The sequence below is a fragment of the Pituophis catenifer genome, unplaced genomic scaffold (assembly GCF_029215685.1).
Source record: "Pituophis catenifer annectens isolate HBS135680 unplaced genomic scaffold, rPitCat1.0.hap2 SCAF_1, whole genome shotgun sequence".
Taxonomy (NCBI): domain Eukaryota; kingdom Metazoa; phylum Chordata; class Lepidosauria; order Squamata; family Colubridae; genus Pituophis; species Pituophis catenifer.
The window spans coordinates 331,786,575-331,923,787 of NW_027256881.1; the positions used below are offsets into that span (position 1 = coordinate 331,786,575).

At 40.3% G+C, this 137,213-nt stretch overlaps 4 protein-coding genes across 7 annotated transcripts; 2 read left to right on the forward strand and 2 right to left on the reverse strand.

The window, feature by feature from the left end:
- The first annotated feature begins 11,344 nt into the window (after positions 1–11,344).
- On the forward strand, positions 11,345–31,208 carry ZNF414 (zinc finger protein 414). Of its 3 annotated transcripts, XM_070931745.1 has the most exons (8): positions 11,348–11,651; positions 20,391–20,532; positions 20,723–20,830; positions 22,446–22,553; positions 25,122–25,227; positions 27,668–28,197; positions 29,249–29,407; positions 30,355–31,208. In XM_070931745.1, the coding sequence occupies exons 1-8, from the start codon at positions 11,649–11,651 to the stop codon at positions 30,429–30,431; spliced, it is 1,233 nt and encodes a 410-aa protein (XP_070787846.1). In that variant the 5' UTR covers positions 11,348–11,648; the 3' UTR covers positions 30,432–31,208. The 3 variants fall into 3 exon arrangements, with proteins under 3 accessions (XP_070787848.1, XP_070787846.1, XP_070787847.1); XM_070931747.1 differs by lacking the exon at positions 30,355–31,208 and having other exon boundaries at positions 11,345–11,651; positions 29,230–29,396; XM_070931746.1 differs by lacking the exon at positions 20,723–20,830.
- Positions 31,209–31,587: 379 nt separating this feature from the next.
- MYO9B (myosin IXB) lies at positions 31,588–106,555 on the reverse strand. Its single transcript, XM_070943529.1, has 42 exons — positions 106,483–106,555; positions 103,680–103,712; positions 95,443–96,339; positions 87,209–87,303; positions 86,946–87,008; positions 85,314–85,413; positions 84,151–84,251; positions 83,759–83,888; positions 81,841–81,930; positions 80,767–80,883; positions 80,442–80,576; positions 78,999–79,120; positions 77,812–77,953; positions 77,020–77,215; positions 73,681–73,756; positions 69,198–69,311; positions 67,231–67,270; positions 66,523–66,645; positions 62,811–62,891; positions 61,857–61,967; positions 59,244–59,366; positions 57,857–58,006; positions 57,592–57,761; positions 55,400–56,287; positions 53,541–53,607; positions 52,117–52,247; positions 51,588–51,748; positions 50,948–51,138; positions 49,511–49,609; positions 47,865–48,041; positions 46,412–46,453; positions 45,624–45,735; positions 44,629–44,702; positions 43,098–43,290; positions 41,568–41,696; positions 40,697–40,802; positions 37,130–37,261; positions 36,335–36,458; positions 34,628–34,675; positions 33,632–33,762; positions 32,589–32,716; positions 31,588–32,422 (listed from the first exon to the last, which is right to left on the reverse strand). Exons 3-42 carry the CDS (start codon positions 96,280–96,282, stop codon positions 32,208–32,210), a joined length of 6,267 nt encoding a protein of 2,088 aa, XP_070799630.1. The 5' UTR covers positions 96,283–96,339; positions 103,680–103,712; positions 106,483–106,555; the 3' UTR covers positions 31,588–32,207.
- A 3,103-nt stretch (positions 106,556–109,658) lies between these two features.
- On the reverse strand, positions 109,659–124,186 carry HAUS8 (HAUS augmin like complex subunit 8). Of its 2 annotated transcripts, XM_070931751.1 has the most exons (11): positions 124,113–124,186; positions 123,976–124,025; positions 123,670–123,725; positions 121,557–121,644; positions 120,487–120,570; positions 119,831–119,901; positions 116,766–116,840; positions 116,215–116,373; positions 111,989–112,127; positions 111,004–111,145; positions 109,659–110,067 (listed from the first exon to the last, which is right to left on the reverse strand). In XM_070931751.1, exons 1-11 carry the CDS (start codon positions 124,136–124,138, stop codon positions 109,947–109,949), a joined length of 1,011 nt encoding a protein of 336 aa, XP_070787852.1. In that variant the 5' UTR covers positions 124,139–124,186; the 3' UTR covers positions 109,659–109,946. The 2 variants fall into 2 exon arrangements, with proteins under 2 accessions (XP_070787852.1, XP_070787851.1); XM_070931750.1 differs by lacking the exon at positions 124,113–124,186 and having other exon boundaries at positions 123,976–124,092.
- A 332-nt stretch (positions 124,187–124,518) lies between these two features.
- MPV17L2 (MPV17 mitochondrial inner membrane protein like 2) lies at positions 124,519–134,178 on the forward strand. Its single transcript, XM_070931752.1, has 6 exons — positions 124,519–124,663; positions 127,218–127,442; positions 130,960–131,130; positions 131,367–131,443; positions 131,525–131,653; positions 133,320–134,178. Exons 2-6 carry the CDS (start codon positions 127,256–127,258, stop codon positions 133,389–133,391), a joined length of 636 nt encoding a protein of 211 aa, XP_070787853.1. The 5' UTR covers positions 124,519–124,663; positions 127,218–127,255; the 3' UTR covers positions 133,392–134,178.
- Positions 134,179–137,213: the final 3,035 nt, after the last annotated feature.

Genomic DNA, 137,213 nt, shown 5'->3' on the forward strand with positions numbered 1-137,213 from the left:
CATTCCCATGGTCACGTGATCAAAATTTGGGCACTTGACAACTGGCATGCATTTATGATGGTTGCAGTATCCTGTGATCCCCTTTTGCCACCTGACAAGCAAAATCAATGGGGAAGCCAGATTCACTTAGCAATCATGTTACTAATTCAATAACTGCAATGATTTACTTAATAACAGTGGCAAGAAAGGTCGTAAAATAGAGCAAAGCTCACTTAACAACAGCCTTGCATAGCAACAGAAATTTTGGGCTCAATTGAGGGCATAAATCAAGGACTACCTCTACTCAAGTGACTGAGGTAGTATATACAGGTAGTCCTCGACTTCCAACAGCTCATTTAATGCCAATTCAAAGTTACAACAGCACTGGAAAAAGCCACTTATGACCATTTTTCACACTTATGATTGTTGCAGCATCCCCATTATAATGTGATCAAAATTAGAATGCTTGGCATTCTAATGCTTGGCCGTTGTATTTATGACGGTTGCAGTGTCCTGAGATCATATGATCCCCTTTTGCGATCTTCTGACAAGCAAAGTTAACGAGGAATCAGATTCACTTAACAAACATATTACTAACTTAACTGCAGTGATTCATTTAACAAGTGTGGCAAGAAAAGTTGTAAAATGGGGGCAAAGCTCACTTAACTATCTTACTTAGCAACAAGAATTTTGGGTTCAATTATGGTTGTAAATTGAGGACTACCTGTATCTGTTTTGTTGAAAAATTTAATAACTTGCTTGGTGTAGTAGATAAAAGTGCCAAGACACTGAAAGAGGGAGAAGAAGGAGGAGGAGGAGGAGGAGGAGGAGGAGGAGAAGATTTATGCATGTAGAAAATAATATATTAATTGGAACAGCTTTCCCCAAACTATTAGTTTACTACCAATAATTCTAAACTGAATATGTAAGGGGGAAAAAAGCCTAGCTTCTAAAAAATATCTTACAATCTTTCCATCTTGTGCTTCTGAGATCTATTGGATGGCAACTGTCATCATGCCTGAAGGGAAGATAATGGGAATTGTAGTGCATTTTTATTGGAAATTATGGAGTTATGACTCACCATCATTTGAGGTCTGCTTTGTAAATATGGTGGGGTGGGGGTGGGGTGGGGATAGCTAAAAAGCCTGGAAGTGTTGACAGGACATATTTACATACTCTTCGTGTGAGTATCTGTTGTGATGTGTAAAACAAAAACACTTTTCTATGTATTTGAATAATGATGGTGCCATGGAAATGCTCCATAGCTGTATTATTTTCCTTTTGAATCCCTCTTCCTTTGCCTTCCTGCAATCTTTTGTGGTTTTGGAAATGTTAGACATAGGTATAAATGATGATGTATTTTGGAAACCTACCCAAAGAAATGCCATATAGGGTAGAGCAATGTTTATCTACCTCAGCAACTGTATGGACTAACAACTGCTAGCATGGTGGCTGGGGAATTCTGGGAGTTGAAGTCTTCCCACGAGCTAAAAGTGGCTCAGACTGGGAAACGCTGGAGTAGAGTATCGACGGTACCGCTCTAGCCACTACCTCTATAGCTCTGGGAGAAAGCATCCTAGGTTTCCACGGTAACCGGTTGAACCGACCCTGGAAATGATATTAATTACTTCCGGAGGCCACCACACAACTTCTGCAATGAAACTGGCGGGCTTTCGGCTGAGGTATCTGGGCGCCCCTGGACTGACTCCTTTTTCCTCACGCCCTGCAAGCCGCTGGCGAGAGACAAGCAGGACGGCTTGGGAATCCGGAGGGGATGCCTTGCCCCCCCCAAGGAGGGAAGTGAGGCGGCTGCGGTTAGTTGCCGCTCTCGCTGCTCCTTCCGCCGCTCCCGCCACCTTTTTTCTCCATCCAGGAGCGACATTTGTGCCCCGCCGCGAAACTGATGGTCGTCCGCGATTGAAAGCAGGTGGGGAAATACGAAGGCGGACATAAGGACAAAGGGAGAAGCTCCGTGGTGCAACGAATCTCAATGGACGGGATAACTCGAAGTAGATGCGGGCAGCCTTAAGAGGAAGACCGGGCAGGAGAGCCTTGTGAACGGGAAAGAATCTGCTGGAAACTGGACTCACGGTGAATTTGAGGAAAAACAGGTGGAATAGCCGTAAAAAGAAAGGAGGGAGGGATCCCAGGACGTAAATTGGTCAGAACAGGTAAAATAGCAATGCCCGCCCCACCACAGCAATCACATGATCCTCTACAACTCAAGAATGACCTTGTTTAGTGACCATTCAATGACACTGAAAAAAGTGACTTATGACCATTGTCCACAGTTACCACCTCTGCAGCATCCCCACAATCATGTGATCAAAATTCAGATGCTTGGCAAAACTGGTTTATATTTATGACCATTGCTGTGTCCCGGGGTCATGTGATCAGCTTTTGCAACCTTCTGACAAGCAGTCAATCGGGGAAAGCCAGATTCACTTAACAGCCAGGTTACTTACTTATCCACTGCAGTGATTCACTTAACAACTGTGGCAAGAAAAGTCGTAAAGTGGGGCAGAACTCACTTAACAGATGTCTCACTTCTGTTAAGTGAGACATCTGTTAAGTGAGTTCTGCCCCACTTTACGAGTGTTGGGCTCAATTGTGATTGTAAATCAAGGACTGCCTGTATAGAATTGGAGCATGGGTTCTTTTGAAGGTGGTAGCAGGTGGAGTGTCCCAAAAGGAGCATCAGTCCAGCCAGGGTGGGCAGCTGTAGAGGACAAGATAATTTCACCAGAAATGAATGAATGATTGGAGCAACTCAAGGCAGAAAGACGAGTGGGAACCCACAGATCCATGATGGAGATATGAATGAGTATAGAGCAGAAGCAAAATGACCATCGGCCTGATCAGACATGAAAGCTGAAGGAGAGCAATTCAGTAGCAGAATTCTGATGAATACCCACAAAACTGAAATAATTCAACATTTCTTGAGACAACATTTGGACACTATTGGTTCCATTACAGAAGTGAGTTCAAATAGCACTGGAGCTATGCGGATATCCCATGAACAGGTGACATTATCAATGAATGCAACAATGTAACACCTTGAAGAACAAGAAGAGATACCGGCATCTACTGCTAAGTTTGCTCCCACTACTCTGAATGATTAAAAAAAGGCCAAGACTGTTGAGATAAATACTGGCATCATTAGCCAAACTCAAAATAACTGAAAGACTTCATGATAGTGGCTTCAAGATGAAGCTGGTAGAAGCAGCCATGGAAGAGGAAGAAACATTGAGCTCATGAAGCTGCTAGAATGGGATACCTACTACATTGGCAGCATGAATTGGAAGATAATCTTGCTGCAGATTATCTAAAGTTCGTTGCTTAAGACTATAGTATTCAGCCTGATTGGTCAAAATACCAATGAAATGGTACTTTACAGAAAACAGTGTAAGATACTTTAAAGAGATCATGGAGAGATTCTTGAGGTTGATCAAAACCAAAATGAAACTGTTTCCCTGAAAGCCCCATCTAGGCACATTCACTACTGCTACCTACAAGCTGATATGGAGAAAAGTCTCTTGGAGTCTGGTATTGGTGCCCTGTCCCAAGGGCAAAATACAGGTAAGGCCTTTTCTACTGCCAAAGGCTTGTTTCCATAGAATCTTGAGCTTTGGCAACCATCCCAAAATTTCTCTTATTTTCTTAACTGTTCAAGTGTACTGTGTCGTACTGAGTTGGATTTTGAGAACAATATACTTTAAAAGGGGTAAGAATGGAGTGCTATTTTAATTTTATAATATGTATTTGCTATCCCTAGCACCACCATCATCACCAGTTTAAATAAAAAGGAAGCAATTGATTCTACAAAACTAGGGTGACTGAAGTTTCAAGACTTGTTTTTCTCTTTTAATAAGAGATAGTACTGACAGAATTTGACTGTCTCAGGCAAAATGTATTCCTCAGAATGCTGATTCTTAGACAGAATGCCTTAATAGTGATACCTTTCTGATTAGTATCTGCTTCCAACTTTTGATAACTGTGGATATGAGAGCTAGAACTCCTATTCTCTTTGTTGCTATAATTGAAGATCCTGCACACTTCATGGAAATAGCTGAAGAGTTTCATGCAGCTCTTCCTCAGTGAAATGTGTAAGCTCTGTTGAAATTTTAGATAATAATCTTAAAGCCCAGTGGACTAAATATGATTTGATTTAAAGCTGAGGATTATGTAGTTGAACTCTATATTTAATTTCATTGTACACGTTGTGCATTGACAATAAAGGTTTGTTTGATTGATTGATTGATATCCCATAAACTTTTGTAAACACTAGGGTTTTTTCCCGTTACTTTAGCTAAAGTATTTTAGTTACTTTAGTTTACTTTAGTTTAGTATACAGACTTCTGTTTTGGTGAAGACTAGAACAGCTAAGTTTTCCTCTTTTGGTAGAGCCCTTCTCCTTAATACTGATAAATTCAAATGTCATTGATAAAATCACCCTTTACCAAAAACAGGCCAGTTGGTGTAGGCTAGAAACCAGGAGACTGTTCTTGTTTTGCTTTGCGCACAAAGCCAGCTCTGTGACCTTGGGCCAGTCATTATCATTCAGCTCTAAGAAGAAGGAACTGGCAAACCACTTCTGAAGATGTTGCCAAGAAACATTCAAGGACTTATCTAGAGGCGATGAGGAGTTAAGACTGACCTTTACTAAAAACAATAACTTGACTTGCAAGCAGCTCATAATCATTTTTTACTGGAATGGTTGAAGAACTTCTACAGTTTTGCAGCTTATAGGAAAGATACCAAAAATAAATTTTTGGGTTAAAATAGAGAAGTCACTGAGAGAAACATCTTTTGATTAGAAGTACTGTCACATTTATTTTTTCCTCTGCTCCCTCCCTCCCTTTTCTCTGACTCAAATCTGCCAGAATGGAGCCTTCATAGAACTATTTTAATGAATTTATGACATCTTTGGGTATAATCTCTTCCTCCTATTAGTTGCTTTTTTTATATCTTCAGAGGAGTGGGTAGGATTTTCAATTTAAGATGCCAGATGCAGTTTTGTTGGAAAGCCAACAAAGTTTTGGAAAGTTTTGTTGGTCTGGTGCTGTGATGGTGAACCTATGGCACGGGTGCCACAGGTGGCACACGGAGCCATATCTGTGGGCACGTGAGCATTGCCCTACCTCAGTCCAGCACGCATGTGCGCTCTGGCCAGCTGATTTTCAGGCCTTCTGGGCCCACTGGAAGTCAGGAAACGGGCTGTTTCCAGGCCTCTGGAGGGCCTCCGGGGGGTGGGTGGGTTGGGAAGGCCGTTTTTTGCCCTCCCCAGGCTCCTAGAAAGCCTCTGGAGCCTGGGGAGGGCAAAAAATGGGCCTACTGCGCCCTCCGGGCCATCACGTGCCAAAAGTTGGGGGGTCACGTGTGAATGCGTGGGGGGATGGGGCGCATTGAATTATGGGGGTGGGCACACGTGCACGCTCGACCCCCCCCCCCTCCGACCGCTTTTGGCACGCGACGGCAAAAAGGTTAGCCATCTCTGGTCTAGTGTTTAAGGCACCTGGCTAGAAACCAGGAGACTATGAGTTCTAATCCCATTTTAGGCATGAAAAACTGCTGTGTGATTTGGGACCAGTTGTGCTCTTTCAGCCTACAGTGTTAGGCTTTGGTGACAAGGTGGTTGGTTCATTCCTGTTGCAGCCAATGGATCAACACTTGGTTGATCTGCAAAAAAGCAGACTATGCACTTGCAGAAAAAAATGTGAGGAAGAAAAAAAATGCAGTTTTGTTCCTAAATAATATTTGATGACTCAAAGTGGGATGGTTGTAAGGGATCAGCATCTTGATAATATATACAGAACGAAGCTGGTTCCAATTGTTAATACACTTTTGGGTGAGATTCTATAAGTGGGAAAACATTTTCCTCCACTTGCCACCTTTTTGTGTTCCTTTGTTAATTTTCTACAGTTGAATAAATCTTGGTTTGATTTTAAAAGCTGTGTTTGGATGAATCCTTGACTGGTCAGTGGTTGAAGTCACATTAATACCTTTGGCTCTGTTTCGGATGTTTGAAGGGCTTCTATCTCAGTCATCATAGTCTTCTTTTTAGATTTTTTAAAAATGTCCTGGCTGGGAGAGAATAGCATCTGAAGGCCACTTGCAAGTTCATTCATCCATCCACTTAGCAAAAATGAGATTTAAGTGGGGGAATTGGAGAGGAAACCTCATACATATGTAATAAAACTGTCACCTGCTTAGTGAATTTTCAGGTGTTTAATAATGTGGTTTACTTTTACTGCAGTACTGAACTTTGACCTACCACATTTCAGAGCTACTTCTGCCCAAAATATTATTCGGTTCACCAAATAAAAGGATGGAGTTTTTTAAGAAGATAACCTAGTCACTATACTACAGCACTTTTCAGTTTTAATTGTGTTTTGCATTTTATGTTCAGATGTTCAGAGATATCAGAGAGAAATAACATTTTTGTCTTTTAAAAAGGTAAACATCACTGAAGTTGACATCCATGTAGTTTTGGGCAACAATATTAAATAGTTTTTTTCCCCCAGCTTTTCACTCTATTCTATAGGTTGGGGATTTCCTAGTGGAAAGGAAAGGAAATCTACTATATGCTTATACTGGCTTATATAAATTGCAGTGAATTCAGTGCACCCTCCTGGGTCTGAATGCTTAGGTTATGAGGCTCCTTATTTGAGAAGTTGGCGTGTGGGGAATGGCTTATCTACTTACAGAATAATAAGAATAACAAAGTTGGAAGGGACCTTGAAGATCTAGTCCAACCCACTGCTCAGGCAGGAAACACGTTACCATTTTAGACAAATGGTTGTCAAATCTCTTCTTATTTGGGAATACTTTACTTTTTTGGGAGTAAACTATTTTTTACTACTTTTGGGAGTAAAGAATATGGTGGGGTAGAATGTTGGACCAGGAGTTGCAAAACCTGACTTCGTGTTCCCACTTTATTTCATGGAGTTTATTGGGTGGCAGTCACATAACCTTTAAACCCAATTTACCTCTTAGGGTGGCTGCTGCGGGTGTAAAATAAAGGCAGAAATCACACATACCACCTTGAGAAAAGGCATGCAGTAAATAAACCCTAGATATGCTAAAAGGCATATATAGGTAGTCCTTAACTTATAACAGTTCGTTTAGTGACTGTTCAAAGTTACAGCGGCACTGAAAAATATGGCTTATGATCTTTTTTCATAGTTGCCACCTTTGAAGCAGCCCCATGGTCATGTGATCAAAATTCAGATGTTTGGTTCATACTTATGACTGTTGCTGCATCCCGGGGTCATGTGATCACATTTTGCAACCTTCTGATGAGCAAAGTCAATGGGGATGCCAGATTCACTTAACAACCGGCTTACTAATTTACCAACTGCAATGCTTCACTTAACAACTATGTCAAGAAAAGTCATAAAATGGGGAAAAACTCACTTAACAAATGTCTTACATAACAACAGAAATTTTGGGTTCATTTGTGGTCATAAGTCGAGGACTACCTGTATTGACTTGTATTTCTAACTCAGTTATCTTGAAGGAAAACAGAAGGAGTTGACGCATGACCTGAAGTTGGCATCGCTAGTGGAATATTCATATTTATTTTCATCTTCAAGTGTCCTTGTTATAACCCAATTTGTTTTCTGTGGGGGCACAGAACTTTTATTTGTGGGCTTGGGGACCAATCACCATCCAACAGGAAATCCAGTTGATCAAACTCACAAAGAAATAGAAGTAGTTCTCAAGTTACAACGACAAGTGAGCCCCAAATTTATGTTGCTAAGTGAAACACTTGTTAAATGAACTTTGCCCCATTTTACGACTTTTCTTGCCACATTTATTAAGTGAATCACTGCAGTTCTTAAATTAGTAACACGGTGGTTACGTGAATCTGGCTTCCCCGTTGACATCTCCGTCAGAAGTTTGCAAAAGGGGATCACATGACCCCAGGATACTGCATCCGTCATAAATGTGAGCCACTTGCCAAGCATCTGAATTCTGATCATGTGGCCATGGGGATATTGCAATGGTCATAAGTGTGAAAAATGGTCATAAGTCACTATTTTCACTGCCATTGTTATTTTGAACGGTCACTAAATGAACTGTTGTAAGTCAAGGACTTAGTCAGGGCTGTGCAAACCATGATCAATGATCCCCTCAAAGAAAAAGCTTTCGACAGTGTTTCGCAGGGTTCAAGCCAACAGTGTGGCTTGCTTGGCCAGGCTTGTTAATTCGTAGCTTACAATCTAGTGTGTTAGGTAAACCTAGCTGTGATTTATTTGATGTGTTGTGAACCAACCCAAATGTAGCTTATCCAGCAGGCCTCAGGGAAGCAAACATGCCATAAAGGGCCATGTGTAGGTGCTGGGGAAGGTCCTTTCACCTGCAGCCTTGAGCTTTGGGGGAGATTTACTATCCTCCACAGCTGGTGTGAAAAATGAATGGGCTAATGCCAAAGGAGAGAGAAAGTGCCATTCCCTGCTCTTCATTTCAGCTGTCACGGCATATATCAAGCCTTTGGCCATTCCCTGCCTTTGTCTCAGGGGATTTTCTTTTGTTCTTCGTGGCATTAGAAATAATGGGGGGGGGAGAGAAGAGGAGGGGTGAAATCTAATCTATACAGTCCTTTTGTTGCAGCTGATTCAGCAAGCTCAGATTCTAATTTTTAGAAAGAGACTTCCATTTGTGGGATATGTATAATCAAAGCACAACTGAGAAGCACAGCTACACAATCTGCTATTTGAAGCTCCTTTGTTTGAACCTTAAACATATTCCTCTCTCTTGCTTCCTCTGCAAAATATATGAATTGGTGAAGCGGTTGTTTTTATATCTGCAGCTGCTGGGATACAGCCTTGGGCTTTTGTGGGTGGGTATGTAGGTTTGAATATATTAGCAGTTTATAGTTCAGACAGGAAAGGTCTTTATTCTTTGTATAGGTGCATATGCAGCTATATTAAAACCCACTTCTTGTTTTCATGTGGGTGTTTTTGAATGCCCTTCCTGATGTTTACTAGTAGAAGGAATGATTGACACATATCCATATCTATTATCCTAGGCCAGGGGTCTGCAACCTTAAACACTCAAAGAGCCGTTTGGACCTGTTTCCCACAGAAAAGAAAACACCGGGAACCACAAAACCCTTCCCGTGCCTGACTATTACTTGAGCGGCCACAAAACCAGCATATGTAGTCAAATTAAACGTTCTGTTTTCTTCTGAAACTTTTCTTTTTTTGGATTTATCCATGGTTTGCCTACCAGGGGTTGAAAAACTCAATAAATCGCGTGCCGGGAAGTATCACACATTGTGAGTGATATTTTGAGTGACAGAGCCGCAGCAGAAGGGTGAAAGACCCACATGCGGCTGCAGGTTGCTGACCCCTGTCCTAGGCACATTTGTTTTAAGTAAAACAGTGTCTTACAGATGGAACTGAACTGAATTTTTTAAAAAAACTGTAACTGTCCTTTACTATAGACACGACTTTGTGTGTATACAAATAAACTTTGAAAGTAATTTCAGTGATTAAATCCCAAAAGTGCTTTTTCAAGAGGCAACAGAACTTCCTTGTTTTTCCTTGAAGATGGTTCGCTTCTCATCCAAGAAGCTTCTTCAGCTCTGACTGGATGATGGGGAATGGAAGGATTTATATTCCTTGCAGACAGCTGGACATTTGCATTCTTTTGGAAAGTCATTGAGGCCACTTGGAGGTTTATCTGTGTCCTCTGGATCACCCCAGTAATGCAAATGGAGCTTCTTGGCACTGCTGAAAGGATTGTGTTGTGGTGCTGTGCTTTCTGCAGGATGTTGCACTCTAAAAGAATGCAGATAACCACTGTCTGCAAGGAATATAAAGCCTTCCATTCCCAGTCAGAGCTGAAGAAGCTTCTTGGGTGAGAAGCAAAAGGTCTTCAACGAAAAACAAAGGAAGTCCAGTTGCCTCTTGAAAAAAGCACTTTTGGGACAATTATGACCTGGATGGCTGAGAATCAACATAAGACATTCAGTGTTTGAACCTTTGAACTTTTATCCTATCTCTATTCCCCACTGTGGAAGTTCATGGATTCTTACATGCCGTTCTTGTGTGCCTGCTTCTGAGATTGCGAGCGTGTTCATAGGCCGTGTGGATTTTACTTTCTTTGCCAAGTTTGAGCAAAGCATATTTAGGACATGCCAAGGGAGGCTTGCAAGAAGCTTCATTCTTAAAAACTCAGCTTCTGGTGATCCCCCCCCCACCTGCCCTGCATATCTCTCTCTCTCTCTCTCTCTCTCTCTCTCTCTCTCTCTCTCTCTCTCTCTCTCTCTCTCTCTCTCTCTCCCTCCCTCCCTCCCTCCCTCCCTCCCTCCCTCCCTCCCTCCCTCTCTCTCTCCCCCTCTTCCCTCTGTCTCTCCCCTCTCTCTGTCACTCACTCTGTGTCTGTCTTTTCCCCTCTGTCTGTCACTTTTGCTTCCCCCCTCTCCCTTCTGTCTCTTTTTTTCTGTCTCTCTCTCTCTCCATATCACTCGGTCTCTCTTTTTCTCCCCCCCTCCCTTGTCTGTCCCTCTCTCTCCCACCTCTCTCATCGTTTTCTCTGTCTCTTTCTCTACCCCCTGTCCCCTCTGTCTCTCTCTCTTTCCTCCTTTCTGTCACTCTCTTCACCCCTCTCCCTGTCCCTCCCCCTCTGCCCTCTCCCCTCTGTCTCTGTCTGTCTGTCTCCCTCTTTCCCCCTCTCCTTCCCTCTCTCCCCCCTCCCCCTCTCTCTGTCTCTCTCTTCACCCCTCTCTGTCCCTCCCCCTCTCCCCTCTGTCTCTCTCCCCCTCCCTCTCTTTCTGTCTCTCTCTTCACCCCTCTCCCTGTCCCTTCTCTTTCTCTCCCCTCTGCCTCTTTCTGTCCCTCTGTCTCTCTCTCTCCCCCCTCTCCCGTTTCTTTCTCTGTCACTCTTCCCTGTGTCTCTCCCCCTGTCTCTCTATCTCTCTGTCCCTCCCTCTCCTTCTCTCTCTGTCACTTTCTCCCCCTTCTCTTTCTCTGTTTCTCTCTCTCTCTGTGTCTCCCCCTCCCCCTCTGTCTCTCTCTCCCCCTCCCTCTCTCTTCACCCCTCTCCCTGTCCCTTCTCTTTCTCTCCCCTCTGCCTCTTTCTGTCTCTCTGTCTCTCTCTCCCCCTCTCCCCTCTGTTTCTTTCTCCGTCACTCTTCCCTGTGTCTCTCCCCCTCTGTTTCTCTATCTCTCTCTCTGTCCCTCCCTCCCTCCCTCCCTCCCTCTCCTTCTCTCTCTGTCACTTTCTCCCCCTTCTCTTTCTCTGTTTCTCTCTCTCTCTGTGTCTCCCTCTCCCCCTCCCTCTCTGTCATTCTCTCCCCCCTCCTCTCTCTCGCACCGCTGGGGGGGGGGAGGCTCTAACGCGGGCTCCCTCCCCTTTGAAAAAAAAACCCCCGCCCCTCCCTTCCTCTCCCTCCCCCCCTCCCCACTTCCGATCTCGCGACAGCTGGGACCGCGTTAAAATGGCTACAATGTAACCCTCTTTTTTTTTTTCCGCCTTTGATGCTGGTGGAGTCGCGGCTGATTCCTCCTTCCCCTCCCTCCCCGACCCCGGGATTTATTTATTTTTTTTAACCCTCCCCTCCCCTCCCCTTTCCCCCCCCCCAATCTCTAAGCCGCCTTTTTGGGAAAAGCAGCAACGTCTGAGCGAGCCCCGGCCAGCTCTCCCTTCCGACGGGAGCGATGGTAGGTGGGCTGGGTGGCGAAGCCGAAGGGGGGGTGTGAGTGTTTTTGTGGCTCTTTTAAAAAACATCGCAATCTCCCTCCTTGGGTCTAGCATCTCTCCCGTTTCATGCCCCTTGTGTGTGTGTGTGTGTGTGTGGGTTGGGTGTTGTTGTTGTTGGTTTGTTGTTGGTTTGTTGGAAATGCAAGCCACGCTTTCCACATTGTGCCCCGATCGTACCGAAAGGGTTTTTCGGTTTTTTTTTGCAGTTGTTGCGTTGGGGGGGGGGGAAATTTGCCTTAAAAGATCCCGGAAGAGGAGAGGGTCACGGCTGCTGCTTTGGAAAACTGGCTGGTTCTTTTCGGTCCGATTCGATGCAGATTGTTGGGTTTAGAGCAGTGTTTCTCAACCTTGGTAGCTTGAAGATGGGTTGGACTTCAACTCCCAGAATCCCCGAGCCAGCAGCGCTGGCTGGGGGATTCTGGGATTTGAAGTCCACCCATCTTCAAGCTTCCAAGGTTGAGAAACACTGGTTTAGAGGCTTTGCCGCCTCGGGGCAGGGCAGAAGAGAATAGAGACCTTCCCCTGAATTCAGACAGCAACAGTTTGAGGGTATTTACATTTGTATGGATATCCCAGATTAGAGCAGTGTTTTCTAACCTTGGTCCCTTTCAGATGCGTGGACTTCAACTCCCAGAATTCCCCAGCCAGCAACGCTGGCTGGGGAATTCTGGGAGTTGAAGTCCACGCATCTGAAAGGGACCAAGGTTAGGCAACATTGAGGCTAAATTCAACAGCGGTTGTCCTTTTCTAACAGGGCTAGTGTCTGAATGGGCCCTCTTATCTTACCAGGTGGTTCTCAGCTTTAAAAAATAAATAAATAATAACACCATGTGTTTGCACTGGTTGCTGGTGAAAAATTCGTACTTATTCCCAGTTTAATTTTTATGTGGGGAATCTGTTGAGACAATAGGGGATACACGCATCACAATTTGCAAAGCTTTGTCTATGGTCGATTAGATGTATAAGGAGTTAACAGGAAGATGTTAAAAAGAGGGGTTTTTTTTCCCCCCTTCAATCTTTTCCAAGTTGAATAAGTCAAGGAAACTGCTTGCAGACAGCTTTGTGGCTAGAACTGATTTGAATTATGGGAATAAATTGCTAGCCGCAGTGTTTCCTCCGTTCCTTTCTGTAGAAGAGTTAGCCTGGCTTGGAGTGCTACTCCTTTGAATCCAGAGGCCAATGGAAATATTAATTCACTTTTGCTAATTGTAAAGTTCTGGTCATCTGGTCATCATTTGCTGGGCCATTTTCCCTCCGTTACTGATGCTGGATTTTTTTTTAAATTTTTGACATTTTATTGACCCTAACTTGAGTTTTTTAATGTAAATTCCCTGGGAAATCACTATGGATAAATACGTGCAAGGTTATATTCTTGATTTATGGAATATAAGTTTGTCCAGTGGAGTGACCTCCATCTGTATTGATTAATCCCATTATGCTCTGCATCATTGGCCATGCTGCATTAGAGCTTATGGGAGTTGAAGTCCAGTGTATTTGGATGGCATCAGGTTGATGAAATCTAACCTACTTAACTTAAAACTGAATTGGAGAGTTCAGGCAACTTGGCAGGAAAATCTTTTTTTAGTTCCTATATTCACACCCAGAGAGGTGATATATATTTACCCAGACAAACACATACTTTTACCAGCCCTACTGCTCCAGATGCAGAGCTGTGTCATACAATAATGCAGCCGAGTACCAAAACATCATTATGCAGATACCAATAAGAGAACATATTCAGTTGCTTTATTGCTGACCTGGAAGATGCCATTGCCTGCTGGAGGAATTGCAAAGCAAGAAGCCAAGGGTGAAATAGCTGTTTTAGTCTATTAATTTGGAACTAAATAGAGATTACGCTTTTTGGGGGGAGGGGACTTTAAATATTAACCTACATAACCAGGTTATTATGTTGTCAAGTGTTTTTAAGCACTAAATGGCCATTTTGCTTATGTTGTCTATATTTAATCTCAAACTGAACCACCATTCTGTGGTCTTCACCATATTTTCTATACTCACACATGCATTATGTAATAATAGGGAAATAGATATTGGTCTGACTAAGTTTCTATTATACCACTGACTACAAGAAGTGATCTGTACGTTTAATCTTCTTTTAAAGATGTCTTTTTCAGTGTCTGCCAAGAAAAGAACTGTTATAGATAATAAATTTTAAAAGAAGGAGAAGGAGAGGAAAGAAGCCCTTATATTTTGATTTGTTCAAAGTATTGCAAGATTAGGAGCAGTTTCCAACTAGTAGCAGATTGATGTTTTAATTTCCATGCAACTAAAATGTCCTATTCAGGTTGGTGTAGTGGTTGAGGCATCAGACTAAACATTGGGAAACTCTGAGTTGCGCCTTAAGGCATAGAGCATTTGGGGGCAGGGGGTGGGGGGAGGACCTGGGCCAGTCACTCTCTTTCAACCCTAGAAAGAGAGCAGTGGTAAAGCACTTCTGAAAAACCTTGCAAAGGAGTTGCTAGTAGACAGTGTTAACTGGAAGACGCCAAATAAACGAATAGAAATTAATGTTGGGAAAGCAGGAAGAACAGAATGGCCGTAGGTTTTCTTCTTCTGCTGTAATCTTACAATATTGCCTTTTGTTAATCTAGCCATCTACGGGTTAAGGATCAGAGTTAATTCTAGTCCTAGTTTTGTTAAAGATATGGGGAGAGGGAAGGTGCAGTGTTTTGTTATTGGGCTTTGCTTTGTTTACATGGCTCCCTAGACGAGGAAGCACAGAGAGAGATGAAGGGGAATAACCCAGGCACACAATCTGAAAGAATCCTATGTTATTATTCGCTTGTCTCCCCGCCCGCACTTTAGATGAATTATTTATTTTCTTATTCATTGTAAACAGCATTTGTAATCCACCCACGCTAGTCCCAAAGGATTCTGGGCAATGTGCAACATTTTCAAAACTAAACTATAAACTCAAACCAAACCAAACTCAAAGTCTAAATTCAGTGGTGCCTTGGTACTCAACTGCTTTGAAACTCATTGAATTTGGCACACTTTAACGCAAAAAGTTTGTGTGGTACTCAAACACACCAGCTAGAACTTGTTTGTTATTTTCGACTGCCTTGCGACTCACTACATTATTCCTTATGGGAAGTATTTGTTCGGTACTCATCATTTTTTGGTACTCATCCCCAGGGTGGATTTGATTTGATCACTAGTAAAAAGGCTTGATTTAAATCAACTCGATTTAAATCATAATTTTTAAAGAGCAACTGTCATCTCTGCTACTCCTTTGACCCACTGTTGACTCACCGATAGTCCCAGTGTTGCAGAATATACAGCCTCGTGCTACAAAACTAAGCTCCATTTCATGCTGAATAAACTAAATTATTTATGTACCTTAAATAGAAAACTATCTTACGATAGATTTTTACCCCAAAAGTTTTTTATTAAAATAAATTCGATAAAAATAAAAAAAAATCTGATTTAAATCAAAAAAATCCGATTTAAATCAAAAAAATCTGATTTTTTTTTAAAAAAAAATCATTGATTTTTATCCACCCTGCTCATCCCTCCTCCTGGAACAAATTAACGATGAGTATGGAGGTACCACTGTAAAATAATAATGGTGGATGGAATTAGGATTTGTCTTTTCTTTCTGAACTTCATTACTTCAGAAGTTCAATTGCTGTGGTTAGGATGAGCGCTTGTTAAAAACTAGTTTGTTCTCCCCTTCTTCTTTTCTCCCTATAGCTAACATACAGTAGATCAAAGAATACCTCATTGTAGAGGTTTCATGAATTGATTTATGCCTTCGAGTCAGTCTTGATTCTTGATAGTCTGTATAAGTACCATATTTTTAGCAAGATTTTGGCAGAAAGATTGCTTCCTTCCTAGGGCTGAGAGAAAATGACTGGCCCAGGATCACCAAGCCAGCTTTGTGCCTTAATTGGGATTAGAAGCCACCCGGGTTTTAATCTAGACTGATGCCTTAACCCAGGGCATCACTCGAGGCTTGTGGGCCGCATCCAGCCCATGGGGTGCTTAGATCTGGCCCGCGGGGAGACAGCCAAGGACCAGCCTGCGGTGCCTCTGCCAGCAAAAACGTCCTAGGCTCAGTTTTCAGCCACGACTGCCTCCTGCAACCTCCGCCAGCGAAAATAGAGTTCGGGAGCAGCCCACCCCCACCCCCAAACTCCATTTTTGCTGGCAGAGTGCTCGGGCTACCACGCCCCCCCCCCCCCCCGACATGAGTGATGTCATGCTGGCTATGCCTACCCTGGGGACCCCCCCCCCAGTCCCCCCCTCCCCCTCAAGGTCAAACACAACCCTGATGTGGCCCTCAGTGAAACCGAGTTTGACACCCCTGCCTTAACCACTACCTCAAACTGGATTTCTTTTCTAATTTCTTCCTTGAAATTGCAGTATTTAATATTTTATGTGGGATGCAATTTGCAACTTGCAGGATACACTTTGTTTTAAAGAATAGGGAAGGGTCTTTTACAGCCCCCGGGCCACATCTGGCCCTTTGACTGTCCTTGTCCGCTCCACGTGAGGTAATTGGAAATTAGAAATCAAATGTAAATAGGTGTACACCATGTGTGCAATACAACTGTATTGCTTTTATTTTGAAGGCGCCTGCTCCCCCACCCCCCAGTTTAGGTATGTACATATGTGCGCACTTACGCACCTTCACAAGCCAAGGCTTTTCACAACCATGCCAGTCTCCCCTTGGGAAAATTAATTGCCCACCCCTGCTATAGACCAAAGGCAAGGAAGGAACTAGGCTTCATGGACTTTTGGCAAGCAAGTAGAAAAGAGCTTCAGCCTCAGGAGCCATATCTTTATATTATATGTATTTTATTTTCTGGCTGTTCACCACCCTGAGTCCTTCGGGAGTAGGGCGGTATATAAATTTAATAAATAAAATAAAATAAATAATAAAATAAATAATCAGTGGTGAAATCTAAAATTTGTTACTACCGGTTCTGTGGGCGTGGCTTGGTGGGGGGGGGTGTAATGTGACGGTGGGCATGGCCATTTTTTTTTTTTATTTTTAAAACCATTTTTTCTACAACCTCTTCGGCAAATAGGTTGTAAAAAAATGCTTTCAAAAGGCTCTGATGAACCCAGCTGAGTTGCCTGATCAGCAGAGGCTTTTTTTCTTTTAAAAGCCTCTGCCGATCAGGCAACTCGGCTTGGATCCTCAGTGGCTTTTAAAAGCATTTTTTCAACAACCTCTGAAGAGGTTGTAGAAAAAATGCTTTTAAAAGCCTTTGACGATCCTAGCTGAACCGCGCGATCATCAGAGGCTTTTTTTTTTACTTTTAAAAGCATTTTTTTTTGGCCGAAGAGGTTGTAGAAAAAATGTTTTTAAAAATTAAAAAAAAAAGCCTCTGATATTTGTGCGGCTCAGCTGGGCAATGGGTGTGGGGGGGGCAGAGATTTTTGCTACCGGTTCTCCAAACCACCCTCCTCCATTGCTACCAGATCGGGTGATCCGGTCCGAACCGGGAGCATTTCACCCGTGCTTTATATTGTTTTGGATGAAGATTTTCAGAAGCAGGGCAGGGTACTGCCTGTAAGAAAGAGTTATAGTAGTCAGTCCCAGTTCATGGTGTTCCTCAAAACGGACGGTTTGACTTTTCTCTATCTTTGCATAGGGATGGTGTCCATCACCCATCACCCCCAAGTAGGTTATGAGTCATGGGGATGGAATGTAAATCTGGAAGAAATCAGTCCAAAGGAACATACTCCAAACACAACAAGAAGAGGCCTTAACCCAATAGTAGCCAACACCAGAAGATCTCGAGTATGTAATGCAGAGCCACCATCCGTCCACTCAGGAAAATGCAAAATAGAATATTGGTGAATTCGCTTGAATTAGGGAGGCCTTATTAGAGGACCGTTTCTTCCATCAATGGGTTCAGAAAACCTATGTCAGTCACTCTTTTTCCACCTGTCTGCTTACAGTCATGTATTTATCGGAAGGCGAGAATAGAAATGGTACCCAAATGAATAGCGCATTGTCTTTCCCTCCCGTTCCTTGCAGCCAGCCAGTCAATTGATGGATACTCTACTTTGCCCTTGTGAACTTTTTAATTTATAACCCCCCCCCCCCCCAACCAACACCCAACCATCTGCCTCCTTCCTTGTAGATTAGACTTTGCTCTGAGATTTGTGATATAATTGAAACCTTACCAATTAATGAAAGGCCCAAACAAGGGACACTCTGCTGCAATATTTATTTATTTTACTATTAGAATGATTTAAAACATTTTGTTTTTTTTTTCTGTAGTCTGCAGAAGATCTTGCAAAGCTCCTCCTTCGGCTTTAACCTTTGGTGTAATAAACTTTACAAACCACGCTGCACGTATTTAGATGTGCCTTGCCGTGGACTGTAAAATAATAATAATAAAAAGTAAATGGAAACTGTTCTTGCTTGAAGCTATAGCCCTTTTCTTTTTCTTTCGTTTTTGAGCTTCGGGAAAGCATCTGGAGGAGCAATGCTGGAAATGGGACTTGGGTCTAGAGAGGGGATTATGGATCTAATAGGGCACCCAATTTCTTCTTAAGATATACACCTCTGTGTATGTGTGTGTGTGTGTTTTATAGCCTTAGCTCTGAAATGTACTCAGTAACTTTGAAGTGACAATAATAACAGTCCCAAAGGATCTTGTGGCACCTGTCAAGTTAATTGGGTGGGTATTACTATTAACATTTGTAAATATATTTATTTATTTATTTTATTTATTATTGCGATTTATATGCTGCCTTTCTCCCTAGGGACTCAAGGCGGCTTACAAATTTATATTTGTATTTATATAATATACATGGCATAAATTTGCGTTATTTATTATCCAAGTGCTTTTCCTGAGGATCTTACCATCTAACATTTGATCTGGGAGATCAAGAGAGGAAGTTGAAAAAGAATAGTAAATTAGGAAGCAGCCCGACAATTGTTTCATTGTCCGTGTCAAGATTTATCTGTCAGCTGAGTTCTTTTAGAGTGCAGGAGCCAAAAGCCTTGAATAAAACATATTTTTTGGTTATACAGTACAGCTGTATAATTTACAATCATAAATCTCTTTTTGCTCATTTCTGCCCATTCTCTTTCTTTTGCACTCAAACAGCTATTAAATTAACATAATAAAAATAAAAGATAAATTTGAAGGAATGATTTCACAGGAGAAAGGCAGCCTCACACACATATTCTAGGAGATATTTGCATATGCAGGTAGTCTTTGATTTACGACCATAACTGAGCCCACAATTATGGTCATGTCATGCAAGTCATTAAGTAGGTTGTCACATGACTGTGCCTGATTTTAGGGCCCTTTTTTTGCAGTGAGTGTTTTTTGCTGGAAACTGGAATTAAGTGCTTGTTTTGGGGAGGGGAGGGAATGTCATAAAACATGGTCACATGACTTTGGGACACTACAGGTGACCATAAATGCAGGCTGGGTTGCTGAATGCCGAAAATGCGGTCATGTGACCAGGAGGAGAGGCAGAAGTTGGATCTTCCAAGTCTGGGTCATAAGTATTGTTTTTGGGTCTGTCATAACTTTGAATGGTTGACCAAGTAGTTGGTCATTAGGCGAGGACCACCTATTTTCTGGGAAGCAGCAAGAGATAATATATCTGGAAGTAGAGTTATTTGTGATAGTGTGGGTGATGCGGCCAGAGGAACAAAGGTTATAGGACAGGAACAGTACGGAAGGATTGGAGAGAAAATAGAATAGAATAGAGCTGGAAGGGGCCTTGGAGGTCTTCTAGTCCAGCCCCCTGCTCAAGCAGGAGAACCTCTACTATTTCAGATAAGTGACTGTCTAGTCCAGGGGTCTGCAACCTTACACTCAAAGAGCCATTTGGACCCATTTCCCACAGAAAAGAAAACACCGGGAGCCACAAAACCCTTCCCGTGCCTGACTGTTTCTTGAGCAGCCACAAAACTAGCATACGTAGTTGAATTAAACTACATAGAAGTTTCAGAAGAAAACTTCTGTTTTCTTCTGAAACTTTTATTTTCTTGGATTTATCCATAGTTGGCCTACCTGGGGTTGAAAAGCTCAAGAAATTGCATGCCGGTGGGTGTCACACATTGGCGATTGTGACGCATATTTTGAATGACAGGGAGCCGCAGCAGAGGGGTGAAAGAGCCACATGCGGCTCCAGAAGTTGCTGACCCCTGGTCTAATTTCTTCTTAAAAACCTCCAGTGTTGAAGCACCCACAACTTCTGGAGGCAAGCGGTTCCACTGGTTAATTGTCCTCACTGTTAGGAAGTTTCTCCTTAATTCCAGGTTGCTTCTCTCTTTGGTTAGCTTCCAACCACTGTTTCTTGTCCTGCCACATTGGTGCTTTGTAGAATAATTTGCCAACCCTCCCCTTCTTTGTGGCAGCCCCTCAAATACTGGAACACTGCTATCCTGTCGCCCCTAATTATTCTTTTCTTTAGACTAGCCAAACCCAAATCCTGCAGCCGTTCTTCATACGTTTTAGAAGAAGCATGACTTTGCCATCAGAACGGAAGGGTGGAAGTGGAGAACCAAAGGAAGTTGAAGTAGTTGCAGTGAGAGATCAGTGCACAAACCAGAGATTTGGCCAAGCAGGTCACAACCAGGTTCTTTAGCAACATGTTCTTCAATTCTCTTCTTCCAGTGGGGAAACTGAGGCTGAAAGACAAGAGCTTTTCTCTAACGTTCTTTGCTGACAGGTTTTCATCTCCTCCTCTCTTGCTAGGAGAAGCCACCTTCAATGCTGCCTGCCCTAACCGCTGTTCCCCTGCCCCACCATGAGCTCAGAGCTTCACCCCCTCACATCCAAAGCTCGGCTGAGAAGGAGGAAGTGCCATCGGTGACATCTCTCACATCTTCATCGGAGGGTAAATACAGTTGGAGAGGGAAGGAAAGAGACAAAGGGCTGAACTGAGCTGCTACTATAAGAGAATATGGTGGGTTCAAAGCCTTAGCTGGCGATTGCGGTTTGTAAAACCTGGCTAGTTTTTAAGATACTGCAACCCCCTCGCTTAAAATGCCCTCCTCTTATCCCATTTTGCTTTTCTTGATTCCCAGGTTCTAACAATCCAGGGCTTTTGGGCAGCCAGACACAGCCAGCATGGAGTGGGGGTAGCAGTACTCGAAACCAGGATCTGCAGCTCCCAAAGCGCAGACCTACCGCAGGTACATTTGAGGCTGCGTTTCTGTTATCGCCTCTCAGTCATTTTCACTCTCTCTCGTTTTGGTAGAGAAACATTAAAAGGGTGAGGATTCATGACTCCCGATGACACGAATGGCAGCCTCCAGAGAGGTCTGCCTTTGTTTACTTGTGAAATTGTTTCCTTAACTTAACATTATGTGAGCCACGGTAGCACAGTAGTACTATAAGAACCTGTAGTACAGTGGACTAAGCACTGTTATTAACATCTGCTGCTTGCAATTACTGCAAGTTCAAATCTCACCAGGCTCAAGGTTGACTCAGCCTTCCATCCTTTCAAAGGTAGGTGAAATGAGGACCCAGATTGTGGGGGCAATAAGCTGACTTTGTATAAATATACAAAAGTATGAAGGCTATTGCTTAACGCATTGTAAGCCGCCCTGACTCTCCGGAGAATGGCGGCATATAAATTAAAGAAAAACAAAAACAAAAAACAGTGGTTAGAGTGCAGTACTGCAGGCTACTTCTGCTGCCTGCCGGCTGCCTGCAATTTGACAGTTCAAATCTCACCAGGCTCAAGGTTGACTCAGCCTTCTATCCGTCCGAGGTGGGTAAAATGAGGACCCAAATTGTTGGGGGCAATTTGCTGACTCTGTAAACTGCTTAGAGAGGGCTGTAAAGCACTGTGAAGCGGTATATAAGTCTAAGTGCTATTGCTATTATTTCTTCTCCTGCGTGTGTTGAAAAGTTCTCAGGAAGTCATGTCTTCTTGCGTCCTTGCAGCCCTGCTGGAGAATTTGTGTACATCATATTTGGCAGTTTTTCTCACCAATAAGCCAAGCTTATCTTTATAGTACTCTGTCTGTCTATCGTCTATCATCTGTCAATCATCTATTTTATTTAGAAAATGTATATGGCTGCCTCACTCACTCATAATGACTCTGGGCAGCTTAAGAAGTAGAACCCCACCCCCCTGGCAAAAGCAATTAAACCAACCACTTGTTGCGGGGGCTCCATATTACCCTGAGGTCCCCAGGTCCTTTGGCAAAGTCATGTCTTCGGGACCTTTTAAAAGAGTGTGAAAGTGGGGGGGGGCAGTCTTTTTCCACAGAGATGATGTTCCACAGAGAGCGAGCTGTCACAGAAAAGGCCCTTCTTGGTCCCACCAGATGGAGGGGACCCATAACATACCCTGCCTCTCTGCTCTGGTGGGTCAGGTAGACATAACTGGGAAAAGACGGTCCTTCAAATAACCTGTTGACTCCAGGCCATGTAGGGCTTCAATGGCGACAACTAGCACCTTGAATTGGACCCGGAAGCAAATTATAAACTATACTTTCACATCCTGGGTTGGTATTTTAAGAACTCCAGGCAAGTTAATTTGCAAAATACTTCACGATTTTTAACTTGAAGAGAAGCCACTTTTGTTCGTATATTAAAGAAGGGCAAAATTGAGGCTGGGAAAACTGCTGTCTGGACCCTCAGGCCAGTTCGCATCTGTGATACCGGTTAGAAACACGAGCCCAGGATCAGCTCAACTCCAAGTCCACCCATGGCTCCCTTAATCAGCAGGCATTATGGAGGCTCCTACAGAGTTCCTAGGGAAAGCATTCCTCCTCCTGTTCTTTCTGCCTATTCCAGGGAAACGTTACCAGTGTTCAGGGGACGGCTGCCGGCTGGCCTGCCGCAGCATGAAGGAGCTTCTTGACCACATGCAGGTCCACTATCGGCCCACGGAGTCCCTTGAGGGTAAGGCTGACTTTTCAAACTTGTCGTTGGGGGTCGGGTGGGTAGTACAGGAGAAGAGGAAGAGTAGGGGGAGACCATGAAAAATTGTGCTTCCTTCTTCCCTTTGTTCTTGAATTTTGCAGGATAGGAGCCTAAAGGGTTGCCCTTTCATTCTTTTATATCAGTCTTATTTGTGTGTAACTAAGCCAGGGGTGCAGAAGCCTTCACTGTGGTTTTTCTCTTGTGGAGAAAATGGAAGTATCCTCCTTCTCTGTTCTTCCCAGCAAAGGAGGGAAGACGGCTGTGGAGGAAGGCAAAGGGGGTGTGGGATTTGTCTGCTTCATTTATGCCCCCTAAATGTGTGATGTGTAGAATTTCATCAACTCCTTTGACCGGCAGTTTTCCCTCCGTTCTGTTGCACATTTCATTACCCTGTTAACTCTGATTTTTGTAACTGAAATTGTTTAGAACTCAGATGTCTGCATGCAAAGCCTGAGCTTTGCTGCTGAGTGAAACTTATTATATTAAACATGGCCACCGAGACATCTTTGCACAACTTCTTAATGACAGCTATCGTTTGTGTAAAGCTATAGCTTTACAAAGGGCATCTGTTAAAAAATGCAGCATTCACAGGTATTCTGTTTTCAAAAGTAGCCAGTCAGATACTTTTTGGGGGTGTTCAAGAGTGCCACGAAAATTCTATACTATTGCATATCCCCCCCATATCCATGCTATGATTGAATAGAGCCTTGATATAATCAACAGGGTTCATAAGGCAATATCTGTCCTCCAATTCTACCTGAAAGACAGCCCATCCTTCAACTTATGATAAAATGTTCCATAACACATTTATTTATAAAGTCACATGAGGAATGACTTCAATGGAGAAATCCACCATGTTTTTAAAAATAGCCACCATCTACTTCTGGTGACCATATGTCTATGTCCTTGTCGCCCTTGTGGCAAAACTTTTTTTCTGAGATTTCCTGATGGCCTTCTATTAAGAATTAATTAAGCCTGATCCTGTGTACTGTTGAAAATCAGCCAACATCAGTCAGGTGCTGCCATCTTCTGGATCATCGTATTTATAAGCTGTTTGAAATTCTCCTTCTGCAAACTAAGGTCTGGACAAGAAATTTGAGACTTGGGGGAATAAAATTGGGAGATAGGAAGAAGAGTCCCAGTCTAGGCGAGGGTTTAATAAGTGACATCTGAGTTCAAAAAAGGGGTGATATTTGAGGGGCTGCCACAACGAAGAGGGGGTCAACCTATTTTCCAAAGCACCTGAAGGCAAGACAAGAAACAATGGATGGAAAGTAATCAAGGAGAGAAACAACCTGGAATTGAGGAGAAACTTCCTAACAGTGAGGACAGTTAACCAGTGGAACAGAAGTTGCCTTCAGAAGTTGTGGGTGCTTCATCACTGGAGGTCTTTAAGAAAAGACTGGACAGCCACTTGTCTCAAATTGTATAGGGTCTCTTGCTTGAGCAGGGGATGGACTAGAAGACCTCCAAGGTCCCTTCTAGCTCTGTTCTGGTTGACTGAGAAAGTGTCTCAGAAGGGATCCTCCCTAGTTTTTGAGAGACTAAAAGTAAGGAAGGAGAGGGGTACTTTTAGACTTGCAAGATTTTGTTCCTGTAACTTTTATCATAAAGGTAAGCGTTGGTATTTGTGGCTGTTGATTCTTGCCTAGGCTACCTCAAAAGGCTGATTGGACTGGAAGAAATAAGTCTCTAATTAAAGCCCTGGCTGTTCACTCAAGTCTTTGCAAGCGTGATTGAAGCTCCCTTTTCTTCTTCTTTGTTTCCATTTGGAAACCATGTTTGCTGGGTTTTTTGTTTTATTTTGTTTTCTTGTTTTAAACGGGTCTTTCTTTTACATTTTGTAAATTATCCAGAGCTGTTTGGAATCAGATGGTAAAAATATTTAATAAATTGAAGAGCCTTGGTGGCGCAATAATAATTGAAGAGCCTAAAGTGCTGTTAAGTAGCACTTAGCTGCCAGCTGCCTACAATTACTGCAAGTTCAAATCTCACCAGGCTCAAGGTTGACTCAGCCTTCCATCCTTTCGAGGTAGGTAAAATGAGGACCCGGACTGTGGGGGCAATAAGCTGACTTTGTATAAAAAAGAACACCGCTTTGGGGGGGGGGGGCAAAGCCCTACTAAGCAGGTATATACAAAAGTATGAAGGCTGTTGCTTAACGCATTGTAAGCCGCCCTGAGTCTCCAGAGAAGGGCGGCATATAAATCGAACCAATAAATAAATAAATGTGGAGTCTTTGGTGCTTTCTGAACTTGGTTGTTTGCTTGCAGACGTTTCATTATCCAATTAGGTAACATCCTCAGTGCCATGCAGGGAAAATTTAGTTTGTCTAAATAGGGGAAAAAAAACCCCACCCTCCCTTGTACTGATGATTTTACCCGGCTGGATAATGAAACGGCTGCAAGCAAACAACCAAGCTCAGAAAGCGCAGAGGATTCTATAGTTCAACCTGAGCTACACCTGCAGAGAACTCTCTTTTATTGGAACATTTAATAAGTCAATGAATAAAGCTGCAGATGCACTGAACTGCTGGGTTTCTCTTAGGAAAGACATTCCGCTGTTCCACTCAGGCTTGCTTGGAATCGTTCCCCAACATGCAAGCCCTGATGGGTCACATGAAGGTGCATTACAAGCCCAACCGCTACTTCAAGTAAGACCCTCCTTCGTTTTATCGTCGTTAAACATGTATGTTTCTTTTAACAAATTCTCTGGAAAGGGATGGAGCGAAGTGTCAGAATGAAATAGGTCTCTCTCCAATTAGCTCTTCTCTTTCTCATGTCTTTGAATCCCCCAGTGAAATACAGTATAAAACTTGGCAACTGAATCTGGGGCAGTTCACTGTCGGCTTAATCTGCATTTTAGGAATTTTGTTAGGATAAACATCTATGCGACTCTGAGGGGGATTCAAAAGACGAGTCTAACAGAGAGCAAGTCTACTTGGGAACTCCAATCAATACGTTTTTCTAATCTCTGCAACTTTAAGGTGTGTGGACTTCACCTCCCAAAATTCCCCAACCAGCATGCTGGTCAGGGAATTCTGGGAGTTGAAGTCCACACATCCTGAAATTTCAGAGGTTGAAAAAACGCTGAACTGAAAGAACTCTTTTTGTCCTTACAACCAGCATAGACTAGATCACCCTCCCCAAATAGTCCCCTTCAATAAGGCATAAAGGTCAGTCCCGATTCTACCCACCCTGGCTTTCTGTTTGTGAATCAAAGCAAACATCCTCCCATGAATATTTGCAGGTTAGAGGCTCCCAAAGTGGTTGGGCAAAGAGAAACCTGCCTTAAAGGGGAAAAGAAGGAATTGGGCCAGATGAAGTCTAAGGCAGAATATAAGGTCCACAGAGCCCACATAGATTTTTTTTTTCTTTTAATGACTCCTGTAATTCCTTGCATCAGTGTGGAATTAGGGGGTGGGGGGGAAAAGAGACTGAATGGAGCTCAAGCGTTTACTGTCTCGATGCCCTTCCTGTCGCCTACAGGGAGTTCATTGTGCCCAGAGAGTGAAATAGCTGCCACTACTTAGGATCGAACTCACAGGCTCCCGATTGTGAGGCAAGACCTCTATCTGTAGGCCACCGTGCCACTCCAGTCCACATAGAAAATAAGGAGTAGAAATTATCTTGGAGATCACCTAGGCTGGGGAATTCTGGGAGTTGAAGTCCACAGATCTTAAAAGTTGCTAAGGTTGAGAATCTAGGCCAGCATCCCTGTCAGATTGCCATCGAGGAGCTTTTGAATTTATTGAGATACATCCATCACTGCCTTTGTACCAGCTGTAGATTCTATGCTTATATGCTGGTCTCCCACAATGTACCAAGCATTTGGTTTACAAACAGTAGTGAATGGGTTTGCATCCTGGTTGAGGAAGTTGTGCAAATCCAGCCTATAATTGGCTAATAGCCTGGAACTAGCTGAAGCAGACCTAAACTCTTCAGTGAATCTAAACAAGTTTACCAATTATTTCAGGTACGTTGTTCTTTGTTTCTAATAGGCCTCAAAATAATACAAACAGATTTAGTGATAATTCATAGCTTCGGATAAAGCATATAAGAGCTACTTTAGGTTTACGAGACTATTATGGTTTCGGTGAAAAGATCTTCTTTTCAGATCTCTGTTCTCCTCTCACTTATGTCCACCATTTTTCAAACCCCCTCCCCGTTTTTGCTTATGCCCAGGACAGCACTGTTTCTGAGTGCCAATTTGGTCTAGTGGTTCCGGTATTAGCTAGAAAGCAGGAGAGGAGGAGTTCAAGTCCCGCCTTAGCCATGAAGGCCACCTGGGTGACTTTGGCTCACTTTCTCTTAGCCCAACCCACCTCATGGGATTGTTGTGGGGAAAGTAAGAGGAGGAAAATAGGTTGGATATATCCACCATCTTGAGTGATTAGTAAAAATTATAAAGGTGGAATAGAAATAAAGTGATTCCCCAGTTCCCACCAAAATTTGTCAAAATTTGACAGTCCTCGTTTTCTGGATATCTCATCATCTTCAGAAAGCAAACATGGGCCTGGCGCTCAGCAGGGAATGAGAATGCCATAGTTTTTTTTTTTTTTTTTTTTTTTTATTGCAAAAGTTTTACAATTACATTTTCACCCCCTTTTTCACCCCCCACCTCCCGCCCCAAACTTCCCATCCTCCCTAACCCTCCCTAACCCTCCCCCCCCCCAGACTTCCCTATTACTTACTCATAACTAATGACACTAATATATAAGCCTGAACCCGTCCCTCCCCCTATAAAATTTTTCCTCTTTATCCCTTTGCATTAAAATATTTCTAATACATTATTTTCAAATAAAAGCTATTTGATACTTTCTAGTTTGATATTTGTTCTGAACATATTCTATCCACCTTTTCCATTCCCATTCATAAGTCTCTTGTGAACAATCTTTTAAATACGCTGAAATCTTCGCCATCTCTGCAAAACTGGCCATCTTCACAGTCCATTCCTCGATAGTAGGCAAAGCTTCATTCTTCCAGTATTTACCTATCAACAGTCTTGCTGCTGAGAATGCCATAGTTGATAAGCCTGTTGGAACCTCAGCGCTGAATGCTTTGTTTAGGCTCTTCTGTTTTCATTCCCTCCAGATGTGAGAACTGCATGTCACGTTTCCGAACACATCGCTCCCTCTTCAAGCACTTGCACAGCTGTTCCGATGCCAACACCAACACCGCCACTTCCCCAGCCCTAATTTCAGAGAAACCCATCTTTCCACCTAGCTCTGGCCTGGAAAAAGAGCCACCAGGGAAATTGCTGGAGGAGCTTCCAAAACTCCAGAGCGTCATACAGCACTTCAAGAAAGAAGCTCTTCTCCCTGGCACAATGGACACTCCTCTGGCCACTCACTCGCTTCCGGCGGGACTTCCTGGCCCCTTAGAATCTGGGCCATTGCCAACGTCTCCTACGTATCCTCTGCTGGAGCAATCCCTGTTTGGGCCACCCTCCCTGGCAAAATTCTCTGGGCCACCGCACCCTTCAGTTTCAGGGCCCTTCTTGCCCTATATGCACTCCACGTCCTATGCTTTACCTCAAGCTGCAGTGCAGAACCGCCTCAGGCCTTTCTTGCCAGCAGGCCAAGGCCTCCCTGTTTCCAATGCTGTATGGAAGAAAAGCCAAGGTGAGCAGCTGTCATGTTCCATTTTTCAATATAATCTGTGATTCCGCCGTTCCTGCTCTAAATTTACTCTGCATAAGGCTGGTGTCAACCCCTTTCGGAGTTGCGCATTAATGTCCAGCATTTTGCTATGTTAAATGGGGGTGGGAGAAGAGATGCCACTGTTAAGTCATAGCTACTTGAGACCATATTTAAATCATGAATTTAACATGGACGAATACGGGTGTAGGCCTGAACCTTGTAGCATTTCCTTTTATATCTCTCATCTGAATAGAAACAATCGATGAATAATTTTAGAAGCCAGTATGTATTCCATTTAATTGTCACACTAATCAGGGCCTCAATTACCCAATTTAGAATATAATGGAATATTCTGTCAAATGTAGCACTGAAATCAATATTTTACTAAATTCCCATAATTTAGGAGCCTGAGTGGCGTAGGAGGCTAATGCCTCCTACTAAGGCAGCATTTAACATCCAGCTGCCTGCAATTACTGCGAGTTCAATTCTCACCAGGCTCAAGGTCGACTCAGCCTTCCATCCTTTCTAAGGTGGGTAAAATGAGGACCCGGTTTGTGGGGGCAATAAGCTGACTTTGTATATAAATATATAAAAGTATGAAGGCTATTGCTTAACGCATTGTAAGCCGCCCTGAGTCTCCGGAGAAGGGCGGCATATAAAAATAAATAAAAATAAAAGTAAAAAAAAATTACTAAAGAAAATTATTTTTTTACACATCCATGTTGGTCTAACAGTCTCTATGTTGTTTCAAAAGTACTTCCAGATCGTTTTATGATCTGCTGTAGAATCTTCCCAGCTATCAGGATCTGTAATTTTCTGAATTTTCTTCTTGTTTTGAAAGTACCTTTGTTTTCCTCTTATCCTCTATAAGTTCTTTACAATATCTCAAAAGAGATAACACATGCAAAATTCATCTAAGCCATCAGAGAGTTCCTTTAGTCATCTTTTCACAAGAGTAGTTAGATCTACAATTGTTTGGGAATCAGGAAACTGACCAGTTGACTGGATTTGCAGCTTCTTCTTTCCATTGCAGGACACTCCTCCAACAGCCGCATTGTATGGGAACACACCCGAGGTCGCTATAATTGCTTACAGTGCCCCTATTCCACAGCCTCTCGGGAGGAGATGACCCAGCATATTGAAGACCACCGCAAAAATCCCTCTCCAACCAGTCGCTTGGATGGGGAAATGGGTGAGTGCTAACAGCCATGGGGAATCTTGGTAATGAAATTTTGGAAAGAGGAAGAAAAACTTAATCTGAGAGTCCTCTTTTTCCTTCTTGTTATGGAAGGACTAATTCTAGGTCTTAAATTGTATTCCCCTCATTAATGCAACAGTTCCTCAATTTGATTTATGGATAGAGGAAGGAGTTTAAAAATCCTTAAAATAATACTGGGGTCGTCTCTCAGTTTTGACTGAGATGCAAATGTATCAAATATTACAAGTATGTACGTAATAATTTCTCCAACTATTTTAATGGCTTCCATTTTGTAAAAGGCTTTCCTGAGACCTTCAAAATGACTAAACTTACCGTATTTTCTGGAGTATAAGACACCTTTTCCCCCCAAAAAAGAGGGTGAAAATCTGGGTGAGTTTTATACTCTGAATGTAGCCCCACCCTCCCTCTGAAACGGAGGTTTCAGAGGCTGAAAAAAGCCTCTGAAATGGAACTTCAGAAAAAAAGCCTCTGAAATGAAGCTTCAGAAAAAAAGCCTCTGAAACGGAACTTCAGAAAAAAAGCCTCCCAAACAGGTTTCAGGGGCAGAAAAAAAAGCAAGGCACAGAGCTCACAACCAACGAATCTGTTGCTAAAATTAATCTCTGGGAACAGCCGATTGGGGATATTCCGGGAGGCCGATCCACCCGCCAATCAGCTTTTTTGTTATTTTCCTACCCAAAAACTAAGGTGCGTCTTATACTCTGGTGTGCCTTATAGTCCGAAAAATTATTTTAAATCCGTGAGAGGTGGGGAGAGGGGGCTGTTACCTGACATTTTAACCCAACGGTTCTACCTTAATCCTGAAAGAAATACACCCTCCTTTGTGACTCAGAATTTTCCCCTCCATTTTGATTCTTTGTAGTTCAACTATATTACTTTAAACTGACTTTTTTTGTCTTGTTTTTTTTTTTCTTTCCTAGACTTTGGTGTTCCTCTTCCCGCATTCCACCCGAAGTTGACACCAGAAGTGGAGAATTCCTTCTTTTCCCCGCTGTGAAGTTTCCACTGGGCTGATTAAGCTGACTTTATTATTTCCCCCCTGAAAAACAGCATCTGCGTGGAGATATTTTATTTTTATTTTTTATGTGTGCATTCCCCCCCCCCAAAAAAGGAGGCATCTGGGGACAACCATGTGTCAAATTTAGGCCAGAATTCATCTGCATTCTAGCTTGTCCAGAATGAGCAAGAGCACGGATGCATTCGGCATACTCCTGTTTGTTTCTAGTTATTCCCTTTGGCAGAAAAAGCCAAACGTCTTTAGCCCCCAGTCTATGTTTTGTTGAGCATTTCATCTGAATCTAGTCCTTGGTTTATTTCTCAAAATAACAAGCTTCTGATATAACCCACTGTCCCATTCTTGGATTAAATCAGGTCTGTCAGGTGAAGAATGTCAGGGATTCTGACTCCACCATTCACTTTTCCATTCTTTATAAACCGGGTTGGAAAAACTTGGTCTTATATGTGCTCAGTTCCCCTCCCACCTACTTCCTCCCCGTGCCTCCTTTCAATTCAAACAAACTTGTTGACAACTGAGTACCAATTAAAAGAAAAGGGAGTGGAAATTGATTACCATTTAAAAGGGAGTCGATTAATTTAATCAACTTTCCTTGCATTTCCTTACTTTTTTTTTTCCTATTTAAAATCTACCTTTCTCCTGCTTTTAATGTAAAAAAAAATGTTTCTTTACTCTGTACAGTCATAACTAGTTATGCTCAGGTTTGTTAAGTGGGCTATTGCTGCTTTTGAAAAAAAATAAATTGTAATTGTACAGAAAGGCATGTCTTATGTCTGTAGCGTTTAGGAGAGAATGTCTCATTTTTAGAAGAAAGACAGGAAAATGCCTCCGTTTCTTTATCCTTCTGCTTCTATTTATTTATTAAGTCCCAAGAACGGCAACAGGCCACACCAGCTGACTCTTCATTTATGAATCGTACAGAAAAAGGAAGTGAGATTTTCAATGCTGCTCTACCTGAGCTTCCTCAAAGGGCTTATCAGAAGAGCACGTTTGATTTTACAGTCTAACTTAAACTCCAACAGATCAAACGAATCTCAGGAGTTACAGTGACAGATCTGCTCCCATCCTGCCTACTATAGTATACCAAAATAGGAGGAAGCCTATTTGATGTTGGTGCTGTCAAGAATAACTCCCAATGTCTTTTCCCAAAAAAAGTGCAGTTTTAATATAAACATAGATACATTTTTTGGTCTCCATTAAACGGTTACTACACAAATTTAAAAAGTTCTTGTAAACCAATTGGAAGTTGTCATCATCCGAGAGAAAGAGAGAGAAAAAGACTTAAAGCAGAAACGAGTTCTTGAGTGCTTTGACTCTCCGTTTGGTCCTATTAAGAGCCTGTTGCAAGCAGACAAGAAGAAAGCCAGGCTTGAGTGGACTGCTGGGCAGAGAAGGGAACTTTCTCTGAAAGTGGAGATTGGTTCAGAGTTGTAACTATTGATCAACATTTGATCAGATCGGAGAAGCACCAATTGTTTCCCAGATTCAATACCGACCAAAAGCCCTGGTGCAAATCATGACCATTCTGTTTTGATGAGCAGCAGAACTTTTAAATACTGGATTTGACCAGGTTCGGAAATAGGGCAGTGTTATCTAACAGCTCCCAAAACAGGACTGCTAGTTACCCCTTGTTGACCTTCACTGAGCCTGCCTCTCCTGTTTACTTTTGAGATGACTCTTCTTGGTACATTCCCGTGAGCAGTTCATCCTTGAGAGAGGCAGGTCTTGGAGCAGGGAGGGAGTGGGTCTGTTAGCCTCTCAGTCCGGGAAGACAGCTTGGGCTTGGCTATGTGCATCCCCTGGAGCTGGATGAAGAGGGCTTCCTTTGAGCAGAAGCAAAGAGGATGGCCCACATGTGGTGGACAGGTGAGGAGGAGCCGGATCTACCTTGGCTGAAAACAGCAACGTCTTCGGTGATCCAGTCTCTTCTTTGGCGGAGAGGCTGATGCACTGAGCAGCAGGCTCTTTGCTTCCTTTGAAGAGGAGAAGAGAGCTTGGGTAAGAAACCTGTCTCAAAGGGTTTTTTAATTGCTGTTGCAGTAGAAAGTTGCAAAAAAGATTGGTGCCGGGATGACCAACAAGGCCACCAAGGGAATGATTGGAGAGGGGGAAAAAACTACACAATACCTTAATACTGACCTTCAGGGTCACGGCACCCCACACGCTCCTCCAATAAGCTTTCTGTGCTAACCGATGTCTCAGAATCGACATTCTCCTCATCAGAACAACGCTGGTCCAACTCAGGGAGACGATATGTTATGTCTTCCCTAAAGAAGCGAGAAAGAAAGACAAGCTACAACATTCCATGGGAGGACTGGAACAATTTCAAAGACGTGGGTAATGAAAATAGCAAGATAAAACTGCTTCACAGTGCTTTACAGCTGTCTCCAAGCAGTTTACAGAATCAGCCTATTGCCCCCCCAAATTTGGGTCCTCATTTACCCACCTCGGAAGGATGGAAGGCTGAGTCAGCCTTGAGCTGGTGAGAATCGAACTGCCAAATCGCAGGCAGCTGTCAGTCAGCAGAAATAGCCTGCGGTACTGCACTCTAACCAGTGCACCACCGTGGCTCATTTCAAAATAGATTTGAAAATGCTAACAATTCTCTCATGCTTTTTGCAAGGCAGGCTCTACCGATGACCTCCCATCGACCCGTGCGCTCCCACAGAGAGGGCCTCCTCAGGGTGCCATCAGCCAAACAATGTAGGCTGGTGGCCCCCAGGGGGAGGGCCTTCTCTGTGGGGGCTCCCACCCTCTGGAATCAGTTGCCCCCGGAGATAAGAATCCAGGACCTCAATGCCTTCCGTCGTTCCCTGAAAACCTATCTTTTTCAGCAAGCCGGGTTGGCTTAAGAAGAAATTTTTTAAATTTTTAAATTCTTTTAATTAGTCTGTGATTCTTAACTTTCGGGCCAAAATTTATATATATTTTTAAATGTTTTAATATTTGTATTCTATGTTTTTTATCTTGGCTGTACACCGCCCTGAGTTCTCAGGGAGAAGGGCGGTATATAAATTGGAAATTAAATTAAATTAAATTAAATTAAATATTTCACAGGAACTGATTCTGCTGGGAAACTAAAGCACAGCTCCTCTTGGTAGAGATTCTCAGAGCTGGCAGATGAATACAGAGACAGTAGCTTCTGTTTTGCAGAAGGTAGGCCCTTACAAGCCATCACTCACTTCTCTTCCTTTATTGATTGTATCCGTTCCATCAACAGCTCCTTCTCCCTGTTGTCTGTTTCTTCCTCTTCAGGCAAAAGTCCAAGTTTAGGTGAGGTACCACTCGCTCCTATAGTCTGGGGGCTCTTGCTCTGCAGGATAGAAAGAGAGCTGTATCATCCCCTTGGCTAAGGATACAGCAAATCATCAATCCTGGATAGACAGGAGCCATTAAATCCCGCAAGTTAATTCTCTTGTGAATGGCAATAGATCGTGAAGCAGCCTCTGCTCTGCTTGGACAATTTAGCTTTCCAGGCTTGAAATTATAATTTAACAAGCCAGGAAAATAATGAAGTGGAGTAGTTCTGAATACAGGAAGCCTAAGCATGAGATACCTGCCGACAGTTGCTTTAGAGCAAGCTGTCCTTTCCTAGTACTGAGTCCAACTTTCAGGGCTACGATGAATATAAAACAAGAAGAATTGGTATTGAATCCCAATGCAGAAAAGCAGGTACCGTTTTACACACACTCCTCTCTCCCAAAGATATAAATTTGAGGCCTGAAATTAAAATTTGCTGTGCCTTGGGATATTATAAAATGGTATTAAGGCTGCTCCCGAGCATGTGCACAGAAATGTCTTCCTTTGACAAAAGCCAACCACCAGATTCTCACTCCCTCTTTCTCTCTCACACACACACACCTGGGTTAGTGTAAATAAATTCAAAGGGTTAAGCATCCAAGGCCACACTTGGATGCAGGGGTATCTTTTTATTTTTCTATGAAGCATTGGTTAATCTCTCTTGCAATCCACTATTCAATCCCCGTAATTAATTGGGAAAACAGGAAAAATGTGCACAGGTGTAAAACATGCAGAGTATTAAAGTGGGGTTTTGAAGCATTCAGCATATGAAGGTGCTGTGAACAGCCTTCTCTGATCTTCAGCTGATGCTGGGAGAGGCAGAGTGAGGAAAGGAGCAACGTTCCATGCACTGGGGGCACATCAGTGCTTTCACCTACCCGGGCTCCCTCGCGGGGAGAGGAAAAGGCAAGTTTTACTGGCCACAACTAGAGAAAAGGAGAGATGAAGGGCACATTCATAGGAGGCCAAAACATTTTCTCTCTCCATGGATAAAAATCAAAGACTTAGATGATAATAACAATATATAGTATATATCAAAGCTAAAAACTAAAAATGCTGCACATGTGGTTTAAGCAATGCTAATACATTTGCAAGATTCTAAAACTAATATATTAAATTTATTGAATTCTATTGAATTATAGCTGGGATTAGTTTTGAGATTGCTTGAGCCAGTCTTCCACAATCCTCCATCATCAAACAGATGAATTAAACAGCAAGAACAACAATGTCTACCCAGCAGGGTTTTTGGATTCTTAGATCAGGAAATGGATGATTAGTGTAATTCCACTGCTCAGCATTTCTTTTTAAGAATATACCCACATTTTAAACCAACCACTAAACAAAGGAAACATAAAATATAAGTATCGGGCTCCCAATGTTGTTATAGCATGTCCCGCATTACCAAAAGCTGCTAAAAGAGAATCAACAGGGCTGCGCCTGTATCTTTCTCCTCAAAGGAGGCATTTATCACGATGACCAAAGTGGCTTCAGCGCTAAACCCCCAATATAAACCCAAATGGACATGGGCTAGATAATCTGTCATCCAGTAACTTATCAAAAGAGGGGCACTGCATTAACCTAAAACTGGTGGCTCAGCAGACTAATTAATATCCATTTACATCTGCTGCCTGCAATTACTGCAAGTTCAAATCTCATCAGGCTCAAGGATGACTCAGCCTTCCATCCTTTCTAAGGTAGGTAAAATGAGGACCCAGATTATGGGGGAAATAAGATGACTTTGTATAAATATACAAAAGTATGAAGGCTATTGCTTAACGCATTGTAAGCCTCCCTGAGTCTCGGGAGAAGGGCGGCATATAAATAAAAAAATAATAATAATAAAACAAATCCAGTGTCATCTTTGACCTATTAAAGCTAACCAAAATTGTCAAGGATTGGGACTAAACTCATTGAACCAAAATAAAAAAAACTCAAAAAGGAATGCAAGGCAGAAGCTCTTCCATCAGTCTTTCTAACAGGGTCTGTTTGTTCTTCCAATAAACGAGGGGACACCACTTCCTGAGACAGTTCCGTGCTACTATCAAATCCGGACGTTAATTATGTCTATGGTTAAGTTCTAGAACAACAGAGACAGGTCTGCTTCTTCTATTAGGTACAATACATGAAGACCAACCATGTCTCCTCTTTTTTTCTCTCCACTTAAGTTAACTTACTAGTTTTTCAACTACCTCTCACAGGACTGTTTTCCAGACTTCAACCATTTTGACTCATCCATCCAGAACGTCTCCCAAAATGTATGTGCTGAACTGGACTTAGTGCAAATGGCCTCTGCACCCCAGATGCAGTGGGACAATCGGGAGACTAGAACAGAACTTTTTGTGACTGAACACAGCCCAACTTTATAATCATTTACTGAATTATATTTGGAGATTATATCAGAACTGCTTTAAATAAAGTCTTTTTTTTTCTTCCTAACTTCCACTCGCACAAAAATATGTCCTTTGGCATTTAGCATGAAGTTGCTCATTACATATCAGCCTTGCTGTGTGAGATTAATGGAAAAGTCACAGTCCTGTTGTGAAATCTTCATCGCATTTCATGCCAGGTGTAATCCCAGTGCTTACTTTGTTCTGTCGAAGCAGCGAAAGCCGCCGAAGAGCAATGCTTTCCGCTGCTTCTAGTTGGCAAATTTCATCCATCTTCATCTTGTACTTTCTCAGCTGTTCCTTGATGATCATCTCCACACATCTATGCATAAGTAGGGAAAAGAGAGAGCAAAAGGAGAAATGGAGAAAACAATTACAAATCATTCATGGACCCTTCCTTGATGGATGGAAGGATGAATGGATCAGCTGAATGCACACATGGATAAACGGGCTGATGGAAGAGACACCATTCTCCCAACAATGCAATTATGAACATGTCAGAGCAGGGAAAGTCACTAGATGGTCACAAGCACTAATGTGTATATTAACAACCAGCCAACCTCCATTTCCCATTAGATCCACCTTTCTGTCTCCCTCTTCCAACAGAGATACCATCCAAGTTCTACCATCTCTCAGGAAGCCATCTGAATCAAAAAAAGGAAAACGGTTCAAGAAACTTCTAAAATAATGTGGTATTTGGCCAGGAGATTGATACTGAGAGATGGAAAAATTAGATTCAGGCTTCTATTACTTGCAGGGAAAAAGGGAATAGATAATACCATAGTCAGATGATAGAAATAAAATTCACACCAAAGATCTCTGGAACATTTACTTTTGGAGACTGCTGAGACTAGGCCTCATTATACCTGTAGAGATTAATTAGCAATGTCTGTTCTACATAGAGCACTGAAGAAGTTTATCTGTTCACACAATTTCTATTATCCAGAAAAGGGCAGAAGCCTCACTGTCCACAGGCAATCTAGGATAACTCACGTGGTTGTTTTGGAGACATCCTTCATGCTAGTGAGAGGATCCAAATTGTCAGGACAGCGCAAGAGGCAGGGGGCAAAGACAATGGCCAGAGCATTGGGTGACATCCGATTGACTTCTTCCACCACAGCTACCCTATATTTGGATATGAGAAGATGATTTTGTGTGTGTTTAAGCATGCCACAGGTTAGAAGGAGGAAAAAAAAGATATTAGTTTATACCATTTACATTGGCAGCATCTTTTGCCAACCCACTAACCTTTGTCTGTCTTCTTTAGCTAAATATTTGTGCTAAGCTTGATTTTAGCACAATTTTCTCTCCCCATAATAGTTCCTTTTCCATGAAGCCTATCCTTAACTTCTTTCACCATACCATCTACAACCCACTAAATAAGATATTTAAAACCTATATATCATCTGTATATTGAGTCAGATTGTTACTGAACCAAATCCAGAATGTTCTGCTTCCAACCGATATAGATATCAAGCAGGGGTGGGTTCTAAATTTTTTTTCTAATACCGGTTCTGTGGGCGTGGCTTGGTGGTGGTGGTGGGTAATATGACTAGGTGGGCGTGGCCAACTTTTTATTTTTTTTTTACTTTTAAAAGCATTTTTTTCTACAACCTTAAGAGGCTGCAGAAAACAATGCTTTGAAAAGCCTCTGCCGATCAGGCAACTCCGCTGGGATCATCAGAGGCTTTTCAAAGCATTTTTTTTACCACCTCTTCAGCTGAAGAGGTTGTAGAAAAAATGTTTTGAAAAGCCTCTGACGTTCCCAGCTGATCCGCGGGATCATCAGAGGCTTTTTTTTTTTTTTTTTTTTTTACTTTTAAAAGCATTTTTTTGGCCAAAGAAGTTGTAGAAAAAATGCTTTTAAAAGTAAAAAAAAAAAAAGCCTCTGATGAGGTGGGCGGGGTAAGCGAGCGGTGACCAGTTTGGGGGCGTGGCCAGCCAATGTTATTACCAGTTCTCAGAACTACTACAAATTTTTACTACCGGTTCTTGCAAACCGGTAGCAACCCACCACTCATATCAAGGGATACTGAAGATTAGATCTGGATCATCTTAATGAAGAACAGGTACATTCCTGTATATTCCATCTAGTAAGCTTTTCCTACAAGAAATACATTATTATGGTCTCTTCCAAAGGTGATGTGTATGAGATTTGAGGTTTGTTTGAGAACATGATTATATCCTGCCAGATTCTGGAAGATTCAAAGTAAGAAGATACTAATATCTGAAGATAATAACACAATCAAAAGACTTCTTGCATACCATTAAACACAAAATGCTCATCAAGCAGATTTGAGGCATTTCACATCTTGGGAGGCAAGATATTCATAAGGGAGGATTTTATTAGTCTCCACTACCTTGATTTTACATGGGTGGGGATACTCAACAATCCCTTCTTGTAAATATGCAAAGGGTGGGCTAGATCTTGATGGAAGAAACTGTCTTGAAGATTGGGAGCCAAACCATGTATGGCTTTAAAGGGGACAACCACCATATTGAACTGGACCAAGAAGCAAATACTTAAGCAAACACAGCAGCTGTATCACTGGTGTTACGTGGCCAAATTGCTCTCACTAGTTAGCAGATGAGTCATTGCACTTTGGATCACATGAAGACTTCCAAAGTGCTCCCGTATAGAAATGCATGCTATAATTGTTTAATTATCAGGTGACCAGGACATGAGTCAGGGTAGTCATAGTATTTTCATCTAGGTATCTTGCAGCTTCATTGGAAGTTGGGCAGCAAATACATTTTAATAATATTAATAATAAACTGGCTTGCCAGTTGGGAGTAAAACATCCTCACCCCCACCATGGTTTCTACCTGCTTCAGCAGGAGCCATAATTCCAGAATGACTTCCAAATTACAGATTTGCTTCTTAAAGAAGCAGCAAACCAGAATTGGGACAGCCAGATCGATAGCTGGCAAACAGCAACTCCATGTTGCAAGGATTTGAGCTTGTTTTGATCCATCGAGGTCCTCAAAGCCTGTAGGTCCTGAGTCAGGATTTTTATAATATTTCTGGCTTGGCCTGGGGTGACAATGTATCATTTAGCATTATCAACATACTATTGACACCTCATTCCAAACTAATGGATTGATTGTAGAGAAGATGAGAGAAGGCTGTCTCTGCTGGTATGGACATGTCCTAAGAGCAGCACCTTCCATTGTTGTCAAGACTGCCTACCAACTAGAAGTCAATGGCCAGTGACCTTGCGGGCGCCCAAAACAGAAATGGCAAGACACCATCAACAAAGATATGCAAGCTGTGGGCCTGCACCCTAGAGACGCAGCTGACCGTGCAAAGTGGCATTCAATAATCCGAAAAATGGACCGTGCACTTGTGGGAATACACTAGGAAGAAGAAGATTCCAAAGTGATGGACGACCTTACCCAGTGGTTTCATGTACACGCTGAATAAAATGAATCTTGTATTGGCTCTCACTGGAGTAACTACAAATTTTACTCTTCCTCCATATGCGTTTACTGAAGCCCTCCACCAAGGAAGGAATGGCACCACTGTAGAACAGTATCTCCAATCCCCAACTTTCCCAGATGTTTCAGATGCATAACATGATCTATGTTGCCTTCTACTAAAATAAATAATTGGTGCATCTTCCTTTTCGAAGGCTTTTTTTGGGAGGCTGTATGTAAGATGAAATGTCTATTCGTAGAACTTTCTGGTGCTTCCTGAAAAGTTTGTTTTCCTGCCAAAATCCACTGATCTTTTCTTGAGTGGTTTGTGTGTTTTGGGAAGCAAATTTTTTGGAACAGGAAGTAGTTCATACATAGACCTTAGTCCCGAAAATGCAGTCTGCAGAACTGCATGAACCACCACCAGTTCCAGAAATTTATTTTCACAAAGCAGATGAACCATCTCTAAAACTGTTAGCACATCGAGGGAGAAAAATGAGCATTCCAGCAAATACTACTTAAATGTTCCTAGAACAAACGCCACCATTTTACTTGTGTAGATTTTCCCATCACTCATCTCCATAAATGGAAACAACAGGGGTTGAAGATATCAGAATAACAGAGTTGGAAGGGACCTTGGAGGTCTTCTAGTCTAACCCCTGCTCAAGCAGGAAACCCTATCCCATTTCAGACAAATGGTTCTGCAAGCAAAGCAGATGTTTCCCCAATTGTTAGCCCTTCTTATTTCCCACACTGCAATATTAAGAAACAAGGGAAATGGTTTATTTCTATGAAGCCTTGGGAAAGGGGATGATGAGTTTAACTGATTTACTTTTATTTACTTTAGATTTTTTTCTTATCCCGCCTTTATTATTTCTATAAATAACTCAGTGATTATTTTAAAAAGGCCTCTTGATTTCAAACAGACCTTGCTCTGTTTATTCTTTATTGACCTTGGAATCCTGACTTCGTACAACATAAATTTCAAACAAACTGTAGTGTCATTTTTTAAACGATTAAAGTACTTGGCCAAATGTTCTCTGGCTCTTGTAAATTTTAAATTCACAACATCTCTCAGAATCATGGCTATAATCGCTTCCCTGACCACGGGGGGAAGTTAAATCACAAGATGGTTGTCCTTACTTGACAAGGTGGAAAATCAGCCGTTCCAAGGTGTCATGATTGGCCTGTGGGAGCTGCTCAAGGACACTGTAAATGGCACAGAGCTGCTCTTGCTTCTCTGGGAGCTCTGTAAGGAATGAGGACACAAGGAGAATCCAGTTAGATATAGGTGGTCCTTGACTTACAACCACAAAATTTTATGTTGCTAAGTGAGACGGTTGTTAAATGAGTTTTGCCCCATTTTACGACCTTTCTTGCCATGGTTGTTAAGTGAATCACTGCAGTTGTTAAATGAGTAAGGCAATTGTTAAGTGAATCTGGCTTCCCCATTGACTTTACTTGTTAGAAGGTTTCAAAAAGATGATCACATGACCCTGGGACATCGCAACCGTCATAAATATGAGACAGTTGCCAAGCAGGAGAGTCGTGGTGGTGCAATGGTTAGAATGCAGTACTGCAGGCTAAATCACTGCTCATTCCAGGAGTTCAATTCTCACCGGCTCAAAGTTGACTTATCCTTCCATCCTTCCAAGGTGAATAAAATGAGGGCCCAGATTGTTGGGGGCAATAGGCAGACTCTGGAAACCGCTTAGAGAGGGCTGTAAAACACTGTGAAGCGGTATGTAAGTCTAAGTGCTATTGCTATCCAAATTCTGATCATGTGACCATGGGGTTGCGGCAACTGTTGTGAGTGTGAAAAACGGTCATAAGTCACTTTTTTCAATGACATTGTAACTTTGGTCACTGAATGAACTGTAAGTTGAGGACTACCTGTAATATCCAGTGCCTATCTAGTCCAGTATACCTATTTGTTAAAGAAGCCAATTGGAGCCAATCTCACCCCTCCTGAGAAAAGAATCACCTTTTTTTTCTCAGATGCTTCACTACTTACCCACCGCCCGAAGGAAGTCATTGTACTGAGCAAAAGTCATAAGAGGATCCGGTAACTCTCTCAGCCATTGTTTGAAGATCCCCGTGATGGTATGGATGGGGTAGTTCTCTAGCCACACTGAGTTTGGGTCTGAGAAGGAGAGAAGAAACAAAAAGGGAAAGATTGAAACCCCTTACTCTATACAAGGTGCACAGGATTGACAGCTGGAATGTAGTAACTTTAAGATTTTGCATCAAAGATTTGAAGATTCTTTTCCCCTAGTGCAGGAATTGGCAATATGTAGACCTTTAGCTACTGTTGTTTTCAAATTCAATTCAGGCTAGCCTGCTCCCTGTGGTGCATTCTGGATAGTGTGCGAGCGTGAACTGAATAGACTAGCACTGTTCTGCAGCCAAACAACTACTCTGTACTCACACTGTAGTCTCCTGGCTAATGTAACATTGCCTTACGCTAAATAAAGTGGGTGGAAATGTCTGTGCGTCTTATAGAGTGAATATTGCGGCGGGGGGGAGGGTGATTGGTGCGGCACTGATCAGCTGTTCTAGGCGGTGGGGATTGCCACCTATTGATGCCTATTGCTGCCGCCACTGCCTGATCACAGCAAACGGGCGGCAGCAAATAGGCCGTGGCGAACAGGCAGCGGCAGCAAACGGGCGGTGGTGGGAGTGAACGGGGCGTGGCTGCGAACAGGCGATGGTGAATGGGCGGTGGTGGCGAATGGGCAGTGGCAGCAGCGAATGGGGCCCGGCAGCGAATGGGCCATAGCGAATGCGCTGTGATGAATGAGCAGATTTTTTTTTCTTGTTTTCCTCTTCTAAAGCTAATGTGTATCTTATAGTCTGGAGCGTCTTATAGTCGGTACACATTAAAGTCAGTGGTGAGATTCAGCCGATTCACACTGGTTCAAGTGAACCTGTTGTTAAATTACCCCCCCCCTGCCACCCCCACTATCAAAGTGGCTCCTGGGCACTGCGGTGCAATGGAGAACCAGGCAATGGAGTGGCTGGCACAAGGGAAGGAGAAGGCCACTTTCCCTCTTCCTTCTCCCTGCTCCTCCTCCTTCTCTCATGCCGGCTGTTCCGTTGCCCATTTCTCCATTGCAGCGCAGCATCCAGGATCCACTTTGATAGCAGGGAGAGGGGTAATTTAAGAACCGGTTCGCCCAGGGTCAGGTCAGCCATCACAGGAGGCTCGTCTCGCATGTGTGGTGGAGCTGGAGGACAGGGATGGGCCACGCCTCCCATGATAGCAACCTGACCCTGGGCGAACCGGTTGTTAAATTATTTGAATGCCACCACTGATTACAGTCTAAAAACTTCTGGAGGGTCACACGTTCTCCACTCCTGCTTTGGTCCTTTCAGGCCTGGTAAAAGCTTTGATTTTTCTACAGCTTTGTTTTTTTTTCTGATTTAACTTCTTTAAAATGGTGGCAATGCTTTGCTGTGGTTTGTGTCCTTTTCCTTCTCCTCCATCTCCCAAGGAGGGCAACCCACCTGCAATAATGCTACCAAGAAGCCCTTCCAGCCCTACCTGCTTGCAGGGACTGTTTCAACTCCCTCATGCGGTTTGCAGATCCCGACTTCCGATAGATGCCTTCAGTGTAGAGTCCATGCATCTCGACATATTCCAACAGCTTCTCCATGACAATCGGGACAGAGTTCTTCTCACTAGTCAGAACACTGACACTGACCCCAAAGTGACGGGGCTCTGGGTCTTGGTCACCCTATGACCAGAAGTGGAAGATGAGATTAATGATTTTGTGACATACAAAGGAGGAATGCAGAGTTTACAATGAAAGCTTCAGTTCTCTTTTGAATAGCAGGTACAGAGATAAACCTGGATGATATCATTTCCGATAGTAATATAAGGAGCCCTGGTGGCACAGTGCTTAGAATGCAGTATTGCAGGCTAACTCTGCCCACAGACTGGAGTTTGATCCTGGCAGGACTCAAGGTTGACTTAACCTTCCATCCTTCCAAGGTCAGTAAAATGAGAATCCAGATTGTTGGGGGCAATAGGCTGACTCTGTAAACCGCTCAGAGTACTGTAAAGCACTATAGGGCGATAATTAACTGCTATTGCTGAGCTATTTCAGCTTAACAGGACCAAATGTTAATTTCACAAAGAAAACAAGCTGAAAGGTACTTTCTTCTTCAGGTTAAGTGTCTGTATGTGGATGCTCTTTTCTGAATGGAGGACTATTTATTAATATGAGGGGATTCTGCTAACCGAAACAGGCCAGATTGAACTGCTTGGTTATAGGATGAGAGAATAGCCACTGCTGAATGGCTTTGAAAAGGAATGGTGGAAAAATAGAATAGTGCTGATTACTAATAGTATGAAATCACAATTTATACCAGTGCATCATGTGTAAAAACATTGGCTTCTATGGAAAAAGGGATCCTGGACTCAGTAAGCTTTTAGAGTTTTTATCAGCCCAGCTCTCCTCGTCCAGTGTTAGCTAAATTAATGGTGTGTGTATGATGCTACTAAGTGATGATTTAGGGTGAGGTATCATCAGTATGCTAATGATACTCAGTTTTAGAACTCCACCCTAGGTTGTCTGAATGATGCTGTGGAGATTCTGTCTCGTGCTTGGAAACTGTGAGGGGTCTGGATGAGGCACAATGGGCTTCAGGTCCCCCTGAGCAAGATGTACCTGTATTTTTATCTATTTTTATTGTAAGCTGCCTAAAGTCATGTACTGTGTGTTTGGCAGCTATAGAAATCAATATCAAATCAAAATACTTCAGCAAGTAGTAAGTATGAAAACTGAGAAATGAACATCCATATTTAAGAAGTAGGATAATTTTGACAGGAAAAGTGGGACTACTTTCTACTACCCGCCCCTTACTGAGTGGCTCCCTGGAGACACTTGGTTGGTTGCTTTTGGAAGCAGGATGTCAGTCCAGATGATGGCTTGGTCTGATTTCAGCCCTTACTGAAATCTAGTGGTAGAACTTTAGATCTGTTGGGGTTGAAGTCTACCCTTCGTAAGTTGTAACCGAAGCCAGTCTCTTGTTTTCCTACAAAAGCTGGCCAGAGAGGGGCTAAGACCTACTTTTTTTGCTTGTGAGGATGTGCATCCGCTTTGGATTTTGGACAGGCACTTCTTATGACAGGTCAGTTTACAGACTAGAAGAGAGAAGAGAAAAGAGACAAAGAAGGCTTGTTAAAGAGAGTCAGTTTGGTCTAGTGGTTAAGGCACCAGGCTAGAAAACAGGAGGCTGTGAGTTCTAGTCCTGTTTTAGGCATGAAAGCCAGGTGGTGACTTTGAGCCAATCACCAGGAGACTGAGAGTTCTAGTCCCACTTTGGACATTAAAGCTGGCTGGATGATTTTGGGACAGTTACCTCTTTCTCATCTCAGCTCACAGGATTGTTCTAGTATGGAAAATGGGAGGAGGAAGGAGTATTAGCTATGTTCACCCCTTTGAGTTATTTATAAAAATAATAAAAGATAGGATTAAAAAAACAAAACAAAACAAAACAATTTAAAAATAAAATAAAATAAAAAGTCTCCTTCCACATTCTTCTTTGTGGAGACAAGGTTTTAATTGAGGGGTGTTTGCAACATGGAAGAAGAAAAATGCTAACTTCTCTGAGAAATAAAGGACAAGCAAAAAAAAAAAAAATTCCCATGGAGAAAAAAGATGATAAGGAACTTTTAAATGAAAGAGGAGTAAACTGAGAGAAAGCAAAATGACTTATACAACCACACCATCCCTGTTGGGTAGATCAATTTTCTGTAGTTTGGGCCTTCCAGGTGAATTGGAAATTTTAGGAGTGGCGATGCCAACACATCAGGAGGGCCCCACAGTGGGGGAAACCTGGGGAATAGGAACGCTTCCATTTTTGGAAGGAGGCAAACAAGAGTCCTACTTCCTAGTCCAGTTCAGAAGAAGATTTCCCATTACCAGCAATGACAGTTTTATCTCCCTGCTCCCAGCCCACAATACTATGCCACTAAAAATGAAAAGGCTTATTACAATCAAAAATACCCAGAGCTGCTTAAAACAAGAGTATCAAAGCCCAGATCGTATAAGCTTGCACTTACTGCTACAAAGACAAGCCTTCTCCATAGGCCAGATGTAGGAACAGCACTGCTCGCAAGACTGTAAGATGTTCACTTGGTAATTCACAAATACATGGCCATTGAGTTCCACAATCTGTAAACAGTCACACAAATATCTGAATACACCTTACTTATTTGTTAAACTTGCATTTTTAGGTATATGTTTTATCAAAGGTCTATAAAGTAAAAACAGATCTTGTAAACATGCTGCTTAGTCGTTATTCTCTATCCCAATTGATAAAAAATATATTCCAGTCTATTAGGCATTCTAGAATGGTGGCTTTTTTCCCCCAGGCATAACTCTGGGCAGAGGTGTAGTTTGTCTTTAGAGCATAACACTCGAAGTTGCTGGCAAACACATTTCTCTATAATTCTTGCATTTCCTCTACATATACACAAATGCACTTTTTTGCATTTCCAATGTTATTTCCTTCCATTATGTCGGACTCGCTTTCCCCCAAATGTAGCTCATGCCACAACATAAAAACTGAACACACAATAATAATTTCCATCTTCTCATTCTCCTCTTCCCCACCCGTAAGGCTTTTTCTTTTAAAGCAGGGGCCTCCAAACTTGGCAACTTGTGGACTTCAACTCCCAGAATTCCATTCCATGGTGGCTGGGGAATTCTGGGAGTTGAAGTCCACAAGTCTTAAAGTTGCCAAGTTTGGAGACCTCTGGGATAGCGGACAGTTCTTACAACTGGCAGCACCAAAACCCCATGTCTAATTCAAGGGCTAATATAATGCTGAAAATCACAAAGGACTCACCACATGTTCCTGTTTCCGCTTTTTTTTTTGAGCCTTGCTTTGCTGTTGGAAGAGTAAGAAGAAAAAAGGATTCTTTTTCATATCCTTCCGGTTCTAGCTGAGCTTTCCATTAGAGCTGATCTCTAATGAAGAAAGGCCAGTTCTTGGCATTCAGCAGTACAAAAATGCTTGGCTTCTGGGAAGCAAGATAATATTCCCACTTCTATGGCAAACTGCAGCATTGGCCCCTTTTACATTTTGGAACTGAATGAATGACTCAGCGGGAACATGCTGAGCAATTAGATAGCAGACAGAATAACAAGAACACAAGTTCTTCTCTGCACAAGAAAGAGTGCAGAGAAGAGCAACAAAGATGATTAGGGGACTGGAGGCTAAAACATATGAAGAACGGTTGCTGGAATTGGGTATGTCTAGTTTAATGAAAAGAAGGATTAGGGGAGACATGATGTTCCAATATCTCAGGGGCTGCCACAAAGAAGAGGGAGTCAATCTGTTCTCCAAAGCACCTGAGGGCAGAACAAGAAGCAATGGGTGGAAACTAATCAAGGAGAGAAGCAACCTAGAATTAAGGAGAAATTTCCTGACAGTTAGAACAATTAATCAGTGGAACAACTTGCCTCCAGAAGTTGTGAATGCTCCAACACTGGAAGTTTTTAAGAAGAAGTTGGATAACCATTTGTCTGAAGTAATGTAGAGTTTCCTGCCTAAGCAGGGGGTTGGAGTAGAAGACCTCCAAGGTCCCTTCTAACTCTGTTATTCTGTTAAGTCTCTACTAGTGTTTCCCAAGCTTGGCAATTTCTAGATATGTAGATTTTGTCTCAGTTCCATTTGGTGGGTCCTAGGTGGTGGCCTTTTCTTCTGTGGCCTCTATTTTACAGAACACCTTTTCCTTGAAATAAGGCTGGTCTCATCCCTTTTAGATTTCCAAAGGTCCCTCAAGACCTGGTTGTGTCAGCAGGTCTAGGGACCTCAGGAGACTGGTGAATATTGAGATGGTTCCTGGTTAATTAATACCTCTTCATCTAATTTCTTTTCTGTTCTGTTTTTAGCTTTGTGCCTTTTTATACTTTTATACTTTATATTAATTTATATATTTTGCTTTTAAATTTATTTCATGCCACCCAGAGTCACTTGATTGTGAGATGGGAGGCTATATAAATCTGACAAATAAGTAAACAAACCAACAAGCTCCTATGACTCTCATGCTGGGTGTGGAATTCTGGGATTTGGAGTCCATAAACATCTGGATATTGCCAAGGTTGGAAAATAATACTCTGGATTAGAGTTAATTGAAGTGATTTAGTTTGTGTAGAGATAATAATGAAGAAATAATAATGCATGCAATTCCCTTTTTAAGTGAGTTACGAAGAAAACCACTCATGTCAAAACTTTCCATGGAAAAAACCCCAATCTTTAAGAATTCAAATAGGTTCCAAGGACATAAATGCGAAACCTTGTGTTGTTCTGGCTCTTCTTTTTTTGCATAGCTGCGGGCAAACTCATCCAGAAGAGACTGGAAAAGGTTCAAGACCAGCTTCACGTCCTTCTCTTCTTTCTGTTTTGCCATGTTGACCACAAGGAGTTGGTAGTTTTCCATCAGGTCTCTGTAGCCAACATGGATCTGTCCGTTCTGTGGAAAGGTGGTAGAAATAAGTAGGGATGTTGAGCTGGGATGCATCAGTGGTGTGGGGGACAGGATGTTTCCTCATCGATGTTCCACAGTGCTCAACCATAAGCACAGCATGTGTGTACCACATTCAGACATTTTCCAAAAGTTATGGAATTTTCAGCATCATAACTTTTGAAACTTAGCCAAACTCAAGCTTCTTCAGCACTCTTAGGTTAGGCAATAAATTCAGGAAAGGAAAACACTTTAATGTATAATTAACTTATGGAACTTAGGAGGACATATTTTAAGAGGCTAAACAGGTTTAAAGGAGGGATCACATGAATTCATTAAAGAGCACAGGAGGTTTATAACAGTCAGTCTGGGATGTTAAACAAAACCTCCCTGTTCAGAGGCAATCTATCTCTGATATGTCAGACTTATGGGAGCAGTAGCAAAAGATTGTAAACTTCATTCTTTACATCTGAAATTTCATTTATCTAGTGCAGGGGTGTCAAACTTGATTTCATTGAGGGCCGCATCAGGGTTGTGTTTGACCTTGGGAGGGCGTGGCCAGCTCGACGTCACTCATGTTGGGGGCCCGAGCGCTCTGCCAGAGAAAATAGGCTTCCAAGCTCCGTTTTTGGCTGCAACGGCCTCCTGCAACCTTCTGCCAGTGAAAACACAGCTCGGGAGGTCAGTTTTTGGCTGCAATGGCTTCCTGCAACCCTCTGCCAGCGAAAATGAAGCTTGGGAGGGCTGCGCAGGCTGGTCGTTCACTGTTTCCAGGTCGGCCTGCCCATGGGCCTTAAGTTTAACACCCCTGATCTAATAGGTTATTACATTGCATCAAATTTATATCTGATCCATCAGGGCTACATTAATAAATTTTGTGATCTAAAATGTTGGCGAGCTATTAAAGAAGTTAGCATTTTGTTAACCAATTTAGCAACTCAGAAAACCAGTGTGATATAAAGAAAAGATGTTATACTAGGAGGAAGGTATTGTGCAAGGATGGGGAGACCAGTATTGATATATAAATACGGTCATTGAAGCTCTCTGGGCTACTTCCTATTTTTCAGCTCAACCTAATTCATAGTTGTTTCATGGGAAAATTGGAGGAAAAGATGCTATATACATTTACTTGAAGCTTTTGGAGGAAAAGTGGAATACAGTTACAATGAATAACATTGTTACAGTTATAACTGGAAAAAAATGGAATTTCAGTGCAGATTTAATATAATGCTTATTTCCTTCTTACTAACACAAAACTTTACAAACTGAAGGCCTAGCTATTGAACACAGTATCATTGCTAACACAGGGTCCAGTCTATATTTAAAAAGTCCTCCATGTGCAAGTGAAGCTGTTTTACTGATTCCCCAGCTGCCGATGATTTCTGCAAACATTTAATAGACAATTTTGCTTTAAAGCTGTTCTCTTTCATTTAAAGGCAGTGGTGCGCCATTTTGACATCCCCCAACAAGCTACTTACAGGAGCAGAATACATGGTCTTGATATTCCCACGGAACTTCTCAGTGGCTTCAAAAAACAAGCATTCAATGGCTGACTTCTGAGAGTGAAGATCATTTATCTGGAAAAAAAAAAGGAGTAACAATACATGAAAGGGGAAGAATGTACTGTAATCTTGCCTCTAAAAAAGCTCACATGGTGCCTTTAGACCTCTTCCCCTCTTCAATTCTGCATTGATAATCCTGATATTAGGATAAATTATATGAAGATGTATAACTGCGGCCCCCTAACCTTTTGGACTCTACCGGGGACCAGTTTTTTTTCCCCCTGGACCGGGTTGGGGGGGATGGTTTCATACACTACCTACATTCTGCACATGCGCAGATGAAGTTTTGCTCACTTGTGCAGCCCAGTTCCTAACAGGCCATAGACCAGTACCGGTCTATGTTCCAGGAGTTGGGAATCCCTGATGTATAAGATGTCAATTTGTGCATGTTCGTATTTTGAAATAGGAAAAAAAAAACCTGGGAAACAAACAACGCAATGTGTTTTACACAAGATCGCCTTGGAGATGGCTGGAAAGCCAATCTGATACGAAACAGGACAGCCAGAATTTTGACAGGAGAATGCCATCCAGGTTAAAATAACACTGATCCTTAATTTTGCTACACTGCCTGCTAGTTGGTTTCTGGGACCAATTCAAAATGCTGGTTATTAAAATCTGTACAGTAACAGCAGTGGCATAAATCAGGCAATACTTTGTCTGAACTGAACATGTCCCTCTAGTCTAGTCATCAAGCGAGGGCTACCTGTGGGTCCCACCCTCTTCAAGGGACACATGCAGAGGTGGTATTCAGCTGGTTCTGTCCGGTTCGGGCAAACCGGTAATGGCAACTGTGGGAAGCTCCACCCACCCGCCCGGACATAATGCGTGAGCAAAAAGCACGTGTGGAAGGCCGTGCACATGTGCAGAGGTGGTGCATGCGCTCACATTTGCAAACCGGTAGGGAAGGCAAGTGAATCCCACCTCTGGACACATGGTGCTTGGATCAACCCCATTCTATGGAATACTCTCCCTTAAAATGAAGGTAAGGTCCCTGATTATTATTTGTTCATAAACAAGCTAAAGTAGTATTGTTTCTCGCTCTTAGGTAGTTTAAGCTATTGGGCCCTTATGTGGTTTTTAATTGCTTAATGGACTTTTAAATACTTGTATGCTGTTGTTTATTTTTTTTTCTTTATTTATGATTTTGTTATGATTTCTATCCAGAGTCCTTGGTAACTTTTGCAGACTATAAATATTGCAAAATGAAGAGAATGTTTTGGGAATCCCTGGGTTAGACTATATACTCCTGAGTTAGAATATAATTTACCAGGAAAGTCAATTACACATCCCATGTATCATCATTGCCTAAATGGATGCTTGATTTGGTTTTCATATCCAACTGCCGTCTCTCACCTTGTTCAGAAGGAATTCATCCAAATATTTCAGCTCACTAGCATTTGCAATCTCCCTTAGAAATGGTGCCTTCCATTTTTCTGGCGCCCTTTTGGCTTTGCTGATCTTGATGGTACGGTTCCTCTTAGCTTTGCCAAATTCTTTTGTCTGGCGTTCCTCCAACTGGGGCTGATTAGGAGGCCCAGAGGGAGCTGGAAATGGGAAAAACCAATGCAAGATTAAGAGCTTTCCTTCCTTTTCCCCCCACAACCAATATGCTCAGCCAGTTTAAGATAAATGGCTTGTGATTCTCATCTGCGTTAGAGAGGAAGCCTTTTAAATTTGGGGGTATCATAAATAGAGTAACATATTATAATCCTTTTTTCCCTCCTATTTCTCATCCCTCCCATCTCTCTACATAAAAATCCTGCTCCACTGATGTGACAGAGGCTTAGAAAAATGTTCAATTTGTATATTGGAGAGCTTGGAGGATGTTGCTTGTAGTTTTAAGAGACCTGGGGGTTGTGGCTCACCACTCTGATCTGTATAAATAGTTCTTCCAAGGCATTAGAGAACTAGGTGCTCTTCTGGCAATGGCCTGGACAATAATAGAAGTTTGGCATCAGAGAAAACAGCCTGTTTAGCAGGTGCCAAAATTTACCTTCAGTTGCCTTCTGTGTCACTGTCGGCTCCATTGGCAACATGCAGGAGAAGAGTGGAATAGTCTCACTTGTATCCTCATATACTTCAGAATACTCTTTGAGGTTCTTCTTGTCTGTTCTTTTTGCCAAGAGTCTCCGCAATGGACTCCTGAAACTAGATCTGACAAGAATAGAAAACAGCTGAAGATGTAGACAGAGATAAATAAGAGCAGGCTGGGATTTGAGCTAAGAAAAAAAGAATTGCTCCTTCAATGAGGCTGCTTGATTGGCTAGCGGAGAACAAACTTTGCACTAAAGTAGCCCAAAGAACAATGCAAGATGAAATTGTGTACATGCAGCTAAGAAGGCAGCTATGGCCGACAAAAATTAGTGAACCATGTTTCTGTGTAAAGGATCTACTGAAATAGTGATTGGCTGAATTTTTTGTGCCCTTTCCTGGTTCCCAAAACCTCATCTGCTTGATTAAACTAGAACTTTTTTGCCATTATCACTGTCTGACACCCATAAGGATCCACACGGCATGCATACTTGGCATCCATCTGTTGGCCGGGTCCTGAAGTGAGACCCACTGCACTTAAGGTAGTAGGTAGCTCCTCAGATTTCTTCGATGCAATCTTCTTCTGGGTGTTTCCATCACCTTCTACTATGTCCAAAGATGGCTGCAAACATGAATAAAAATATGAAAACCTGCCTTAGACCATGTTACTTTATTACCTTAATTAAAATAAATGTAACAATTTCTGGAATGTAAGGTTGCACAGCTAAAAGCAGAACATACTAAATTGTCTTATGCCAAATTAGCCCATTAATCTACCAAGTTTTTTTATTTGGCAATGGTTTTCCAGCTATGCGTGCAAAAAGAGGCTTTTTAAAGTTTCATAAACTACAGTCCTTTGAACTATAAATACTGAAGTCCGGGAAGTCTAAATGCATGAAGCTTAAGTTTCATCCAATATATTTATTAATTCCTTTTTAATCCCATAGAAATCTGCTTCAAAAGACAGTTCTGCCAAAATGAAGCGGTTTTTTTTCCTTTCAAAGCTATACTGCAGTTTTTTCAAGATTCTGTTCTGGTAAGTCCTTCTTATTATCAAACCCAAAGTATTTGAATTTTAATCAAGCCCATTAAGCTGATTTGTCTTTTAGAGGATTTTCAAACTGGCTGGTGATTTTTGACAACTGATGTTTTACATAAATTACTATCTGTTTTCTCGTGCCCCACCAACCATTTGGATAATTTTATAGTTTTAACATCTTTCTATGAGCTGCTCCGAATACTATTCTAGGGAAAATAGGATATGAATTGATGTACTGATGTTGTCATGTAGGCTACTCAGCCTTTTCAGACTCTTTTGGCACATAACAATTCTTCAGGAGAGAAGTCACTTTTAAAGGTGGTGTGTGTTTGAGCTACGTGCATTCTTTAGAAAAAGCCATTTGCTCTCTGACTGTATTATGGCACTATATCACCTTCCAAATAAGGCTGGTATTGGAAGCCAACTTGTATAATCTGATCATTGAATATTCATGATATATGGGGGGGGGGAAGTTTGTCCTTCTGCCTAAAAATGTTTCAAGTGCGCACTCCAATCTTCCAGCTGTAGATTTTCCTCTAAAAAAACCCGAAGTGTTTAAGAAAGGTTCTTAAACAGTTCATTTTTTGTTATTTGCAGTAATGCCCCATAGTCTAGGACCAAAAAAAGGTCTTCAGATTTAATACATTGCATCTGTTATCATTGCATGCAAGCATTAGACTGTAAATTGTGACAGCAAATGCAATGTCAGTTCTCCTTAGCAAACTAGGCATGTATTGGTTTGATTAAGGTTTTGCTGGTGCCGTTATTTTTTTGCTCAAGCTACTTGGAGCTGTTTTCTCTTGCACGATGCTCCTTTGCTGCTGGCTGTAGTTACAAGGACCACAAAATGAACAGGTCTAGTTCAGCGAGCAGTACCTGGCTTGGGGAAATGGAAAGAGTGACCTTGGGGATGTCATCCAAGGAAGAAGCCGTTTTTTTCTTCCTGCAAGGGGAAAAAAAGATATTTCAGAATGAAACCACCTGTGCTTTAAAAGGATCCTGTTAGAGGCCAATAACGTTTGAGTTGTGATCCTGTATGGACAAATGTTGACAGATTTCCTTGGCCACTATTATGCACTCCAGCTCGTTCATTCAAACTGAAACAATTTCAAGATAGAACTTAAAGGCAGGCAATGCAAGCTGATGAAAATTGTCCTTTTCAAAGAAAGTCAAGACCCATTTGCAGTAATAGCAATAGCATTTAGACTTATATACCACTTCCCACTGTTTTACAGGATGTATTTCTTGGCTAAGCACCCTACCTTGAAAAAACAGAAATGCTCCTGAATTATTTGACTGTATTACCTGAGTAATGCTGCTTAAAGCCTAATGCCTTCAGTTATGTTTGCAGGAGAAGAATTGTTTCAGCCTGTTCTTAACTCTTTAGTTGTATCAAGATACTGCAGTGAGAGTTACCTGCTGAAGGTGGTAGCAAATAGCACTACCGCTTTAAAAGTTATTTGGGTATTGGTCTCCCTGGGACAATTACAATAAACAAGTGTCCTTTGCATATTAGGCAATCCTCACATGCCTTAATTTGCTCTGCCAATCACCTGAAATGATTATGGTAGATGCAATTAACTACAGATGGGTTTTTTTTGCATTCTGCTCAAGTTTATTTTTAGTACAAAATGCACTACAGTTGTGGATCCATCTAAAGGACCCACATTTCCCATCTTCACTCTATGATTTAAAAGAGAGAATAAAACAACAAAACTGCAAGCATTTGGATTCGTATAATTTCAGCAGCACTTTCTTAAGAAAAATATTTTGGATATAAGTCACTTCGAAGAGCCTTCTTAGCCAAAAAGCAGAATGGGAATAGCAATAGCAATAGCACTTAAGACTTATATACCACTTTTACAGCCCTCTCTAAGCAGTTTACAGTGTTGCCCCCAAAATCTGGGTCCTCATTTTACCGACCTCGGAAGGATGGAAGGCTGAGTCAACCCTGAGCCTGGTGAGATTCAATCTACCAAACTCCAGTCAGTGGGCAGTCAGCAGAAGTAGCCCGCAGTACTGCACTGTGCCACTGTGGCTCATGAACTCAAAATCACAAATGAAAACATCAGTTCCCTTTTTCTCATTCTTTCTCTTTTGCTCTGCATGGTCTCATTTAGATTAATCTTCCGGGGCAAAGGGAAATGTTTCTTTTTGAAACGGAAGCACTACATGATGTAGGTAGAGTTGTATAGAAAACCATTAGTGATTGTATGATGAAGCACAGCCTTAGGAAACAGTAGTTTTTGCAGGAAACCTAATTCAGATTAGCACAGATAGTCCTCAATTTACAACCACAAATGAGCCCAAAATTAATGTTGCGAAGCAAGACAGTTGTTAAGTGAATTTTGCCCCATTTTACAACCTTTCTTGCCATGGTTGTTAAGTGAATCACTGCAGTTGTTAAATTAGTAATATGATTGTTAAGTGAATCTGGCTTCTCCATTGATTTTGCTTGTCAGAAGGTCGCAAAAGGAGATCACACGACCCTGGGATATTGCAATCGTCATAAATATGAGTCAGTGGTCTAATGGCTGAATTTTGATCACGTGACCACGGGGATGCTGCAATGATCGTAAGTGTGAACAATAAGTTTTTCAGTGCTGTTGTAACTTTGAACAGTCACTTAACGAAGTGTTGTAAATCAAGGATTATCTGTACTCAAGATTTAATTTTTCCCAATTTTTATTTCACGTCCTTTTTCAAGATTAAAGATGTAACGCCCAGAATCTTACTTTAATTGTGCGGAAGACGACATGGCAGGGACACTCTTCTCTTCCAAAGATTGGCTGACCAGGTTGTTCTGTCCGCTGACCAGCTGCCTCTTTCCTTGCCAGCGCTCCCGCTTATCTCGCAGTTTGCTTGGGTCATCCTGGTACCGTTGAATTTGGAAGGAGGGGGGGCTGCCTAATTCCTTCACAGCCTGTGGCTTCCTTTTGTCAGCGCGGCTCCGGAAGCTCCGGTTAGCCATCAGATTGTTTGCCCAAGTTAGATCCAGCTCTGTGGGCCTCTCAGGGTAAGTGAAGCTTTGGCTGGTCCGGATCTTGGGATTTTCCAGTCTTTCCTCTACATTTGTATCCTCTTTTAGCACCCTACTTTCCAGTTTCAGTCCTGGGCTTGGACTGGGAACCAGTGTACCACCATCCAAAGAAAGAAGATGATTATCAATTCCTGGTGCTCTGTCTGCCTCGACGCATTTGGGGAGCGTTTCTGAAGAAGAAACTGCATCTTCTCCTATAGGTTGCTCAAGCTTTTGAGCCTCTTCTTCCTCTTCCGTGTCGCGAGGGGGGCTATCTTCCCTGGTAGGGACTTCAGGGCCCCCCTCAAATGCTAAAACAACTTGCTTATTTTGCAGCTTGTTGTGCTCCAATCCTCTTTGTCGGCGGTTCTCCCGTTTTTTCCGGTTGATCTTTTGAGACAGAGGAGGAGACTGGTTTTCTGCGTGGGCATTTTTAGCTCCATCATCATCTGCTATCAGCCCAGATGTTTTATCCGGCTGCACCTCGAGTTCAACAGCCATCTGGTCTGAGATGGGTTCCTCTGGCTGGAGCAACTCATTATCTTGCTTTAAAAGTTCCTGTTTTATCTCCTCTTGCTTTTTCTCTGTGATCATTTGATGAAACCTAAGATTTTAAAGGGAAAAAATAAATAAGCAATTTACCCAGGAATGGTTTTTGTGTGTCTGTGTATATAACTTTTGAGTCAGTCTTGACTCCTGGATTAGTCCCTGCAGTTTTCTTGGCAAAATATTTGGAAGTGGTTTGCCATTGCCTCCTTTCTAGGGCTGAGATAGAGTGACTAGTCCAAGGTCATCCAGCTGGTGTCAACCCTGAAGCTGACCTGACCGAGGCCATTTTGAGGCTTCAGTGTTGCCACATTGGAGCTGAGGGATAGGGAGGGGGGGAATAGAGATAGCTGGGGGTTTGTAGCAGTGATGAAATGTAAATTTTGTTACTACCGGTTCTGTGGGAGTGGCTTGGTGGGGGGGTTAATGTGACTGGGAGGGCGTGGCCAACTTTTTTTTTTTACTTTTTTAAAGCATTTTTTTACAACCTATTCGAGCGAACAGGTTGTAAAAAATGCTTTTAAAAGGTAAAAAAAGGCTCTGACAATCACAGCTGTGGCGCGCAATCGTCAGAGCCATTTTTTACCTTTTAAAAGCAGGAAGTAACAACATCCGGGCAGATGGGCCAAGCCTCGTGCCGCCATCACTACCGGTTCTCCGAACCACCTGCCATAATCGCTACCGGATCACCTGATCCGATCCGAACCAAGAGCATTTCACTCCTGGTTTGTAGCCTAAACAAAATACTTTCTCCTGGGAACCAAGGTCATTCTGACACCTGGTCAGAGAGAGGAGGAGTGATGTTACCAGGCAACCAGACAGCACCTTGATTGGACCATGTGACTGATTGTTTGGGGAAGGGGAAAAACTTTTACTTTTAATTAGGTGAAAACTGTGGGAACCTTCAGAGTCGGTTTTCACCAGAACTGTGCCAATATGATATACCCAATAAAACTATTCTTTGAAGAATCCATCTGCCTTGGAGTTTTGCTTGCTATGGGTATATTATTTGGAATCCTGACAGCTGGCTTCGTACCTAAACTGGGACTACAACCTCTGAGTTCCTAGACTGGTGCTTTAACCACTAGACCAAACTGACTCTCTCAAGAATAAAAGTTGCAGAGTCAAAAAAGAAAATGCCAAACTAGATACTCAGCATCCTTTTATTACTACCACTGCCCCTAACCCCCCACACAGGATGAGACGGTAAAATGAAAAATCTACTCTTTGGCTTTGAAAGCATTGGTTTGGCTCTTCTAAAACTGAAATGTTGCGCCTGATGGATTTCTGCTTTAACCTACATAGATGCTTCCTATTTTATGACTTAAACTCAAGAGATGTGTAAAACCATTCATTGCTCACCTCTTGCGCTGCAGATACCCCCGTGCCAGAGCCTGGAGGAGACAAATCCTCCTCTTCTGCTGCTGGTATGATTTCCTCTCCCGGTATCCACGCCATACCGATTGGATATAAATAGCAGCATTTTCTTTCTCCAGGGCCTTCCGGACAACACAGTAAGAACGCCAGCATGCCTGCAATCGATACAGAGGAGGAACAGACCTTCACGGAAAGGAAAAGGTGACTCACAAAAATGAGGGAAAATGGCAACCACTACCAGGGTCTGTACCTGCAAGGTAATTGCTGCTTGCCGAGTCCGGAGGAAGCGCCTCCTCTCCAGCACCATTCGCAGCCAGCTCTGGAGGACAATGATCTTTCGGATGACTTCTTTGTGTAGGGTGTCCTGGAGCACCTGTCGGGTGGCTTCCTTCATGAATACCTGGAGAGCAGGAATGAGACCTCTGATGACTCAATGTTTTGAAACTAGCAAATAGCAGCAGCAGAGAGCTATAGAAGCTCCTTGGATGAGAAGCAAAACATCTTCAAAGAAGGACAAGAAAGTCCAGTTGCCTCTTGAAAAAGCACCTTTGGGATAGCAATAGCACTTAAGACTTATATACCGCTTCATAGTGCTTTACAGACTTCTCTAAGACGTTTACAGAGTCAGCATATTGCCCCCAACAACCTGGGTCCTCATTTTACTAACCTTGGAAGGATGGAAGGCTGAGTCAACCTTGAGCCAGTCAGGATAGAAGGAATTGAACTCCTAGCAGTGAGAACAGAGTTAGCCTGCAATACTGCATTCTAACCACTGCGCCACCACGGCACCAAAAAGTAGCCCCTCAGATTGATTGCAACCAGATATTTAAAGAAGGAAATACGACCAGGGAATTGTAGTCAATAAGAGGGAGATGCAGACATTGAGTTATTACTGGTAAGAGGACAGATTCCTGATCCAAGGAACTTTAAAATTGGATACAGAACAGGTGTAGAAAGTAGGAAAGAAAAAGAAGCAAACAAAGATATTTAGTTTAATTACATACATTTAGTTAAGATCTCAAAACAGATCTGGACATTTTATGCCCCTCGGGCAATATCTGGCCCTTTGGCTGTCCCTTCCAACCTGCATGGAGTGCTTTTATTTTGAGGGTGACTACTATTTCTTTTTCCAGATTACATATGTGCCTATTTACTTGCCTATGAATCTTCACTGGCCTATTGGTTCAGCCCTCCACAACAGTTCCAGTTTCTTATCTGGCTTATTGGGAAAATTAATTACTGTCTTAAAAGGATGGTTTTATGGAAAGATACTACAAATAAAAATACTTTACATTTATTGCATTAATTTTATCTCATTTTGGGAGATTTGTATAGCTGTAGACATTGTACTGTTAGAGAACAGTTACATCTAACTCTTCCTTCATTATAAACCAAAACAATTTACATCTGCCTACATCTGCTGGCAAAATCCAAAACATACTGGCTTTCCCAGCACAATATGTCTCATTCTGAAAATTCAGGAAGAAGAAATGACAATGATCCCAAACAGAATAGGATATATAAAGAGAAGACTGGTCAATGTAAAGAAGGAAAATTCACACAAAATGTTTAGATTTGGCCTTATTCCAATGGCCATGTTGAATGTATTTTGTTTTCGGTTGTTAATTCAAACATACCTTGGTCTTTCCTATTTGATAGCTGTTAGTGTCCAGATTCAGTTTGTTTAACAGAGCATTAATTTCTTCCTTGGAGGCTTTGACATTTTTGGGCAGCAACACTTGAAATTGATCAATAAAATCCTAGAAAGGTAATGCATAAACAAAAGCAGATTTAGCCAAGAACTCATTATCCTACAATGAAATTGAATGTTTTCTTTCTTTCTTTCTTTCTTTCTTTCTTTCTTTCTTTCTTTCTTTCTTTCTTTCTTTCCTTCTTTCTTTCTTTTTCTTTCTTTCTTTCTTTTTCCTTCCTTCCTTCCTTCCTTCCCTCCCTCCCTCCCTCCCTCCATTATTTTTATAAATAATTCAAGATGGAAAATAGCAATATATCCAACCTCATCTTATTTTTTTTCACCACAACAATCCTCTGAGGGCCAAGAGACAGAATGACCAGCTCAAAGTCACCCAACCATCTTTCTTGTTTAACAAAGGACTTGAAATGATAAGTCTCCCACTTTCCAGCCTTAACCACTAGACAGAACTATAAACTGTAGAAGTCCTGTGTTTTTATGGAAGGCCCTTTGGAGTTAAGCTGTAGGTTTATTTCTTGCAACAAATGATCAAAGTTCCTACCATTATAAAATGTGAGCACTGAGTAGTCATTCTTAAATGATTCATACTTTTTTTTCACCAAGCTGCTAGGATATTTTACTATTCTCCTAAATGTGTTATTGTCATTGCCATCATAATATTCAGAGGCCAAAAGAATAATAAAAGGTACTGTTAATAGGACAAGATGTAGTTCCAAGATTTAAAACAGTAAAAGAGAAAATAACTTGCTACTGAAAGAGACTGACAAACCTTAAGCAGTGTCATTAGTAAGTACAGCTCAGTTCAAACTCAGCACTTTCTAATTGCAACTTGAATTTTTTTTTTTTTAATTTGACTTATATGCCGCCCTTCTCTGGAGACTCAGGGCGGCTTACAATGCGCTAAACAATAGCCTTCATTCTTTTGTATATTTATACAAAGTCAGCTTATTGCCCCCACAACTGGGTCCTCAATTTACCTACCTTAGAAAGGATGGAAGGCTGAGTCAACCTTGAGCCTTGGCGAGATTCGAACCTGCAGTAATTGCAGACAGCTGGTCTTAATAACCAGCTTAATAACAGGGTGCCTTAGACCACTGTACTACCAAGGCTACCAAGGAATTGAACAGTTTAACCATTTTCCTAGAAATTTTAAAAAGCACACAATCTCAGCATGCCCCCATATTTAATAATCAGGGGGATATTAAATCAGACTGCCAGATAGACAAAGGGCAATATAGGAAAACATGAATAATTATTTCAACTGTCTCATCTAGACCCTGGCACAAGACTTCTGGATTTAGGGAGTTATCTCTCTGCAAGTCCAGATCAAGGACAATTGACGTAAACCAGATCTGTAACTATACTAATTTTTTTCATGAGGCGGCATAAATTAGCTGCAAGGATTGATTGGGCTAGATTTGTCTCCTTATATGAAACTGGTAGCATGTATATATTCAGAACAAATACAAGACTAAGGAAGCAAAACTCTTTGGCGTTTCAAGTACTTTGAATACAAACAACTCCAGCATTTCCAGGAACAAGTCTAAAGAAAGAGATTGGTCTTGTTTTCTGTCCCAAAGGTGCTTTTTTCAAGAGGCAACTGGACTTTTCTGGTTTTTCTTTGAAGATGTTTCACTTCTCATCCAAGAAACTTCTTCAGTTCTGACTGGAAGTGGGGAATTCCCCACTATTCAGTCAGACCTAAAGAAGCTTCTTGGATGAGAAGTGAAACCTCTTCAAAGAAAAACCAGAAAAGTCCAGTTGCCTCTTGAAAAAAGCACCTTTGGGACAACCATGACCTGGATGACTGAGAATCTCCATAGACACTGGTCTTGCTTTCTCTTTCCTTTTTTCCTTTATGAGGCACTGAACCGTTGAGTCAGGATAGACAAAAGTAGGCGGAAGAGAAGGAATCTGACCAGAGGTGAAATCCTTTGAAGTCTGCTACTGGTTCTGTGAGTCTGCTACCGAGCGCACATGTGCCTGAGGTGCGCCCGCGCAGTGCTAAAAAGGAACATTTTGAAGCCTTCTGAGTCTGCAAAGGTAGGTAGAACAGCGAGAGTGGGGGATCCACTGTGCCACACGATTTAGATTAGCTAGAAAGCAAGAAATCTGACAATTCTAGCTAATATAAATTGTGCGTCACAGCTGATTGTTGCCCAGCTGATCGTCAGAAATATCGGTTCAGCCAAACGGGTAGCATTTTTACTACTGGTTCTCCCAAACCGGTCCGAATAGGTAGCATTTCACCCCCGAATCTGACCCTGGTTTAAGGCAGCATCTTGGTTGTCTTCTGATAAATAGACCTCATATAATTTTTCATCCTTTAGGTTGAAAAAGCTTAATGTACTTGGAGAAAAGACTATGGCAAATGATTGACTTCATGATACTCATTGCAAGGTGATTCCTTCCATAAGGGAAGGATGGATTATTTCTCAAACACTGAAAGAAAATAGTAGGAATTCCGAGGATGGTTTTGATAAAACAAGTGGCTTTTTCTGGACTAAGGAAAGAAGGCAGACCCGGAGTGCAAAAGTACCTGGAAGTTAAATTTAGCACTGTAGCCTGATTGTCGGATTCTCACTGTTTCCAGCATTCCTGTATATCTCAGTTGCTGAAGTACCAGCCGTTCATCAAAGAACAACTCCCTCTGGAAAAAAAAGAGGAAGAAACAGAAGATCAAGCGCAATCTCTATGCAGCTGGCTTTCCCTATTATAAACCAGAATCTCTGTTCTCAGAAATGGAGTTACTATTGTCTGTTGCATTTTTTAAAATACGAGGACCATTCTTTATTTGGCTCTTTCAGCCAATAAATATTAAACAAATTGAAGAGGTTTAAATTGTTTTGATTAATTATGAAGGTGATTCTGAATAAATTGGTGCCGTACCATTAGAATATTTTTAAATAATTATAATTAGGTTGCTATGTAAATTAGGGCACAATGCCATATTTCTCCAATACTTCTCTCCAAGGAATGCTTCTTTTAAGAAAATGAATGCATTCACAAGTATTTTCTTTTTCATAAATACTGATAAAAATTTATCCATGAAAAAGCGTTAATTAAAACGAAAGACTGTTTCAATTAACTGCTAAGCAGAATCAAGTAATTTTCTTTCTCAGAATTATAATTTATTCAAAAAAGTATTCTAAAATAATAAATGTAAAATTTTCAATGTACATTTTTTAAAAACCCAGAAAACATCATTTTTGCACAATCTTAAAAGATCTATAAAAGTAAGACTCTTTTGTACAGGGAAGTGCCCTATAAGAATGCAAGTGTGAGCTAGTTTTTAATTTTTACAATTAAGAATACAGTGTTCAGTTTTATTTTCTTTTTATGAAAACCAAACAAATTGAGATTGGTAGAAATTATTTAGAGGCATCTGGCTAAACAAGAATGTAGGACTTCCTATATGTTATCCATTTTAACACAAGACTTTTATGCAAAGACTACCTCTGGCAAGACCCAGAACCCAAAGGGGTCCACGTACCTTCTCAGAATTGGAACGGATGCAACGGATAAAGAAGGGCTCAGCTTTCCCCAAAGTTTCGAGAAGCTTGTTCAAAGAAGTCTGAAATGAGTCACACAATAGGAATTTATCAGCTAAGCTTAGGAAAAGAACCATATAGGCCCGTGATGGCAAACTTATGGCACGTGTGCCAGAGGTGGCACGCAGAGCGCTCTCTGTGGGCACACATGCCAACGCCAGCTGTTGTTTTGGTTTCCAGTGCGCAAATGCATGCCGGCCAACTAGTCTTCACACGCACTGGAATGCCGGAAACCCAAAGACCAGCTGGCTGGGGTGCAGGTGCGCGCTGGTCAGCTGGTCTTCAGGTTTCCGGCACTCTAGCGCTGTGATGGCGAACCTATGGCACGCGTGCCACAGGTGGCACACGGAGCCATATTGGTGGGCACGCGAGAGTTGTCCTAGCTCAGCTCCAGCATGCATGTGCACGCTGGCCAGCTGATTTCTGGGCCTTCTGTGCCCACCGGAAGTCGGCAAACGGGCTGTTTCCGGCCTCCAGAGGGCCTCCAGTGGGGTGGGGAAGGCTGTTTTCGCCCTCCCCAGGCTCCTAGAAAGCCTCTGGAGCCTGGGCAGGGCAAAAAACAGGCCTACTGTGCCCACTGTGCAATCACATGCCAAAAGTGGGGGGAGCATGGGGGGGTCGCACGCGCATGCGTGGGGGGGCAGGGCACATAGAATTATGGGTGTGGGCACGTGCGCGTGCAACTATCCTGCACTCCCCCAGCTTTTGGCACGCGATGGCAAAAAGGTTAGCCATCACTGCTCTAGCGCATGTGTGCCCGCGTTCCAATTTGGGCACTCAGTGCCGAAAAGGTTCGCCATCACTTATATAGGCCATCTATCTTTCCAAGCTGTATTATACTTTCCTTCTATTTCCAAACAAATAAGAGATATTAGAAATGCTATCATATGGCAGTAAGGTTATGTTGTACTATGTATTACGATACATTGTACAACATACTTTGCTTGGTTAATCAATGGGTTCAATTTTCTGGACATGTATAATTCAGTGAAACATAAACTAACCAAACATGCTGGATTAACACCACATGGTAATCTACCAAGATGATAAAGTGACATCAAATAAAAGGAACGATAAAATTCACCACATTTAGCGCACTGTGCAAATGCTGATATTTAGGCAAGCATTTTAGACCGCTAATGCTTCACGCAATCACCTTTAGATATTACAATGGACAAAAAGAGCTCACAAAATTGGCAAGTGAAGATACTAACAATATATCAGTATGCTTCAGCCTAATATCTCAGGAAATAGCCAGGCCTTAAGAACCTTATGAGGGCAAGTGGGATTGGGGACATCCTACTCTCAGGGGGCAAGCCCTTTCCCAAGACAGAGAGGTTTGCTTTCTTGGTTTTCCATGATATTTTCAGAACCTTCACCAAATAAAGTAATTGATTCAATTCAATTCATTTAGCATATTCAACGCTTTCTGATATCTTGAATATAGTGTATGAGAAACATGAAGGAAAACTTAATACTATTGAAATGGAAATAAAGCATGACCAACTGGATGTCTAAGGAATAAGCAAACTTATACAAATTGAAATACAGTAGTCCACATTAAATGAGGTCTTATAGAGAGAGATATTCAAAAAAGGACATATTGAAGTATGTGCTTTGCCCCAAAAAAATTCTTTATTGCCATCACGTTGTTCTAAACATGGATATCAGCAGATGAATATTGAAACCAGGTGGACTATGAAACAGAAGGCAGAGAAATGCAACTGAGTGAGGTGCAGAGGGTGGAACAATTTATTATTTATGTTAAATGTATAGATTAAATTTAGAAAATTAAAAAGGGTATAGATGGCCAATAAAATATGGCCAGAAAACAAATAAACAACATTAAGACAATGAAAGGAACAGGTTCAGCATGTTTAATGAAAAAGCACTGTAAAACCAAATGGGGAAACCCCCAATATTTCAAAGTGAAAAAGATTCAAACTGCTTTCTGAGAAAATTATGAATATAAACATGGAAAGAGAGAGAATTAAAGACTTGGGCAATAAAGAAGTTGTATAATGACTCAACATGCTGTCCAGTATTAAGCAAGAAAGGACAAAAGAAGGTATCCCCATCAAGTATGTCAGAGTTGGTTGCAGAAATCACTTCCAGAAAGCATACACAGATAACTGATTCAGCAGGATTCATTAACTTCTTTATATACATAACAATTTATGAGTACATGTACAACAGGGGTGGGTTCTAAATATTTTTACTACCGGTTCTGTGGGCGTGGCTTATTTTGTGGGCGTGGCTTGATGGTCATGTGATAATTCTTTAGGATTTAGCAGAGGTACTGGTCTACCACTATTTATTTTCTTCTTTTCCTCTTCAAAATCGAGGTGCGTCTTATACTCCGGTGCATCTTGTAGTCCGAAAAATATGGTAACTTACACCTTGATCACTCTAGGTGATCAAGGTGTAAGTTTGAGCTACTCTAACATCTGGGGCAGTGGGAGCGGTACTACTGGAATCAACCTGGAATTACAGCTGCTGCAGAATACAGAACCTAGATTATTGCACAAATACCTTGGCAGTGCAGAATAGCACCAATCTTTAAATTGCTGCATTTGCTTACCACTACTGTATGCTTTCAGGCTCAAATCGAAGGGCTGATTATTAAAGCCCTGTATGACACAGCCCTGGGATAAATCAGGCAATGCTTTGTTAGAACAGAATCTGTATATAGGTTTTGAACATCTAGAGAAGGTCTGTTGAGAGTCATCCTCCTTGTGAGGCTCATAGGGCTACACTTTTATGGACAGGCCTTCTTAGAAGTGGCTCCCATTCTTTGGCATACCTACTTCTAGTGATATGGACAAACAAGCGAAAGCCGTTCAGTTTGAGCTTGCTTTCGTTTCAGTATTCTATTTGTTCCCATATGGCATATTTAATTCCATTGTCACCCACCCAGAGTTCCTTAAGGTGGAATAGAATTGAACATTGGGAAAGATATCATTGATTTCCAAGTAAAATTGTCAACAAGAACATGACTTTCACCTCTAAAATTCTACCATCCCTTTGCTTGAAGAAGAAAAATCTTAAAAGAATCATCCTTGTGATCTGAAAAAAACAATTGGTACTACTCTGTGGACTCCTGACCAGTGTGTTGCTCATATTATTTAGTCCTCATAGTGAGACAGAGGACCACTTGTTCTCATATGAATGGGGTCCATGAGAAGACGAACAGATTTAGGATCAGGAATCTATTACCATTCCCAGTTCAATTGATTCATTCTCCTTACAGAAGAAAGCATGAAGCTTATTGCCATAGGTTTTGGCACTGGGTGCATTTGCACAAAGAGCCCCCTTTTCCAGTTTTGCTTGAAATGCAGAGTTAAGAGAAATGAAAGAAGCAGCAAAAAGGTTAACTAGAAAAGAAAATAACTGAAAAAAGATCTACTTCGTATTCCGTGCAAAAGAGTGAAGTGAAGAAGTACTATGGCTGCAACAACGAAGAGAAACTGAGAAGATATACACCATATTCTTCCCCCTCCCACCCAATGAAGCAAGCCTCCTGCACAAATACATATAAGACCAAATATAATACCTTCATAGATCCCAACCCCATATGTGGTACTGATTATGAAAAACATTAAACGAAAGGGAGGTAGCTATGGCCATTCTCTACTACTGTATGTGCCCTTTTACCTGAAATTGAGCGCTGATGCTAGGTGGCTTCTTCTTCTTATGCAAATGCAGGAGGGATTTTGTGGTTCGGTCATGCAACGTCATGCTCACAATGAGTTTCAAAGACTTTGAGTCCAGTAAATTCTGCAGCCAAGGAATATTTATTTGATTAATTATATGCCGCCCATCTTGCTATCAAGCAACTTTGGGCAGCTAAGCTAATATGCCATAGTTATAATTACAATCTCATGAAGTACACAATAATATCCCATGAAGTGCACAATAATACCAGCACTGAAGCTACACCATTTGATAGGATGAGTGCATTAAATTATGCTTCATTTAGGCTCTTATTTTGTTACCAGCCGTAGAAATGGAGACAGATAGGAAATTATGAAGAAGAGTTAAGCGCTCCAAACATTTATGGACTTCATCAGAGCACTTAATTTTGGTTAGATGAATATTTTTCATCCTTCTCCTAGTAGCCAAGAATTTGATTTTCACTTTATACGAAAACAGAGATTCACATGTGTCAGAGCGGCATTCAGCATTTCCCAAAATATGGTGACATACAGTGCATATCTAATTAGTGTGTAATTTACTGTTGCACGTTTTTAGCAGAATTCACATAATGTGCACATACTTTGCAAAATGTAAAATAAATGACCCAAAAATCCCCCCCCCCCAATCACCACATATATTGGAACCATAAAACATAAGGAAGCTCACCTTTGGGATGATCTGCTTTTGTTTAATACCTCTGTTCTTCCTGTTAAAATATTAGAAATCATTGGAGTGAAAAAGTATTGTTAAACGTGCAATTCGGTTAGTTCAGCAAAGCCACATCTTTCAAATTAAACCAAGCAAAGCAGACAAGAACAAAATGATGGCTAAGCAGTTCTACAGAGATGGTGGAACTAAGCTACAATGGGAATACTGATGTGAGACATAAAATCTTTGAGTTAATTCTATGCTGCCAATCCCTGAGATTTTTTGTTAAGCACTGAGGGTGAGCTAATGGGGGAGGGGGGGTGGGAGCCAGCCTTAAAAAAGAAGCACAAAGCCATGGATTAGTGTTTCTCAACCTTGGCCACTTGAAGATGTATGGACTTCAACATGGCTGGCTGTGGAATTCTGGGAGTTGACGTCCACACATCTTCAAGCGGCCAAGGTTGAGAAACACTGAATTAGCTTATCCTGTGACAGAGCAGGACTCTGTATTCTTCCATGAATCTAAAAATTTTTAGACTTTAAATTTAGCTTTTAAATTTTAAAATCAAAGGATTTTTAAAAAGCTATCCTTCAAAATAATGGTTCCTGCCAAATAACCTCTGATATCAACAAAAGCTGACCCTTAAACAAGACAGGAGATGTAGGGACTATCTTCTGTTTAAATATATCTCATTAGTCTCTCACATGGATATGCTTCCAAGGATACCATCTGAATAATTTATATTTAAAAACTATTGCAAGAGGTTCTAGATAATCATTTTCCAACTTGAAGCTGTTCAACCCCTGACATTTAGATGAAAATAATCTTCCTAAAACTGAGAAAACTACTGGCGGTCAAAAGGAGGCAATACTAGGCTAGTAGATGAATAGTCTGACTAAAAACAAGGAAGCTTCATGTCTTCCTGTCTGCCTAAATTCAGAGGACATTTGATGAAAGCATCCACCACTAGTCTACTGTGAAGCCGTCTTTTGGGAACCACAGAAAAATAGCAGTCCCAGCTCTGCCTCTTGCCGTGGGACTGAAGAACTAAAAGAAGTAAGAGGGACGCCTTTAACAAAAGGATTAAGGCTCTTTTTCTGTGCCTTATAACTTGCCTTAAAAATTACTTGATGTAAAAGGGTTATACATTTTTAAAATAAAAAATATGGTGTGAAATAATGACAAGATAACTAAGTTGTGATAAGAAAATTCTTCTTTAAATCACAATGCAAAGAGGCTCCTCTTTCTAAACTCTCCTTGGCCTGTTTTACAGGCAGTCCTCTTTTACCAACGGATTAGTTTAGTGACCATTCACAGTTACCTATGACAATGATGACAAAGTAACTTTGGCGATCAATCCTTGCATTTACAACCTCCACAGGTCTGTAAAGCAAAGGAAAGCTTAAGTTGTTTCACTTAATAACCGTTTCACTTAATGAAAAAGTTGCTGGTTCATTGTGTTTGTTAAATGAGGATTACCTGTAGAGGACTCAGAAAGATAAAGGTTTTCACTTGGATATATCCAAAATCTAAAATAGGAAAAACCTGAATACTCTTCTGCAACACAGAAAAGACCTTTTTGTCTTTTTCTGAAACATGGTTGAGAGAATCTAGCTATGCTTTTCACGCTCTCCGCGTTGGAAATTCTTGGGGAAGGGAGGAGGGTTATGTTTATAAAGAACTTACTGAAATTGGTAAATTTTTGAATACATAAATGCCGAAAGACAGAATATGCAGTTTTTATATGTACCACCAACTGAGAAATCTACTACAGCACTTCTGCATTTCCTGCACATGAAATAGAGCCAAATTCTGCAAGACTGAGAGGAAAGAACCTCAGTAATTTCCACAAAATGCGAGCTTAAGATTTGCACACGTTTGCTTATGCACTCTGCACCAGACCACTCTGCAAAGCTAGAAAAACTGAGCTCCCCCCCCCTCCTCCTCCCACCTGCCCCACAACATCCTTTTTCCACAAACTCACAGGAAATGGCAACGGGGTTGCTGGTACCGGCTGAGTGACTGCAGGAGCCTGCGGGGATCTTCACCCTGCCACGGCAGGCCCTTTATACTCCTAACTATTTGCTCATGCAAGTCCCTAAGACGTGATGGACACACACCCAAAACAAGGCAGACACAAGACATATGAACACACATAAAGAGAGAGGTGTGAAAGAGAAGCACCAGGAATTAAACAAAGGAGTCTCTATCCCGCTATTGTCATACTTGCTCTGAGAATGACAAACAAGAGGTTTTTCTCCTGAGGTGACCTTATCTTAAAACTTGAATCATCTTGAATATAAAAAAAGGATGAATACCTAGATTTTGGTAACATATGATAGAATATGACAAAGATTGCTATTTTGGAGATGTCTCCAAAGCTGTTCACATTTTGGACTGTGGGAGATGATTTTATCCGTTTCAATGAAGTAGTATTCATAGCAGGCCATTGCCTAGCTATCAATGTATTTTACATCAGAGACTATGCCAAATAAGATTGGGTGTCAACCTTCAGATAAATAAATAATGATTTGGTGATTTATTTATTCACTTGGCATGGTATTTTTAGACATGTTTTATGATCCAGTGGTTGAAAGATGCACGAATTCCCCACAGAATATACCCCGCAGATAAAAATACACTCTCTGACTGAACTGTGAATATTGAAACTATATTGAAACTATTTGAACAATCCAGATAGATTGTTCTGTGCCAGAAAAAAAAAGCAAGTTTAATTCAGGTTTCTAGTTTTCTAATGCACGTACGTGTTCTCTGAGTAAGATTGCACACAAATTGCAAATAAATTCTGCTCCATGTTTAGTTCCTACAGTCAGCCTGGAAAGTGCCCCAATAAATGAGTGATTATCAGCCTTCCAATCATGCAGCATGCTTGTGGACAGCTTTATTCAACACAAAAACTTACCTTTGCCACTCTCCAGAGAGGCAGAAATTAATAACAAAGAAAACCAAGAAAGGAAGCCAAGGAAAAAAGAAAGAGAAAAAAAAAGGTGACAGAAATGTAAAAAAGGTCATTCCTGGGCAGAGGAACAGTCTTCATTCTTCTGAAACACACTTCTTTCCACTTCTTGTAAGCGGCCCCGTTCCTCCTCTACATATTTTCAATTTAAAGTACAATTACAGCATTCCACTTCAGCGTTAAAAAAAGGAATACAGGTAGTCCTCGACCTACAACAGTTCATTTAGTGACCGTGTAGAGTTACAAAGGCATTGAAAAGAAAAGTGACTTATGACCATTTTTCATACTTATGGCCACTGCAGCCATCCCCATGGTCATGTGATCAAAATTCAGCCATTTAGCAAGTGACTCATATTTATCACGGTTGCAGTGCCCCGGGGTCATGTGATCACCTTTTGTAACCTTCTGACAAGCAAAGTCAATGGGGAAGCCAGATTCACTTGAACAACTGCGGTGATTTACTTAGCAACTGTGGCTAGAAAGGTCATAAAACGGGGCAAAACTCACTTAACGAATGTCTCACTTAGCAACAGAAATTTGGGGCTCAATTGTGGTCGTAACTCGAGGAACTACCTGTAGCTCCATTATCTCTGCAGTATTTTGAGTTGCCTAAGAACACCCCAACGGTGCGTTTCAGTGACTTCTGGAATGAAGTTGGAGAAGAAGACAGTGACTTTTTTAAATCCCTGGTTTTCTGAACCAGGTCATTCTCAGGTCTGTCTGCCCAGGATCGTGCTTCCCTTGCCACAGTGGCAAGCTCCTCCTCCACCTTTACCCACTTACTTCTTGCTTTCATATGAAGCAATGATGTCTTCAAAAGCGTTTATATCAAATTCCTCAGAGCAATCAAATGAGAAATCAAGTACTGAACAGCTGCAAAAAGGGGAACATGCAACGATGCTCAATCAACCAAGTAATAAAGCAGGCAGAAAGGCAAAGCTTCAGGCTAAGTTGGTCAGACGTACCCTCACCCACCCAAGTTTTATCTTCTTATGAGCCTTCCCCAAGGAAAACAACAACAACAAGCAACTGTGCTTTGGTATGCCAGGGAACTGATGATCATCATCAGGAAAGCCACAGCATACCAAAAGGAAATAAAAGTATCAGGAAGAATCAATTAATGTTCTCTTGTGTTTCTGGTATTTGGTATCCCATGACTGCAAACTTTAACTGATGAGTTTATATGTGTGTGCTTTTAATAGGGTAAAACGATATCCCTTAAAACTGCCAATAGGTACCGTGTTTCCCTGAAAATAAGACCGGGTCTTATATTAATTTTTGCTCCAAAAGACGCATTAGGGCTTATTTTCTAGTTGTCTTATTTTGGGGAAAATATGGTACTAAATGCATCCATCTGACTGACAATTTTAACTGGGGCTTTATTTTTGGGGTAGGGCTTATATTACAAGCATGCTGAAAAATGCTAGGGCTTATTTTCCGGTTGGGTCTTATTTTGGGGGAAATACGGTATATCGCATCTAAGCACTGTCTACAACCTAAAGAGTATTATTTATTCAAATCACACACACACATTTAGTTATCAATTTAAAATTCATCTCAATCGTTATTTTTAACTGCCATAATGCTAAGATGCATGAAAATTCTAGTCCACTAACAACTTATGCTAAATGTTGCTATTACACAACACTTCAATCAGAAAAGGCCATGGGTATCTGTTTGTACAGGCTTCCAACTCTAAACAGAATTAAAAGGGAAGTCTGTCGTTCCAAAGGTGAGCTCTTTAAAAAAATACAGTGCCAATCTAGAACCTTGGTGCCTCTCCAAGTAGCTGAAATTGTGGTATTCGCACTGCAAAGATGTACAGAGGGGTTGGAATCCATTATCTTTAGCCAAGTTAATTACCAGATTTTAGCATATTAATTGGAGTGGTGATATGAGCAGGAATGGGGACTGTGGATTTCAGTCAGACCCAACTTCCACCCAAAATTCAAGTACTGGTGGGAAAGAAAACTTGAGAATGTAAAAATAGCTGGGTTCTATCAAGCAACAGGCAACATTTTCTCTCTCTAGTGTCTTTGCTTGCAACTAGTATTTGGCAGTCCCAGCCTGGAGGTACCATGAGGATGCATGACAATCGGACATGATAGACTTGTCCTCCATGAATTCGTCCAACCCTTTTAAATCATTCAAGTTACTTGTCAGGCCTGGAAGCCCTCTTTTGTATTAGGCCTTCAGACCTGCCATGTTTCCTACTGTGGGAAACCGGGAGGGGGGATTGTATGGAGCATGGGTGATATATAGTCATAATAACATTCCTTTCTCAAGAAGTCAAGGATAACTTGCCCTGCACCTGGAAGGCTGGAACTGGGAGGCCATCTCCAATAGGAACAATGCTTGATTGGACCATGTGATGGACTTGTGGGTGTTGGGCAGGGACTTGAACTTTTCCTTGGATGGGGAAAACCTGGAAACTTTCAGATTCGGGTTTTCCCAGATGTGCCGATATGACATCTCTAATAAAACGTAACTTTGAGGAAACTCAAGCCTTGGAGTTTTATTTCGTTGGGGGTGTTACTTGGAACTCTGACATTACTACTGCCACGATGTCTTATGGCAATTAATTCCATAGGTTACTGACTCATGATGTCAAGAAATGTTTTCTAAATCTGCTTCCTATCAGCTTTAATACCCTACAGTCCTATTTTTCTGAGAGAAAGAAAAGTTGTTCCTTGCTTTCTCCTTGTCATGTATGATTTTATTTACCACGATCGTGTTTCTCCTCACTTGCCTTTTTTTTTGGAGTTACAATTCACAACAGGTTAGTCTTTTCCCCCCAGATTTTTGAACCCCCAGTCATTCTAATAACTCTTTTCTTCTCAATTTTCATTCTTATATTCTTCTTCAAATATAAAAGTAGTGTTCCAGATGGAGACATCGCATATTTACAAAGAGAACTTTCAATACTGATTGAAAATAAACTTCTTGAGGAACCTAGCATGGCATGTGTCTTTTTCACTGCTATCATACATTAAGAGAAAAAACACACACATGTGAATTCAAAGTGTTTACTGTACAATATAGTGAAATTAATTTCTCTCTTTAAACTACAGAGGCCAACTGTGTAGGATTTAGATAGGATTACCGAAATAAGAAGCTCTGAAAATGGGAAAGAAACCAAAATTTGACAAAGAACTAGTAGTAAAGATACCAAGTTACTTTTGCAACGCACTGATTTCCTCATCATACTGAATTCCTCATAAGAGCTCTTCAGTCCCTTGTGAGAAGCAGAGAATCTTTATCATTTACCATCTCTCTTCATGTTTTTTCCAGAGGGATTGCAAATTTATCTATAGTTGTATAAATTGTATAGGTTAAATACAAAAACAAACATTCTAGGGGCTATTTTGGTAAAACAAAAAACAAGATGAGAAACCAGTGCAGTACAAAGAATTGTCCTTTGTCAAAAGAAATCGGGACAAGGGTAGAAATGTAACAATAATAATAAAACCCAATTAAATGTGCTTCTTACCGATAAACTCTTTCATTTGGGGTGTTGCTCTGTTGCAGTTCCCCAAGTGGGATCCTGGGTCCATGGCGTATTACCCCTAGGGGAAAGTGGGGGAAAATCTATATTGGCATAACCGCTGTAGCTTTTGCCAAGTTTCACCAACAATGTTACTTTTTTATAAATGGGATTCTTTGAGCGGCCGTCTTGACCTAGATCCTGCATGTGTCAAAGCTAATTCAAAATCTTTTAGAGCTTAAAAGACTGGCACCAGTATTACTGCATATTAAATAACTTAAAATGATTCCCAGTCATTCCTCAGTTCTTGAGGCTGATTCAGCAAAATCTGAAACCAAAAACCAGGAAAATAATGAAGAGGAAACAGAATAATGGGGATACCCAGGTGATCATTTGAACAGGTTGCAGGTAAATAAGCAGCTTTTTTATATAATGGTCTCAAAATCTGAATAAGTAGTAAGCTGTTTATATGGCTGGTTTGCATATTAAATGCCACTTGTTTAAAAAGGAGCTTGACACAGAATACCCTAGTTCTTTCTCCTCCCATTTTTTCCAAAGCAATCACCCAGTGGAATAGGTTGGGCTCAGGGAGAGGGTGGTGTCAGATGCATAATCATGACGCAATGGATGACAGGATTGCTTTGGCAAAGGCTGCATCTCATTCTGCCCAAAAGTCCATCTTGAAATACTTAGCAAAACTGAAAGTCTACAGTGCAACCCATCGTAACTGCTTTAAGGTAACATGCTTCAGAAGAGAAGTTTAATTACCAATTGCCCCAACAGATTGTCATCTAATAGGCAATGGCTGCTTTGTAGTTTATAATAAGGCCACACTGTTGCAGTGGTTCATGTGGAATATTGTGGAAGGTAATTTATCTTTGCACGAACTATCAAATATAGAAAGAGATGAGGATAGTTTTAGAATGGAGTCACCAGTGCAATAGAAAGATGATACCAATATGCACTTGGAAAGAAATGAAAAGACAAGTTGCTCTTTGGAAAGATAAGTAAAGAAATTCTCTAAGGTCTCATAGTGGACCAGTGAGATTGTCTTTCATGAAAGTAATGTCAGTCTGGATAGCCATCGACTTCTCTGAAGACTAACAATAACCTCTGGGTTAATAACAGAGATGGAAGAGATTGAAAAAGATTCAGCAAACCTGTAAAACTTTTAAATAAAGAATGTGAAAAACTGAGATACCTCCAATGGGACAATGATTGAACTAAATAAGCAAGAAGGTAGATATGGAGCAAAAAAAAAAAATCCAAATGTGGTCATTTAAATGTAACAAAAAAGCTAGGACATTACAAGTGTTCAAATCCTCACAATGTTGAACTGGTGAGAATGGAGAGGATAAAGAGAAACAAGTGCCAGTCTTTAGCTTACAAAAACAGTGTGGTGACTCCAGGAGTTATTTACCATACACAGTTATGGTCTTTGGGGGAAAAGAAATGTGCTCTGTGTTGGCTGCCGTTGAGAATCTAACCTCCTTCTGTTCTCCAATGTGAAGTAAGAGAACAAAAGAAGATATTTGGGGGGGGGGTTGGGATTGTAGGAATGAGGTACAATGGAGATTTAATACGATCACGATGCTCTCTGGATAAGGAATGACATTGCTTGCCTTGATGAAGAGTCTAGGATTTCAACCTGAATCCTTAGCAGTCTCTTCTTGAAACTTGCAAGCTCAAGAATTCAAAGAGTTCAGGAGGGGAGATATATGCAATAGCTCTCAAAGAGATCATTGACTGCAGATGGAAGTATCCACAAATAATTGTGTGTCTATAGTTTGACCCTCCAAATCCCCTAAATTACCCCCGTTATAGCAGAAGCAGAGTACCAGCTACCCAAATTACACCTTGATATATTTGTCTGAAATGGTATAGAGTTTATAGAGGGGGTTGGACTAGAAGACCTCTAAGGTCCCTAACTTTGTTATTCTGTTGTTCTATTATCCATAACAGCAACTGAGCAACTGAAATTTGCAAGTTAACTTGCAAAATATCATCCTGCCCTTCAAAGTTTACTCTAAAACAGAGGACCCCAATCCCTGATCTGTGGCCTTGTGCCGGGCTGCAGTTTGTTGGGAACCAGGCTATGCAAGCGGTGGGTGAGCAGAGAAGCTGCATTCGTGCACACACGAAGCCATCCCCTCTCCTCCCTGCTTCCCCCAGTGGTCCACAGAATCAGAAAGGTTGGGGACTGACTGCTGCTCTAAAGGAACATTCCCAGGTGTAAAGAATGGTTCCTTTTTCCCTGCTTAATAAAAGCTTTGCGGTGAGGGCAGGACTTCACCCACCTAAACTTCTCTAAAGCACAACAAACAAAAGATACGCCCATCTGATGGAGGAGATTTTTCACACACTTTTGGAATTTGTGGAACTGGCCCTTCAAGGTCATTTCAACAACTATAGAGGAGGAGGAGGAAGGAGCATTAGGGATGTTCGGCACCTTGAGTTATTTATAACAAATAATAAAGGTGGGATAAGAAACAAACAAATAAATTGCTCATCGCGAGGTTAAATAAATGAAAAGAACCCATAGAGGGGTTTCTCCCCCGTCATGAAACAAAAACCATACCGACAGGAGAAGACAAGAAAATGATCAATAAAAGGATGAAAATGATGAAAAAGGTTTTGAGCAAAGTTCAAAAAAATTTTCTGGGAAAAAAAGCACACATTTCAGCAAATTGTTATCACAGTTGCTTAAATAACTGAGGGATCAGCAAGAGTCACATCCATAGATGCAATGAAAACAGGAGGCATGGCTTATAAGCTCTGAAAGTTTCCAAATGAACCTGCACAAATATCCATCAGTGAGAATCGCAGAAACCACAATGAAGAAACTGGTTTGTTGGTTCCTCTTTGGATTATTGTTTGTTCAGAAAGACTCTTAAGCAGTGACAAGAGGCATAAAGGAGGACATTTATAATTAATTTAAATGCATTTATTTGCTTTTGAAAATCAAAAGTGACCCTTAATTGGCTTTCAATAATCAGAAATACAAATTTAAAATAAAATAGATAACATCAGCAGTATTACATGAAGCAGATAAGTATAAACTACTACATAAATATCACGTTTAAAACAATTCTCTGGGCAGACTGTGTGAAAGTTATGAACCCACCTTATTCCAAATTCAACTAACTTATAGTCATCCTAGCATTGCTTCCATCTTTTCAGATAATTAAGCAGCACAGGTCTGTCATCATCTCCCATCTGAGTTTGTTTTAAATGGAATTGCTGAGGAATTAATCTGGATTACACTCCCTGAAGACCAAAAGTCTTCTATACTCTTAAACTGGTAGATGTCGATATTTTGATTACTTCTGCTGCGCTCATGCTTACCTGCTGTTTTCTCAGCTCTTTGGCGACCCGCTTCTGCAAAAACAGCCATGGCATGGATTGCTGCACGGAGGATAGCCCACCGGAAAACAGCCACTGGATCCATTCCAATCAGCTCCCGAACATAAGTGCTGTCACTGCTCCGCAGCAAGGCAACAATATCTGGCCGCATATAATCCATGTTCTTTTCACGGAAATCCTATAAGGAAGAAAGGTCATGGAAGCCAAGGCACATAGCAAAGATTATGCTCAAGGGATAGGTGGATTTAACCACAATTCTGCATGTCTTCCTTCCCTTCTTTACTGTGCTAAAGGTTGAGGTCTTCGAGACATGCTTGGCAGCAGGTTCACCGCTGGAAATCAGTACCATAAAATATGCTTTGGGATGTCCACATTCATTTGAATTCCATTTCTATTACATAAATACTGATGACTGGGCAATGGCAATGGATTCTCTGTGTCCTTATTAAAGTGAATAGCTGTTCAACATTGGAAAGAAAAACCTATCACCTCAATCACTCATTGGAGACCTGGTGTTCCTGTGACTCATGACTGGATTGCTTACAGACGTAAATTATGTACGAATGATAAAGAAAAACTATCATTTTTATTGAAACTCTTGTAAAAGTGCCATTCCAAACTGACAAGATCAGAATATATTTTTTTTTAAAGGATGGGTTTTGGCCTGTTTCAACTAGCAAGGATCTTCTTATGACACCAGACTTTTTTTTTTTTCCCTGATTAAGCCACAAGCAATTCCTTGACATTCTGCACCTGGAATCACATTCCGATTACCTTTATCTGATATTTCACTTTGCCAGCAAAGTGTTGAATGATGAAAGCAGGTTCCAATACAGGAGTTCCAATGAAGAACTTGCTGTCCTCGTGCTGCTGTTTGAACTTTGCAAGAAGCGTCTCGCTAGTGGCATGCGGAAAACTGCAAGCAGCAAAAGAGGAAGCCACAGGCAGAAGAAATTATTGTTATCAGTAGAGCTTAAACTTGGCAAACTGGGGAGGGGATGATATCAGAAGTTCCCAAATATAGAAAGGAATTCTGCAGCTGTATTCCATTCACATTTACTGATATTCTTTAATAAGCAGTTTTTATTACATCATTGTTGTTACGTCTTTAGAAGTATTAGTCATTTCTCCTAAGAATTTTTATAAACGGAGAGGACTTAGTTAAAAATAATAATTAAACTTTTTCCTAGTTTCTGCTTTCTTCCCAGACTAAAAATTTAGAAAATTCTACATCCCGGCAATTCGCAACCTATTGGAAGATTCTAAATTCTACTGAATTCATGTACATTTCTTTAACTGTCATGTCATGGTAGCTTTGCATTTTCATTTGGTAAGTATAATTGTAAAATAAAGGCTATTCCTTCCTTCTTTAATTGCTCCTGGTTGCATAAATTCACCCTCCATGATTAATGGGAAGGGGACTTTGTGCCTTCCCTGATCAGACGCCTATCTCCCTAATTTCACAAATCATACATTTTAAAAGTTCAGTAGCAAATCCTGGGCCCTATCAATGTCCACTTGTTCATCTTTACTAGAAGATATCGTGCAAAAAAATCCCAAACCCCACCACTTAATAAATCCAGTATAATTAATAATAGAATCATCATTTTGGAAAGTCCTCTAGTCCCACTTACAAGTCTCCTTTCCTTTACATGCTTCAATAAATATTTAACTTATATTTCTGCTCCTGATACTTTATGACTCTTTTTCCCAAGACTGTTCTGTTCCAAATTATTTAATATTTAGTTTTGGGAAATATATGCCTACATGTGCTTTACTTCCTGTTACTTTCATATCCCTTTTATTTTATATAAGGCTTATTAAGCTGTAAATTTGTGGAGGCTGCATTTTCTCCAATCTTCCCTCCCTTCCAACTTCACATTTATTTAGGCAATATCAGCATACTTTGTTTTCATATTTATTGTAGATTTTCTCCTAGTCCCACAGTTAGCTATACTTACTTGCTTTCTTCATCTAGTAGGTAGAACAGACCAGTCGGTTTCTTGCCAATTAAATGGATGCAGGCCACGTTGTCTGTATAGTCAATGTTGTGCCATGCAATCCCTTCACTCTGATACTCCTCCTGCAATAAGTAAACGCTGGAATTCAGGCATTTCATTATCTCTCATACTATTACCTCTTTACCTCTTGTAATATTAGAACTTGGGGGGTCATCTGACTGGCAGTTGAGGACAGAAAAACAAACGAACTCTTTGTGTACCACATGGTTTAGGGAATATCGTAAAGTGACAACCATATGTTTAAGTGGCTTTCTTGGAGGAGAAAGAAGTATCTTATTGGCTACTGTGGATGAACAAAGTCTCTAGGGCTGTCACTTTATTCTGGTTCTGAGTTTCTCAAACTTATCTGCTCATTATAAAAAAAAAACAAACAGAATGTGAATTAAACGGACCAGAGAGCTCTTATAATCTTAAAGCAAGAATATCTCCCCTTCCAAATCAAGATCTTTGCTAAGAAAGAAAGGTACATGTCAGCAATTACAAACATAACAATGGCTTTCTTGTAAATGACCATTTTGAGAAACAATTAGACAACTCATGAATCCCTGGGTCATGGTTTCAGAGATATTTCATTACCAGATTCCTCAGTGCCTTCAGCAATGGCAGAGCTTCTAATGTACTTAATGTATTTGAACGTACTTGAAAAGTTCTTGAAAAGCTTTATAGAGAGATGTATCTGCCTTGAAAGCAGCCCATGTTGCACAGTCAAACATTAGCAACTGACTATAAAAAAAACATTTTATGGGATGCGGTGGCTCAGTGGCTAAGATGCTGAGCTTGTCAATCGAAAGGTTAGCAGTTTAGCGGTTCGAATCCCTAGTGCCGCATAATTGGGTGAGCTCCCATTATTTGTCCCAGCTTCTGTCAACCTAGCAGTTTGAAAGCACATAAAAAATGCAAGTAGAAAAATAGGGACCACCTTTGGTGGGAAGGTAACAACGTTCCATGCACCTTTGGCATTTAGTCATGCCGGCTACATGACCACAGAAACGTTTTCGGACAGCACCGCCTCCTAGAGTCGGGAACGACTAGCACATATATGCAAGGGGAACCTTTACCTTTACCTTTATAAAAAACGTTTTAGAATGTTTTGCATTGTGCCATAAAATGCTTTATGATAACATAAATTTGATTGCAATAAATTTTTATGTTAGAAGTTTTATGTTGGAAAGTAATTTATAAACACTATACCTGAGTAGAAAAAGTAAAATATAGAGGTTTCCAAACTGAAATCTGTCAGCAAGATCTCAAATCCCAAATCAATATTTCTGTCATTCAACCTGTTTTTATACATATTATCTTGCTGTAAAAATTTTTTTAAAAAAACCATTTTTAATCTGCAAAATAAAGAGCACGAACCTTTCTGTTTCTTCCATTGCTTACCTGTTCAAGCTTGAAAATATGTTGATTGAAGTAATACTGCAACTGCTCATTTGCATAGTTTATGCAGAACTGTTCAAAACTGTTTGTTTTGAAGTCTTCAAAACCAAAGATATCGAGTACCCCAATGGACAAGCACTATACATGGGAAGGAATGGGAACAGAATCAGGAGAATTGCATGACTATATATTGATGTGCTCAAAACTGAATATACTGTAAGTGGTCCATTCTCAAAATAAGACCCTCCCTATCCATTTAAAAAAATAGCCAGGTGACAGGCAGTTCCACAACTCAGAAGCAAGAATCATCTGTTTCCTGGAAGCATACCGTAACAGACTCTTCCATATCCTTCTTGTTGAGAAGTGCATGGTTAATTCGCAGAACGATCCAGTCAAAGAGAGCACTGTACAAAGACTTAGCCATAGAATCACGAGCTGTGACAGCCTGCAAATTAAAAGCACCAAGAAAGCTCCATTATCACTTTGTTTTTCTCATTTATTTATTTGTTGGGTTTGTTCAATTTCTATGGCCACCCATCTCAGTCAATGACTCTGGGAGGCTTACAATCCAAAACAATACAATTAAAAATATTAAAAACATTTTAAAACAATAAAAACAATAGCTAGGAAATGAGGCCACGGACACATTCATCACCCTAGGCTCGGGAATAAGCCAGGTTTTTAGGGCTTTATGAAACTCTAGCACAGTTGGGGCCATTCTGATTTCCGAAGGGAGGCTGTTCCATAGATCAAGGGTCAGTATGGAAAAAACTCATCTTCTGATCCTTGCCAGCCAACGTTCTTTGGCTGATGGGATCTGCAGCATGCCCATTTTGCTTGATCTAGTTGGAAGGGTAGAGCTTCTTGAAAAAAAGTGATCCTTCAGATAACCCGTATTGTTCTTGAGCCTTTCTGAGGGACATGAAAAACTGAAAAAAAAAATCTCTAAACATAGCTAGTATTTTTACTCATTGGTTTCCAAGGAATCATCACCATATTTATATTTTCCATTTTATGCCCCCTGATTCCAATTATGCCTCTCATAATTGCAAAAACCATACCATCTTTTAAGTATAAGCAAAAAAAAAAAAAAAAGACTGTAGAGGGCAGACAGCTGATGGGAAACCCATTACTTTAAAAAAAAAAAAAAAAGCTACCTAAGCGATATCGTCTGGCGACTGGAAATTTGTATTTTGTAATATAGATTTGTTTTCTTTTGGTGTTACTGGATTTTAATAGCTTTATTGCTTCTTGACTGTACACTCTCAGAATTGTTGCAAGATATCCTATAAATATTATATATGAAAAAACAAAGTTGCCCTTGAATTTGAGCCATCTGTAATTTTATTTTATTTTATTTTATAAAAATCTTACTAACCCCAATCTACCATTAGGAACTTACCTCATTGAGGCTATATGGAAGGATCAGTTTATCATTCACTGTCACAGTTTTTCTTTTTGTCAACACTTCCACTAAGGTTTCACGTTTCACCTGAGAAGAAGACGAGCTGAAATTAACAACCTGACATGGAAATACAGGATGAAAATGATCTGTAATAATGTGTAATTTTGATAATCAAAATTCCAGTAGGGTCTACTTATCCAGTTCCTATAAAGTTGCTGCAGAAAATGGAGAATCTTCCCCATTGGTTTTAATCTTAAACTTTGAAGCAAGATAGTGCAAGTGACAAAATATAAATATAAAATCTCCCTTTTAAAAGGGATATTTGATAATGCAACAGATTTTGTATTACAAAACATCTCACTTGTAATTGTGTAACATCTCTTTTATAACTTTCCATTAGCACACCAGCATTAGCATGCAAATATAACTTTTTTATTGTTTTCCATTCATTTCCTAATAGCCTTAATTCACATGCTTGGTCTGCCATATACCCTGAAATAGGATTGGATTGGATCATGACTACTTAAGAGTTTACCTTTTCTTGTATATCAATGTTCAAATTGCATTCAATCCTTGTGCACAGTTACTCACGCCCTCGTCACCTCTCGCCTTGACTACTGCAATGCTCTCTACATGGGGCTCCCCTTGAAGAGCACCCGGAGGCTCCAGCTGGTCCAGAATGCAGCAGCGAGGGTAGTGATGGGAGCAACATGGCGCTCCCATGTAACACCGCTCCTGCGCGAGCTGCACTGGCTCCCGGTGGTCTTCCGGGTGCGCTTCAAGGTGTTGGTTATCACCTTTAAAGCGCTCCATGGCATAGGGCCTAGCTATCTGCGAGACCGCCTGCTGCTACCAACGACCTCCCATCGACCCGTGCGCTCCCACAGAGAGGGCCTTCTCAAGGTGCCATCAGCCAAACAATGTAGGCTGGTGGCCCCCAGGGGGAGGGCCTTCTCTGTGGGGGCTCCCACCCTCTGGAATCAGTTGCCCCCGGAGTTAAGGAGAATCCATGACCTCAATGCCTTCCGTCGTTCCCTGAAAACCCATCTTTTCCAGCAAGCCGGGTTGGCTTAAGAAGAAATTTTTAAATTCTTTTAATCAGTCTGTGATTTTTTAACTTTCGGGCCAAAATTTATATATATTTTTAAATGTTTTAATATTTGTATTCTATGTTTTTTATCTTGGCTGTACACCGCCCTGAGTCCTCAGAGAGAAGGGCGGTATATAAATTGGAAATTAAATTAAATTAAATTAAAATCCTGCTCCAAATGCATTCACAGACCAAGATTTCATGTATCTGTCTGGATCAAGGTCCAATAATAGCAACCATTTCATGAAATATCCTCTCCAAGGAGTACTATTTAGGTTTAGCACTTCCGACTTTTTTGAAGGCAGGGAAGTTAACAGTGCACATTTTTTCTTCCCTGCTCAGATATCTATTTAGCTTAAACATTTGCTTGATTTTTAAATTTTAAAACATAAGTTGCTTCAAGTTTATCAATACAGAAACAAAATATATATTTTACCTATTCAGTATACAGTGCTACCTTGGCACTCATCATTAATTGGTTTCCAGGAGGCATGATGAATACAAAAAATTATGAGTACCAAACAAATTTTTCCCATAAGGAATAATGTTGTGAGTCACAAGGCAGCAGACACTGACAAATTCTAGCTTGTGCATTGAGTACCAAACAAATGATGAGTACTGGGACAAAATTTTGACATCAAAATGCACTGAGTACCAAATTCGATGAGTTTCAAAGCAGTTGAGTACCAAGGTACCACTGTATTCTTATATGCATTTTTTCAATGCTATTTAAAAGGGTTAACGTTAATTATCTTTTTTTGTACCCAATGATCAGAGGTGTCTTCTTTGCCCAAGACAATAATCACGTAGAAAGATGTGAGGTACCTTCAGAAGCTGTGAGAGAATGTCTAGCACTTCAGGTGGTCCCACTTCCAGCCCCTCATCTCGCCCTGCTGCTTTTTTCTTGTAAGTAACATTTCCCAGGTAGAGAATAGCAGAAAGCACTGAAAAAATTCTGTGAAAGTGAAAAGCAGGATAGTGTATTTTTCAGATGAAGAATCTGCTTACTGAGTGTCATATACATTTGTCCATTGGCGTGTGATAAGAATGTACATTTATTTAAGCATGAGTTAATACTATGAGTCTTTAACATAATTTTCTGCCTTTTGATTAGTTTCATATAGCTTTGTTCACACATTAATGGAAAATGGCATCATATGGTGTATCCTTCTGTGCGTGTCTGAAAACTGAAAGGAGACAGATGAAGTATAGCTTACTGTTTCTTTGTTGCTGGAAGAAAACCAACCATTTCCATGGCTTGCTTTAACCGTTCAAAATCATGCTGGAGGTCTTCTCCATCTTCAATTTTCAAGTTATGCTGTGAATAAATCCAAACTTGCAAGTATAAGTAGGAATATCTACTACCGACAAAATTTACCACAATTGTCCTTTTGACTGCAGCTATAGAAGTCTGGAAGGGCTAATAAAGGAACAGATTCTCAGTTGCTAGAAGAGGACCAAGTAGAAGTACCATTAACAGAAGACTTAGCCTGTGTCATGAAAAGCAGAGTATAATGTCAAATATAATAGAACAGGATTGAACTCCTGCTGCTCCCCACCCCCGGGTTTGAATTCCCTGGTGGAATCATGATTGTTTTAGTCCCTAAACCAAATTTAAATGGAATAGAATAATCAGTTTCCTACCAAAGTTACTTGGAGAACTAAGTAGAACTTGCCCATTCTAAAAACTTTTTCAAGAGCAAAAAAGTACCGTATGTCAGATGGTGAGAGAGAGACCTAGCACAACTGTTCTTCCCTTACAAACCATTCATTAGAGCAGTGGTTCTCAACCTGTGGGTCAGGGCCCCTTTGGAGGTCGAATGACCCTTTCACAGGGGTCGCTTAAGACCATCGGAAAACACATATTTTCAATGGTTTTAGGAATAATTTTATGGTTGGGGGTCACCACAACATGAGGAACTGTATTAAAGGGTCGTGGCATTAGGAAGGTTGAGACCCACTGCATTAGAGCATAAGGCCCTCCCCCCATCCTTAAATCAGCAATAGGTTAATCTAGTTCAACATTTTGTTTCATGAAGTTAGAAATCTCAAAAATCTTGGTTTACTTTTCTGTGTAAATAAATAAAATTAATTTCAGAAAGATTTAGTATATTCTTTAGTATATATTTAGTATATTTAATAGGGTTTTGTTTTTTTAAAGAAGCCTTAAAATAGTTAAGGGATATTCAACTGGCTGACAGATATGTAACATTTTACATGTAACAAGATATACAACTTCTGATTTAAGTAAGATCTTTGCAGTTTTTCACGGAGAAACAAAGGAGGCTTGTTTGGGGTTCCCTTCACTTCCTGAGAGTGAAAAACATAGCAAAGCCTTGCGTTTGTCAGCCAAAGTCAGGACAAAAAAGCCTTTGTATACCTGGTTGAGGTAGAAGTAGTCTTTAGGCTGCTGGAGGTGGAATTCTTTGCGCTCTTCCTCGCTGGCACCAAGCAGCAAATAATAAAATACATGGTAGTTCCTACCGAAACAAACACACCAGCCTTCCATTAACAGTACTTTGGTCAGACTCCCAATCCCATTATTCTTAGCTGGGCATCTTCAGTAAAATCACTAAGATCACCTAAAATTAATACCAGAAACATCTGGAATCTATAAGGATCCTTTAAAACAGGGGTGTCAAACTCAAGACCCGGGGGCCAGATCCTGCCCGTGGGGTGCTTAGATCCGGCCCGCGAGGCCATACTGGAAAGAGTGAAGAATTGGGCCCCCCCAAGCTCCGTTTTCGCTGGCAGAGGGTTGCAGGAGGCCGTCCCAGTCAAAAACAGAGTTCGGGAGCCCGTGGGCCACCACAGGCGCCCCTGACATGAGTGAGGTCAAGCTGGCCACGCTCACCCTGGTCCCTGAGGTCAAACACAACCCTGATGCGGCCCTCAATGAAATTGAGTTTGACACCCCTACTTTAAAAGAAACAATTTAATCCAATATTAATATCAGCTTTTGAGAATCTGGTTTTTGTACAGAGATAAGGAATGTAAGGGCCTTTTACATTCTGATGGCATCAGTAGCATGGAACTCCTTCCAAGTGGGGTGCTACCTTTTATTCTAATTCATTTTTACTCTGAAATGTTTTAATCTATAAACTCTTTTCAATTGTTGAAGTTTTTAATATGCTCTTTAGTAACATATCCAACAAGGGCAATGCCTTCAGACATCTTTCTTGATAAATCCATACCCTGTTCCTCAGTTGACATTTATTTACACAAAAGTATATATAGACCCTCTTTGTGGAATTATTTTTAATCAAAATAAAACTAAATAGAATTATGGCATGCTGTAAACTGACATGGTTTGTTAGCGTTCTAAGTAGAAATGAATGCAATCCAGTGTATTGTTTTGAAAATGTACTCATCTGTTCAGAAAAAGCAATGGTAAGCCACACTTAAGAATGTCCATTGGAATTGGAAGAAATAATAGAAATAAGAATTAAGAATTGGAATTGGAAGAAATAATAGGCAACAACCTTTCTAATTTGTGCTCATTAAATGGGTATTGTGTAACTCAGCATGCTTAGCATATTATGTGAATAGGTAAGTTTGCCTACAGCAAACATTTTATGATGGTAGCTGTAACTTGTTTTCTAAATCCACTGGCGATGAGCTTCTGAGTATTTTAAGTATTTGGTACCCTGATGTTTTGCCAACAACTCTGGCTGACGTCTTCACAGGTGAAATTTCAAAGGAGCCATTTTAGATGGTTTGTCTTTAAAACATGCTATTGTTTATTATTTTTCAGGTGAGACTGCTGAAGATTCTAAATGGTGTTCATGAATTAAGGGCTGTTTTGTTTTGTTGGGACATAGAGAGCTGAAAACCAGACTTTGTTAACCTCATTTTAATATTAATACAGTTGTAAACAAAAGCAATTAACTTCTTTCTGCTTTGTTTGGTACATGATACTTTTTTTTTATAAAGTGCAAAATGAATGTCACTGATTATGCTGCCTGGAAGAAGCAAAAATGAAGTCTCTGTTACATAGTCCATAACCCCTTACCTTTCATTTTTTTCCTGAGACACCAAGCGAGATTTTTCAAGGAGATATTTTTCAACCACAGCCCTGGGAGCCAAGAAAAAAAAAACACAGTGCAACAGCAGACATTACGAATATATAAAAATCTCTTTCAAGACAGAACACAGCACACTGCTGAGATAATTGCTTATGAATGTAGGGACTAGTTTTTCTTTTGAATTCTATTGTCCATTACCAGAATTACAACTTGATGGTGAGAGCAGTGAGAGCATGTGTACAGCACTTACCCTCGGACAATGCCATTCTCCAAGTAGTTGACCTGGATGAATTTCCCAAAACGACTTGAGTTGTTATTGTGGGCTGTCTTTGCATTCCCAAAGGCCTGAAATGAAGCAAAATGACTTTATTTCCATGATTATGATACAGTACTGTGTGTTCTGGCTGACAACTTTCCAATGTTTTAAGGCTCAACTCTTGCTGCTACATTATAGTTTAAAACCCTATAACTGAAAATGGCAGGAACAAAATGCAAGTCAGATGCTTTACCATGAGCTATGCTTCCATATAGTAGCTGTAATTTGCCTCATACTTAACTAGGATATTAGGAGCTGTAGTGGTGCAGTGGTTAGAATGCAGTATTGAGGCTAACTGTGCCCACGGACAGGAGTTTGATTCTGGTTGTCTCAGAATCAACTCAGTCTTCCATCTTTCTGAGCAGGGGTGAAATCCAGCAGGTTCTGACAGGTTCTGGTAGCGGAAATTTTGAGTAGTTCGGAGAACCAGCAAATACCACCTCTAGCTGGCCCCAGAATGGGGTGGGAATGGAGATTTTGCAGTATCCTTCCCCTGCCACGCCCACCAAGCCACACCAAGCCACACCCCATAGAACCAGTAGTAAAAAAAATTGAATTTCACCACTGCTTCCGAGGTTGTAAAATGGGGACCCAGATTGTTGGGGGCAATATGCTGATATTGTAAACTGCTCAGAGAGTGCTGTAAAGCATTATGGAGCGATATATAACTGCTATTGCTGCTACATTGGTTTATCTAACTCTGTATTGTCTAATTACTTATAGCTGTCTGAATTTTCTCTGAGTCTTAGAGATGCCAACAATGAACCAAGGATATTGTTTATGTAATATATGTGCTCTGCTACTGGAGTACAGTTCCTACTGCTAGCTAACTAAATTTTAATTTTTTAGCCATTAAACCCCATTCAATGGGACAAGTAGAAACATTATTTATTGTCAAAGATCAAAAGAGAAGCAATACAATAGTAAGAAGCACTTACTTCTGTAAGACACCTAGAGTCACCATGAGTGAACTGGGCTGAGCTTAATAGATACATTAATAGATACATAATCACATGGGATAGTTTGTCCAACTCTTGCACCAATAAAGCAAATAGTAATGTATGACTTTCATGTGATACAAGGTTCTGCATATTACTTCCCCCCACAAAGCATGCACTATGACAACAATTTTGCAAATCTTATTTGCATTTTTATTGTCTTGTTCAGCTTAGCTTACAACAATCAGTAATAATATATGTTCTCATGCTTGATATTTTAAAATATATGGCATCATATGAGCGGGGTTTGGGAAGGAAGAGAAAAAGAAGAAAAATGTTAACCTCTGAAGTTATAATTAAAATATTTTCATTTATTTTCTTTTGAGCTGCTTATTGTACCCAAGCTATGAAAGGTAACTGGACTAAGTTCTGAAAGCTTATCTCTCATTGGAAACATCTGCTGAGTCCAGATGGAAATTATTTTGCATTCCTAATCTTTATAATGCAGATATGTATTAAAGTACATGTTCAGGTTTTATATTACTGATACAACATTGTATGAATCATTTGCTTTTAATCTTATGAAAAATATTGTTTTATCCAATGAAAATCCATCCTTATTTCTGAAAGATTCTATACATGGTTAGAGCTTTTCCAACCCATGTTTATGCAGAACACAGTCTCTGTTAATTCAATGGGATTGCAATCAAACAAGTATAGATGGTGTATTTGCCCAGCCTTTACTTTCTACTAAATAATGCTTCTAGTTTTCTTATGTCTGCCCAAGAAGAATCTTACAGATTTCTGTTTGTAAGCATATAGATTTCAAAAGTGTCTACAGACCTACATGTCAATTCACTGAGTTACATTCTTACACACGTTGCACACAGAAAGAATGTGCAAATTTTATCAACTTTGAGAGTTGCCAATAGGTTGCTCTCAAAAACTGGGTGAACCCAATGATGGGGGAGGTGTTAGAAGTTTTAAAAGGTAAAATTATCTTAAACCTTGCAGTTAGTTTTTCTTCCACCATAAATTTCATAATTAAAGGGGGGAAAGAGGTGAAAATATTTAGCTTCATCCACCTGAGGGAGAAGGATAGCTCTTAAAGTAAAAAGGGCTTTTTGCAAACTATACTTTTACACTCTTTTTCTGCTTGCACAATTATACTGCCGGTGATGTGAGCATATTAAAAATATGAGATGACCTCATACATATCATCCGTGGTTTTGGGGTGAAGTACCATCAGTACGCTGATGACACCCAGCTGTACATCTCCACCCCAGACCACCCCAATGATGCCCTCGAGGTGATGTCCCGGTGCCTGGAGGCCGTACGGATCTGGATGGGGAGGAACAAACTCAGACTCAACCCATCCAAGACCGAGTGGCTGTGGTTTCCGTCGTCCCGATATAGTCAGTTGGCGCCATCTCTGACTATTGGGGGCGAGTCGTTGGCCCCCACAGATGGGGTTCGCAACTTGGGCATCCTCCTGGATTCACGGCTGTCTTTTGAAGAGCATATGACGGCCGTAGCCAGGAGGACTTTTTATCAGGTTCGCCTGATTCGCCAGTTGCATCCCTTTCTGGATCGGGACTCGTTACGCACGGTCACTCACGCCCTTGTCACCTCACGCCTGGATTATTGTAATGCTCTCTACATGGGGCTCCCCTTGAGGAGCACCCGAAGGCTCCAACTGGTCCAGAATGCGGCCGCACGGGTGGTAATGGGAGCAATGTGGCGCTCTCATGTAACCCCCCTCCTGTGCGAGCTGCACTGGCTCCCAGTGGTCTTCCGGGTGCGCTTCAAGGTTTTGGTTACTATCTTTAGAGCGCTCCATGGCTCAGGACCAGGGTACTTACGAGACCGCCTCCTGCCACCAATAGCCTCTCACCGACCAGTTCGCTCCCATAGAGAGGGACTCCTCAGGGTGCCGTCGGCCAAACAATGTCGACTGACGGCCCCCAGGGGGAGAGCCTTTTCTGTGGGGGCACCTACCATCTGGAATGGGCTTCCCCCGGAGTTACGAAACATCCAAGACTTACGCATATTCCGCCGTGCCCTGAAAACATTTCTATTCCAACAAGCTGGTCTGGCCTAACTCTCCCTTTTTAATTGGCTTTTAAACTGGCTTTTAAATTGGGTTTTAAACCTCTTTAGATAAATTTGGATGTTTTTAATCTTTGAGCCTAAATTACTTAATCTGTTTCTTAATAGTTTTTAACTTCTATATGTATTTGTATTTATTATGGCTGTTCACTGCCCTGAGTCCTTCGGGAGTAGGGCGGTATACAAATATGAAAAATAAATAAATAAATAAATAAATATGGTATTTAAACAAAGAATAAGTTACCCAAAAGCTGTTTTTAAAAAATCCAGGGTAGAATATTATTAGCTATCAAACTAATATGGTAAATGTTACTTGATCATTTTTTAATGTAATAGGAAAATTCTCCCCTTTGGATCTTGAAACTTCCCTCCCTCATGGAAAGCTAGTTGCTGAAATTCTGGAAAATGCAAACTTGTAGAATAGGATAAATGTTATTAATTTATCTACCTTTCTTTAATTCACCAAGTTTTATCTACCAGGATCTATCTCTCCATCCAGAGTCCCAGTGGCTTAAAACAAGCAATTAAAAATAGAGTAATATGCTGAAAAAAAACCTATTAACAATTAGAAGGTATTATGTTCCAATTGCTCTCTGGAAGAGCTCTGTTTTGGGGGAGGGGGGGAAGGAGCAGATAATGTTGGAGCTAATAGAACTCCAACCGGAGGCCATTCCAAAGAGCCAGCCATAATGATTCAAATTGAACAAAATGCTTTGCTAATTGATCATAGTGGCCAGATGGTAGTTCTTACTCAGAAAGGAATTAGTCCCCCAAAAGGGCAGCTGGACAACAATCTCTTGATGTAATAAGGAGCAGTAAGAACTCTTTGACTAGCTTAGTGCCATGGAGTAGGCCTGAATTTGGCATACATCCTTACAGTGTTCAATCAGATTCACACTACATTGTTCTCTACTTGCACTTCAAAAGCATTGCTTCTGCAGCTTCATCTCTTGGAGGCTCTGTGAAAACCAAAAAGCCACCAAGGATGAGCTGCAGAGAAAAGCTATCCAGCAATGGTTCATTAAGGGTCAGAGATGCTGCCTTTTACCAGGAATAATCAAGGTCCTTGACCAATTCACACACCATATGGTCTGGGAAATCCCTAAGCACCCATGAGAAACCATTTAAATCCAACAGTGACACGGCAGAACATTTGAATGTATCTAGTTCTGTGAGGGATACAGACAACAATACTTGCACCAGGAAGTGATCTAGGATAAAGATAAGATCCAGAATACAAAATAGCAGCTCCAAGGTAAAAATAAGAATTAATTATGTTATTGCTTATAGGTTGGAGCCAAGATTACCTGGGATAAGTCTGCAGTTGCATGGAAGCAATGTACTCCTAGACTTTACAGGATCTAATCTCTTCAACATGGAGGCTGAAGTCTCCCCAGTACCGAGAGCTGGGTAAAGGTCTCCACCACCAGGCCAGGACCCAAGAGCCCAGGGAGGGATCCCAAAGACTTCAGGGTAGTCAATACACCCAAGTGCCTTTACTTACCCTTAAGGTGCAAACTAACATATAGGCATTCATACCTGCTACCTCATTATAGTGATCTGGAATGTAGACAAGAATTCACAATAGATCAATACGACCCGAGTCCTAGAATCAATATTGGTGCAGGATCTGAAACCTGCCTGAGCATGTTTCTGAGAAGGCAAAATTTCAGTTTCAGTAATTACATCAAGCTTGTCTGCTTGTCCATCATCAAATCATAAATGGACCTGATAGTCTGTAGAGATTCTCAGTCATCCAGGTCATGGTTGTCCCAAAGGTGCTTTTTCAGGAGGCAACTGGACTTCCTTATTTTTTCTTTTGAAGATGTTTCACTTCTCATCCAAGTAGCTTCTTCAGCTCTGACTGGATGGTGGGGAATGGAAGGATTTATATTCTATAATTTGCATTCTTTTAGAGGGTCATTGAAGCACTTGGAGGTTTATCTGTCCTGAGGATCACCTAATTAATGCTCCTGGTTCCTGTGGTCTCCCATGGTATGGGAGTAGGAATGGATTTCTAGAGAAAAATTGCAAAACCACAGGAACCAGAATTACCAGCATGCAGATTACCAACTGTCTGCGAGGAATATAAACCCTTCCATTCCCCACTATCCTGTCAGAGCTGAAGAAGCTTCTTGGATGAGAAGTGAAATGTGTTCAAAAGAAAAAACAAAGTCCAGTTGCCTCCTGAAAAAGCACCTTTGGGATAGAGACCTGATGCTAGTCAGCAACAACTTGAGGCCATGCTCCCTGGTAATCAGGCCAGGATCCCCACAAAGAAGCAGCTGAATTAGAAGGAAACTGTCATCAAACTGAAGACCTTCATTTCCTTGAAACGGCTACCTGGCACCCCACCAGCAATGGAATAGAATAGCCAAGTGGAATTTGGGGAAAAAAAATTCATGCAACTTCCCCTCAGTAGGGACCAATTACCTAAAATATTCGATCTGGAGCCCCTCAGTTCTTCAAACCCCATAAAATAGAAGTGGAAGCAAATCAGCCTCTTCCATTGGCCCTGGACATAGAAATTCAGCCCTTCGGCTTATATTCCTACTGCAGACCAGATCATCCTCACATTTCTGGTCTCTCACACAGGGCCCATCCACCCTAGATAGGTCAAGCTCCAGCTTTAAATCTTAGCAACTCCAGATAGGAGGGGGGGAAAAGACCAAATACATAGTATGGCAGAAGGAAGTTTCTTATATTCCTAATCTATATTGAAAAATACAGCATCTAAGAATACTTGAGACAAATAGTTTTTAACCAAGATAACTCAATTCTGATAGGTTTGTCCTTCAATCAATATAATATATTGTGCATATATGATGACCATAGACATGTCTCCTCCACCTGCTCTCCCCAACCCCCAGCTGGCAATTATTAGTAGCATCCGGTATTCTATAGTTAGCAGACCCAAAAGGGGCTTCTTCTGAATATTCTTCCTGTTTTGGGTGAGAACTACAAGTGAAGCCTTCAAAAGTCAGCAAGACTTTGAAAAGTCAACTTCTGCTTTCTGTGGAACTATTGGAATAGGCAGACGCATGTAGGCATTCTAAACCATCTTGCTCATTCTAAGAACACAAAAAAGCTTTTATAAATTGAAATAGAAAAAGAAAAATATCTAAGAGTTTGCTGTATTTTGTTGTTTGCTTACTCCCGAAATCTGTGATATGAATTCAACCTTATCAAGAACACACCAAGACCCTGGCTATTAAATAATTTGAACAATTTCATTCAAATCCACTATTTACATCTAGAGCTTTTCTCAATGTAGTTATAAGGGATGTTATAAGTGAATGTCGTTATTTCAGTTCCCATTTATAAAAGATGACAATGTTAGCATAAATAATCTAAAAGTGTATTCACCTAATGCACTACATTATATTGTGATTTGAGTTACCTGGTTTTTATGTTATTTGTTGTATCTTTTTCTGTAGTGCTTTTTTAATATAGCGTTATAGCATTTACAGAATATTAACTGATTAAACAGAGTCAGTTTGGTCTACTGGTTAAGGCACCAGGCTAGAAAGCAAGAGACTGAGTTCTAGTCCTGCCTTAAACATGAAAGTCACTTGGATGACTTTGAGTCAGACACTCTTCTCTCAGCCCAACTCGCCTCATAGAATTGTTGCTGTGGGGAAAATAAGATGAGGAAGGTGTATTGGATATATTCGCCACCTTGCAACAATAATGAAGATGGGATACAAATAAATAAACACAGAACTGCTGCTACAGGTAGTCCTCAGCTTATGACCAGATCATCCTCAAATTTTCTGTTGCTAAGGAAGATAGTTGTTAAATGAGTTTTGGCCCATTTTACATCCCTATTTGCCCCAGTTGTTAAGTCAATCACTGTAGTTATTAAGTTAGTAACACAGTTGTTAAATGAATCTGGCTTCCCCACTGACTTTGGTTGTAAGGTTGCAAAAGGTGATGACATGACACCAGGACACTGCAACCATTATAAATATATACCAGTTGCCAAAGCGTCCTAATTTTGATTATGTGACCATGGGGTTGCTGCAATTGTCGTGTGAAAAACGGTAGTAAGTTACTTTTTCAGTGCTGCTGTAACTTCAAACCATCACTAAACAAATGGTTTCTAACTCGAGGACTACCTGTATTAATACAATCAAAATAGTATATCAATGCAATGAAAGTGATTCATTTGATCTATTAGCCTGAACAATAAAGGCTGAAGATCAAGAAGCATAAAAAAATAGGCTGAAAACAGAAGCCTATTAAAAAGAGACTGAGACATATTGACTTCCAGATGTTACTGCACTAAAGCTTCCAACATCCTCAGCATCTACAACCAACAATAACGAATTCTGGCAGTTTTAGTCAGCCCATCTGAAAGGCCCTACATTTGATTTATAAGGTGATACTGTTATGTTCTGTGGGAAAAAAATGTCAGTTGTATGAATTTTAGCTGTCTTTTTCCGGATTCACTACCATAGCACTTAGCAATGAGGCTGGATACAGACTTTAAAGGCAATTAGCGTCCAGCACCAAGTTTTTGTTTCTTTATCTTCAGTTGTAAAAACTCACACAGCCAAATATGACTAAATAAGGCAAGATCTTTGAAAGCCAACACAGCCATTTACAATTTTTTTTAAAAAAAAATATTTCGGAAGGAAAAAAAAATATGTGGAGGAAGCGATTTTGGAAAGGTTTAAGGAGAGTCTTGTGCAGGGAAAAAAAAGCCCAGCCAGAAATGGAAGAAAGGGTTTCATTTGAAAGCTCCCTTCCAAATCGAAGTCCAAAACCTCAAAACATTGTGAAGTTTTAAAACCACATTGAAGTCATCTTTAACTATCTGAGTTTAAGAAAGTATTTACAAATATATGTGTGTTTGTGTGTGCATGTGCATACACAGGTACATGTATGTAAATATACATATATACCATAAGATCATACATCAGAGTAATATATATGTTGCACAGAACATGACATATATATAGAAACGTATGACTAGGGTTTTTTTTTGTACTCTTTATATTATTCATGTTGTCTTGTATTCTTGTATGGACTGCACCAGTTGAGACTAACCAATTTTATTGTATATATGATGTACAATGACAATAAAGGCTTTGAATTTGAATATATATATATTTTTACCTCCAGCACTGGTCCAGCTCCCAAAATAGTTCTCTCCACTCCGCTAGCATAACCCTTTTGACTCAGGGCAGTGAGGCAGTGGATCAAGAAGTTTGTGCTTTGGGTTTTTCCTGATCCGCTCTCACCAGAAATAACTATGCACTGATTCATGTGTTTCTTCAGCATAGCATGGTAGGCTACGTCAGCGATGGCAAAGATGTGGGGCTCCAGCTTCCCAAGTTGGTGGTTCTCGTACATCTGGACATACTTGGGGTTGTAGATGGGCAGAAATTTGAAAGGGTTGATGGCAATGAGGATGCTGCCCACGTAGGTATAGATCTTCTGTTTCAGGAAACGCCGCTTGAGGTTTTCCAACAGGGTGGTCTCCGTCAAGTTGGGGAGGTTGCACATATCATTGAAATGTTGCCAAGGAAGGAAGCCCCTTTCAACCAGTCGTCGGGCTTCCTCCTGGTTCTCTTCTTCGCAGGTCTGCTGCATGTGGACGTATTTGATAGTCCCATCAGCATTCCTCTCTTGTAAAACAAAATAATAACCATCTTCCCGAGGATGGTCGTCCTGGGCCCGGCGAGGCCAAAGCAGGATCCTATGGACAGGAGGGTCATTCCCATCTAATACCCATTCTTCTCCCCCCGTTTCCTTCACTTCCACAAGTACATAATGCTTAGATAGGTCCAAACTCAAAGAGCTGATAACATCCTTAATGACCTCAGTGGCTGTGGCATCCTTAGTTGCTGTTATCCTGCAACAGGAACTGTGTTCTGTTGAGAGCTGAGGATAAATATGAAGAGCATACGTTACATTCTCTGGACAAGCTGCACTGCTGATATCTTTTAAATTCATCCTGGACCATGCCCTGCCTCGGCATGCCGCCCTGGCTTGATGCACTGGGCCAGTTATCTGAAAACAAGGAAGGAGAATATCAGAAATATATCCCGATTTGAGATGCTGTCACAGCAGTATACAGAACTGTAACATCCCTAATCATTTTCCAGTAGGGTCAGGAGTTTGTGGTTGACAAGACTGAAAAGATAGCAAGACCAATAAAATGTAAATGTAATGACTACAGAAAAGACATAAGGACAAACATAAAAACATTGTCAGCACCTATAAACGCATTTTTAAAACTTTGGATTGCAATGTTGACAGGATAAAAAAATGCAAATCCCATACCCCCCCGATTCCTAGCTGGTGTTTCATATTTTAGCAATAATAACAGGAATGGGGGGAACTCGGCAATGAGTGCACGGCAATCATAGGGTTCCTTCCTATCCTTTCTTCCAAGCATACAAGTTGTTTTCTCCACACTCCTATTTTTTCTGCTATCTCCATAGAAGAGTCCCTTTGCAACAACACACACCAATCACTTAGCAGGAGGAAAAAACTGTTGAGTTCTGAACTGAAAAAGCTTCTTGGATGAGAAGCAAAACATTTTCAAAGAAAAAAAAATGAAACAGGAATGCCCAGTGGCCTTTTGGAAAAAGCTCCTTTGGTGTTTAAGATGTAACTGTGCAAAGGGTCTCCTGGCCACAGCCTCCAACTTCTGTTCATGCTGGGAGTCCAGAAGGATTTCCAAGCTGTGAGCCAAATAGATATCGACAGACCCCTGCCAAAACCTACAACCCGAGCTACAAATATTCTCAAGAATTTCTAACCAAATTGATATATCTGCAAATGTATCAAACTGGCCAAACGCAGTTCAAGCCCATGCAGTGTAGACAGAGAGAGCTTGAGCTCTAGGCCAAAAATCTCCAATAATGACATAGCATCTCAGTAATTCACAAGTGGGAGGTCACTCTTTCCTCAAACTGCAGTAAGGAGACATAAGCATTTTCCATCTATGGCTTCTACTTGCTAGCTTCCTGGAGATATTTGGCTAATCACTAAGCTGCAGGCAGGCTCAGAAGTAGATTAATACTGTCTCAACAGTCAAAAGTCTACAAATCCACACTACACTGAGTAAGACAGCGGCCAAATCAAAGAAGAGCAGGCTTCTTATATCTTGAAGTAAAATAATTTGAGTCTTCCTTCAGCAAGACCACTAAGCACTTAATCTCTCGGTATGACCCAAAGGTGTTTTTCAAAAGGCAACTGGACTTTCTTGTTTTTTTTTCCCTTGAAAACATTTCAGTTCTCGTCCAAGAAACTTCTTCAGTTCTGACCCATGACCCATATGATTGAGAATCTCCACAGACCTTTCCGTATGACTTTCTTCAGATATGTGTTACAGTACAGAGGAATTTTAGCAATTGCCAAAATCAGGAAACTGCCTACTATTATTAACATTTTCATTGAGGAACTATTATAATCTGCAGCATATAGTTTGAAAAAAAAATTCTATAGGAACCGAAAGTTTCCTACAGGATACAGCAACAACTTTTTAAAATGTACTATCATGTAATAACTGGCTTACAGATAAATACTCAGTTGTCATGACTGCTGTATTCTATGTTCAGGACCTCTTACTTTCAGTTTATTAGAAAGGGGTATTTGCCCTAAACAGAAATGCAGAAAAATTGACAACTAAGGCTGTTAGAGAACATTAGTATGCAGCAAGTTTTTAACCAAGGATTTTTAATTCTTTCCTCTAAAGAACAGGGGAAAAAATGTGCATTTGAAAAATGAAAAAGAAACAGTAAGATAACTTGCACACCTCATACATTTTAATAGACTCAATAAAGACAATACCTTATCTTTATAATAGAATTTTAATTCAGCAAATTGAGTTCACTTTACTTCCAATTTCATAAAACAGATTTAGTTGTAGGGTGGATAAAAATCAATGATTTTTTAAAAAAATCAAAAAAATCAGATTTTATCGAATTTATTTTAATAAAAAACTTTTGGGGTAAAAATCTATCGTAAGATAGTTTTCTATTTAAGATACATAAATAATTTAGTTTATTCAGCATGAAATGGAGCTTAGTTATGTGTCATGAGGCTGTATATTCTGCAACACTGGGACTATCAGTGAGTCAACAGTGGGTCAAAGGAGTAGCAGAGATGACATTTGCTCTTTAAAAATTATGATTTAAATCGAGTTGATTTAAATCAAGCCTTTTTACTAGTGATTTAAATCATGATTTAAATTGTGATTTAAATCAACTCGATTTAAATCAAATCCACCCTGTTTAGTTGTAAAACATCCCACTTTCGAAGAGAAAATTACTTTGCCTACATACAACATAGTGGTTATTATTCTGAGCATGGCTATGAAACTGGGTCAAGATCCAAACAGTGCTGCTATCTACATTGCAAATCAGACTATTAAAAAACATAACAGAAGGTCAAAAATGTTTGGATAGGGGAGGCAATAACTCAGAAAGCCTCCTTAAATACTGGTTATCCCTATCCCCAGGGTTGAACCATCTTCTGGAGAAAACTGATGGGGGAGGAACTGCATAAGAGATAAAAAGGGAAGGACTCCTTAAATATGTTACAAAAATGAGTAAGATAAAAATAGCATATAAGAAAGTTGTTTGTTCTGTATATGAAAAGGATGAAAACGACTGATACATAGGTATGCTAACACAAATTAATTCCACCAATATTGTAAGGAGGGTTTGCACCAAAGGTTATTCAAATATTTTTTTCAACTCAAAAGCACACTTCTGTGCCCTAAGCTGTTTAGTATATATATGAAATTATTAGGAAAGATTATCTAGAATTTTGAAGTGTAGTACTTTCAGGATGCTGACAACATCTAACCATAGGTGTGCATATCAAGCCACAATGAACTCTGAATATTATATAAATGATGTAGTTATGATTGCATCATATATGACACACTGTATGTAACTTACAACATCTACATGATGTTGCAACATGCATGTTATAATTTGATCTCACCCCACCCATTTTTCTATTAATGCCTACATACCCAACCCTATCTTTTCTTGATACCAGAATTTTAAATTCTGATGTGATTTCATGGATAGTATGAAGGCAAAAAAAAAAAAAGTAATCTAGTAAAATATAATAGTTTTTACCGAGTTCAAATGGAAATCAAGGAAGAGATTTAATCGCCTGAATATGATTATTCTTACTTTTGAGTACAGGTAATCCTTGACTTACAACGTAGTGGAGCCTGCCCATTACTGTCTTAAATTGTGATTATCATAAAGTGAGTCACTTGAGCGGACCCATTTTTATGATTGTTTTGTGGTGGTTGTAAAGTGTACACCATAGTCATTAAACAAAGCCATTATTCGCTATAGGGTGTTTTGACTAAAAATCTAAATGCCCATTTTTAGCCAAAACATTGTAAATCAGAGTCATGTGACCATGAAATGTTGGAAATGGCCATAAATAGGGGAGGGCAGGCATTGGAATTGGCTCATAAGTACCTTTGCAACTATGGATGGTCTCTGAGTGACCAATTGTAAATTGAGGACTATCTGTACTCAGATACACAGATATATACAAGTATATTCCTGAACTGAGATGTCCATATTTCACTGTGACCAGAAAGGCTTTTTTTGTAAAAATAAAAGGAATACTCTAGCTGCATTTTTTCTTAAAAATGCCAGATGTAGCCATGATAACACGTCTCAATTACCTTATACTTGGATTACTGTAGGATATCCTGTAGAGCTGTCTGGTTATGACCAAGTATATGATACATCAGATTTCCTTGTTTTAAAGCTTCATTAGCAACTTATCACTTATTGGGAATAATTTGATTTGCACATTGTTTAATATTGGTATATTGCATTCTCCTTTACAAATCTGACCAGAATCTTTGGAAGATACCCATTTCACTTCCTCACCATTATGGAGGCATATTTGGTAAGAACATAAACTAATCTTTCAAGTGTGTATTTATTTATTTATTTATTTATTTATTTTATTTATTTATTTATTTATCTAACTAACAATACTTATATGCCGCCCTTCTCCCAAAGGACTCGGGGCGGCTCACAGAAATTAAAACGATGAAAACAATAAAAATAGCTACTAAAATAATCAATTAAAATCTGCCAATTAAAAATCACCCATCAGATCAGCAAATTTGTTGGAAAAGCCATGTCTTCAGGTCACGGCAGAAGGAGCGGAGGTTAGGGGCCGTCCGGAGCCCCGTAGGTAACCCATTCCAGAGGGTCGGTGCGCCCACAGAGAACGCCCTCATCCTGGGCGCCACCAGCCAACATTGTCTGGCCGATGGCACCCGGAGGAGGGCTGTCCTATGTGAGCGCACAGGGCGGTGGGAGGCAGGCAGAGTACTTGGAAGCTCTGAAATTTCTTGCCAAGATCAAATTCCTTTTTTTCTCTATTATCCTGGTACTGAGAGAGAATATGTTTCAAATCAGACCATCTAAACAGAAGCTATACTTGGGTGATATATCTGTTTTACCAGTCTTAATTAGATTTTAAATGCACGTGTACAAACACACATTTTATTTTTGTATAGCTACTTTCAGAAACAGTTTTGGCAGAAAGTCATTATATTAAGTATTTATATCACAACTGAAATATTTGTAATCTAAATAGTACTCCTCTCACTTGTCAGATCAACTAGTCTCTCATCCTGATGTTAGATAGCAGAGCCCCTCTATATCTGAGGTTAAGGATATATCATAAGTGCAACTACAGGAAAGTTTATTGACACAATACAAAGAAGAACACAATTATATTAAGAACCCTACTATAAATTCATTGACCAAACTGGCAACTGAAAAGAGAAATCAAAACAGAAAAGGCTTTGTGTTTCCTGGCTGTAAGCTTTGCCAGAATGAACTGGCTGCAGCATGACTGCTAAACAGATCTATTTAAGGAAAAATTAAGAATTAAGCAAGCTGTCTATGCATATCCAAAGGGAAACGTCAGTTTTCAAGGCAAAAAAGTCATTCCTTATTTCCTAGGGAATACATGACACATGGAAGATTACTTCTCCTTTTAGTTAACCCATGCTGCTACCTCAAAGGAAAGCTGTGGAATCTTTCCTTCAGATGAAACAGGCTGAATATGTCTGTGGGATAAAAATAAATGTGACAATTCCAAACAGTCTTCTGCCAAAGGCAAATTATAAACTTATAAGAGAAAAAAGGGGGAAAAAGTCAATTTGTGACTTAGAAAATATCCTGCATTATTTTTATTGAATTCTTCCCATTTTAAAGATTAAAATCCAATGCCAGACCGGTTCTCATGTGGGCTCATGTTCTAACTACCTCTTTCAGTTAGCTGATGTACAATTTATAAAGAAGAGAATCCTTAACTTGTATATCTTATGGCTACAACAAAAGTGGTAGGGCATATTCCCCCAGTCCATCCAAAGCAGTGGTTTGGTCTACATAAACCCATAATTTAAATTGCATGCTTAACTAGTGAATCATGCCAATGCTAAAACGGGAAAGCTAACATTATAACAAAGTAGCTCAGGAAGGAAGAAAAAGAAAAGGCAGAGTGGCCATTTCAAGAATCCATTTTTATATAGGCATTTTAACATATATTTATATTGCACCTTAGTGTAGGCTCAATTCTTAGCAGAAATTGAAGACTTCTGCAGATTACAGTTAACAATTTATTTATTAAATTTGTGTGCCACCCATCTCACTGCAAGGTGACTCTGGCGGCTTACATTATACAATATGAGAGAGAGAGAGAGAGAGAGAGAGAGAGAGAGAGAGAAGAGAGAGGGAAGGAGAGAGAGAGATATGATGGGTGGGTGGATGGATGGACGGACGGACGGATAGAAAATTGTAAGAGAAAAAAAGAAAAACTATTAAAAAACTGACCAAGCTGCAGAAAAATTATAAAGTGGCTGGAATAGTTCTGGAATATGGAAAATGTTGGAAGATATAGCTTTTTATTACTATACAAAAAGAGAAGACATGGCAGAAAAATACAAAATAATTATAATATGAATAATAGTTTCCTTATTGCTCTTATGATAATAAAGCCTATTCAGTCAAACTGACTAGCGGAAGAATCAGGACAGGTAAAAATATTTGTTCACAGCTATGGAACAATCTTGCATAATGATTACAAGAGCCCTATTAAATCCTTTCCCACCCATGCTTCATTTCACCACTGAGGGGAAGTCAGAAATAAACACAGAGCATCTGTTTGCTCCATCAGTGCCAAGGACAACATGTTGTATATACATGGATACAGAAAGGCATCCTAGGTTTATTATCCTAGACCAGTAGCCTGGCTGGGGAATTCTGGGAGCTGAAATCCACCCAACTTAAAAATTGCCAAGGTTGAGAAACATTGTCCTAGACACAACAGCTGCCCAGGTTAAATTGAAATATACATATATGTGCATTAATTATATCCTGAAAACTGCTCGGTTTCTACACGTCTCACTAAAAATTTCATCCTTTGACAAGAACCAAGCAAACTAATCCTTTCCTCTTTTAATTTGGAACCTAAATAGATGCTTTAGGACTGGCTATTAAGTAGCTGATCTTCCTTTGTAACAGACTAAAACTTTCTCTCTTCTCAATCCTTCCATGGACTATACTAAAAACTCTCTCACATCATTCCTTCCAGTTTAACCACTACAGGGAAAACTGCCGGATTGGTTGACAATTCAATCCTAGAGACTATTTTGGACAGATATCCAAAAGTAACCGTTTGTAAAGGTATGATTCCAAAAGCGATCTGTGTCCTAAAACTGTTGCTTATATATTCAAGCGTTGCATTCTCTTAAATATACATCCAACAATAAGAACAAACCTTTACCATCTATCAATATTCAATTACAGCTTTTAAAAAAGGATAGTTATGAAGTGCATAGACATCTAAGTCAAAAGGTTTATTCATATGTCTGATTATTCAGTTAGTCTCACTTATGAATCATTCTTTATCAGAAAGCTAAGCCTTCATAAAGTTTCACCCAAACAGACATTATCCTTTACATTTTTTATCAGGCAGCATTTAATTCTTTTTATTTCTTTCAGCTAGGCAATTTCTTTTAGGTTCCATGGCATGAGCTGAACAAAACCCAGGAATCTGACCGCCATATCTTACAGCTCAGGAATCCAACAGGCTGCAGATGTTAATTTGGGGGCTGATTTGCTTGACACAGAAAAAGAACTGAGTCAATCTCTGGGGGAAAAATGATCTCTTTGTTTAGTCAGCCAGTCATCCTCGAGACTCAGTGTAAAAAGCATGGCTCAATTTGGAACAGAGAAGAAGTTATCAAGAACATCTGCCGACAAGCAATGCTGGGCGGCAGGCAGATTACTTTAGGAGTAGGAAATAAAGGACCCCAAATAAGAAGTTGAGAGGCCTACTTCAAGTTCTTCTATCTGCAGACAAAACAGTTTCTGAAATTCAAAACCAAAAGAAAGAACTTAGTGAAACCAGGAAGGTAGTTAAACAGGAGACAAGATTCAGAAGACTTTCTTTTTAAAAAGTGCAAATAAGATGAACGCTCACTTCTGGCTGGAACATATAGCTGTTAACTTTTTCCTCACACACACAAAAGCAAAGTTGTACTTTTCATTGCTTAATATATCAACATATATTTGCCCTCAAACTAATACTGATCAAATAATATTCATTTTACTTACATGCCAATTCTGTTGTAATTAATTAGAATACAGAAACTAATTGGATGTGGGGAATAATATAGATTTAAACTCAATTCTGAGCATGTTAGTCTAAATTTCATGTAATTATCTTCATTGTTGAGGCATTTATCATGGATTTCACTGTCAATCACTTTAATGAGACAGAATGTCTTTAAAATATTGCCCTATTTTTCAATAAAGAAAATTTAAATACTTGGCTAGTTCATTTTAGAACTCCAATAGGTTGTATGAATACAAAACAATAATTAGCTGCAAAGATGAAAACTCAACAGCTGTCCAAACCACATGGGTGTGAACATTCAATACTTCATGAAATCTTGTGATGTAATCTTGGGACATGTAACTTCACAGCAGCTTCAGACCGAGTTTGTGTTTTAAACACAGATGAATTTCAAACACAAAGAACAGAAACAACCAGTTCTAAAAAGATGTGTTAATTAGTTTTTTGACATCTGCTAGAAAATCAGACACAACTACTGTAAGTTTCCTGCTACCACTATAACTAATCTCCAGACATGTCAAACTCCCAAATGGGCTGTCTTATTAGTAATGTGTCTGCTAAGCAAGCTGATGTAAGGAGTCCTAATTGAAAATGCTCTTCAAAAACATGAGTCTGTCAAGCACAATTTGAGGCTAGTGGGCAAAAGAGCTCAACCACTAACCTGTAGTCTTAATTGTAGGGAAGCAAGCAGAAAGAGGGGTGGGGCACATTTCTCAGTTAAGTAACTACCATGAAATTATAGAAACTAGTTCCCTTTGGCATTAACAGTTCTACCCAGTTAAGATGCACACATGCACTTAAAAAAAAGTATTTAACAGTGCATCAAATAATACTCAGACTATCCACTCAATTAAAAAACAAATTTAAACTTTAAATATAGAACTCTTCATTCTTCTGTTCTTTCCACTGTGTGGTCATCCCAATAACCTATTAAATGGAAGGCTAGATAACAATGGAGATATCCACTCTCAATTTTCTTTCCCCATCTAAAACAGGATCATCAAGGCTCACTTCACAGGCTCCTTTTTCAAATTACTGAGAAAATATTTTAAATGCTCCTCATTCTTGAAAAGTGTAGCAATATGTACAACATTCACAACCTATTCTACAGTTCACAGATCAAACACAGCTTCCTGACCCATGTGTTTTCTTTCTAGATTTAGTATGTGCTCCTCATGACCTCTGTAACTTTCTGTCAACTCTCTCTTCCATTGATATTTACTTGCAGGGCCCAGATAAATTCTCTCCTGATCCTACATGCACACACAATCAATAAATTTCTAAGCCCCTCCATTTTCAACTGCATCCTTCCTCACTTCCACCTAGATTTCAACTAACTAAAGAAGGCAAACTCACTTATTTAATATACCCTCAGGAATATATGAAATTTCAAAACTCTTCAAACTTCAACTGCTTTTCTCCTTTAATGTTTTCTCCGACTCCAAGGTACCCCAAGAAAAAGTCATTAAGCGCAAGCCACTTCTAAGCAATCCCATCCTTCAAGAACCCTTTCATCCATAATCCCCACCTACTAACTAACCAATCAACTCTGCATTTCAAACATGCAATCACACCTTCACTCTTTCTGTTCACTTACCATGAAAAACAAAAACCCTCACCTACTTCAACTTCAGGGGTATACTAAAAACACCCTTCTTCCTTTCCACTTTTAAGTTTTTATTACTCTCTCCCCATGTCAGAGAAAAGGCCATCTCCCAAAGTCAAAGAATCTCTGCTTCCCATCTTTGATGCATCTGTGATAGGAAGACCTTTCCTTAAGAGCCTGGTCTCAGGATAGCTCTTTTCAACCTCAATTCTCCCCTCCGGACAATTTCTCTCCCTGCTCTCTCTGTAAGACAACACTGCGCCACAAACCATGCTAGTACTGTACACTTTAGCCTACCATGTTGTGCAAAACAACAATCGGTGTGGTTAGTTAATGGCTCGGGGTTATAAAGGAAACACAGGAAATTGTGTTCATTAGATAAAAAAAAATAATGTTTAAATTAACCCTGGCTAAGACTGGCCGGCAAACCCAGCCAAACGGTCAGCCTTTTTTTTACACGCGCATCATGAAGTGCCAAAAAAACCAAAAAACAAAAAACAAAAACCCCGCCTTGTCCAAATTCACCCCGGTTGGAGGATTCAGGTGTCTCGTGGGAAGGCTTGGAACTCGGGGCTACGTTACGATCAACTCGATCTCGAAGCTCTCTCGTTGCAGGGATCGAGACCGGCTCCCTACCCATCTCCCCTGGGACTCACTTACCCCAGTGCCGTTGAGCTCCCACCTCCGCCAAGAAGAGGCTCCCCGACCCTCACGCCCATTTTAGGAGAGCTCCTCTCCGAGCTGCCTCCCTGTCACAGCGAACATCCCTCCCGCCTCGCCACCTTTTCCCCAACCGCCCACCCAACACCCCCCGCCCCACCCTCCCTCAGCTCACGAAAGAAAACGGCCGGACAACACCCCCCCCCGCCTTTTTTTTTTCTCCCCTTCACCCTTACCTGGACCAGAACGCGGGCAAGCAAGGCAGGCCGCGGCTCCAATTGGCGACTCCCTCGTCCTGAGCCAAACCAGCCTAGGCGACGGAGCCGCCTCCGCCTCCTCTCCCGCCCGCCTGCCTGCCTGCCTGCCTGACCGCAAGCTGAGGCGGCGCGAGGCACTTCCGGGTTTTTGGGTGGGTGGGGGAGAAAAGAGAGTGAGAGAATATCCCCTCCGGCGCACGCGCACCCAGCAAGCTTGGGGGGAGGGGAAGGAGGTGGGGGGGGGAAGGAAGAGGCGAAGAACTGGGAGTTGAAGAGCGCAAGCGCCCTCTTGCCTAAAGCGGGTCGAGGCGGGTGTGGGTGTCTGTGTGTTTCGCGTGGCGCTTTCAGTTGGTGCTGGCAACCCTGGTCTCCAGATCACCAGAAAGGGCTCTATTGAGGAACAATAAAGTTCGATCAACACCGGCCCTTCAGGATTTCACTCCTATCTCCCTCACAGCCTATGAAGATTTACAGTCATCCAAGTCACGGTTGTCCCAAAGGTGCTTTTTTTCATGAGACAACTGGTTTTTCTCTGAAGACATTTCGCTTCTCATCCAAGCAGCTTCTTCAGCTCTTGACAGGATTCCATTCCCCGCTATACTGTCAGAGCTAAAAAGAAGCTTTTTGGATGAGAAGCAAAACGTCTTCAAAAGAAAGAGCAGAAAGTCCAGTTGCCTCTTGAAAAAAGCACCTTTGGGACAACCATGACCTGGATGACTAAATCTGCATAGGCTGTGAGGGAGATAGGAGTGAAATCCTGAAGGGCCGGTGTTGATCGAACTTTATTGTTGTGCAGCCCCTAAATTGTATCCGACTCTTCGCAACAGTGTGGAGCCAGGCCCCTCCCATCTCCCCGTTTGCCCAAATTCATTCATTGCGTTGGTGACACTATCCAACCATGTCCTCCTCTGCCTTCCTCTTCTCCTTTTGCCTTCAATCTTTCCCAATATCAGGGTCTTTTCCAATGAATCCTCTCTTCCAGTTTGGGCTGATTGAACTACATGCATCAATGCAGGTAGTCCTTTGAGTCATGACAATTGAGCCCAAAATTTATGTTGCTACGTGAAACGTTTGTTAAGTGGGTTTGCCCCCATTTTACGACTTTTCTTGCCACGGTTGTTTAGTGAATCATTGCATTTGTTAAGTTAGTAACGTGGTGAAGTGGATCTGGATTCCCCGTTGACTTTGCTTGTCAGAAGGTCGAAAAAGTGAATTGCATGACACCCGGGACACTGCAACTGTCATAAATATGAACCACTTGCCAAGCATCTGAATTTTGATCATGTGACCATGGGGATGCTACAACGGTGTTAACTGAAAAACAGTCATACGTCACTTTTTCAGTGCTGTTGTAACTTTGAAGAGTCACTAAATGAACTGTTGTAAGTGGAGGACTACCTGTACTTTGATTTGGGAGAATCAGTTTCGGATCATAACCTACATTCCTAATCTTTAGCTACCAAGACAAGGAGAGTTTGTAACAGTTGTTTGGCTTTGGGATACTGAGGTTCAGATGCTTGTTTACCTATGGAGATTACAGGATGACTTTGGCCAGTCATGTTGGCAGCTAACCTACCTCAGACTGCCTGATTTTAACTCTAAAAAGAATCCATATAAGCCACCTTGAACTCCCAGATAAAATGTAAAATAAATGCAATTAACATTAACATTTGAAAACATACTATTGTTCTCCAACAAGCATACACAATTTGAAATCCTTTCAATTCACTGAGTAATAGTTCTGTAAGATTCTAAAAATTAATCATAAAGCCAATCAGCACATGGAATTGTCGATTCCCTTATTTTATCTTTGCTTTAGATCAGTGGTTCTCAACCTGTGGGTCGCAACCCCTTTGGGAGTCGAACGATCCTTACACAGGGATCGCCTAAGACCATTGGAAAACACACATTTTCAATGGTTTTAGGAATAATTTTATGGTTGGGGGTCACCACAACATGAGGAACTGTATTAAAGGGTCGCGGCATTAGGAAGGTTGAGAACCACTGCTTTAGATATTGTGATTTTTTTCTGTATGGCCCAAAGCAGAAAATGTAGCTTCTTTGTTTCTCTGTTAAGCATATTATGATTTCATATATACATGCGTATTTGTCAGAATTCAGGCGATAGGATAAATAGAGGACTAGAGTAGTAGAGTTCAGTCTACATGCCAATTCCATAGGAAGAACTGAGAGTGTGCAAACTATCATACAAAATTCTCAATTTCAGAGGCTAACCAAAAAATGCCTATGATCATCAATATATCGCCCTACAGTGAGAGAGAAGTGCCAGATTCTCAAGATACTTTTTGAACAGTAGGAGTAACATTATATTATTGCTAATGAACTTTGGATAATTGAGAAAGGCAAAGAATATTAAAAAGTTAATAGTTTTATTGATTACAGAAAGGCCTTTGTGTAGCTCATGCCAAAGCGTGGAATGGGCTTAGGAAAATGAGAATTCCAAAACATTTTGTTGTCTGCACACGAAAACATTACCCAGAATAGGAAGTCACAGTCCAGGCAGAATATAGTGAAACAGTCTGGCTCCAGATTGGCAAACGAGAAAGGACAGGCTGCATATTCTCTCATTTATTCAACCTACATGCTGAAAATATATTGAAAGAGCTGGACTAGAAAAGTAGGTTGTTTGTAAAATTAAACACAAATAACTATTCTGATGACACTACGGTAAGTAAAAATGCAAATGTTCTGCAAGTTCCAGCAGTGGCATTCAAGAAGCACAGCAAATAAATAAAGCTAAGAATAAACAAAAAGAAGACCAAACAAATGACACCATATACCTCTCAGAATTTACAAGGAAGATATTCAAGTGGGGAATAGTTTCTGCCTTTTAGGAACAACTGCCTTTTAGGGACAACTATCATCAGTCAAGAAATACACTTCCACAACCCCCAGAAACCAGACTATTACTCATGCTTGGCCTACGATCATCATCTTTTGGGTTTGTTTTGATTATTCATGTTGAAGACTGTGGCAAACTCTACTACAGGCAAGGTGTATGCTCATTTTTCAAATTATTTCCAAAACATTCCTTCAAAAGCTGACATTTGTAAAACATCCCTGAAGGCAGGGCAAGAAATAATCTATTCCAATGAAGATTGTAACCAGATTTGCAATGAGAAAATTGTTTTAATACAAAAGTGAAAGAATCTCAAAGTGCAAATATATCCGCGTTTCCATTAGCTGAAATGGCACCAAGAGGGATGAAGGGAAGAAAGTACATTTTGTGCCTTATTTTTCTGTGCACCTTTCCAACTGTTCATGTCAAACAATTAGGCTTCCCCTTAAAATATCCTCCGCTCTCAAACAAACGAGTAGAAAATGTTACTCCAAGTAGTGTAATCTATTTCAGTCTTTCAGTGACAGAAAGAACAGAAGGACCAGCTTCCTGTTTCAGTGACACCAAGAGCTAAGGGTTGGCTCTAACTAAAATACAATTGCTTCATGGTCTCCAGACCCAAGGTGTCTTCACACACTTTCTGATAATGGAGTGAGGCCTCCTTGCTCACATCAGCAGATAAATCCACAACACGTGCAAAGGTCCTGTGGGGAATAGACGAGAAAGGGGGGGGGAAAGCAGTTGAAGTAATTATATGAACAGGCTTCTAATTTCCTCAGAAGAACTTGTGAAAGTAATTAAAACTTCAATAGCATGGCTGCTTGAACTGATTTAAATTTCATTTAGTTCAGGTTCAGGCAGTACAGTGCCTAAGGGCACCATTAAAGCCTAGATACTATAGCTAGGCTCATTTGTCTGATCTGCAAAGGTTCTTTTTATAAATAAAATTTAATTTACAAATTAAAGAGGAACGTGGCTTGATGCAAAACAAAGCATGAATTATATTAAATGCATTAGTTTCATGCTGACTTTACTATACGTAAGTCCTCTTAGCATAGGCATCATGGGGGATAGATTATTTTCCAGTAAATGGGCATTTTGTAACGTACTATGCCCACCCTGGCAACTGTTTCATGTATAGGCAAATCTGCTGTCAGCCATTTTGTGAGCATATCATCCCCTGCCAGAATTTCAAATGTGTTCCCCTGTGAAAGCATCTCATAAGGACTATGAACTGATAAGCGCACTGATGGGAGGCCATGGCTAAGCTGTGGAAGTTTAGGAGGCCAGTGGAAGGAACGCAAATGAAAGAGCCTGATTAGCTAATGACCACCACTACTCTTGGATTACTATTTACCTGAATTTGCAATTGTTTCAATCTAAATTTTCACTTCAAACAATTGAAGTGACCTTATGAAAAAGGTGTGTTTCAACAGAAACTATGAAAATAAATACATGCGGGGGAGCTACTATAATGGGAAAAGTCTAAATAGAAGCTGTCTTGTTCTTTAAACATTTCTACTCTCAATAAAAAGATGGGACTTATGAAACAAGCTATATTAGTGCCATGTGATCATCACTGCATCATTACATTCTGCAAATGAAAAATGCATAGTTTCTTCTTATGCCTTTACAAGTACCTTGGCAACTCTGCATCCAGCTTCAAAGATACTTCCTCTAGTTCCTTCATGACATTCAGTGCTTTGGCATTTTCTTCAAAGTTTTGTAGCAGAGCTTCATTCAAAACACTCTGAACCATAGCCAAGCTTTTCTGCATATCAGCTATCTCGTAAAAGTCAAAAGTTGCAGCTGTTAACTCACACAATGTAGTCAGATAACAGGTAGCCCTCAACTTATGACCACAATTGAGCCCCAAATTTCTTTTGTTAAGCGAGACATTTGTGAAGTGAGTTTTGCCCCATTTTATGACCTTTCTTGCCCCAGTTATTAAGTGAAGCACTTCAGTTGATAAGTTAGCAACCTGGTTGTTAAGTGAATCTGGCTTCCTTATTGACTCTGCTTGTCAGAAGGTCACAAAAGGTAATCACATGATCCTGGGACAATGCAACGGACATAAGTATGAACCAGTTGCCAAGCATCTGAAATTTGATCACATGATCATAAGGATGCTACAAAGGTCATGTCACTTTTTTCATTGCTGTTGTAACTTTGAACAGTCACTAAATGAACTGTTGTAAATCAAGGACTACCTGTAGTGGTGATGATAATCAAACCTGGCTGCTTAGTTTAAACAAGCTTGTGAAAGATGACTTTCTCTCTATACTGATAACAGAAATGAAATAACTTATGCATAAATAATATTTTGAAGGACTGTATGTTGTATAAACTTCTTCAAAGTTTCATGTCTCTTTTTGCAAAATTGGATTGTCAAGAGGCTCAAAACTTCTGTTAGCATGAGGTTCACTATTACCTTAGCAATAAAATATTCTAAGTCATCAGTAATAGAATTCAAGATACCCACAAATTCATACATATCTAGGGCCTATTCAAAAAATTCCCCATTTACAAAAGCATTTCCCAACAGATCGCAGTCAGCTGTTAAGGCTAATTCATGAGCCAAAGATTGGCCATTTGTTTGATAACATTATGATGACATTTTTGTACCTAGATATTGGCCCATGTCTTCTACGTAGATGTCCTTCATGGGCAATTCATGCCTAGTTGTGTCCAGGGCTGTGGCAAAGTGCTTATAGTCCTCCCTAAACTGGGCACATTGTTCAGAAACAGGTCCAAGTATTTCAAGCTGGAAAGCAAGAGGGTGGAGCAGGAAAAAAAGAGATTATGATGATTAGTCACAAGAGGCATATGATACAAGAATTGTGCGTAGTTCCCCACAATATTTTTAACAACAAACTTCACTACAACTGTATAGGTAATCTTTGACCTATGACTATTTGAAGTTATGATGCTGCTGAATGAATAGTGGTTATGCTCAGTCTCGGAGTTCTGGCTATCTGGTCCCACCCTCAGTGGTTCAATGATTGCAATTTGGGCACTTGGCAATTGGTTCACACCTAACAACCAGTTGCAGTGCCCTAAAATAATGTGATTACCATTTGCAACCTTCCCTGCTGGCTTCCCCAGAAAGTCAATAAGGAAGCCAGCAGGGAAGCTCACAAATGACTGGGGTAAGCCTTCTCCACCTCCCCCAGTTCCTTTGTGCTTCTGGCTTGCAAGCCACTTGTACACCCTCCATGACCCTCACCATGCTTCCCTTGCAACTTCCTGATCCTCTCACACATACCCTGACACATTCTGCCCAACCCCTGCCTCTCATGCACATCCTCATGCACCCTTCTTGACTAGGGCCTCTTCCACATACTTTTGCACCTTTTTTAAAAAAAAAAATCATTTTTTTCCCTCATAAACGTATCTTAAATGTACAGTTTCTTATCTAACATACATATTTTCTTTTATCTTTCATACTAATACAATCTTCATCCTAAACAATTTAAATATATTCGGGGTTGCTCTTCAACCATTTCATCTCCCTTGTTTTACAACAATCCTTCTTCTCCCTCTCCTCTCTTTCCTTTCCTTCCCTTCTTCCATTTACTTCTACTTTCTTCTTTCTTCCTCTCCTTTTCTACTTCCCCCTACTTTTGCATCTTTGTGTATCCTGCAGGGTGGATTTGATTTAAATCATGATTTAAATCACTAGTAAAAAGGCTTGATTTAAATCAACTCGATTTAAATCATAATTTTTAAAGAGCAACTGTCATCTCTGCTACTCCTTTGACTCACCAATAATCCCAGTGTTGCAGAATATACAGCCTCATGCTACATAACTAAGCTCCATTTCATGCTGAATAAACTATTTATGTATCTTAAATAGAAAACTATCTTACGATAGATTTTTACCCCAAAAGTTTTTTATTAAAATAAATCCGATAAAAATAAAAAAAAATCTGATTTAAATCAAAAAAATCTGATCTTTTTGATTTTTTAAAAAAAATCATTGATTTTTATCCACCCTGGTATCCTGCCTGACCCACTTCTCTCACACACCCTCACACCTCGCCCACCCTACCCAACCAGCTCGTTCACCCTCCCCTGCATTCCCTTGCTCTCTCCCTCACCTAGCAGCAGACATTTACCTGCCTTCCTGGGACTTGCAATTTCCTGCTGGCTTCCACACTGACTTGGTTTTGGGAAGCTGGCAGGAAGTTCCCTTGTCTAATAACCGTGGGATTCAATTAATGACGGCAATTGGGACGGCAGGGATCACACATTATGACTGCAAATATTAGTGACAGAAATTTCAGTCCCAATGGCTGTTGTTGGCTGAGGACTACTTTTAATAGCAGGGAAAAAGTACCTTGCCTATTACTTCAGCAGCAAGAACATCTCCCTACTAACTGGGTGAAGGATACTAGGTTTCGTAATAGCTATGATTATGCTATGATATGTAGTGTTTTCAATTCTCCTAAGAAAACACTTCCTGTTTAATCATTGCATTGGCTTGAAATAGTCATAGAACCAGAGGTAGAACCAAGGTCATTTAGCTGAATCTACTAGAGTGCTAGATCAATAATGTAAAATGTTACTTTAACAATCTTGACTCAACAACTTTGATGACTATTAAGTTTCTAAATGAGTATCTATGGTAAACAAGAATTCTATCTGCCAAATAGTTGTTCCATTTTTAAATAGCACCTATCACTAGGACAGATTTCCCAGTTTGATGTCTTCTACAGAAATATTAAACTTCAAACTTCCTACGGTAATTCAGTTGAGATATATCTATTATAAGACAAAACAATGGACTTTGATTAAGCCTAAGGGAGAGTACAGTATCTATAGTAACATTTGTAAAAAAAACTTGTGTTTATTTATTACATGACTAAGGGCCAGCTTAATGAAAAAAACATACTAGAATGATTGTTCATTTATCAGCATGACTAATGAAAGGATTGTGCTTGAATAGGAAAACACTTCATTCCAGTCTATCAAAGATGACCATAGCATGGCAGAGAAAATTAAAGGATCAAAATGATAAAAAGCCCAAGCACTAATTCTGATGAAGATATTATGGAATATTGTTATCTGAAGATAATATTCCAGAGATCAGAAGAAAACAATTTGACCCAGTGTCTCCCATTTAAATAAGAAGTAAAATGGTAAAAATTAGATAAAAATGTATTAAAAATTGCTGATCCTAAGTATAAAAAATGGATAATTCAATTCTTCATTCTTCTGCCATTGTTCAACTTTCTCTTCTACAACACCCCTAACATCTTAGCAGTTTTTTAATCTCAACAGGTAAGAAGCATGACTGGTAAATAGTTCTTACACCTGCATTTTGGATTACATTCCTATACACTCTGCTATTTCAATTATTTTTAACACTAATTAGGGACAAAATTTAGGATTATACATCTAATGTACTGTATTTTTGCTAATGTGAAATGCCTGAAAGAGTATTGGGAAGGAAGACCAAACCATCCAAAAAAGATGATTGATTCAGAGATATGCATATATTCTGGACATTAGGATCTAGAGATTAATAAAATTTGCTTAGGGCAAATTGTCCATATTGATAAAGTAGGATGGGAATTGAAATTTGGCACATCTGGAGGCTTCCAGACAAAAATTTGGTCTTTTGTCAAAAATGTGTTTTATTCAAGTTTTATCTACTGGTTCACATTTAGCTTTCAGAAACAAAGCAGAACATACTTGTTCCACCTTTTGCCTGGTATCCTGCATTTATTTCAAACCTGGGCAAAACATTTGAAATAACATTTCTTTTTCATCTCTTTTAACTGTTATTTGTAAAACTGGGTTCCCTGTTGATATATTTTACAATGTATTTTATTACTATTACTTTCTGTAATAAGGTATGTGGATTTCCATTTCTTCTGCAAATAAACAATTTCCATATCTTTTGTGCAAAGGTAGTTTATAAACACAATTACTGACTGCATCTGCTTGTGCGCATACCACAACTCAGCTTGCTTACAAAAGCCAAACACTATCAGACCAGAGTTCTGAAGAGATACCTATACCATTTTTTTCTCTTCTCACATTTGGAGATCAGCATAGCCCCAGATTATTAAAAATCAATCCTATTCTTCAACTATTCCTAGTCATTTTTTTTTTTTGCTTCTGCTCTCTTTTCTTACGAGTCTATTTCTTAGTTTTGTTCTAGATTTAATCTGCACAGGTGGTGCTTGCTTCCCATTTAAAGTCCAGTTGTTCAGCAACCAAACTTAGAACAATATTGAATGAGTAATGGTTATAACCAGTCCATGTAGTTATGGCAGTCACAGCATCCCATGGTCACATGATTGTGATCTGCAACTTTCCCAGCTGGCTTCTGACAAGCAAAATCAATGGGGAAGCCAGCAAGAAGTCATAGCTCGTAGTCAGGTGAGGCTCTTGCTTAATGACAGCAACCAGAACTGTTAATGCTAAACAGTGCAATCAATTTATTTGTCAACTTATGACATGTCACTTAATGACAGAATTTCTGGTGCCAATTAGCTTTGGTAAGCTAGGTTACCTATATATTTTAATGGGGGTGTAGCAATTTAGCTATTACCAAGTTAGTAAAAGCCCTCAAAAATAATGGGGAAAAAAATCTAAATGAATTGACAGACATCCAGAATAGAAAAAAGGGAAGATGCCTGTATCCATTATGCCTGAAGTACAATGCAACAACAATGTATTATCCATCCATTTATAGAAAAATCATTTAATTAGGAATGCCTTATATACTTTCCAAATCCAAGCTTTCCTTAGGAAGCTATTGGTAGATATTTGGTAGATACTTTACATTAATTTTGGTGTTTTCAATCTATTCCACATATATTTTGTAAAACTAAGCAAACCTGTCTCTCTAGGGCTTCAGAGAGCTCAGTCTCTTTCTTCAGATGCTGCAATTTATGCTTCTTTTCATGTGCATTCTTCTGTAGTTTCTCCACTTCCTCACAGAGCACTAATAAGTTTCTTTCAGCTTTCCCCTCCAGAAGGACAAGGTTTTTCTCCATCTGTTACAATAGAGCATCTCTAGGTTCAAAACTATTTCAAGATGTTTCCAAAGGTGTTTAATTTTTCTTTAAAGACATCTTGTATTTGTGCAGTTGAGCTATTACCTTTTTTTTTTAATTGAAAAAGTTTTACAAACAACAATTTTTCCCCCATTTCCCCCCCATCCCTCCCTAACCCCCCCAAACCCTCCCTCCCCATGACTTCCCCAAGGTGAAATCCATCCACATTGTTTTATATCATACTTTACCACCCCTCTATTCTCCTCCCTGTGCACTATAAATTTCTACATCACAATAAGCTATTTTGCCCCCTATAAACTATACATTTCTACACAACATTTAGCTAAAAACTATCTGGTACTTCCTGGTTTGGTATTTATTTGAGCTATTACCTTTATGGAGGCATAAGTTAACAGCAGCATCTGAGAGTCCAGCATCCCAATCAGATCATCTGAATCAGAGCATGTCTAATAAAGAAACAAATGTATTGTTTGAAGTGGGAAGTAGACCAAAAAGTAGTCACACAAGCAGGACTGTGACTATTTTCCAATAGCTCCAGAGAAAGCAACTCAGATTAACCCATGGTAGATATGCCATTACTGACTTTTCAGAAATAGGAAGATTATGAAAAAAAAGTTTTAGCCCAAGAATCCAATTGTTTCTCTTATGCTCCTTTACTGCTGTATCACCTAATGTAGTGTACAATTGCCCACTCTGGGTGCAGATATCCCCCCCTCAAAATTTGAAGGTTTTCTTGTTAGAGATGAATAATAATCATCCTTGCAGTTAATGAGATGGTAAAAATATCACAATTTAATGGCAGAGTACATGTCTTGTATGCAAAGCAGCATTTATCGTATTTTTCGGAGTATAAGACGCAGCTTAGTTTTTGGAGAGGAAAATAGGAAAAAAAAATCTGCCTACCAGGTATTCATCTGGCTAGCATCCTTAGTCTGATCAGCTTCAGCACATTAGTTTGCTGCAGGGTGGATTGAGTTGAAATTGATTGAAATTGAGTTGATTTAAATCACAATTCAAATCATGATTTAAATCACTAGTAAAAAGGCTTGATTTAAATCAACTCGATTTAAATCATAATTTTTAAAGAGCAACTGTCATCTTTGCTATTCCTTTGACCCACTGTTGACTCAGCGATAGTCCCAGTGCTGCAGAATATACAGCCTCAAGCTACATAACTAACCTCCATTTCATGCTGAATTTATTTATTTATTTATTTATTTTTCATATTTGTATACCGCCCTACTCCCGAAGGACTCAGGGCGGTGAACAGCCATAATAAATACAAATACATATAGAAGTTAAAAACTATTAAGAAACAGATTAAGTAATTTAGGCTCAAAGATTAAAAAAAAAATAAATTATTTAGAATAAACTAAATTATTTATGTATCTTAAATAGAAAACTATTTTACGATAGATTTTTACCCCAAAACTTTTTTTATTAAAATAAATTCGATTTAAATAAAAAAAAATCCGATTTAAATAAAAAAAAATCCGATTTAAATTAAAAAAAATCTGATTTTTTTAAAAAAATCATTGATTTTTATCCATCCTGGTTTGCTGACTTTGACCATGCGCACACGCTTTTTATCCCCTACTTGGAGATAAAAAACAGCTTCTAAAGCACAGCTGAGAGGGAGCAGCAATCAGAAAAGCAGTGCCTTGTTAGGGCTGAAAAAAAGCTTTGAAAAAGCTACATTTGGAGTATAAGACACACCCAAATTTTCAGCGTCTTTTAGGGGGGGGAAAGTGTGTTTTATACTCTGAAAAATACGGTATATAATCCCTGGCATCTTTAGATGAGGCTTATCTCATCTCTAAATCTGAATCTGAAGAGTTTCTGCCAGTCAGGTAACATGATGCTATATGCTGGATTAAATACTCATTTTATTTGACAAAGGGAAAAAAGAATTTTATGCACCTAGTTTGTTTGGCTCAGTTTTAACTCCATAGCTGGGTCTCTTTCCTTCTGTTCTTGCAGGCATGCTCACCAGTACAGAGAATGCTGGTGTATTTTATTTATTTATATTCCACCTTTATTATTATTATTGTTATTGTTGTTATTGTTTATAACTCATAGATAATACTCTCACCTTTGGTTGCCCTACAAAAATATATGAAGTACTTTGTTTGTCATAGCAAATCTGTACAGTCTCTAAGCATATAACCTGAAATATGACATTGAACTTTTAAGTTTTATTAAAATTAAATTTTATTAAAATTTAGATTTGTTTCCAGGAGTCGAAGCAACAGTACTTAAAATATTTAGAGATATAAAATTCACAAAGCATAGTGAATGTGACTTACGTGTCATTTTAATCAATATAGATATTGCAGTAACCATATTATTTTAAAAAGTTTAATACAGTTCTCTTTTTTCAATATTCACCAGAGGTTTAAATACTTGACCACTGTTAATATGGCCTAGTTGAGGCACACCAAAGGCCTATTCAGCCTTGTAAGTACATATCCCACAGCAGACAATTCTGGGAAGACTATCATAACAAATAGCCCCTGGCAGCCTCTATTAATTTCACACTTCCCCTTTTATTTATTAGATTCATGGGTTGCTCCATCATGATTTTGGGCAGTATACAATACAAAACAATGTAAATTGGTGACAGAGAACTCAGAAAGGAAAGAACACCCCGCTCCCCCCAAAAAAACCTCCATCACCAACAGAATCCAAGAAACCAATTATCCCATAACAAGTCTGCCATCTACTCTAGCCCAAGGCCTGGAGAAAAGCCAAGTTTAAGAGCTCATTTAAATAAAATCAGGGTGGAGACCACTGATTTGACACTCTGGAATGTCATTCCAGAGTGGCAGGTGCCGTTAAAGAGAAGGCCTGCTTCCTGGGTCCTATTATATATCACCATTTCATTAAGAGAACCCAAAGCATATAGAAATTATGGAAGATCAATAGTCACATAATCTCATGATGTGCCATGTTATAGGTAACAACCAGTACCTTGGCTTACAAGTACTAGTAACCAGTGTAGCTAACAAAACAGAGATATTACAATAGGGATATTGTGGCATGAACATAATTGCCCATGCTGCTGTTTTCTGGTTTCCCAAACAGTCTTCAAGGCAGCTGCCATACAAAGCCCACTACGATAGTCCAAATCCAGCGAAGCAGCTAGGTTAGTGGCCAATATAATTTACTTCAGCAATATTTCTCCTCATGAATTATGCTGAATAAATTCCTCACGTAGCACCAAGTAACGGAAGGAGTCTCTAGAAAGAAGGCCAATGTGAAATGTCTGCCATTATCATGAACACAGTGGAAATGTGATATAAAGGCAATAGGCTAGCATATGACAGCTCAGTCCCAGGAAAGAATTAATCTGATTAGGGTATCAAGAGCTGCCATCTCAGTAAAATTACTCATTCAAGGTTCACTTTTTAGCCAACAATGAAGTTGCTTTACTTACCGAGACCTTCTTTTTTTGGGAAAAGCCTTTTATATTGAGCTTTGAAACTGGTGTCTTATAGTGGCTTTTTTCTGAAAGTAAAAAAGGCAATCAAAGACAGTTGGATAAAGGAATGAGGTCAATTAACTGTGTCCTAATATTTGTCAGCTACTTACTGAGAGAGTATGGGTACAAAATTTTGCTGTAAAAAAGTTGAAGGCAAGAATGACCTATACTAAACTGCTTCTTTGGCATTTTAACAACATAGAGAGAATTCTAAGCACTTATATTCCATTCTGTATCTTGATTTTAAAAAATAGGAGCCATCAAGTCTTTTCTCAGAAAGCAGGAAGATGGAGATACAAATAAAGAATATGAACTGGATTCCATATTGCCAAAAGTCAAAACTCAGGGATGCAAAGTCATGTTAGATATTATACCAGCAGTGCCTTGGAATGGCTAAATAAGAAAAGCAAATATTAATTGAACTAAACAACTAATTTAGATTTGTTCTACACATTCTGTTTAAAGAATCTTGGTGTTACATTAATATGTAATCTTGAGTGTCTACAATTCAATTTAAAAATAGCTTTTGTATAATTTTTGGAATAAAAGCATAAGCCTATTTTACAGCAACTAAACTTACATTCAAGTATACAACTCAAGCATGCACATACCATTAATAGCTGAAACCTCCAGTTCAGGTCGAGTACTCTCATGGCTATCCAGAAAGGTTGACTGTAATATACTAGGTGTAACTTCTGCAGAAAAAGGGGTGAAGAAGAGGTTTTTCCTTTGGAATTCTGATTAATTAGGCCAAGGTAAGAAACCTATGTTTGACTAAATAATGGAACTGACTCGAAGAAAGTTGGGGGTCATATTCCAGCAGTGGAATGATTCAAGTAGACATTGACACCCTGGCCTATCCCCATATTCTATCTCTCAGGCACACATATCCATTAGTATCTGATTTAAAAGGGATTAGACTATTTTAAAGCCTACTGCTATTAAAGTATAAATTTCAAGGAGGGAGGGAAGCTCAGGTGAGAAGGGATTATATATGTTTTCTATTAGCACCGTCCATTTAAAAAAATCCTGGAATTAAGCTTTAAAAGAAGTTCCATTGAAATGCTGACATAGAAAGGGTGATGTTTCAAGTAAGGATTGCAGAATTAGTATTCCCCTCTAAAAACCACCATATGTTGCAATGAAGTTTTAGATTAGCTACTACTGCCCACAATCAAAACTGATCTAAATCCTAGAAGGCAAGTACTTCCTCAGAGAACTATGCTGAACTATTTTGGCATCTGACACCTCCAGGGGACTGCTGAGTATACATTTCATATACATGACAATAGTTCAAGTCAATCAATCTAATGAAATTCACAAAGACACTTTTAAGTCAGAGATGCATAACGTTTTGCACTAAGATAGCCACATTTGGCCATTACAAAGGTTACCAGCTCCAAGCTCCCAAAAAGTTAGTAAGACCAGGACTGTACCAATTTGATTTAGAATAATTGAAAAGTATATCATGGAAAATAATCTTTTTCCAATTCATTACACAATATGTTATAATTTGGCAGCAACTCCTAGGAACTTATATCTATGGGTGGAAGACCACAGGGTAACTAAATGTTCTTCAGATTGTTTTTCTGTAGCTACCTGGATTCTACAAAGTGCCTACTGTGGACATTTGGTAATAAATGCAGGGAAGACTTCTAGATTGTGTAAAGCAAAATCTTACCTATTGAGGTCTTGAATTTCTGAACAGACAGTCTCTTTGGAGAGCCAACATTTTCTAGACCTTTTGCAAAGGACAAATTTGAAGTACCCTGCCAGTTAAATACATACATGTTGAAACTAAACAATTCAGTCTTATTTGATTGCTAGTTTGGGGGTAAACAGTTATTTTTATATTTCAGGTGGTTATCAAAACAAATCCAAGTCTTGTACTACTATCCTAATCCTTTTATAATAGGAAATCATAATATGTAATTATATAATATAATTATAAGAAGAAGAAATAATAGGAAAATACATTGATATAGAGGGCCTTTTCCTGATAGTTTTCAGTTTGATGGGCTTAACATTCCTTATCTTTTTGTTATAAGAAATGTAGCAGTGATACAATTGCATTAATTCTTTGTATGTATAAAGCAAAAGATTCCTCATAATTTTTTTGCATTCCTGAACAGTTTTCCCTAAATGTTGCCTCTCTGAAATAGTCATTTATTTTCTCTCTGTATTATTTATGAATTCTCTGACATTTTCTGTTGTATACAAATTAAAACATGAAACAGTTTGTTCCTGCAGGCTCACAGACTCGACAATAAAAGATTTGCATTTGTTTACCCAGAAAACAATGATAAATCTGAAATTAAAATTAAAAAATAGCCCTTGAAACCTACAGAACATTAGTCAGATAAAAGCTGCCTTAAAATAAAGAAAGTAGCAAGTTGAAATTTTCATTTTAAAAAATTAGAAGATAGGCCAGAAACCAAAGTACCGTATTTTCCGGCATATAAAACGACTTTTTAACACATGAAAATCTTCTCAAAAGTCGGGGGTCGTCTTATACGCCAGGTGTCGTTCTCCTGTAACCAGGCAGACCAGCCTGAAAGGCTCTGACGAGCCTTAAATGGCTCTGGCAATCCAAGCTCTGACGATCTGCTAATCAGGCAGCGCAGCTGGGATCGCCAGAGCCATGGAGAAGGAAAAAAATTTTCCCCCTCCAGCTTGCTTACCTTAGCTGTTTGCCTTGCTTCGCTTGCCTGAATCCATTCCATCAGCAAGAAACTCCCTGCCTGCAATCAAGCTTTTACATTGTGGGTGAGCCAGTTGATGTTTTTTAATTTTTATTTGGTGTGCGTTGGAAGAGGGGTAGTCCTATACGGCGAGTATAGCCCAAACCCTATATTTTAACAGGAAAATTCAGGGGTCGTCTTATACGCCCAGTCGTTTTATACACCGGAAAATACAGTAACTCTCCTCCTCAAACATGCAGCCCGTGGGCCGGATGCATCACGCACTGGCCATGCCCATGCCAGTTTAGCGAAGGGGAAAAAAGTTGCGATACGTCACGTGATGCCATTACGACACGAGTTTGAGACTCCTGTCCTATACTGTAGTACCAGAAAGCCATAAAACAGGATTTTTCATGCCAGCTGGAGAATTTGGGGTGTTGAAGTCCACATATCTCAAAGTTGCCAAATTTTTAAAAATCACTGCTATAGTCTACGGAGATTCTCAATCATCCACATCATGGTTGTCCCAAAGATGCTTTTTTTCAAGAGGCAACTGGACTTTCTGGTTGTTGTTTTTTTCTTGACATAGAGAAAACTCCAGCCTTAGTGACTGGCTAAAAGAATGCAAATGACCAGCTGTCTGCAAGAAGTATAAATCCTTCCATTCCCCACCATCCAGTCAGAGCTGAAGAAGCTTCTTGGATAAGAAGTGAAACCTCTTCAAAGAAAAACAACAAAGTCCAGTTGCCTCTTGAAAAAAAAGCACCTTTGCTATGGAGCCGTGATGGCAAACCTATGGCACACGTGCCAGAGGTGGCCCGCAGAGCCCTCTTTGTGGGGAGGCGCACCACTGCCAGCTGCTCTTCCGGGTTCCATCATGCACATGCGCACAAGCCAGCTGGTCTGTGTGCCAGAACTCGGAAGAGAGCAGCTGGCTGGCACGGATGCGCACGATGCAACCCGGAAGAACAGCTAGCCACCACGCGCATGCACACTGGCCAGCTGCTCTTCCGGGTTCTGGCACTCCGGACATGCACATGCTCGTTTCGGCACTCGGTGCCAAAAAGTTTAGCCATCAGTGCTATAGAGGATATGTTTCTAATGCAGACTCACCTTTCCACCTGTTTTTTTATCATACTGCAGGTAACGAGATGGCACAATTCTTCCCCCTGGCAGAGGAAAAAAGTGGAAAGAGAACCCATGAGATAAATGTTGCATTTGTACCATTACTATCCATGAGAAAAGAAACTTTTCCAGAGACTTTGGAACTCCTTATGGGAACAATGTTGAGACCAAGCACTCGACTCCACAGAACGACTCCTGTGCAAAGCTCCGATATTAAATCTCCGACAGCTTTGTGCAGCGGATCGGCTGCTGGTTACGGACCATGAAATCTACTCTCCAAATGCCATTATTCACCTCTCTGTTTCGGTCGGGCACCCGTCTCCATCTCAGTCGTTCCAGGCTCCCTAGAAAGACAAATGAACTCGGGTGACAGGGAAATCAAAACCCAAACCATCCACCGCTGCCATCCAGCCTTCTCTCCGCTCTCTTACCTGCCGAGCGGCGCCTTTCCCGCCATTTCCGCCGAACAAACGCGCGGCTTTCCCCACCCATCAAAACAAATAAGCCCCAGCGCATGCGCCCTGGAGCCCAGTTGGAAGGGATCGCCTGAGCCACCCGAAAAGCGGAAGCAGGGAAACTAGAGCGTCCCCCTTTCAGGGAGGGCCTCGGGTTCATTCATTTCTCTTGTCACTTCATTTCGCAGCGGAAAATCCTCACTTCCGGCTTACTCAACTTGTCGATCGGTCGGCCAGGCTTGACGCATGCGCAGAGCACTGCTCTGTTTTTTTATTAACTTTTCCATTTATTTTCCAAAGGCGAGCAGGCGGAAAATAACCCGGTTAGCGGTTAACTTATTATTAAACCCATTCTGGTTGCCTCTCCACCTGCGGGGATCGAACCTACTTCCGCTCTAGTAGCTGTAATAGATTGGCAGTTCGTACATGTGACTCGCTCTTGCTTCACACCGGCCGGTTTCGTTCGCCTCTTTCCTTCGCTCTTGGCTCTTCCTCTGTTGCAAAGAAGCGCAACCCTCCTCTAATCGGTGAGCAGCCCCGACAAAGGATAAGCTTTTGGGACAAGGGTTGAATCGAGATCTCCTTGCGCTTCTCTCCCTTTGGTGAGGAGCCGTAGGGTGCGCGGAGCTCAGTCTCGGGACTTTTGGGCAAAGTCCGAATTAGTTCCAGAAAGTGGAGAGGGGTTGTGGCTGGCCACTTATAGGTTCTTCTTCCCCCCCCCGTTAAATATTTTTTATTGTTTTATATCACATATTCCATTTCTATGTTGAACAGTGTTTTTTCTAGATGTCCAGTGTTAACATATAAACATCATAATTATTATAATCATATACATATACATACATACATACATACATACATACATACATATATATATATATATATATATATATATATATATATATATATATATATATAAACATATATGCGATAATAGAATAGAATCGATTTTTTTATTGGCCAAGTGTGATTGGACACACAAAGAATTTGTCTTGGTGCATATAGTCTCAGTGTACATAAAAGAAAAGATACTTTCAGCAAGAATCATAAGGTACAACATTTAATGATAGTCATAGGGTACAAATAAGCAATCAGGAAACAGTATCAATATAAATCTTAAGGATACAAGCAACAAAGTTACAGTCATACAGTCATAAGTGGAAGGAGATGGGTGGTGGGTGGGTAATATCAATCGTTATTGAAAAGTATACTATCTTCCATTATAGTATCAATTATATACCCATCAAAATATTTACTCATCAGTTTTTCTTTCTCATGTAATCCATATTTCACATAAATCCACTCCTATAACCTCAGTATCTGTCAATTAGCCATTTATAGAATAGTTCCCATGTTATAAAATACCCTGAGTCTTCTTTTCCTTTGATTTTTAGGGTTAACCTATCCATTTCTGCACATTCCAGAATTTTCTTCTTCTTCATAGGTGCATGTTTCCTCTCGCGCAGTAGAAAAAAAGTTGTCCCTTTGGGCATGAGCAGAGGGTACCTGGGTGCTTGTGTCCCAAAATATACAATGAGGGCCTTGTTCACAAAACTGCGGTGCCTTCCTAGTTATTGTCTATTGCAGTGCTTTTTAAACTTATTTCTCTCAAAGCCCCTTTCCTCTTTTTAAAAATTACAGAGGATCCCCAAAGGGCTTTTGTTTCTATTGATCAATGTTTGTCATATCGGGGAGAGATGGGCGGGAAACAAATTTAATATATTAAAATTTAAAATGGATGCACTGGCTGTCATGATTGCTTCTCTTTCATTTGATGGGATTTTAATAATGTAATTTTTCAACCTAGCTGGCAAATAATTTTGATTTTAAGGACCCTGAAAGGGCCTTGGGGATTCTCAGGGGTCCTAGGAGTACACTTTAAGAAATGTTGGTCTATTGGAATTTATAATCTCCTGTAATGATTTAACAAGTCCTTCAAAATCTGAAACTGTGTCCAGGAAGGTCTATACATTATAACAAGATTAAATTGCTGACTTTGTATAAAAAAGAACACCGCTTGGAGGCGGGGGGGCAAAAGCCCTACTAAGCAAGTATATACAAAAAGTATGAAGGCTATTGCTTAACGCATTGTAAGCCGCCCTGAGTCTCCGGAAAAGGGCGGCATATAAATCGAACCAATAAATAAATTGCAATAGCATAGCTGAATTTGAAAAGTACTGTATGTTTGGAGATTGGAAAGCATGGGGTAAATCCTTCCCTTGCTGTACAGCAAGTGGGGACTCTGGAGATGCTGCTCCTCCTAGCACTCCCCAGAGGGAAAACTCTATGCATTGGTTTTACCTAAATTGTCTACAGGTGTCAACAGGTAATCCTTGATTAGCAACCACAATTGGGACTGACAATTCGATCGCTGAGTCAAACCACAACCGTGCATATGATCTTACTTCAACTTCCCTTTGCTTTAGAGTAGAGTAGAGTAGAGTAGAGTAGAGTAGAGTAGAGTAGAATAGAATAGAATAGAATAGAATAGAATAGAATAGAATAGAATAGAATAGAATAGAATAGAATAGAATAGAATAGAATAGAATAGAATAGAATTTTTTATTGGCCAAGTGTGATTGCATACGCAAGGAATTTGTCTTGGTGCATACGCTCTCAGTGTACATAAAAGAAAAGATACGTTCATCAAGAATCATAAGGTACAACACTTAATGATAGTCATAGGGTACTAATAAGCAATCAAATCATATTAGGAAACAGTCAATATAAATTGTAAAGATATAAGCAACAAAGTTACAGTCATACAGTCATTAGTGGAAGGAGATGGGTGATAGGAACAATGAGAAGATTAATAGTAGACCCTGTGAGGGTCGTAAATGTGAAGGCTGATCACCAACTTACTTTTTTTTCACTGTGGTAACTCTGAACAGTTGCTAAATGAGGACTATTTAGTGGCTTTAATCTTCAGGGAACCCACTCTTAATCATTCAGAACAAATCCTTTGGGGGACTTAATTCAGGAGAAGATATATAGAATTACTTAAAGTGTGGAGTGAATGGATAACAGACACAAATGTGCTTGGCCCTCCGAAACATGCTTTTTTTTTTCATTTTGCTGCAGTTCCCTTTCACCTCATTCTTGGTACTAGGAGAACAGCCATGCTTGCTCAGGGCAGAAAAATTTTCTCTGGACTTTCTGTCTACTGGAAGCCTCTCTTCAAAGGCCGCCTCCTGCTTGTAACCAACACGGTCAGCTGTGGTGGACTTCTAGCTGCAGGAGACGCACTTCGCCAATCCTGGGAGATAAAGAAGGACTCTAAACGGAAATGGGATCGTGTCCGGACAGGTCAGTTTATGTCATGTTAGCTGCTAGTTTTACCTTTAAAATACTTCCTGGGTTGACATTGAGATATCTCTAGGATCACTCAGTTTCAATCTGCTTGAATGAAGAGCTCTCCAGCAAAATCTCTTACTAGACCCCATTTCCAGTAAATCAGGAGGATGAAGGCCTCAAATGTTTTTTTGTAGTACCCTGTTTTCCCGAAAATAAGACATCCCCTGATAATAAGCCCAATCGGGCTTTTGAGCACATGCGCTAAACTAAGCCTGCCCCCGAAAATAAGCCCTCCCTGAAAATATTTAAACGCAGAGCTGGAAATAAGGTAAGATGGGAAGAGGAGACCCAACTTGCTCCATGTGCCCCAAAATAATAAGACCTCCCCAAAAATAAGACCAAGCGCATATTTCGGGGTTCAAAAAAATATAAGTCAGGGTCTTATTTTCGGGGAAACACGGTAGCAGTACCGACATGGAACTTCTGCCCCCTGACATCTGCTGAATGCCTACTTTGCTTGGTTTCAGGACATTTTTATTTATTCATTCAATTAAGAAGTATCAGACAAGAAAATATCAAATAGCTTATGAATGACTGTTAGTATTAGAAGTATTTGGTTATCGATAGTGGAGTTAAGGTTTCAGTGGGGGAGGTAGTACTTTGAGGATAAGTAGATTAATCTAGTTTATGTCTGACTAAATGAAATACCTTGTATTTTGCTCTGGGAAGTCGGGGGAGGAGGGTGGGATGAAGTGGGGTAAAGGGTGGGGGGAACGGGGGGGAAATTTTTTTCTTTTTTGTAAAACTTTTCAATAAAAAAAAAATTAAGGGATTAAAAGTAAAGATAAAGGTTCCCCTCGCACATATCTGCTAGTCATTCCCGACTCTAGGGGGCAGTGCTCATCTCCATTTCAAAGCCGAAGAGCCAGCGCTGTCCGAAGACGTCTCCATGGTCATATGGCCGGCATGACTAAATGCCAAAGATGCACGGTGGTCCCTGTTTTCCTACTTGCATTTTTTATGTGCTTTTTGAATTGCTAGGTTGGCAGAAGCTGGGACGAGTAATGGGAGCTAATTAAGGGATACAGGGTCGTAAAAAGGGAGATTCTATTCAATTTGTGTTGGCACTTGTCTTACATGTATGACTCTGGGTGACTCACATAATTAAAAGCAACTCCTGCAAACAATAAATAGAATACAAATTAAATGAGAACAAATTTTTAAAAACTGAATTAAAAGCCATAAACAGCAGGAAACTACAAGTCATATGTCACTCAACACAAACATTCCAGCAGGCTTCACACCACAACTGGATCCCCCAAGCACAAGAGCAACATCTGTCTTCAGAGTCCTCCAAAAGGCAAGTAGGGTTGGGGCCAGTCTAGACTCCATGGTGGGGGGATGATGCTCCAAAGGGCATGGCAGAAAAGGCTCTCTTCCTGAGTCCCACCAAATGACATGCCTTAATATATAGGACCTATAATATACCTCTTCTGCTGAATCTGATGGGACGAGCAGATGTAATTGTTTGAGATGGCCTTTGAGTTATAGATGCAATCTTCTGTTTCTATTGCTTTTTGATTGGTTGTTTTATTATTTTATCCATACTGCAGTTATTTACTATGCTGTAAACTTATTTATACCATGGATGGTTTATTGTTGAAACTGTAACTGGCTGAGTCTGGTTCAGTATATAAAAAGCAGAATAAATAAAGTGATTCTTCTAATTGTTGGAGAGTTGGTCCAAAAAAAAAAAAAAAGGATCTTCCATTTGGGATGGACATGGAATAAAGTTATATTCTTTTGGTGTAAAATTTACCATTACTAAATAATGAATTTAATTCTTTTCAAATTAGGCTGTTTTTTTTTATTTATAGGACTGAATCTCAAGCAATCCTGTAAGAAACTTCTTATCTACTTAATTTTAGCTGCTAAAATTATAATTGCCCAATAGATAACATAATAAATGAGTTGTGGATTAATAAGGCCTCTTCAGTTTGCTACATTAGGAAAAAATATCACAGAGTTAAAATAATTAAACATTGGAGGCAGGATTCACTATTCAAATTAGGATGGTTAAAAATTTATATAGTTAAATAGCTATAAAAGTTTTATAGTAAATAGCTATAAACTATAACATGGCAATATGTTAAATATATAGTAAATTTGTAAATACATACAGGTAGTCCTTGACTTACAACAGTTCATTTAGTGACTGTTCAAAGTTACAACAGCACTGAAAAAAGTGACTTGGGACCATTTTTCACAGTTACAACTTTGCAGCATCCACGTGATCAAAATTTGGACACTTGACAACTGGTTCATATTTATGACGGATGCAGTGTCCCTGTGTCATGTGATCACTTTTTGCGACCTTCTGACAAGCAAAGTCAATGGGGAATCCAGATTCACTTAACACCCAGTTACTGGGTGTTACTAACTTATCAATTGCAGTCATTCACTTAACAACTGAAGCAAGAAAGGTCGTAAAATGGGGCAAAACTCACTTAAATGCCTCACTTAACAATAGAGATTTTGGGCGCAATTGTAGTTGTACCTGTCTCTAATGGGTAGTCCTTGGCTTATGACCACAGTTGAGCCCAACACCTCCATTGCTAAGCAAGACAGTTGTTAAGTAAGCCGCATCTCATTTTACAACATTTTTTGCCATGATTGTTAAGAAAATCATAGCAGTTGTTAAGTGAATCGTATGATCATTACGTGAATCAACCTTCCCACAATGAGTTTGCTTGTCAGAAGCTGGCTGGGAAGGTCACAAATGATGATCACATAACCCTGTGACAGTACAAAGAGTGCAGAGAAGAGCAACAAAGATGATTAGGGGACTGGAGGCTAAAACATAAGAAGAACGGTTGCAGGACCTGGGTATGCCTAGTCTAGTGAAAAGAAGGACTAGTGGGTGACATGATAGCAGTGTTCCAATATCTCAGGGGCTGCCACAAAGAAGAGGGAGTCAAGCTATTCTCTAAAGCACCTGAGGGTAGGACAAGAAGCAATGGGTGGAAACTAATCAAGGAGAGAAGCAATTTAGAACTAAGGAGAAATTTCCTGACAGTTAGAACAATTAATCAGTGGAACAACTTGCCTGCAGAAGTTGTGAATGCCCCAACACTGGAAATTTTTAAGAAGATGTTGGATAACCATTTGTCTGAAGTGGTGTCGGGTTTCCTGCCTGGGCAGTGGGTTGGACTAGAAGACCTCCAACGTCCCTTCCAACTCTGTTATTCTATTCTGTTCTACAACTATCATAAATATATATCAGTTGCCAAGCACCCATCTTGGCCATCAGGCTACTGCAATGAGGATAAGTGTGAAAACCAGTATAAGTCACTGTTTTCAGTGCCATTGTAACTTCAAATGGTCACTAAATGAATGATTGTAAATCGAGGATTACTTATACTTTGTAGTAGATTTTTAAAACATTTTCTCTTATTTATGCATCATGGATTTTTGTTATTTGATGATGAATCTCTTATGTTTTGCTAATGGAGTAAATTTCTTCCTTCAGCACGAATGTTCACCATCGGCTGCACTATGGGCCCAATGATGCACTACTGGTACCTGTGGCTAGACAGGGCCTTCCCTGCTGCTGGCTTCAGCGGCATCAGGACCGTCCTGAAAAAAGTTTTCATTGATCAGATCGCTGCCTCCCCAGTCTTCGGGGTTTGGTATTTCATAGGTAAGACTAAATTCCTGAAGCTGCAAGACAATTTCTATTCTTTTGAGGGCAAAAATGAATGGGAAAATACATGGGCTTTTGCTACAGATCTTGTGTGGGGGTAGCAGAAACAGAGGGTGTGGCATTTCTGTTGTCCCTTCTGTGCTTGGCTTCCTCTGAAAAATATACAGTTCCTTTAGTTCCCAGTAGCCAAAGAACATCCCCCATATTGCCATCTGCCTTGTTATTATCTGCAGGGCTTGGATCTTTAGAAGGACAGACTCTGGAGCAAAGCTGGCATGAATTGGAGGAGAACTTTTGGGAATTCTACAAGGTAAACTTAATTTTTGTCCCCTACTTTCTGATCCAGAGTTTGTAGATGGAATTAACTAACTTAGTCTTTTTCTGTTTGCAGATGGACTGGTGTGTGTGGCCACCAACACAGCTGATCAACTTTCTGTTCCTGCCACCCACGTATCGAGTGATTTACATGAATGTCGTCACGCTAGGATGGGACACTTACCTATCATACCTTAAACATCGTGTGAGTAGGAGTCCTTAAAATAATTGGCGTCAGAAGTACAGGCAGTCCTCAACTTGCAACAGTTGATTTAGTGACCATTCAAAGTTACAATGGCACTTTAAAAAGTGACTTATAACCATTGCAGCATCCCCATGGTCACGTGATCAAAATTCAGACACTTGGCAATTGACTCATATTTATGACGGTTACACTATCCTGGGCTCATGTGATCATTTTGCGACCTTCTGGCAAGTAGAGTCAATGGTGGATCCAGATTCACGTAACAACCATGTTACCAACTTAACAACTGCAATGTGGTGAGAAAGATTGTAAAATGGGGCAAAATTCACTTAACAAATGTCCCACTTAGCAGCAGAAATTGTGGTTGTTAAGTCGAGGACCATCTATAATTCAGATTAAAACACAGGGTGGAAATGAATGTAAAGTTGTGTTGAGTAAGCCCTTTTCTCTAGCCTTTTTTTACCATAGCTGGTAACAAGTCAATGTGAGCCTCTCTGTATTCAGATCCTGTGGTCTACTATTAAGCAGCATCCTCAAAAGGAATAGGTATCACTGGTTATGTTAGGAAGGTTTGTTAATTGGGCACCATTGGTCTTCCTCTGATAATCTCTGAAAAGATACAGTAACATTTTCCTCTCTACCCCCATTTTAATGGCTTGTTTTGTTTGGCTTAGAATGTTGTGTAAACAACTACAGGTAGTCCTTGACTTATCACAGTTGGGACCAGAATTTCCATTGCTAAATAAGGCAGTTGCTCAGGGAGTCACACTCAATTCTGTGATGGTTGTTTTTTTTTTTTTTGTTTTTGCTTTAATTTATATGCCGCCCTTCTCCGGAGACTCAGGGCGGCTTACAATGCGTTAAGCAATAGCCTTCATACTTATGTATATTTATACAAAGTTAGCTTATTGCCCCCACAATCTGGGTCCTCATTTCACCTACCTTTGAAAGGATGGAAGGCTCAAGGATGAGTCAACCTTGAGCCTGGTGAGATTTGAACTTGCACTAATTGCAAGCAGCAGATGTTAATAACAGTGCTTTAGTTCACTGTACTACAGGCTCTTTGTTAAGCAAATCACTGTACTACAGGCTCTTTGTTAAGCGAATTATGCCATTGTTAAGTAAAATCATGCAGTTATTAAGAGAATTTGGCTTCCCCCGTTGAGTTTGCTTGCTGGAAACTTGCTGGGAGGGGCATAAATGGCAATTGCATGACTTCAGGACATTGCAACTGTCATAAATATATGCCCTAATTTCAATCATGTGATCGGGGGATGCTACAATGATGGTAAGTGTGGGAACCAGTTATAAGGCACTTTTTTTCGTGCCGTCATAACTTAGAATGGTTGGTAAACAAATGGTTGTAAGTCAAGGATTACCTCTATGGAGCTTGTTTTTAATTAAAAACATGATTTCTAGCTTCATCTGATAACAATATTTTTAGCCAGTAATGATTTATTCAACAAACTAAGATTTAACCAAGTGGCTTTTGTGAACCCATTCCCTGGTAATGATTCCTGGACTATTCAGTAGTTTTCTCTGAATGACTTCTTCATAGATTGAATTTCAGAAGTCAAAAATGGAGAAAAAAACAAACCCAAGTGGCTTGATAAACTTCAAGTTTACCAAGCTAAATGTATGTTAATTTTTGTTTTGTTTTGTTTAGAATAAAAAGCCAGCGCTCAGCCAGGACGAAGACTCTAAACCTTGCACTTCTGAGATCCAGACTACTGGGTGAAAAGTGTGAATAACCAAACTACTTTTTAAAAACTCGAAGCAATCTAGCATCTTTTTTTTTTTTTTTTTTGTGGAAAAATACTATTTGAATTCTTCTATGTGGGAAATGGTGCCTGAATGAGTCTGTTTTCTGCAAGCAATTCTGATTTTCCTTGTCAAAAACTCAGTAACAGGAACGAGACTGAAGGCTCAAAGCACTTTTCCTTTGACAGCCTGAAGCAGCAACCAACATCCAGGAAGCAGAAATGCTGCCCCTTAAAAGTGCCAAATTATAGATTTTTCTAATTTATTTATTTATTAATTTTGTATCGCCTCAATCTCGTGATTTTGAATGGTGTGCAAGAATCCCAACAGTGATCTTAAAATCAATCGTGTCAACAAAAACAGAGACAAAGAAAATACGCCCATCTTCCTTCTCAGAGGAATCAGGAAAGTTTTCCAGAGCTTCCTAAAAGCCAAAAATGAAGCATCAAGTGTATTTCCAGGGAAGGTTTATTCCATAGAGGAGTGTTTCTCAACCTCAACAGCATTAAGATGAGTGGACTTCGACTCCTAGAATTCCCCAGCCAGCAACGAGATGTGGCCATATTTGAGAACCGTTGATTGTCTTCGGATGGTTCAAATTAGCAACTCAGTTCGTTCTTTGGAGGATGAATACATCTATTTTGGAAATAATAACTATTTAGATAACAGGAGAGTCAGACAACCTAAGAAATGGAGAAGAAAAAAAAAAGGGGGAAATTCATTTTGGTACCTGGAAATGAGTGGTGAAATGTAAAATTTGTTACTACCGGTTCTGTGGGTGTGGCTTGGTGGGGGGGGTGTAATGTGACTAGGTGGGCGTGGGCAACTTTTTTTTTTTTTTTTTACTTTTAAAAGCATTTTAAAAGCATTTTAAAAGTAAGTAAAACGATCCCAGCTGAGCCGCTCGATCATCAGAGGCTTTTTTACTTTTAAAAGCATATTTTCAGCCGAAGAAAAAATACTTTTAAAAGTTAAAAAAAAAAGCCTCTGATGATTGCGCGGCTCAGGTGGGCTTGGGGGGGGGGCAAGGATTTTTGCTACCGGTTCTCCAAACCACCCGCCGCCATCGCTACTGGATCGAGTGATCCGGTCCAAACCGGGAGCATTTCACCCCTGCTGTAAACTCACAGCATCCTTTACAGAACATGTTGCCAGAGGGGATGGATTTGGGCAGCCTATACATTTAATGAATATATCTTTAAAAAATAACAAACAAGCTTGAGAGCAACTTTATCCCACAATTGTGTTGGAAGATTAAATATGGGGAACTAGATTGTGTCCTTATTGTTATGCTCACAAGCAGTGCCGCAGAAGGTAAAATAAAAAAAGGCCTTAAAACCAAGAGCGAGTGACCAAATGACTCGGCATAGGAATTTTTCAATTCCCTATTTTTTCCTTCAGTGGATTAGAGAAATATATCAGGGAAATGTTTGCTTATGATATATTCAGACTTTTATTGAAATTATTCTTCATCTTATCTCCTATATTTGCTGCATAGGTAGATCAAACTGCCAGGGGTGATTGTGTGGGACATTAGGGTTGCAGTAAATACAATGATATCTATGGAGATTCTCAATCATCTCAAAAGTGCGTTTTCCAAAAGGCAACTGGACTTTCTTGGTGTTTTTGTTTTTTTTTTAAACGTTTCGCTTCTCATCCAAGAATGAAGTAGCTTCTCGGATGAGAAGTGAAATGTTTTCAAAGTACTAAAACCAAGAAAGTCCAGTTGCCTTTTGGAAAAAGCTCCTTTGGGATAAATATGCTGATGTTACCTAGTTCTCTGTATCTTGCCACTCAACATCAGAGAAATAGCACGGACCCATGAAAATGGCAGGATCCTTGGTGCTCTCTGACCTTGGTGGTTTTCATCAGTGGCCTGACGATGTTATCTAATTTGGTAATTAAATGTCTGCAAGAAAACCAAGTTCAAAGAGCATCAATGACTCGGCAGTTTAACCCTGAACTACAAATATTCTCTTCTACGGGTACACTTGAAGATTGCTTAGTCAGTAATCGGCTGGATGAGGGAGAATGTATTGAAATGATATGCAGAGAAGATGGGTGCGCTATGGGTCAAGAAGAAATATGTTATAGTATTGTGATTTGGACTGGGCTGGATGGTGCTGCACTCCTTTCTAAAACAGCAGGTCCATAGATTATGTGTGATCCCCAGGAAATTGTCCAGAGAAATCAATGGTAAAAGATGCATTTCCACAATCATGCTAAGCGTATCGGTTGCAATTGTTTGTTGGCCAGCTGGATTGGGCTACAGTCATCCACATTTTTGTTGTATTTCATCTGATGTACAGGTAGTCCTCAACTTACAACCATTCATTTAGTGACTGTTCCAAGTTATAACGGCATTGAAAAAAGCGACTTGATGTTTTTCACATTCACGATCACTGCAGCATCCCCATATCATGTGATCAAAATTCAGATGCTTGGCAACTGACTCATATTTTTGAGATTCCCAGGTGTGTGTGTGTGTGTGTGTGTGTGTGTGTGTGTGTGTGTGTGTTGATCCTCTTTTCTGACCTTCTGACAAAGTCAACGGGGAAGCCAGATTCACTTAACAACCATGTTACTATTTTAAGAACTGCAGCAATTCACTTAACCGTTAAGTGAGCATGGGGCAAAATTCACTTAACTGTCTTGCTTAGCAGTGGAACTTCTAGTCTCCGTTATGGTGGCAAGTCGAGGACTATCTGTATTTAGAGGCCACCTGAAAAAGTTCATAAGATTTTAAAGGTGATTTTGTAAATAGCCACCTGCAAGATTCTCTGCTATCAATGAACAGAAAGTCTCTAATGTATTTGGGAATAAATGTTTTCTAAATTAGAAAGTTTGATTGCTGATATTATTGTACCTGTCTCTTTCCTCTCAATAAATCTTATTAAAGACTGTCACCATCTTACCCGAAATGATTATTTTTGGTTGAGGCAACCTGCCACAAGGATACTTCTAAAGTCTCAATATTTCCACTCCCCGATTTCTCTAAAGCAGTTTAAAACAAACCTGCAATTTCCTTTGACAACCAGTCAAAACTGTAGGAAATATGTGCACGTATCATAAATCAATCCAGTATTTCCACCATACCCATAATTTTGTTCTGTCAAACAGTCACTTCCAGCTCATGATGGATATCATTTTAGCAGTAACTGAATATCCAATGGTATCGTAAGCACAAATAATAATTGTGTTTGCCTTCTGTGCTCTTCCCAAATAGCTTGTTGGATACATTCTGGATGCTGGGAATTGTGTTATCTTCCAGTAACTGGTCCCTCAGTTTTGTTTTTGTTTTTTGGCAGGACAGCAAAGTTGCTATTTTTTTTCCTCCAGTAATTTATAGTTGGTTGTGATTCTTCAATAACCTGCCCATTGGGTAACGTTTCTGGGCATGAACACACACCAAGATATAGTTCATGATATCACTAGGGTGTGCCAAGCCCCTCCTCCACAGGTAGTCCTTGACTTACAACCATAATTGTAATCGCTGGGAGGTGGAGCCAACCATCTGGTTCCGCCCCAGGCGCCTGATGGACCCTGAGAAGTTCTAGACAGAGTTTGGGATGATACCTCCCTCTCTCTCCCACCCCCCGGCCACGACCCTAGTGGATGCCTAGGATGAGGCTGCTGCCGGGGCTCTTGACCGGGTCATTCCTTTGCGGCCTCTGACACGTCGCAGATCCCAGTTGGTGCCTTGGCTTACCGCAGAGCTCTGGGGGATTAAGCGATGTAGGCGAGGCCTAGAGAGCCGTTGGAGAGCCAGTCGTTCCAAATCTGACCGGTCCCAGTTAAG

Coding starts and splice junctions, on each gene's coding strand:
- ZNF414 (XM_070931745.1), top strand. Junction 28,198..29,248: donor TGTATGGAAGAAAAGCCAAG/GTGAGCAGCTGT, acceptor TTTCCATTGCAG/GACACTCCTCCAACAGCCGC. Junction 29,408..30,354: donor TCGCTTGGATGGGGAAATGG/GTGAGTGCTAAC, acceptor TTTCTTTCCTAG/ACTTTGGTGTTCCTCTTCCC.
- MYO9B (XM_070943529.1), bottom strand. CDS start 96,282: ATGAATTTAAAAGATATCAGCAGTGCAGCTTGTCCAGAGAATGTAACG. Junction 85,414..86,945: donor TCTCAGGAAAAAAATGAAAG/GTAAGGGGTTAT, acceptor TTGTTTCGGTAG/GAACTACCATGTATTTTATT. Junction 51,749..52,116: donor GGCCAACAGATGGATGCCAA/GTATGCATGCCG, acceptor TATTCTTGTCAG/ATCTAGTTTCAGGAGTCCAT.
- HAUS8 (XM_070931750.1), bottom strand. CDS start 124,075: ATGGTTTGGGTTTTGATTTCCCTGTCACCCGAGTTCATTTGTCTTTCT. Junction 123,726..123,975: donor TGCCCGACCGAAACAGAGAG/GTGAATAATGGC, acceptor TTCCTCTGCCAG/GGGGAAGAATTGTGCCATCT. Junction 111,146..111,988: donor AGACATGGGCCAATATCTAG/GTACAAAAATGT, acceptor TTTACGAGATAG/CTGATATGCAGAAAAGCTTG.
- MPV17L2 (XM_070931752.1), top strand. CDS start 127,256: ATGCTTGCTCAGGGCAGAAAAATTTTCTCTGGACTTTCTGTCTACTGG. Junction 131,131..131,366: donor CGGGGTTTGGTATTTCATAG/GTAAGACTAAAT, acceptor TATTATCTGCAG/GGCTTGGATCTTTAGAAGGA. Junction 131,444..131,524: donor ACTTTTGGGAATTCTACAAG/GTAAACTTAATT, acceptor TTCTGTTTGCAG/ATGGACTGGTGTGTGTGGCC.